General features: G+C 46.8%; 2 protein-coding genes across 2 annotated transcripts in view; both read right to left on the bottom strand.

Annotated features, from left to right (window-relative positions):
- Positions 1 to 2,938: 2,938 nt before the first annotated feature.
- Positions 2,939 to 44,999, bottom strand: LOC121008281. Its single transcript, XM_040440727.1, has 20 exons — positions 44,898 to 44,999; positions 44,172 to 44,327; positions 42,123 to 42,246; positions 41,948 to 42,041; positions 38,216 to 38,366; positions 37,956 to 38,133; positions 27,988 to 28,113; positions 26,688 to 26,750; positions 25,353 to 25,475; positions 24,765 to 24,920; positions 23,804 to 23,857; positions 23,494 to 23,711; positions 22,571 to 22,647; positions 21,789 to 21,899; positions 17,937 to 18,017; positions 15,718 to 15,828; positions 14,733 to 14,854; positions 7,716 to 7,838; positions 7,008 to 7,050; positions 2,939 to 5,407 (listed from the first exon to the last, which is right to left on the bottom strand). The coding sequence occupies exons 2-20, from the start codon at positions 44,317 to 44,319 to the stop codon at positions 5,315 to 5,317; spliced, it is 2,196 nt and encodes a 731-aa protein (XP_040296661.1). The 5' UTR covers positions 44,320 to 44,327; positions 44,898 to 44,999; the 3' UTR covers positions 2,939 to 5,314.
- Positions 45,000 to 105,298: 60,299 nt separating this feature from the next.
- LMF1 (lipase maturation factor 1) overlaps positions 105,299 to 122,471 on the bottom strand; it is a 215,682-nt gene continuing 198,509 nt past the window's right edge. Inside the window, exons 10-11 of the mRNA XM_040439943.1 lie at positions 112,751 to 112,863; positions 105,299 to 105,825 (exon numbers count right to left, since the gene is read on the bottom strand). Coding sequence (XP_040295877.1) covers positions 105,639 to 105,825; positions 112,751 to 112,863 — 300 coding nt within the window. The 3' untranslated portion in view covers positions 105,299 to 105,638. The remainder of the gene's footprint in view (positions 105,826 to 112,750; positions 112,864 to 122,471) is intronic.

The raw sequence follows: 122,471 nt of genomic DNA, 5'->3' as shown, positions 1-122,471 counted from the left end.
CAGACCTCCATGGGTTGAAAAATTAGATTTCCACTTTTTAATTTTTGTGTGATTTTGTTGTCAGCACATTCAACTATGTAAAGAACAAAGTATTTCAGAAGAATATTTAATTAACTCAGATCTAGGATGTGTTATTTTTTTGAGCAGTGTACTATAACACTGCTCCTATGTACAAGAATATAACTACTATAATACTGCTCCTATGTACAATAATATAACTACTATAATACTGCTCCTATGTACAAGAATATAACTACTATAATACTGCCTCCTATGTACAGGAATATAACTACTATAATACTGCTCCTATGTACAAGAATATAACTACTTTAATACTGCTCCTATGTACAGGGATATAACTACTATAATACTGCCTCCTATGTACAAGAATATAACTACTATAATACTGCTCCTATGTACAAGAATATAACTACTATAATACTGCTCCTATGTACAGGGATATAACTACTATAATACTGCTCATATGTATAAGAATATAACTACTATAATACTGCCTCCTATGTACAAGAATATAACTACTATAATACTGCTTCTATGTACAAGAATATATCTACTATAATACTGCCTCCTATATACAAGAATATAACTACTATAATACTGCTCCTATGTACAAGAATATATCTACTATAATACTGCCCCCTATATACAAGAATATAACTACTATAATACTGCTCCTATGTACAAGAATATAACTACTATAATACTGCCTCCTATGTACAAGAATATAACTACTATAATACTGCTCCTATGTACAAGAATATAACTACTATAATACTGCTCCTATGTACAAGAATATAACTACTATAATACTGCCTCCTATGTACAAGAATATAATGACTATAATACTGTCTCCTATGTACAAGAATATAACTACTATAATACTGCAGACTTTGGTTGGATTAAGTATTTCCTCGCCTCCTCATGAGATATATACAGTATTAGTTCAGAAGCATTTGGGGGAGGGGGGGGGGGAAACTTAGTAGGATAAACAGACTTTCCCTTAGACACGTGTAATCCTTTCTAGATATTGAGATTTATTTTATATCCCAAGTATAATGTGGAGCCCGCTCTGCTGTCTAGCATAAGCTGATTACTACATTCTTTTGCCAAAAATGAATGTATTAGTGACATCTGTCGATTGGGGAAGATATGAGGAGTATAAACCGCCCCAACCCCAATTAGGAGGCAGACTGCTACATGCATAATACAGGTGACCAGCAATCCCCTCGTGTTCACTGGTGATCAGACTCACTGAGGACCCTCATCCATCAGCCAGAGAAGCCATAGAGTGAAGACCATGTAATGCCTCATTTCCCCTGTGGTGGCGCTGCAGTAGAATTAAACACCTGCTGCCAACTTTCCTTACAGATCAATGCGGATCACAGAGTAAAAGCAGCAGGACTTGTGATCAGGACAGAATTCCAGAAATGACAAAGTCATTTGCAGCCCCCCCCCCCCCCCCCCCCCCCCCCATGTGCCCACCTTTGTGCAGCTAGGGGGTGGGTTCTGACAATCAGACAGTATAGCCCCATCCTGCTTCTTAGCTAAACTGCCATGCTACTGCAGAGGCTCTGCTCTTTGCAGACAAGCGGAAAGCCATTGCTATTGGCTGCCCTGCAGTGAATAGAAGATTACAATCCAGAGACCTGTCTCTGAGGAGAGTGACTGAGCATGTGGACATGCACAGTTATATACTCAACACCAGGTGGCACCATGCTATGTAACTAAATGAACACTAGGTGGAGCCATACTATGCAAGTAAATAAACACCAGGTGGTGCCATACTATGTAAGTAAATGAACACTAGGTGGCGCCATACTATGCAAGTAAATAAACACCAGGTGGAGCCATACTATAAGTAAATTACTACTAGGTGGAGCCATACTATGTAAGTAAATGAACACCAGGTGGAGCCATACCGATATGTAAGTAAATGAACACCAGGTGGAGCCATTCCGGTATGTAAATAAATGAACACCAGGTGGAGCCATACCGATATGTAAGTAAATGAACACTAGGTGGCACCATACTATGTAAGTAAATGAACACTAGGTGGAGCCATACTATGTAAGTAAATGAACACTAGGTGGCACCATACTATGTAAGTAAATGAACACTAGGTGGCACCATACTATGTAAGTAAATGAACACTAGGTGGCACCATACTATGTAAGTAAATGAACACTAGGTGGCACCATACTATGTAAGTAAATGAACACTAGGTGGCACCATACTATGTAAGTAAATGAACAAAAGGTGGTGCCATACTATGCAAATAAATGCACACCAGATGGCACCATGCCGTTTTAAAGGGGCTCTCCGGTGAATTATATTGATGTAAGTAAGTAAATGTACACCAGGTGGAGCTATACTATGTAAGTAAAAAAACACCAGGTGGCGCCATACCATGCAAATAAATGCACACCAGATGGCACCATGCTGTTTTAAGGGGCTCTCCGGTGAATTGTATTGATGACCTAATGCAGCTGACCGGTGAGGGTGCTGGGACTCGGACCCCCGCTGATGTGATAATGGATAACCTATCCTGAGGAAAAGTTATAACGTCCTGGATAACCTCCTTAAATAAACACCAGGTGGCGTCATTATATAATAAAATGAACACCAGGTGGCACCATGCTATGTAAGTAAATGAGTAGTAGCGGTACAACCGCCCATGACAGGAATTTTCCTAATTTTATCATTGTCTTACATGCTAAGGTCATGGATACATACGCTTGAGTAAGCAATGGCTGTAAAATGTCCAAGGTGCGACATAAACCGCATGAAGTAAAAGTGGACCATGACCCGAAACTCCGGATAGGAACGCCGAGGCTGCCACCACCCGAAGTGTAATACCGCCGAGACCCAGAACAAAAAAATTCCATCAAAAATGTATCATTAAACTCAACTTTATTTATACAGTTCTAAACCAATACAATCAGGATATATACAATTACAAAGGAAAAACTGATACAAAGGCACGGCCGGTCAGAACTGTAAATAAGGAAGAACAAAAAAAAATAGGGCTCATTCACACGACGCACTCAGTATAACGTGCAGGTCCACGCCTCGCAGCTTGTATTTAATGCCTCATTCACACGTCAGTGTTCGGTCAGTTATTTCCTTCAGTGATTTTGAGCCAAAACCAGGTGCGGCTCTAAACACAGTACAGGTGCAGATGTTTCCCTTACGTCTGTGGAGGCTCCAATCCTAGTTGTGGCTCACAATCACTGATGGAAATCACTGATGTGTAAAAGGAGGCTTTATAATCCAGTCACACCGAGAGCAGCATTTAGAATTTCATACCGACAGGCACCTCACCGTTTCATTTTCTTCTCGACTCGGTATCTAGTTATAAACTCTGATGGACAAGCGTCTGATGTAAATGCCCCAATACAGACACTGGACCAGCAGTGAATGCAGGGTAATAAATACAGAAAAAAAAAATATATAATGCAGCTCTGGATGCGACTACAGTATACGGGATGCAACTCTAGACCTGATTAAATCAATGTGGCTGCACCAGAGAGCAACGTGAACCTACCTCACAGGGTAAGCACAACCTTAGCTGCGCCCGGCCACGACATCTCCATTAGAACCGATAAGGAACATAACGTCCGGTTTTGCGATGGAGGAGGACGGCTGACAGCTCGGAATCGCTCAGTCCTGGCCGCTGTTGGCAGTGTCGGACACTAGGAGGTCTGCACAGATATGTAAGGAAATGGTCTCAGCATATCAGGATGACCCGCGGGACTCCAGCCGTGCTCATTTGGTTCCTCACTTCCAGAAGAGTAAAAATGCAGAATATTCCGACCATGGCGTCCTCCGGGTCTGACTAAGGACCAGGCGGCAGTCATAAAGGAGGCCTCTGACCACAAGTTTGCCTCCACAGAGAGAAGGTGGAATTGCACATTTGAATCCACATAGGCTACATTCACACGACTATGTATGTTGCGGTCCGCAAATCGCAGATCCTGTCCGTGAGTGATCCACTTTTTTTTTTGCAGACCCATTGACTCCAATGGGTCCACAATCTGCATTTTCCAGACCAGAATAAGACATGTTCTATCTTTTGCGGAATAGACAGCACATGGATGACATCAGTGTGCGGTCTACATCCGTAGGTCCATTCCGCAGAGGATAGAACATGTCATATTCTGGTCCGGAAAATGTGGACTGTGAACCCATTGAAGTCAATGGATCTGCAAAAAAAATAAAAAATAACGCAGGTGGCACATGGCCAGTATCCGTATTTTGCAGATTGCCGGTTTGCAGAGCATCAAAAGACATACCATAATCTTGCGTAGTAAGATTTGTAAACTCTGCTGTTAACGTCACGCCTATGGGGGCTGAGAAAATGAACAAGGGGTAGGGGCTAAAATAAATTAAAAAAACTTGCTGGATATTTTAGTGCCAATGTGGTATTGGGAAAGGACCCCATTCACTTGGCAGAAGCCCCTTTAATCAGTGGCTAAGAGGACCTTTTCTTACAATGCTGCACGGTCCTCTGTTACTCACCCTGAGAATGTATGAATCTACTGAGAACTGGACTGTATCCGGCTGTGCTCACAGGGAATACCAAAAGCCACTTACAGTGTATTCAAACATTTCCAGGAGGAACAACAGAGGGGCAGCACAATAAAAAGAGTTCTAATCAAATATGCTGCGGCACTGTTCTTTCATGGGGAAGGCAAGAATTTTTAGACAAAGGAGGATCTCTCACTGGTGCTCTGTAAAGGGGGCCATTATAGTGTATTTCTAATATCAGTGGGCGAAGTTTCCGGACCCCGTGACAACTACTGATACATCTTCTTCAGGCCTCTGACACGGGCAGAACGTGTCGCACATTATTTGCCCAGAATACAGTAAAAATGACAAGTGCTCAATGCTGAAACGGCCTGTGTGATGTGAATGTGTGCCAGCTCCCGCGTCTGCCAGAGACACTCTTAAATAAATGAAGGTTAGTGAGACTTATCGGAATGGTGCGATGATTAATTACTGATCTTAATCCCCGCTGTACAGTTAGGGCCATATTTCTAATAAACTCCGGCCAGCCGCAGACATCCAGCATCCGTAATGATCATCTGTGTCCACTAGATGGCGTCAGCATAAGCAGTGAAAAGATGGGTGGAAGCAAAAAAGACAAGGCGAGAACATCAAGTATAAAAACAACGGCGCCAACCAACAAGAAAAGTGCAAATGTAAAAAAATCCACTATGAAAGTTGCAGTTTTTTTTTTTGGTATTATATTATTCACAGTTTGTTCTACCCCATAGGAGTCTCTCGCAGGGCGTTAGGATCTTGAAGTCAGTCTTCCAATACATGCTGTCAATTTTTGGTGCTCTACAGGACTGAATTTCACCAAAGTATGGGTCAAACGGAGAACCTGCGGGAAGAAGAAAGGCAGTGTATAACAGAGGGAGGAATACCGTAATATGAGGCAATTCTAGAAGTCACCGACTAAAAGGTACATACAACTAGCAGCACCAGATGATCATTTATACACATACATTACTAATCCTGTACTATACTCCAGAGCTGCACTCATACAGCACTTATCCTGAGTTACATCCTGTATTATACTCCAGAGCTGCACTCACTATTCTGCTGGTGCAGTCACTGTGTACATACATTACATATCCTGTACTGATACTCAGTTACATCCTGTATTATACTCCAGAGCTGCAGTCACTATTCTGCTGGTGAAGTCACTGTGTACATACATTACATTACTTATCCTATACTGATCCTGAGTTACATCCTGTATTATACTCCAGAGCTGCACTCACTATTCTGCTGGTGCAGTCACTGTGTACATACATTACATTACTTATCCTATACTGATCCTGAGTTACATCCTGTATTATACTCCAGAGCTGCAGTCACTATTCTGCTGGTGAAGTCACTGTGTACATACATTACATTACTTATCCTGTACTGATCCTGAGTTACATCCTGTATTATACTCCAGAGCTGCAGTCACTATTCTGCTGGTGCAGTCACTGTGTACATACATTACATTACTTATCCTGTACTGATCCTGAGTTACATGCTGTATTATACTCCAGAGCTGCACTCACTATTCTGCTGGTGCAGTCACTGTGTACATACATTACTTATCCTGAGTTACATCCTGTATTATACTCCAGAGCTGCACTCACTATTCTGCTGGTGCAGTCACTGAGACCATACATTACATTACTTATCCTGTACTGATCCTGAGTTACATCCTGTATTATACTCCAGAGCTGCACTCACTATTCTGCTGGTGCAGTCACTGTGTACATACATTACATTACTTATCCTGTACTGATCCTGAGTTACATCCTGTATTATACTCCAGAGCTGCACTCACTATTCTGCTGGTGGAGTCACTGTGTACATACATTACTTATCCTGTACTGATCCTGAGTTACATCCTGTATTATACTCCAGAGCTGCACTCACTATTCTGCTGGTGTAGTCACTGTGTACATACATTACATTACTTATCCTGTACTGATCCTGAGTTACATCCTGTATTATACTCCAGAGCTGCACTCAAAACATTAAAATTATAACTGCCAAATAAGTTTAACCTATACATACAGTATGACATAAGTCCTCTATTTTCAGGAGTTCCCCTTTAGGCTACTTTCACACTTGCGGCAGGACGGATCCGCCAGGCTGGTCACCATGTCGGATCTGTCCTTCCGCTATTTCGCCGGACCGCTGCTCCGTCCCCATTGACTAGCTCTGGCACAGCACGGCGGAAGCCGCCGGACTAAAAAGTCGGACATGCAGGACTTTTTAGTCCGGCGGCTTTCGCCGTGCACCGCCGGAGCTCCGCCCCCGTCCCCATTATAGTCAATGGGGACGGAGCGGCGGTCCGGCGAAATAGCGGAAGGACAGATCCGACATGGTGAACAGCCTGTCGGATCCGTCCTGCCGCAAGTGTGAAAGTACCCTTAGACAGGAGTACACGGCGCCCTCTGTTGTTTACTTACTTTCACCTGCAGGCAGTTGCTGAGGTTTCCTGACCAAGGTAAACTGAAGAAATAATAAAAAATATCTATATTAGTATTCCGCTAAACCTGGTTCATTTTTAAGCCAAGTACCATATTTTCAAATAAATTACATAAAAAAGTGCTTCCAAGCCACAGTCCTATACCACACAGCACATGATCAACTACATGATGTGGGAGTGAAAGGGTAATGTTCAATAAGGCAGCACCTGCGCCCCTCTACTGACAGGGCCAGGCATCACCTGCGCCCCTCTACTGACAGGGCCCGGCATCACCTGCGCCCCTCTACTGACAGGGCCAGGCATCACCTGCACCATAGCTCTGCTGCCTACCCCTCTGCTATGACTTACAAGGCCAGACATCACCTGTGCTATCCATTGCTTCTGCCTCCTAAATTGTACTTCTGTACTTATTAATTCAAAGTTTGGTGCAGGCACAGAACAGTCCTTGGAGAGGGCCGTCTGTGGTCCCTCTGCTCTGTGTTTTGGCTAATAGATGAAAGAACTGCACAGAAGTCCTGCTGCAATCTGCTGTCATGTCGCCAAATTCCTGGTTCAAATGTAAGCTGGAAGAGGACACGCCCGGTGTCATAGACCCCTCTCATCCCACCTATAGCTTGTGATACCGGAGGTGTGTGCCGTCGTCTGCACAGACATCACGTTCTCCATCTACAGCCCGTTTTATACTTACTCTGTGCTGTTCTTTGAGATGACGTCAAGAAAATGAAAGCCGACTGACCGCACGCCTTCATTCGGGTGCAAGAGAAACACGGGCAGAAGCTGCGACACGTAACTGATCCCTCGTCTTTCAAATCTAAGAAAGATTGTAGAGAACGGAGGCAAATGTTTTTTGAACAGTACATTTTTATTGATATTTTATAAAGTATAACAAGGAGTGACAAAGGAATAGGGATAATAAAACTGCACTCCCGGATCCTAAGGGAATTAAGTAATGTCATAGCCAGACCCTTATTTCTGAAATTTGCGGACTCTATACTGACAGGGAATGTCCCACAGGATTGGCGCATGGCAAATGTGGCGCCAATATTCAAAAAGGGTCTAAAAACAGAGCCTGGAAACTATAGGCCGGTAAGTTTAACATCTGTTGTGGGTAAACTGTTTGAAGGTTTTCTGAGAGATGCTATCTTAGAGCATCTCAACGGAAATAAGCAAATAACGCCATATCAGCATGGCTTCGTGAGGGATCGGTCATGTCAAACTAATGTAATCAGTTTCTATGAGGAGGTAAGTTCTAGACTTGACAGCGGCGAATCAATGGATGTCGTATATCTGGACTTCTCCAAAGTATTTTACACTGTACCTCATAAAAGGTTAGTATATAAAATGAGAAAACGTCTGTATGTGGGTAAGTAACTGGCTGAGGGATAGAAAACAGAGGGTGGTTATTAGTGGTACACACTCAGATTGGGTCACTGTCACTAGTGGAGAACCTCAGGGGTCAGTATTGGGCCCTATTCTCTTCAATATATTTATTAATGATCTTGTAGAAGGCTTGCATAGTAAAATATCAATGTTTGCAGATGACATTAAACTGTGTAAAGTAATTAACACGGAAAAGGACAGTATACTGTGTGTGTATATATATATATATATATATATATATATACACATATACATACACACACATATACACACACACACACACTACAGAGGACAGTATACTGCTACAGATGGATCTGGATAGACTGGAGGCTTGGGCAGATAAGTGGCAGATGAGGTTTAACACTGACAAATGTAAGGTTATGCACATGGGAAGGAATAATGCAAGTCACCCGTACATACTAAATGGTAAAACACTCGGTAACACTGACATGGAAAAGGACCTAGGAATTTTAGTGAACTGCAATCTAAGCTGCAGAAACCAGTGTCAGGCAGCTGCTGCCAAGGCCAATAAGATAATAGGTTGCATCAGAAGGAGCATAGATGCCCGTGATAAGAACATAGTCCGACCACTTTACAAATCACTAGTCAGACCACACATGAAGGACTGTGTACAGTTCTGGGCTCCTGTGAACAAGGCAGACATAGCAGAGCTGGAGAGGGTTCAGAGGAGGGCAACTAAAGTAATACCTGGAATGAGGCAACTACAGTACCCTGAAAGATTATCAAAATTAGGGTTATTCACTTAGAAAAAAACCCTGATGAAAACGAGATTTTTGTAAAACTTACCAGTAAAATCTCTTTCTCGCTCTTCATTGGGGGACACAGAGACCGTGGTATAGCTATGTCCTCTAGGAGGCGTTGACACTAGTAAAAGCTGTTAGCCCCTCCCCCGGCAGCTATACCCCCTCCAGCCTGGAGAGAGAGCTTCAGTTTGCGAGAAGCAGTAGGAGAAGTAAACCAACGAAATAACGTGGAACAGCAACAATGCCGAGAACCAAACCAGGTTCTAACCAGCAACAGCCACAACTGTGGCCGAACAACAATACTGGGTGCCATGTCCCCCAATGAAGAGCGAGAAAGAGATTTTACTGGTAAGTTATACAAAAATCTCGTTTTCTCGCCCATATTCATTGGGGGGACACAGGAACCGTGGGACGTCCGAGAGCAGTCCACAGGGAGGGAAAAACCACAGACCCATGGAGCAAGTGCCCCTGCAGGCAACTAAGAACTGCCGCCTGCAAGACCATGCGGCCCAAGGCAGCGCCCGCCGATGCATAAGTATGCACCTGGCAAATTTTTGTGAATGTGCGTAAGGAGGTCAGTAGCCGCCTTGCATAACTGTGTGGCCGAACCTTGAATCCACCAAGCCCAAGAGCACCCACCGCTCTGGTGGAGTCAGCCGAGACACCAAAGGGCGGAACCCTGCCCCGGGTGCAGTATGCTTCAGCAATTGCCACCCTGGAGGCCGCCAATGCCTTGCGAGGACCCTCCGGGATGACAAAAAAGGGGGTTCCGTACGCCGGAAGGAACTGGAGGCTGGCAAATAAATCGTCAGAGCCCTGACAACGTCCAAATGGTCTAACTCCCTTTCCCTAGGGTGTGAAGGGGAGGGACACAGTGATGGAAGGAGAATATCTACATTGAAATGGAAATCAGAGACCACTGTCAGGAGAAAGGAATGAACGGGCCAAGGGACCGCTTATTCCTGTGAAGAACCAGGAAGGTTCTCTGCAAGAGAGCGCCCCAACCCGGACACCCGTCTGATGGGTGTGATAGCCACAAGAAAAAACTACCATCCAGGACCGGAGTCAGAGAGACATCTCCCGCAAGGGTTCAAGGGGGGAATTCCGGAAACGGTAATTGGTCCACCGAAGGCCCTTGAGCCGAAGAGGCTTGTGGGGAGACTGAGAGGCCGTCTGATAAACTACCAAGAAAAAAAACACCTGAATGAGGCATGTCCAACCGCAAGCCAAGGAATCAATACATTGGATAGGTAGAAGTAGAGACGATATGAGAATCACCGGCGGTGAGGAGTTCCGTCAGCGACTGTGTATTGACGGTGTAGCAACGCTGCTCGACGGAAATTTCGACCAGACCAAGAAGAGAGAAAAACTCCTGCCTCGAGGAGGAAGAATATAAGGGGTGTTCTGTTCCAGGAACAAAACTCCAGCAACGGTGGCGAGTCATGACAGCACCCCCGCTCCGCCTGGCGTGGTGAGTCTCTTAGTCTAGCCACGGAAAGTGCAGTGAAAAGGCATGACTACATCGGACTGACGTGGCAGTCAGTAGTCAAGTCTTGAGAGGTAGTTGTAGATACGGGTAGGACACCCAGGACCAACGGGTAGGATTCACCTGTAGAAGGAGAATATGGAAAAACGTCCCAGCCCAACAGTTGGTCCGGAACGAGACTGGAAGAAAAAAAACACAGAACCAATACCCTGCATCAACGTAGATGAGGGGAAGTACTAACGTAGTAGCTACCAAGGTTCCAAGGTTTGCGTAGTGACCGTGAACCCTGAGCCAGAGAAGGAAAAAAAAAATAAAACATGGAAGGAAAAGGGGGCAGGGCGAAGCCCATTCCCCATCTGAGACTGGCACTACACAGAAGTAGCCACTTGATGAGAGTGGCGGCGCCATACTCCGACTAAGGAGGAGGCCATGCAGCGTACGCCACCGAATTCGGCGTTAGAAGAATCCGTCACCTGACGGAGCCGTGCAGGAGGAGCCAGAGTATGTAATGGCTACTCCAGGACCCCCGTACCGTAGGAGCCGCAGCGTGCCCCGCCAGCACAAACTGAGGGGGCAGACTAGAGGAATCCGATAGAAGCCATGGTACCATACTGCCTCAGGAAAGGAGAGCTAACTTTAAACACTCCACCTGGGAAGGGCGTCGAACAGGAACAACCGCCAAGCCAGCGTCGGGGTGGAACCCTTACCTGAGGGGATGCCCCACTGCAGCGACTGCGAACGCTAGTACCAGCGTAAAAACCGCACCAGCGGAGAACACGCTGCAAAGCCAAACCAGAGTGCCGGTACAACCACTTCCCACATCAGGAATGGTGGATAACATATTGGAACAGTAGAGGACCATGGATATAGGGACGCTAGGACACATGAGTGAGGCTGGGCAACCCCCTGAAGAGAGAGGTTGTCATATTTATGCCCCAAACCGGCACTAAAGGAAAAGGACACAACGGGACCGAAATACCATTAGAAGAAGAGTACAGGGCACCAGCGTGTAACGATACTCGTTACGCTCCACTTGTAGAAGAAGCTAAGGCATCTATAGCAGTGGCGTAGTTGAAGTGCAACATCCAAGATGTGTACTCATTCCCCACGGTAGTGGATCACTTGTGTAAGGGGTGCACCCCCCGCTCCTGTCAGGGAAGTTATTAACCCCCTAAGAGCCCTGACAACAGCGGATCACAGATAGGGGAGAGCCTCCTTCGCTCCGTTCCCTGTGTGTCCGCCGGTGCATGTTCCTGGTGTGCAGCGGGGGAGGTCGGGACTATGCATTAGCGCACGGCGGAGCGCAGAGGGACCTGAGTGAGACCGCAATAACAGAGCAGTTGAATGCGCCCGCCCGGCAACAGACGGGGGTTGCACCCTGTGTGTCCGCCGGTTGGGCCGGGCGGACGCCAGTGCGGGCCGGGCAAAGACTATCGCGGCCGGAGCACAGATGCAGTGCCGGCCGAACGTATGCAGTTAACCCCCTCTGGAGCGGCGCAACCGGCGTCCGCTCCCGAAGGGGGTGGCAATGAAGTAGGTGCCGCAATAGTGGACGGTGCCGGCCCTTATCAATCCGACTCCGGAGGGGAGCAGAAGCCGCCTGCGCTCCCCTCTCTGCATGTGCGCTCCGGACGGCGTATTAACCCCCCATGTGCCGATGTCCCTTCTTGGACAACAAGAGGAGTGAAGGGAATGACAAGAGGGGTGCCGATGGCTTGAGGGGAGCTGGTGATGATCTCAGGCAGACAGGGTGGTCCTGGAAATGGTATTCAGTTGAATATTATCACCACCAAGAGTGAGGGAGGGCCAGGAGGTTTAACCCGGTGTCAGCTTCGGAAGGGTAGATGCCGCGTTGTAGGGGAGCGGGAGCTGCGCTCCGCTCCCTGCATGTTAATACGGAAATACGGCAGGTCCTAATTCGCGCCAATAATGCATACAGCACACTATTAACCCCCTATGTCCTCCACTCAATCATCAACCAAACGGCCTCTGCCAGAGGGGAATGCTTCAGGGGTGCTGGAATGGCTGCAGGTGCTGGGCTATGCTGAAGCCCTGTCTGTTCGCAGACTATTGCCACCACGAGGGAGGGGGAGACCAACCCAGAGGGTTAAACATACTCACCTAGTCCAGTGTACTCACCTCTCTTCTCTGCCGCCATCTTCACCCCTCCTCTGGTCCAGCAGGGTCACCCCTTCAGCTACTGGCACCGTAGTGGCAGGAAGCTGGAAAAGGGGGGCTTGGATGGGTGACCCCTTGGCTGGCGGGATGCAGGGGAGCGAGGCTGCCCTGGTCCACCTTGTCTTCTGTGGGGGAGGCAGCAGTGCGGATGACCGGCACTGGCGCAACTCGACCCCGGAGAACAGGGAGACGAGGCGTCCACTGTTTTCCCATCTGAAAAAGGAAAAAAATAAAATAAAATAAAAAATCTTCAGGAGCTTCCCAGCAGAGCAGGGAGGTCTTGCCTCCTATTGACACTAGAAAAAAACTGAAGCTCTCTCTCCAGGCTGGAGGGGGTATCGCTGCCAGGGCAGGAGCTAACAGCTTTTACTAGTGTCAACGCCTCCTAGAGGACATAGCTATACCCACGCTCTCTGTGTCCTCAATGAATATGGGCGAGAAAGGGCGATTTAATGTATATATATTAGATGTCAGTACAGAAATCTTTCCTATTATCTTTTTATCCCCAGCACTGTGACTGTGACGAGGTGACATCCTCTGCGTCTGGAGGAAAGAAGGTTTGTACACAAACATAGAAGAGGATTCTTTACGGTAAGAGCAGTGAGACTATGGAGCTCTCTGCCTGAGGAGGTGGTGATGGTGAGTTCAGGAGGGGCCTGGATGTGTTTCTGGAGTGTAATAATATTACAGGCTATAGCTACTAGAGAGGGGTCGTTGGTCCAGGGAGTTATTCTGATGCCTGATTGGAGTCGGGAAGCACCCTATAAGATGCACCTTTTCCTCCAAAAGTGGGTTGAAAATGTCAGGGAGTCTTTTTGGGGGCGAATACTAATGAGCGCTTCCATTATGGTAGCACTCATTAGTACAGTAGGACTGGGGAGTGGTGAATACAGCACTTCTTGTGCTGGCTCTACTCACTGCCTCCTGGTCCTTTTTTTCTGCCAGTGCTGCACACTGTACTGTGACCTGTGCGCAGAGTGAGGACGCAGGCACGCTCGGTGACCTCACACTGTGCGACGTTGGGTCACAGCTAGAGATGAGCGAATTTCCGCTTATGAAATTCGTTCACACTTCGTTTGTTGGTTAAAGGTGAACTGCGTTGTCCTCTCCTGCATAACGGAAACGGGACGGATCCGTTTTGCAGCCCATAGACTTCTATTATGACAGAATGAATAACGGAATGCCCATAAAGGCATTACGTTATAGAATTGCGTTATGGCCCGTGGCAACGGAATCCATAACGCAATTCACCTTTAACCAACAAACGAAGTGTGAACGAATTTCAAAATATGAAATTCGCTCACCTCTAGTCACAGCACAACCTGGTAGAAAGAGCGATGGATCTTTGGAATGGCGGCACAGTCCACAGCAGGAGAGGAGAGTTGGTTTATTTTTATTTTTTTTTCTGAGGTCTAATTAAGGCTACTTTCACACTAGCGTTTTTTGCGGATCCATCCCCATTGACTTACAATGTGTGCTCCGCACCACATCACGGACAGAAAAAGCTGCGTTATTCTGTCCGCGATGGGAGCACAACCAAACGGAACGGAATGCATTTTAGTGCATTCCATTTCGTTCAGTTTTGTCCCCATTGACAATGAATGGGCACAAAACTAAAGAGTTTCCTTCCGCTATTGAGATCCTATGACGGATCTCAATAGCGGAATTGAAAACGCTAGTGTGAAAGTAGCCTAACATTGGGGGTCTAATCTGAGGTATAATTAACATTGGGGGTCTAAGCTGAGGTCTAATTAAAACAGAGTCTGATGAAAAATATTTTCTTATTATTTTCCTCCTCTAATATATGGTATATGTCACTCATGTAAGATTCATCATGGGCTTCTGACTGCCACCGTTACATAAAACTTTATATAAAAAATAATGAACTGGGACTTACAATTGTAATACACTTTGCTCATCTTCCAACAAATCCTTCTTGGCACTGGATATAAATTGAAAAAGCATCTCCGGCATAGGACTGATCCACTCAAGGAGTAGTGACAGGGCCCAGTGGTTCGGCTGAAGCAGCAAATACACCAAACATAGTTAAAGGCGTTGTCCCACGAAAAATATTCCACAGTTTTTGAACCAGCACCTGGATCTGAATACTTTTGTAAATGCAAGTTGTTAAAAATGTATACTAGCCACCCAGTTATTTTATGAAATGTACCCGTATAGCGCCACCTGCAGTTTTTTTTTTGTTTCTTTGTCCTGCTCACTGAGAAGGCCGCACATGCTCAGTTTTATCCTTCAGCTGCCTCCTGAGCTGTGATAGGGAGAGCGTGGACACGCCCCTTAGCTGCATCAGAAGAGACACGCCTCCTTGAGCTGTCAACTTGATATAAATCTAGCAGATCAATGAATGAGGAGCTCTCTGGATCCATGGGAGGTCCAGGGCTGGTTCTAGCTTTGTTAGAAGGAGATTGTCATGTCCTGTATGATGTCTGATTTTCAGTTTTTACATTAGTCATGGGATAACCCCTTAATAAAAAAAAATAAAAAAAAAGCACAAACTCCAAAAACATCGTCTGCATTTCTATTCTGTGACTTCTGTGACTTTCTAATATTTGATGAAAGTAAAGGTGCAATAGCTGTCGGCCGCACGCTCTGACTACCCGCCTCCCCCCATACACTCTTGGTTCGGCTAAGTGTGCATGTATTTTCAATGGGTAGAAAGCAGTGTTGAAATTCAACATGCTCGATCTCTCTCTCCCCCGACATCTGGAGATCTCCATATATACTGGATTTTCAGCCTGCAATACTGGAATGTGTATGAGTGGTTCTGCGGTTGGTCATGGCTTGGACCTGCACACGGATCACCTCAGTTTTCCTGTACTGGCACACAGAGTTTGTGTGATACTCTGATGTCATACGGTACTTACCCCAAATGCTGTAATAAGCTCCAACATGCCTCTCAGAGGGGGATTCGTGGCCATCATAAAACGGATAACAGCTTGCACGATGAGGATCATCTCTGCAGAGCCACAATACGCCTGAAACAACAATGCATTTCATTTGGCATAAATGTGGGGTGGAACTAGGGTTGCACCGGGTATCGAAATATCGATACTTTTGTACCAGTATCTATTCGATATCGGGATTTGCATTTTACCGATACTAGGCCGCGCTACCGCACAGTCTAGTATCAGAGAACATGGAGCGCGCTACTCCATGAGGTCACAGAGAGGCACAGAGCATTATCAGTCATGTTAATGCTCCGTGTCTCTGCTGTCCAGAACTGGGCTTGGCTCGCTTTCACGCAGCGGATTCCACGCACGGCATCCGCTCGTGTGAAAGAGCCCTAAGAGGGGAAAGAGTTATTAAATAAAAAAAGTTTAAAAAAATAAAAAATAAAAAAACACACCCAAAAAGTATAAATCACACCCTTTTCCAATTTTACATAAAACATATATAAACAATAAACATTACATATTGCCACGTCTGAAAAGTCCAAATTATTTAAATATATATAAAAAAAAATAATATCCTATGCTGTGAACGCCGCAACAGAAAAAAAAAAAAAAATGAAAACTGCGCGATTCCCCATTTTTTTTTAGTCACCTTGTCCCCCCCAAAAAATAGGATAGGACTGTTCGATTATGGGCCGGATGTTCCATAAAATGCAGAATGCACGTGGCTTTATTGGCGTTTTATTTTTTCGTGTGGTATCGAATGGTATCGTTTAAGTTCTAGATCCCTGCAACCACCACTAGAGGGAGCTTATGAGCCTCTAAAAGAAAGCAACCCATATCTCTAATCCTAAATATCCACTTTAAAATTTTAGATTTGGAAGCCAAAGGGATATTTTAAAGGGAACCTGTCACCTATTTTTAACCTTTGTAATCATTATAACCATACATTTTGTTATATTTATTAACATTTCTCACCCTCAGTAAATTAGCTTTTTTTTTTATCTTTTAATTGTAATTTTCAATTATAGTACAAATAAATAAAAAGGTAAAAAACAAATACAAGTCATAAAACAAGAGAACAAAAATAATATATACACACATACACATATATATATATATATATACACACACACATATACACACACACACGTAACATGTACGCACAGATTTTATAAATGTTTTAAATATTTTGTTTCCATACTGAGTTTTATTTTTCTACATTATACCATTTTATCAATATGATGCAAATTAGTCTAAAAGTGCCCAGCAGGGCGTTATCAATTGCTCAGAGCCCCACACTGCCTCCTCCAAGAGCCCAAGCCTATCCCTCCCAAGACCCCCAGACCACCTCTTCACTTTGTGCCGCTACCCCCTCCTTGAGATTATAATGCCATCTCCTCTGCTGCAATGTCACAACATCCACCCGCTACGTCAGCTTCTGTGCACTTGAAATTTCGCAAGGTAATGATGTCAGCAACGCAATAGCTGTATATACAGTGAGTCCGATGCCCACTGCAGGTGAGCTAGATATATATATATACACACACACACACACACACACACACACACTCACATATACAAAAGCTTGTTTACTGGGGGTGAGAAACATAAAAAACAAAAAGGCGCGGTTGACAAATGGTTAAAACAGATGACAGATTCCCTTTAAGAGCTAAATTACATTTTTCAGTCACACTGGAAACCCTTTTAGTCCCCATCTGTAGACCCAATATGTAGAGGTTCACCTTCACCTTTGGATTCTCAGGATCATGGATTTCAGTTCCAGTGGTCGGACCCCAGGATTTGGTCAATATGGCTTTGCTGTAAAAAGGGAACCCATTTCAAAAGGGAACCCATCTGCTGTTTTAGTAACTATCGGCATTGCCTATGAACAACTAATTTCTATAGCATGTTTTCTGCTTTGTGCTGCTCCTCTGTTACTCCTCCTAAAAATGTAGGAATAAACCGACTACTGGGTGCTACCGTCACCATGTGTGAAAGGAGAGTGTCCCCTACACTGTCAGCCCGGATAGTGGGTGTGTAAGGACATGCCTTGTCCAAGCTATTGGACGTAGGAGAGCACAATAGACTGAACAATTCAAAGATCTAAGAAAAGATGCCCAAGAATTGTTATTCTGTCAGGAGCGGTGACGAAGCCCTCGCTGAGCGAAAGGAAGCAGAAAAAGACATACTTTATGAAACCGATCCGGCAGAATGACGTTGTATTGCCTCTGGAGCTCGTCCAGGATTGTACACGACATGGTCATCACCATCTGGAGAGAGAGAAACATCCTCACGGTCAGAACAACAGTGATCAGAAGGGAAACACTTTAGCGCAAGTCCAGACACAGAACAGAGGCAGCAGCCACTGCTTTACACGGGAAGCAGAGGTCAGATGGGGAGCTCCGTTTAAGCTTAGCAGGGGTGTAATATACCCCATTACTGAACCTGGGATGAATTAGAAAGTCAAGAGCGCTCACCACTGACCGCTCCGGTCATCAGGAGAAAAGCCGGGTACATCTGTGACCCACCTGGAGTTAGGAAAGGGTTTGACACTTGGAGACTGTAGTTGTGAGTATGTCTGTGTAAGAGGCTTAGGTAGGTCAGAAGTTCTGAAAAAGTTCTTCAAATTAGTTTGAAAAACTAATTGGAAGATTTAATGTACCAAACTGGGCCTTAATCTTCAAGGGGTTGGATCTTCTCAGACACTGATGGCAAATCGCTAGAATATGCCATCAACATCAGATAGGAGCAGGACCCAGAGGTAGAACCGCCACCTATCTTCGAAATGGGGTCCCCCAAGAGGAGATCACACCACGTAGGCGCAGCATGCTCTCCATTTATTGCTAGAGGAGTTCTGAAAATTGAGTGTGCTCAGCTATTTTCTGATACGATTTCCTCTCTTGATCAACTTGCAGGAGAACAGGCCGAACTGGATGGACAGATGTCTTTTTTCGGCCTTATAAACTATGTTACCTATAGTGGTGAATGCAGAGCGCGCTGTGCAATCATGGCCACTGCTCGGTTGATGACTATGGGCAAACTGGGGCTTGGCTATTCTTAGGACTCTCACAGCAGTGAATGCAGGGTGGCTGCGCTTGTTTGGTGCGCTCTTTCTCACTTCGTAGGGCCGCACACTGGAGATAGGAGTGGGTCCCAGAGGTGGAGCCCACATCCGTCTGACATTGACGGCATATCCTAGTGACATGCCATCAATGTCTGAGATGAGCCTTTAATTCGTTCGCTACCAGTGCAAACATTGCGTCTGCTAGCGCGTACAGCGGGCATCATGGCAGGCGGGTATCCGCTGTTTCAAACAGCAGAGACCCGCAGCTAATGACCGCGACTGGCAATAATACCGATTGCGGTCATTAAAGCCTTTAGATGCCATGATCAAGTGAGATCATGGCATCTAAAGGGTAAAAAACAGGGAAGGTTGCGCTTCTGGGCTTCTTACCAGCATCCTCTGTGGTTAATAAGGATGCCAGTAATTGATTTCAATGCGCTGGGTCTCGCTGAAGAGACCCAGGGCATTAAAGCTGCAATTCTTATTTTGGACAGCAGGTGTCAGGCCAACATAAAAAATGAACAATTCTTTCTTTTATATGGTAGAAGTGTATTCTGGTCAGTACGTCTCTTGGAGCGTTTGGTGGCGCAGATTTGGTCAGATCACGCACCAACTTTAATACAAATTAAAGATCATCTAGGCCCATCTGCGCCTACAAGATTATATTATAAATCACCCAGAATATATAAATAAACATAAATCCTCCCTAAAAGAATACTTCGCCAGTAACAACTAATCAGACTGCAACCCCTTTTCAATACGGAACGCACATAAGGCAGTAATGCGTGGAATATTCATCCAAACAACAGCACATATAAATAAACTTAAAAAATGAGAAATCACACGTATTACCCAAGAGTTAAAAAATCTTGAAAACAAAAATAAACAAAAACCTAAACAAATTGATTCTGAAAATATAGGGAAAAAACTCAGATTAGATCTGCAACAGGCTCTCGCCAACCAATACGGAAACATATTACTAGATAACAAAATGAACTTCTATAATCATAATAATAAACCTGGAAAATTTATTGCAAGACAAGCTAAAACAAGAGAAGCCAAACAAAAGGATAGCCTACCTAGTGACAGAAAACAACCAAAAAATAATAAACCCGCAACAGATAGTCGAAAAGTTCAAAGATTACTATTCCTCACTATACAACCTTAAAAAATGAGCCAAACATCATTCAACCAAATATCACTGACATTACAAACTTTCTGAAATCTATCAATTTACCAAAAATAAATGATGAACAACTCCGCTATATTCATACGCCATCCAATAAAACAGAAATCCTAAAATGCTATTAAACAATTAAAACTAGGCAAATCACCAGGACCAGATGGCCTCACTAGTAGATACTATAAAATATTTGCAGAAGAATTAACACCCAATTTAGGCTAGTTTCACACTTGCGGCAGGACTTATCCGACATGCTGTTCACCATGTCGGATCCGTCCTTCGGCTATTTCGCCGTGCCCCCGAGCCGCCGCTCCGTCCTCATTGACTATAATGGGGACGGGGGCGGAGCTCCGGCGCAGCACGGCGAAAGCCGCTAGACTAAAAAACCTGACATGCAGTAATTTTAGTCCGCCGGCTTTCGCCGTGCACCGCCGTGCTGCGCCGGAGCTCCGCCCCCGTCCCCATTATAGTCAATGGGGACGGAGCGGCGGCCCGGGGGCACGGCGAAATAGCCGCAGGACGGATCCGACATGGTGAACAGCATGTCGGATCCGTCCTGCCGCAAGTGTGAAAGTACCCTTAGAAACAATATTTAATTTAGCCGCTGAAATAAAATCCTTCCCAAAAGAAATGTTAACAGCAACAATCATAACCCTACCCAAAGCAGGAAAAGAACCTACTACACCATCTAACTTTCGCCCAATTTCTCTATTAAACACGGACATTAAAATATATGCAAAAATGATAGCAAATAGATTACTTTATATTCTTCCCTTGATAATAAACCAAGACCAAGTAGGTTTTATTAAAAGGAAGACAAACCTTTGACGCCACACGTAGAATAATAAACCTCATACAACATTGTAAAACACTAAATATCCCTTCCTTCTTCCTATCATTAGACGCCGAAAAAGCATTCGACAGGATACACTTGGGGCTATCTAGAATCTGTATTACACAAATTTGGATTAACTGACCACATAAATTCCACCATTATGGCATTATATTCCAATCCCTCAGGAAAAGTCTATTCCTCCGGTTATCTTTCAGAATCTCTCAATATTAGGAACGGTACAAGACAAGGATGCCCCCTCTCTCCTTTAATTTTTGCATTACTAATGGAACCCCTAGCAGAAACAATTCGTATAAACTCACAAATAATAGGTATTAAAATAGGCACAAGAGAACACAAAATTACATTATGCGCTGACGACATAATATTAACAAAATATTTAGTTTCCCTAGGGTGCCCTTTTCATTTTTCTACATTATACCATTTTGAGTGTTGGAATGGAGTCATTAGATTTTCTATTTCTGGAGTTTGCAAGTGTGTGTCACTAAAAGTTTTCCCATTTTTTAAAGGGGTTCTCCAGGAATTACATAAAATTAAAATACTTAAATGTTACTTTATTAAAAAAAATAATCCTTTCATTAGATATAACGGCTCGTTTTGTCTAGGGGGCAATCATTAGGAGAACATGGCCACCGTCCTATTAGTACACACAAAACCTGTCCTAATCACACAGGAGGACAAGTTACTTCACCATAATGCTGCCTCATCCTCCTCTCTGCTTGTCAGGGATTATGGTCCTGAATACAGATGATAACATCTTCTGCTGAATCCCTGTAGGAATGGAGTTCATGGGGAGACATGAAGTACGAAGGAGGTGGGGATGTGGATAATGAGCAGCAGCACGTGTATACAGTCTCTATCACCACAGTCTGTCCTCTAAGTACTTCATGTCACTGGATGGACATTGGGGATTTTCTGATGTCTTACACACCACGACTTACCTGCTTAAACACTAGGTCAGGATCGTACACACACTGTGGCTGCAGCTTTCCTTCATGTGACAACATTTCACTTGTGCACCAGGTTCTGACAAGAGCGCTCCAGCACTTTGGCTACAATACATCAATAACAGCAATGCAAACATGTATATTAAAAGGCAATTCAATATTATAAAGTGACAGACTGCTAGGGTCTCAGAGTTTGGACATGCACTGATAATCGATTGAAGAGTTTGCAACACTGAGACCAGCACTGCATCCCCTTCGCTGTTCTTCCCTGCCCAGCCACCAGTCACGCAGGGAACTACAGCCGTTCCCATTCACTCGAAAGACCGTGCTGCAGTTCCATGCACAGCCAGCAGGCCAAGCGCTGCTTTGTTCTCGGGATCAGTGGGGTCCCAGACGTTGGACCCCCACAAAAGTGATGGCATATCCTAGCAATAATCCTTCAATATGTATCTTAAGCTACATGCAAAAATACTACTATGGAGTGATAATGGTGTTCATTTTGATCATCCTGAAGGAGAGGAGACGGAATGCAGGCTGCCCAGTAAAAGAGGAGATTTGCCTTGGAGATCCAGCCTGCGTGCAGCATGAACACTGGGCAGTCTGTGCTGCATCATCAGTGTGAACTGGGCCCGACTTGCAGCTGGATATATTATTGCTGGTGGTTATCAGCCATTTCAGACTGCGGAGTGTGTGTGCAGGTTGTATACCTACTTCTTTGCACCACATATAACTTCTAGTGAATTGCCGATGGGGCTATGAACACTAAAATCACTCACCTCGTGAAATAGGTGGTCATTACAGAAAAGTATTTTAAGTGCAGTCCGTACCAAAGTCCCCTTCCTCAAAGGCGAACCTAAGAAAATACGTCAAAAGAAACATTAGTAGAGGGCAACAATGCTGCCAGCAATACGAATACAAGGAGTGGGGTCAGGAGTATTTCTGTGTACACACTCCATGTCGTTCATCAAAACGGTCTAACCCGACCCAGCAACAAATTACAGCTCCATTTTCATTTTAGTCGAGCCTCGAGCGGTAGATCTGGCCGCAAAATTGATTTTCTGTAAGGCTCTGTTCCTGGCGTATACATCATACATATCCATAGAGCTCCATTCACACAATGTAAAGTCTCCATTGGCCCCTGTCAAGTTGGCCAACATCTAATTTAAAGAAAAACAGTCGACTTTCCTTTTTTCGATACAGAGGCATCCCACGAAAAAAACAAAACAAAAAAAAAAAACGTATACCGCACAGTAGTAAAAGGGAATGTACATGACACTATGCCTACACTGTAGCATAGGTCCTTGGAAGTAAACATTCGGAAGATTCAGAGGTGATGTGAACAGAGTAAAATGTTACAGGCGTTTGTTGGATTTATACGCAGGCTGTGCACATCAAAGCTCAGATGTCAAGTGATAAAACGTTTGCAGGAAATGAAATATTCCTATCTTTTACAGCGACGTGTGCTTGTTTACACATGTACAGATTTCTAGGATTGCTTTGAAAATTACTGCACAGCCACTAGGGGCGCCACACTGCATCCACAAAAACCTTCTATATGCTAGGCATCTTCATTACGGGGGGGGGGGGGGGGGGGGGGGGGGGGGGGTCATTACAAGGTCTGCAAGGCGAGGTTGTCAGTCACCTCTGGATGTAAGCACCAGGAATAGATAATGGACTCAGCTAGCTTTAAATCACTCACTTTTTATCGGGACCCAGACATCTGACATTACAAGCTCATTTCCAGGGGGGCAACTCCTTGTTCGCAGCATGAGGAGGTGAAACTCGAAGAGTTGGGGAGTAAAGAACTTGCAGTAGTTGCCCTCAATCCGCTTCGTTACCATGAGAGTATTGGCGGCTAAAAAGAAGTCTCCGTATTTACACGTGTAAAAACACAATTTCTGCTTCAGGATCTTCAGGCTGCAATATGGAGGGGAGCAGTTTAGAGAAAAGTGGAATATGGATGACACTCCGAAGAACTTGGTGACGCCAGACGTGAGGGCGAGATTTACCTGGTGTATTCGGGGCACCGCACGGCATTCAGGTAGCGCACCAACTGCCTGTAACTAGAGGTAAGAAAAGTTGGGTGATTTATCGGCCAGGACTCGAGTCTGTGCAGAATAAGTCATATAGTTTATATTAAAGCTGATGCAATATGAGCGAGGGTTCCCACTGTGATAATTAAAGGGCTTATCTGGTTATTTAATATTTAGGGCATAGCCTTAGGCTAGACCAGCAGTTTTAGATGTGTGGGGACTGGTCTCTCCCACCGAGCAGCTGTTAGAAGGGGCCATGGAGCTCACAGAGCTTCTTCTTGGTTTTTGCAGTGGATATTCCTGGTATCACAGCTCAATGCACCTGCATTAGATGAAGCTTTAGTGAAAAGTAATACCAGGCACAGCCACTACTAAATGCAAGCAGTGTATTATGGACAATCACAATACATTAGTAAGTGCCTTGTATTCACTTTCTCTACGTGATGAATGCCACTTGCTAGAGCGAGGCAACCCCTTTAAGAGCAGATGATCAGTTTTAAAGAACTATATAAACCCTGTAAGCATGAGCCCATGGGAATGAATGGATCATCAGTGTAATGCATAGACCAGCAGACGGGTGCAGGCAGGTGGGGGTCCTTAGATCAGAGGACTTCCATCTAATACATTAATATGATGAAATATGTACAGTAGTTGTTCAAAGAAGACAACTCAGACCAATTATAACTGCTGATCCATCAGAGATGACGCATTTCAGAATACAGCCCCTCGGGATGATCAGCTCCTTGCACCCCGCAGGGAAAATGTAACGATACATAACAGCAATTGAAGTGCAATACACTGTAGGCTCGAGCATGCCAAAACAGAAGCCATTCTGTGCCCTGGCTCGTAGAGGGGGGTACTGAGCGGGGACCCCCTCTATCAACTCCAAATGTTTTAAAAAGGCATTCGAACAGGCGCTGCCTTCGCGAGTACAAACCTCTTCTCGTCTTCAAGCTTCTTCACCCTGGACTGGACCACGGGCATTGGTTCCCACAGGCATTCCTTCTTGCCTTTGTTTGTACGGGTCCCTGTCAGGTTCTGACCGGCCAACACAGACGTCAGTAACCAGTTGTCCCATCGGATGACGTTCAGGCTGGTGGAAAATACATTTTCACATCAGCAGCAGAAGACACAAACTAAAACTACATGCAAGTAAAAGAAACTGAATTACAAATAAGGCTAGAGACATTCAGAAAGAAAAACAGGATTTAAAAAAATAAATAAAAATAATCTCTAAAGAAGTTCTGTACAATTTGTGTGCAGCACATGTAGCTCTGCTGTATCTTGTGGACGGGGCGGAGGCACGTATCCCATCCCCTCTATTACTACCTGCACGTTAACAGCAAAAAGCAATGAGTTTTCTGATGCCACATGTTTACCGTTAAATGCACACAGCCAAAGAGACTCATGTGCCAATGACACCGGTAGTGTGCCACGTGCTCACCGGCAGCCGAAAACCACACGGCAATCTCAGTGAGGTTTCATCTCTACGGGCCGTATCTAGCGCACAAAGAGACAGGCTTACCTGGATGTGAAACTGTATAAGTGTGGGGGGAGCGGAAGAGACTGGAAGAAGCTGACAAACTTGTCATAGAGAGTCTTTGGGTAATCATTCAAGACCAGCAGCCTTTGTAGAGTGGTCACAATTCTAAAAAGACACAATGGAGATTCCATTCAGAGCATTACTGGGCACATCGACAATACGCAACTGCGCCAGCCAATCGGTGGCCTCAGTTGTGCGTAAGAGGATAACCATTTGATGCAGCCGACACATCCTGGCTGATCGCTACTTTATTTCAGGTGGGTCCCGTGTTATTAGCTTTCTTCCTGAAACTGGACAACCCCTTAAATCTTTACGTACTTTTTGGCAGCAAAAACGAAAAAAATATATATATAATTATTCCGCCACTTTTTTTATGCTTTTAAAATTATTCTCTAAATAATGTTATTGTACGTGTGGTTACAATTATAGCATTAGCAAAAATGTATATTTTATGCTTCAATTTCTCATGGGAGGAAAAAGTGCTTTTACATCACTCCACCCCCAAGAAAAATTTAATTGATCATTTATATGTACGCCAAAATGGTTGTAAAAAAAAAAAAAAAAAAAAACAACATGCCTACACATTGCTACATAGGTGGAAAGATGAAGAAAAAAAAAAGAGTTATGGTTCCTGGGATGCATGTATAATGTAGGCCAGGACATTATACCGACTCTCAGGGGGACAGAATCCTGCGCTTAGCATGGCGTGTGCAAGTTTTCTGCAGTACAGAGTTTGATAAATGTCCCCCCCCCCCATCATTTTCTTGTGCCTTTTAAGTTTTTTTTTTTTCAGGTTAGATGACAGGGTTTTATTTTAATATTCTTTTAATTGTAGTTTTCAATTATAATCAGAATATATTTTTTTTTTTACAAGCTTTTGTAGTGTTAAAGTCCTATGTTCTTTTTTGTAGAATACATACAGTATGTATATAAATAAGAGGTATAAAATATAAGTCATAAAACAAAAAAATAGGTCTTTTTTTTTTCCAGTAGTGTTATTTCCATGTTATATTATTGTATTTATACTTATTATGTTTAATTCAGCATATTGAAGCAATGGTGCTTGTCAGACTCATCTCCTCTATGGGGGGTTGGGGTGTGTGTGCAAATCTACTGGGAAAAAAGCCAAACACCAATTAAAAAAGCAGATGTTTTTACTGCCATTTTTTCCCCCAGAGCAAATATCAGTGTGTAAATGAAGCCTAATACAGACACAGCTATAAAATTACCCAACAAAGTCCATCAAAATGAACACGGTTAGAAGCCTTTGGGCCTTAAACAAGCTGTAATAAACACATACACTCTCATCATACTTACCTACTCATCAAGTTGGCAGATGACGCTTTAATATTTGCAAGTGGATCATTCAAGGTAACCAGACTATGAATGAGGAAGGAGAATGACATGTTAATAGACAGCAGGACACAATGACAGAAAAACATGAAGAGCTTTCCTGACCCACAGATGAAGAGACACCTGCTTATCCTTAGGGTCCATTCACACGTCCGCAAAATAGGTCCGCATCCGTTTCGCAATTTTGCGGAACGGGTGCAGACCCATTCATTTACAATGGGGCCGTAATGTGCTGTCCGCATCCGCAGATCCGCATCTGCAGAACCGCATCCACAGATCCATTAAAAAAAAAAAATAGAACATGTCCTATTCTTGTGCACAATTACGGACAAGATTAGGCATTTCCTATTATGTGCGGTCCGCAAATTGCAGAATGCACATTGCCGGAGTCCGTGTTTTGGGGATCCGCAAAACACTTACAGATGTGTGAATGGACCTGTAGGAACACATTAGCTCCATACAAATTATTATTATTAGGTTCACACATTGCAGATATGCTGCACATTTTCTGTCTGGATTTACGGATGGAAAATTTGCAACAGAGCAGCAAAGTGACCAATCTCATCGACACTGCAGGGAAAAAAGAAATCTGTGGTGTAGATTTTAAATACACAGTACAGCAATTCTTCATCCCCCCCACTCGAAGAGGAGATCTAGAATACTAAGAGTCTGGCAGCTCTTAAAAGGGTTTTCCGACATTTTTATATGATGGGTTATCCTCAGGATAGGTCATCGGTATCTGATTGGTGGGGGTCCGACACCCAGTTGTTTTGAGAAGGCACCGTGAGCGACGCTGCCTTCTCATAGCATTCCGAGCACAGTGATGTACATTGTATAGTGGCCGTGCTTGGTATTGCACTTAGCCCCATTCACTTGAATGAGACTGATCTGCACCTAGGCCATGTGAACTTTGAATGTGCCGTCACTGGCCTGGGAAAAGCAGAGAGAAGGCCACGGTGCTCACAGGAACACCGATGCTTTCTCAAGCAGCTGATTGGCGGGGGTCCCAGGTGTCAGACCTCCACTGATCAGATACTGATGACCTATCCTGAGGATAGATCATCAGTATAAAAATGTCAGAATACCCCTTTAAACATGGACTTGTGGGAATGGGTGATGTATGGGCAAAAACCATCTTCAGACCCCAGGGGCAAAGAAAATAGATACCTCGGCAAATGAAACCCATGTAGTGCAATGACCAATCATATCAACCAGATAACATGACAGCTTTCTGCAAATCCTCATGGTAACAGGCAGCACTTACTTCGCTAGTGCCTTATGAAATACCAGCTCTCTGGCTGTGCCAAGTAACATCACTGCCGCGGCCTTAGGCCTCTCCTCATTGACTTGGTTTAAATTATCAGTCACCGTCTTATGAACTTCAGAGTAACTGTAAAGGAAGCAAGAAACAGACGAGGCAGCGGTGAAGTCACTGATCAAAATAGTCACCATCGCTGTGCCACAAGGTGGCGCCATAACACCACATAATACCAGCTATACGGCTCCAGGGACCGGCGGCGTACAGAAATGTGGAGTCAAACATAGCATGACGCCACTTCCACAGGAGCAGTCACAGATCCTCTCTCTCAGATAACAAACCTTGACACGGATTTTGTTTTAAAGGCTTGCGACGTTCAGTGAATTAACCCTTTGAGGATTGGTCAGTTTTTTGGCCTTCCCTGTCGCATTTCAAGAGCCACAAACGGAGGGCTTGTGTGCTGCAGGAAAAGTGTTTTCAATGACGCCATTCAAAATGTCTGTAGACCCTTTGATTATTTTAGCACAAGGAGCAACATAACAAAATGTGAAAAACAATAAAAATAAAGTTTAACCCCCCCCCCCCTTCCCCCATCAATCTGAACTCAGTACCCCATAATGAGAAAAGGAAAATAGAGTTTTAGAAAGGTGTGCACATTTATTAAAATTGCTATGACACATGACATTTGGCTCTGGATCATCTCTGAGATGTTTCTACACCTTGTTTGGGCTCGCATGTGGTAAATTCAGCTGGCTGGACAAGGGCCCTGTCAATATAAGATCTCACAACTGCAGATCAGAGCAAAAACCAGCAATGATGAGGAAAGAACTGCCTGTAGAGCTCAGAGACAGGAGTGTGTGGAGGCACAGATCTGGAGAAGGGAACAAAAACATTTCTGCTGCACTGAAAGTTCCCAGGAGCACAGTGGCTTCCATAATTCTTAAATGGAAGACACTTGGAACAACCAGGACTCTTCCTAGCGCTGCCGCCCCACCAAAGTAGGTAATCAGGAGGAAGGGCCTTGGTAAGAGAGGTGAGCAAGAACACAATGGTCACCCTGGCTGAGCTCCAAATATTCTGTGTGCAGATGGGAGAAACTTACAGTGGGAGGGGACGGCAGACAGCTCAGCCAGCAGATTGGGCAGTGCAGGGTGGGTGTGACCAGCAGATCGGTCAGTGCAGGGGGCGTGGCTTGTCGCTCCAACCAGCACAGCCTTCAGGGTAACGTTCCGTGCACCAAAAGCCATCAGAGCAGGGACAGAAGCCGACATCACAGGTCATGTGACCCTCAGTGAAATATGAGAAAGGGGCCACTGCAGATGAAGTGAATTGAAAAACCCCTTACATTTGCTTAGTTAGAAACATACAAAGAACAAAAAATAAATAAACTTGGAAAACCCCTTTAATGAAAACCTGATCCAGAGCGCTCCTCACTTTTGTGATTAATAGGGGTCTCAGCATCCAAATTTTCATCAATCAAAACAAAATCTGATACAGTGATTAGGTACTCTTTAATGCCAGTGTTTGCCCACTTCTGTCACACATTGGTACACGCTGTAAACCAAAGCAATATTGCCTGCGAGTAGCACATAAAGGCAAGCTGTGCGTTTAACTCCCGAGTCAAAAGGTGAAGGTGCTGGAAGTTAGTCCAAATCACAACATACAATTACCTTGTGGTGAGGAAGGGGTTAAAAGCCCATCAATTAAGGCTACTTTCACACTTGCGGCATAGTGATCCGGCAAAACATATGCCAACTGATTGCATTTTAAGACGGATCAGGATCCTGATCCGTCTTACAAATGCATCGCAAGAACGGATCCGTCTGTCATACGCACAAACGGATCAGTTTAGATTTTTTTTTTCACTTTTTTTTTTGGTCTGCGCACGGATTCGGCATTCCGGTATTTTGAATGCCGGATCTGGCACTAATACATTCCTATGGCAAGTGTTCAGTTTTTTTGGCCGGAGATAATACTGTAGTATGCTGCGGTATTATCTCCGTCCTGATCAGTCAAAAAGACTGAACTGAAGACATCCCGATGCATCCTGAACGGATTACTCTCCATTCAGAATGCATTAGGATAAAACTGATCAGTTCTTTTCCGGTATACAGTCGTGGCCAAAAGTTATGAGAATGACACAAATATTAGTTTTCACAAAGTTTGCTGCTAAACTGCTTTTAGATCTTTGTTTCAGTTGTTTCTGTGATGTAGTGAAAAGGAGACTTTTGTATTACTTACCAGTAAAGTCTCTTTCTCGCTCTTCCTTGGGGGACACAGGAAACCATGGGTATAGCTCTGCTCCCTAGGAGGCGTGACACTAAGTGAAAGCTGTAAGCCCCTCCTCCATCAGCTATACCCCTCAGCCTGGAGAAGAGACTGCCAGTTGCGTGTCCAAGTAGTGAAAGATAACCACCAACCGGAAAAAAGAACTGTCGAGCCCCAACGGGGGCAACCAAGCCGGAACCACAACTGTAACCCAAATGAAGGGCGGGTGCTGTGTCCCCCAAGGAAGAGCGAGAAAGAGACTTTACTGGTAAGTAATACAAAAGTCTCCTTTTCTCGCCCATATTCCTTGGGGGACACAGGAAACCATGGGACGTTCCAGAGCAGTCCCAGAAGGGAGGGACCAGAACAAACTAGACCAACACCAGAGGCATCAATCAACTGCCGCCTGCAACACCAGACGGCCTAAAGCAGCGTCAGCCGACGCATGAGTATGCACCCTGTAGAACTTGGTGAAGGTGTGCAAGGAGGACCAAGTGGCCGCCTTGCAAATCTGCTCCGTAGAAGCCCGATTCCTCTGAGCCCAGGAAGCCCCGACCGCTCTAGTGGAGTGAGCGGTAACACCAAGGGGCGGAACCTTGCCCTTGGCGAGATAAGACTCAGTAACAGCCATCTTGACAAAACGGGCGATAGCAACTTTGGATGCCGCCATCCCTCTGCGCGACCCCTCCGGAACCACAAAGAGCGAGTCAGTACGCCTGAAAGAGCTGGTTACCTCCAGGTAAACCTTGAGCGCCCTGACAACGTCCAGGCGATGAAGCTCCCTCTCCCGCGGGTGGGAAGGGGAAGGACACAAAGAGGGGAGAACGATGTCCTCGTTCAGATGAAAGGCGGAGACCACCTTAGGAAGGAAGGAAGGGACCGGACGAAGAACCACCTTGTCCTGGTGGAACACTAGGAAAGGTTCCAGACAGGAGAGTGCAGCCAATTCGGACACCCTCCGAAGAGAGGTGACGGCTACAAGGAAAATAACCTTGCAGGACAGAAGTCGCAAGGAAACCGTCCGCAGGGGCTCGAAAGGGGAAGCCTGGAGCGCTGAGAGAACCAGGTTCAGGTCCCAGGGCGGTACCGGAGGACGGTACGGGGGAACCGCGTGAGCCACACCCTGAAGGAAGGTCTTGACAGGACCAAGGGGGGCCAGTGGGCGCTGAAACAAAATGGACAGCGCAGACACCTGACCCTTCAAAGAACTAAGGGCCAGCCCTTGGGCCAGTCCGCTCTGCAGGAAGGACAAAACGGTGGGGAGAGAAAAGCGGAGCGGAGGAATCCCCAGATCGGCACAGAACCCCAAAAAGGTCCTCCAGGTCCTATAATAGATCCTAGAAGAGGACGGCTTACGGGCGCGGATCATGGTGCGGACGACGTCCGCAGAAAAACCCCTACGCGTCAGGACGGTGGTCTCAACAACCACGCCGTCAAACGTAGGGACCCTAAACGCGGGTGGAAGATCGGTCCCTGAGAGAGAAGATCTTCCCTGGCGGGCAGCGGCCAGGGCGCGTCTGCCAGGAGCAGCATGAGGTCGGCATACCAAGACCGGCGGGGCCAGTCCGGAGCGACCAGAATCACCGAGACGCCTTCCGCCGCTATCTTCCGAAGGACCTTGGGCAGGAGAGGGATGGGAGGGAATATGTATGGGCGCGCGAAGCCTCGCCAAGGAAGAACGAGGGCGTCGGCTCCGCAGGCTCCCGGATCCCTGGCCCTGGACAGATATGCGGGGACCTTGTGATTGAATTTTGAGGCCATGAGGTCCACGTCCGGTATGCCCCAACGAAGGCAAATGGCCTCGAACACCTCCGGGTGAAGAGACCACTCGCCGGGGTCGACGGTGGTGCGACTGAGGAAGTCCGCCGCCCAATTGTCCACCCCTGGAATAAAAATTGCAGATAGGGCCGGGACGTGGGCTTCCGCCCAACGGAGAATGCTGGTGACCTCCCGCATTGCTGCAACGCTGCGAGTGCCCCCCTGGTGGTTTATGTACGCCACGGCCGTGGCGTTGTCCGATTGCACACGAACTGGATGACCCTTCAGCAGATGAGTCCAGTGTCGCAGAGACAGAAGGGCCGCTCTCAGCTCCAGGACATTGATCGAGAGTTTGGACTCCGATGGAGACCAAATGCCCTGGACGGATCGGGGAGGAAACACGCCTCCCCAGCCCAAGAGACTGGCATCGGTTGTAACCACCAACCAGTTGATCGGCAGAAAGGACCTGCCCAGAAGAGGGGACTGCAACCACCAGCGGAGAGATGACCGTACCGGAGGCGATAGATGGAAGGGATGATCCAGAGACTCCGGCGATTTGTCCCAGGAGGAGAGGATCGCCCGTTGGAGAGGGCGGGAGTGAAACTGCGCAAATGGGATTGCCTCGAAGCAGGCAACCATCTGCCCCAAGACCCGCATGCAGAAGCGGAAGGACGGTCGACGGTGGAGAAGGAGACCCTGAATCGCCCGACGGAGGGTCAGACGTTTTTCCGAGGGAAGACGTACCTCCGCCGCTTCCGTGTCTAAAAGCATTCCCAGGAAGACCAGTTGTCTGGCGGGAGGAAGGGAGGACTTGGGGAAGTTGATGACCCAACCGAATCTCGCCAGAGTCTCTAGAGTGAGATCCACGCTGGCAACCGCTTGGGAAAGGGACGGAGCCTTGATGAGGATATCGTCCAAGTACGGTAGCAGAAAAACACCCCTGGAACGGAGTAAGGCCAAAACCGGGGCCAGGACCTTGGTGAACACCCGGGGGGCTGTTGCCAGCCCAAAGGGAAGGGCGACAAACTGGAAGTGGAGGTCCCCCACGGCGAATCGGAGGAAGCGATGGTGACACCGGGCTACCGGAACATGGAGGTAGGCATCCTGTATATCGATGGAAGACATGAAATCTCCCTGCTCCAGGGAAGCCACCGCGGAACGGAGGGACTCCATCCGAAACCGTCGAAGGAAGAGAAAACGGTTGAGCTTTTTGAGGTCCAAAATGGGCCGCACCGAACCTCCCTTCTTGGGAACAACAAAGAGGTTCGAATAGAACCCTTGGAACCTTTCCTCTAGAGGAACGGGGGTAATCACCCCTCTGTCCAGTAAGGCTTGAACAGCCGCGGAGAACGCAGCCGCGCTTTTCGGGTCCCGCGGGGGGCGGGAGCGAAAGAACCGATCTGGAGGGAAAGACGCAAATTCGATTTTGTATCCTGAGGACACAATTTCGAGAGCCCAGGCGTCGGAGATGTGAGCCATCCAGATGTCCCTGAAAAGGAGGAGCCGGCCCCCCACCCGGGTGGGTGGGGGCGCGCCTTCAGGCAGAGGATTGCTTTGCTGCGGGTGTGCGGGCAGCCTGCGGCCTGCGCCAGGAGGGCTGTGCCCGAAAAAACGGCTTCCTACGTTTATCCTGGGGAGGGGCCGAAGCGGCAGCTGCGGGGGGAGCCCCAGAGGTCCTGCGGGAGGACCGAAAACGAGACGCACCGGGGCGTCCGCGGGGGGCGCCCCTGGCTTGGGGTTGAGGGAGATGGGTGCTTTTACCACCCGTGGCCTCCGAAATAAGCTCGTCTAGGCGGACCCCGAAAAGGCGGGAACCCGCAAACGGTAGCCCCGCCAAGGAACGTTTGGAGGCAGCGTCCGCTTTCCAAACTTTCAGCCAGAGCTCCCTCCTGACGGAAACCGCCAGGGCGGAGGAGCGTGCAATAAGGGCTCCCGCATCAAGGGAGGCCTCACAAACAAAATTCCCGGCCCGAATAATAAGCTGGGCCAAGGAACGTAGGTCCTGGATGGGGACGTCCGAGTCCAACTCCTGTTCCAGCTGCGCACCCCAAGCAGAGATTGCTTTACCTGCCCAAGCAGAGGCAAAAACCGGTCTGAGAGCAGAACCGGAGGCAGCAAAAATGCCCTTGGAAAGGGTCTCCATGCGACGGTCCTCCGCTGACTGAAGAGAGGACCCGTCGGGAACAGGGATGGCCGTGTTTTTTGACAGACGGGCCACAGGGGGGTCCACCTTGGGTGGGGACGACCAGGTGGCCACGACATCGGCTGGAAATGGATAGCAAATGTCCAGCTTCTTGGGATTGACAAAACGGGCGTCCGGGCGAGCCCAAGCCTTAGACACCACGGAGGAGAAATCAGAGTGGATTGGAAAGACTTTTGAGGCCTGCCTGGGTCTGATAAAGGAGACGCTAGCTGCGTCAGAGCTAGGGGGGTCATCCTGCACCTTAAAGGTGTCACGAATATCCGAGATGAGTTGACTCATCGCTGAGGCTAGCTTGGACGGCAGGGCCGAGTCCATTTCCAAATCTGAAACCACCAATTCACCTTCAGAGAGCGAATCCTTTGGAGAGGAGAGGCTCGTCTGGGTGCGCACGCGTGGCGGGGAGAGGGAGGCATCCGAGGAGGAGGCTCGCTCTACTCTAAGACGCTTCTGAGAGTGCCTAGCTCGGGAGGGGTCACTAAGAGGGAGTGAACCCGCTGCAGCGGCAGAAGCGGTGGACCCGGAGGGCGCGACAGTAAAAGTAGCGTCCTGCGGGGTAGGTGGCCTGTCTATTAGGCGGCCCACGACATGAGTGAGGCTTTCCACGGCCTGGGACAGGGATCTAGCCCAGTCAGGCGGGTCAGAGGAAGCAGGGAGCGACACAGCGGGCGACTGAGGCTGCGGTGGAGCTCGGCATGCAGGACAGTGCGGATCAGACTGCCCCCGGGGAAAGGGTTCCCTACAAGCAGTACAGGCATGGTACCAAGGCTTGGCAGCTGCAGAAGGGTCTGACATGGTGGAAATGTTGCCTTATGGGAGACCCCAGGACAAAAGGAACGGAGATTACACCCAACAACAGTACTGGCACGGAGGGGGTTAACAGTCCTACCAGACCCTGCAAGCGGCAGCAGCAAGGGAAGCAGACTGAAGGAGGCTGTGGAGGAGAGGCAGCCGGCACGGGGATGAACAGCTTCAGGATCGGACGTAGAGAGGATTCCACGCAGTATGCGATGTGGAGCCCGACGAAACCGGAAGTAGCGGAGCGCTATGAAGCTCCGCCCACCCCTCGCCGCGCTGAAGAGACGCAAAGCCGCGCGCGCGCGGCAAAATGATTTTAACCCCCAAGATTGGATGAGTGCCGGCCAGCTATGGCGCCTGTTCGTGCCAAGGAAAAACGGCCCCCAGCCTACAGCCGTCCCTGAAGGCATGAGTTCGTGCCCTGCCGCTAATAAAGTGAATTTTTGCCCTGACAAAGTCCCCCCCAAATGATACCCGGTAAGGTGCCGGTAAGATATGCCCATGGGGGGGGGGGGGGGGGGGGGCTCGATGTAGCAGCAGTGGGAAGGAAGGGGAGGCTGGAGCAGCCACTCTCACCATACGCTGTCTTCGCCCTCAATCCATCCAGCAGGGTCGCCCCTTCAGCTACTGGCACCGCAGTGGCAGGAAGCCGGGGGAGGGACTTGGCGTGCGGGCGACCCTTGAGCTGGCGGGACGCAGGGGAGCGAGGCTGCCCTGGTCCACCTTGTCTTCTGTGGGGGAGGCGGCAGTGCGGTATTACCGGCACTGGCGCAACTCAACCCCGGGAGAAACAGAGGGGTCTAATGCGCCTCTGTTGTCCCTGTAAGTAGAAAAAACTCGAATTAAAACAACAAATAACGCAAAAAATAAAAAATTATAGGAAAACAACCCTGCATAAGCAGGGGGTGTCTTGCCTCCTTGGACACTAAGCAAAAACTGGCAGTCTCTTCTCCAGGCTGAGGGGTATAGCTGATGGAGGAGGGGCTTACAGCTTTCACTTAGTGTCACGCCTCCTAGGGAGCAGAGCTATACCCATGGTTTCCTGTGTCCCCCAAGGAATATGGGCGAGAAATATAATTACACGCACTTCATACGTTTCAAAGGCTTTTATCGACAATTACATGACATTTATGCAAAGAGTCAGTATTTGCAGTGTTGGCCCTTCTTTTTCAGGACCTCTGCAATCGACTGGGCATGCTCTCAATCAACTTCTGGGCCAATTCCTGACTGATAGCAACCCATTCTTTCATAATCACTTCTTGGAGTTTGTCAGAATTAGTGGGTTTTTGTTTGTCCACCCGCCTCTTGAGGATTGACCACAAGTTCTCAATGGGATTAAGATCTGGGGAGTTTCCAGGCCATGGACCTAAAATGTCAACGTTTTGGTCCCCGAGCCACTTAGTTATCTCTTTTGCCTTATGGCACGGTGCTCCATCGTGCTGGAAAATGCATTGTTCTTCACCAAACTGTTGTTGGATTGTTGGAAGAAGTTGCTGTTGGAGGGTGTTTTGGTGCCATTCTTTATTCATGGCTGTGTTTTTGGGCAAAATTGTGAGTGAGCCCACTCCCTTGGATGAGAAGCAACCCCACACATGAATGGTCTCAGGATGCTTTACTGTTGGCATGACACAGGACTGATGGTAGCGCTCACCTTTTCTTCTCCGGACAAGCCTTTTTCCAGATGCCCCAAACAATCGGAAAGAGGCTTCATCGGAGAATATGACTTTGCCCCCGTCCTCAGCAGTCCATTCACCAAACTTTCTGCAGAAGATCAATCTGTCCCTGATGTTTTTTTTGGAGAGAAGTGGCTTCTTTGCTGCCCTTCTTGACACCAGGCCATCTTCCAAAAGTCTTCGCCTCACTGTGCGTGCAGATGCACTCACACCTGCCTGCTGCCATTCCTGAGCAAGCTCTGCACTGGTGGCACTCCGATCCCACAGCTGAATCCTCTTTAGGAGACGATCCTGGCGCTTGCTAGACTTTCTTGGACGCCCTGAAGCCTTCTTAACAAGAATTGAACCTCTTTCCTTGAAGTTCTTGATGATCCTATAACTTGTTGATTGAGGTGCAATCTTAGTAGCCACAATATCCTTGCCTGTGAAGCCATTTTTATGCAACGCAATGATGGCTGCACGCGTTTCTTTGCAGGTCACCATGGTTAACAATGGAAGAACAATGATTTCAAGCATCACCCTCCTTTTAACATGTCAAGTCTGCCATTTTAACCCAATCAGCCTGACATAATGATCTCCAGCCTTGTGCTCATCAACATTCTCACCTGAGTTAACAAGACGATTACTGAAATGATCTCAGCAGGTCCTTTAATGACAGCAATGAAATGCAGTGGAAAGGTTTTTTTGGGATTAAGTTAATTTTCATGGCAAAGAAGGACTATGCAATTCATCTGATCACTCTTCATAACATTCTGGAGTATATGCAGATTACTATTATAAAAACTTAAGCAGCAACTTTTCCAAATTCCAATATTTATGTAATTCTCAAAACTTTTGGCCACGACTGTAGAGCCCCTAGGACGGAACTCAATACCGGAAAAGAAAAACGCTAGTGTGAAAGTAGCCTAAAAGTGTCTTCCCCTGTCTCCTCTCCTTACATGTCTTAGTAAAAAACTGTATTCTAAATTAAATCACAAAAGGTGGAGCATCTATTCTTAGGATTCCAAGCTGTGCCATTCCTCTACTATTCCTACGAGAAGGGTATGAATGAACTAACAAATACATGTTACCTTTTAACACCCAGCTGTCAATTCATTCATAAACTTCTAGCAGGAATACCAGAGGAATGACGCAACATAGAGTCATACGTGTATGCCCCAGTGTTGTCATTTCATGGGGGATACAAGTAGTTACTAGAGCAGACACGTCGGGAGGGGTGAGAATTCCTCTTTAAACGAGCAAACAACGTGCAAGTAATAGAGAAAAGTTGTAATTACTTGTGAAGTTTGACAGGCACGTGATTCAAGGCGCACGCGTTACAATTGTAGGCAGCCACCTTCTCTTTATGACAGAAACAGCCACACCGCTGGACGCTGTCGCACTTCAACATTGTGCCCTCTAAGTACTTGCTGTACACCGGCGATAACGCCGACAAGAAGAGCTGCAACTGGTTTCCTAGGAAAAAGAAAGTGGAAAAATAAGTAACGCCGCCACATCAAGAGCATTAACCATTACTGGTACAGGGACGTGTACTGACCGCCATCCTTAAGCTCAGTGTCTATCTCTGTGAGGTCCAGGTTGAATATGGTCAGCACTCCAACCAGGGCGGTGTCTCTCTGCTCCTTCCAGTATTTGCTCTTGTTGTGGGCATTGCAGTGGCAGTTCCCTGGAGATACCCACTCTGAGCACTAATGGGGGAAGAAGAAGAGGTTACCAAAATGTAAGAACAGATCACAGGAGTTTTCAAGACGTTAAAAGGGGCTGTCCGCTTGTCGATCAGCTGTTTGATTTAAAGAGAACATGGGCAGCACGGTGGCTCCGTGGTTTTAGCACTGGGGTCCTGGGTTTGAATCCAACCAAGGAGAACATCTGCACGGAGTTTGTATGTTCTCCCCGTGTCTGCGTGGGTTTCCTTCCACACTCTAAAGACAGACTGATGGGGAACTTAGATTGTGAGCCCCATTGGGGACAGTGTGATGTCAATGTCTGTAAAGCGCTGAGGTCAGCGCTATATAAGTTAGAACGAATAGGACGGCTTGTAATTACACCTGTTCACCGCTGCGATGTCGATAGCGAGCAGGTAAACGATGAATGGAAGGCTGCTCTCGTACAGAGCACGGCCTCCTCTATAATAGCTGCCCGAGGATGGGTCATCAGTATTAAAATCCCTGAAAGAGCGGGGGATTAGGCTGAACGGACAACGGAGGAACAAGAATCACTGCGGCAGCCGTCACCCTGGCATGAACCAGATCATTCGCTGGGATGGGCTCTTATAAGACAAGGGCCACTAACACATCACAGCCATTAATTTTTTTGTTGCTCCAGTTTATCTAAAACAAAAGCCAGTCTTCGATAAAAATACTCTTCGGCCAGGTCTGCACAGGAGCTGCAGACACGCGTCTCCATGGTTACAGACTACAAACAGGCAATGCGTAGTCTGATCCTGCATTACTACAGCCATCTGTCTCCTACTTCTTGCCAACCTACTAAAAGTTTGGCACAAGACCTGGACTACACAGAGACTTTTTGTACTAAGTGAAATCTGCAGCCCAAAGCCATACATCAGCTGCATGACGTCTTATGGGGCACGGCCGTCACTGTAGGCGACGCTGCACAAAGTCTTTGGGCCAGATCCATCATTACACTTACATCTTACTCCACCTTTTACATAAGTCACCTTTGGCTAAGTCAGATTTATTAATGGTCCTTTAATACTGTGATAAATGTGGTTTGACGGTAGCAGTTTATCCTTCAGTAAGTGGCTTTGAAAAAAAGTCACACATTTATAGGTTTCTGACAGAAAAAAAGTCGCAAGATTTACTTCATTATCATTATCAGTTGTACCTGAGAGAACATGGCAAACATGGACCCATCTTTGATGACAGATCTTTTTGATGAAGAAAAAAGAAGGAAAAAGAAGAATTTTACAGAAGAAAAAATATTAATTGAAAAAGGTAAAAAAAATAAAGAATCAGTTAAAAAAGTGTAATAAGTGTGAATAGTGTAATATTTGAATGTGAAGTGCATTTTTTAGTCTTTTTTTTTATGTGTCCCTTTTTAACATCCATTGTTTCATCTGTTTGTGGGGCCGCAGCATGCAGATATAGGACCCATTCACTTCAAATGTGGTCTGCGATACCCATTCGACTGTCCACATTTATAGAAAAAAATTAAATTAAAAAACAAAACTGTGCAAAACCAAAAATAATATTTTGGAATAGGGCTGCAACGATTAATCGAAGTTATCGATAATATTCAATAACGGGATTAGTTGTCAACTAATCCAGTTATCGAATAATCGGCCGATTCGTTGCTATGCGGGCGGGAGCGGGTGTAACGTTACATTACCCTACTTCGTGAGATTTCCCTACCTCCTAACTTCCGGTCGCACCGCTAATGACGTGAGGAGGCGTTCCTGAGATTTGACGATCTGCGCATGCATATATATATTTAACAAAAAATATGGCCATGAGATCTCCCTACCCCCACACTGCGCAGGCGCGGAGATCGGATGGATGTTCAGGAGTTAGCCGAGCTTGCGCACTGGGCCGTAATATTTCCCTACTGAGGCTCTCCGGCGCATGCGCAGTGGTACACTGCAGCTGAACTCCGCTGTGAGATTTTTCCCTAAACTGTCCGTTTGCGCATGCGCAGATCATCAAAACTCAGGAACGCCTCCTTACGTCATTAGCGATGCGACCGGAAGTTAGGAGGTAGGGAAATCTCACAAAGTAGGGTAATGTAACGTTACACGGGCGGTCAGGCGCTATGCCTGCAGGTCCTTAACCGCCAGTAACTTTTACTTCAACTTTAAATCAGAGCATCTTTATTACCTTACAATGAAGCTCCAGTAACAGGCAGAGCGGGCGGCGGAGTAATGTCACTCACTTGCTTCATTCATAAAGTGGGTGGAGCAGGCGCGTCACGTGAGTGAGTGACGTTACGCCCGCTCTGCCTGTTACTGGAGCTTCATTGTAAGGTAATAAAGATGCTCTGATTTAAAGTTGAAGTAAAAGTTACTGGTGGTTACTGCTGTGAGCGGCGGGGCCGGGGCTGTTATGGGGAGGGGAATCTGTGGATGACACATATAGCAACAGATCCCCCACAACAGTGTGCCATCCACAGATCCCCCACAACAGTGTGCCATCCACAGATCCCCCACAACAGTGTGCCATCCACAGATCCCCCACAACAGTGTGCCATCCACAGATCCCCCACAACAGTGTGCCATCCACAGATCCCCCACAACAGTGTGCCATCCACAGATCCCCCACAACAGTGTGCCATCCACAGATCCCCCACAACAGTGTGCCATCCACAGATCCCCCACAACAGTGTGCCATCCACAGATCCCCCACTACAGTGTGCCATCCACAGATCCCCCATTACAGTGTGCCATCCACAGATCCCCCATTACAGTGTGCCATCCACAGATCCCCCACTACAGTGTGCCATCCACAGATCCCCCATTACAGTGTGCCATCCACAGATCCCCCACAACAGTGTGCCATCCACAGATCCCCCATTACAGTGTGCCATCCACAGATCCCCCACAACAGTGTGCCATCCACAGATCCCCCATTACAGTGTGCCATCCACAATTTGTTTTAATATGGCCTTATGAACATAATTTTTCAAGTAAAATCATATAAACCCCTTTTTTTTGTCATTTTGGTGTTTTTTCCCGATTAAAATCAATGAAATTATCGACAACTAATCGATTATTAAAATAATCGTTAACACACAACTACATTTTATACAAATATATTTAACCAAATATACATTAAAACATTAATTCTAGTAAAATGAAAACAAATTAATATATTTTGATGAACATTTTTACATTTAACATCCAACATTTTTAAAGGTTAAAAGATAAAGAAGGGTAAAAAGTCTCTTTGATGCCAATGTAATTTTTTGTGACTTTTAAATTGTCGCAATAGTAATCTGTCTAGAGATTAATTTACATAAGAAAACACGCCCACTTTCATAAAACTGGCGAGCGTATTGCAGAGCCAGAAAAAAAAAAAAAAAAAAATCACAGTTTTACCGATTGCGCAAACATTGGACACTTTTTCACACCATAAATTTGACTTTAGCTAATGATAAATCTGGCCCTGTGTTATTTCTGTCCAGAATCTGACTGGTCATTTTGGAATGACGGGGAAAAGCCCTTTATGAAACCACAGTGTAATGGAGGCCTGCGCTGTGACACCCTCCTGTTAGGCATGCACTTTATATGATGCGTTTGCCGCCATCGCGTGCTTACCTCGGAGGCCGGTTTGTCACACAGGTAGCAGTAGCACTCGTCGCAGAAGCTGGCGTTCTTCTCTATGGGAACCTGGGTCTCCTCCTCAAAACGGCTAAATGGGATAGAAACAAGTGACTACTACAGATCATGGTATAATGGATGTGCCACATTGTGCTCCTGATCACTTCCTTACAGAAAGGGGTGCGTTGAACAATCATATCTGGCGTGGGGCATCACGTGAGCCTTTCTGCTGAAGGTTATGGCAAGTTCTTCATCCAACACCTCTAGCGTCTTCTTCTCTTGTAAAAGCGAATCCTCTGAGAGGAAAAATAAAAGAAAGTAATAAGGAGTCTTTAGATGAACGCTCCAATCTGACTCGTCTGCACTGCTCCGCGCGTACGGCACCGAGCCGTTTTAGTTCATTTATTAGAAGACTGGTTAAACCTCTTAAAGGGGTTGTTGCCCCACAAAGGACATTGTCAATGTCTGGGTGATAAATGTCTAATTGCAGAGGGTGGGACCCACACGATCAATAGAAAGGGGAGTCATAGCCACCCGTTTCACTCACATCAATATCTATGGGGCTGTTCGTGATACGGCTATTTCTGTCAGCCCCACTGAATAGAGGGAACATCAGCATGTGTGACCACCGCTCCAATCAGATTCGGGACCCCCATTCTCATGATCATGGTGGCTTCAGCGATTAGACAATTACCACCTACCCTGTGTATAGGTGACAAATGCCCTTTGTGGGACAGTCCCTTTAAAGAGGTTGTGCAAGAATGGGAGGGGGGTTCTTTTGCAAACCCTCCTTCTTGGCCAGACCTGTAAAGGGAAGCTTACTTACATGCTTCCCAGCACCCCAACTCCTTATCCTCCACTGAGCCTCCTCGCTGTAAACATCCGGTTTGACATCACTGATCACAGCCAATCACTGGCCGCAGTGGACACCGGATCCCCCTCATGACAATTTGTGGAATTGGGTGGAAGTGAGAAAAAAAAAAAAAAATGCAATTCTGCCATAGGCAGAATGTAACCATACTGGATAAATGTATTTATATTTTAATTTAATATGGGGGAAGGGAAGGGGGGCGATTTACATTTTTAAAACCTTTTTTTCCTACTTATTTTAAGTCCCTCAATATGCGATCATCTGATCTCTTTTTCCATAGACTGTAATGAATTACCATTGCAGTCTATGGGAGATGTGCTGTGTTACTATGGAACTCTGCCCCAAAGGAAGATCCCTGTGACAAGCCTCGGACCCTTCAGGGTCCATAACAACCGAATGGCTTCCTCAATCCCAACACGGTGAAGCCATTCAGGTCCCGGGTGCGCGACGCTGCCAGGGAAAGACCGCTCTCAAATGCAGTGGTCGCCACTGACAACGGCATCTGGACGGTTAATGTCCACATGATCAGCGTTCGTTCTGAGCAAATTTGTTTGTAAACATTATGGCCTCCTTCCTACCGTAAAATGTACGTGCTCCGCGGAGGTCTTTGCGTACTTGCAGCAAATATCAGGAGACTTGCTCCGTCTCACGTCTATGACGCGACACTTGGTTTATTCACATTAATGACGCAGTCAAAATCCGAAGCTGAACTCTGCTTCATTAATGAGGCAGGAAGCTGAGTCCAGAGTCAGATTTTGACACTGTCATTTATGTGAACAAACGAAGTGTCGCGTCATAGACGTGAGATAAAAGCGAGTCTCGGAATATTTGCCGCGCGTTCGCAAAGACCTCCACGGAGCACATACATTTTACAGTAGGATGGAGGCTATATAGTTAACGAAGTTTACAAATGAATCGGGTTATTCGCTCAACACTAGTCGGCGGTATCGCCCATCATGTACGTTGCCTCCTGGTGTTTGCTTTGGAAAATAGCAGGTAACCGGCGGCTATGGCGCCCGCTCAGCTTCTAAGCCAATAGCAGGCTGCGATGGGGACGAGCCTCTCTAGGGTCACCCACAATGCTAGGGAGGCTGGTTCTCGTCGCAGTCTGCTATTGGTTGAAACCCCCCCTCCCCCGGATGATTTCATCACGCAAAAGGAAGATGCAGCAGCGGCCGTGCAGGGGTCAGAAGTGACGCGGGTGCCAGGGAGTGAAATAAGTACAATCCGTGCAAGCGGCCAGGGCATTTGGGGAGGCATTTTAGGGGTTGGATAACCCCGTACAGGGTTAAACATGTCCAGTGGCTTGAAAACCATCCGTCCAGGAGAAGACAGCAACATAGTCCTCACCGCCAGCGTCTTCTATTAGGAGCACCGAGTTCCCCAGCCCCAAGGACACATCGCCTTCATCATCGCTGATCACGATCACGCTTTCCTCCGGGATGGTCGCCTCCAGCAGCGTGTTCCCATCGCAGGGGGCCTCGCCTCCAGATCTCATGGTGACGGCTGCAAATCAGAGAAAAAAGAAATATAAGATCTCACATAACGGCCGGTGTAATACAGCGCTAATGGATGGGGGAATCGCCCTCTGAAAGGGGGCAACGGACGCAGCGGCTATGGGGACAAACATGTCCGTTCAGCAGTTACAGACCGGCCGCCTGCCGCGGGCGTCCGTTAGGACAGTCATGGAATGTCACCTGCCGGGATAACGGAATAAAGTGACAGTTACGCAACGGGACATACGGTCACCAGTACTGATCGTACACGGATCCGCATCGCGCCAAATGCTAAATTCTCGTCCAATCGCTAACGAAATTTTGACAGACGTTCTAGAACACCCCCGAATCGGTCAGACGTCGCCACGTCGTTATCAATACATGGCCTAAGTATACAGTAAATCCAGAAAAATATCTAGAGACGAACTACAACCCTCAGCATGCTCTATTAACCAGTATGACAGTGTCTTTTCAGCTGCTGGGACTTGTAGTGCCACACCCTGTATATACATACACAGGGCTCACCGGCTCTCGGGGCCCCGGAACTCCCTGTCCCGCTCGCACTACTTTCCCCTCTCACCTTTCAGATGAAATTTCGCGGTCCTCCGCTCTTCCGGTTCCGAGTAGTCACGTGCATCCGGCTGCGTTGCCGTGGAGACAGAGGCCGAGCTGTGGGGGTGACTGAAATGACACACTGGTGGCGGCTGAGGCAGACAAGCGAGCGAGCGCCCCCTGCCGTGCGGTGGCCGAAATGACACACTGGTGGCGGCTGAGGCAGACAGGCGAGCGAGCGCCCCCTGCTGTGGGAGTGACGGAAATGACACACTGGCGGTGGCCGAGACAGATAGGCGAGCGAGCGCCCCCTGCCGCGCGTCGGCCGAAATGAAACACTAGTGGTCTGCAGCTGTAAAAAACAGCAACTGGAGAGCTACAGGTTACAATTAATTATTTGTTTTTAGTTCATTATTATGAGGCATCAGCCATTCAGGACTGGGAGGAGCTGAAGGGGTTCTCATTTCTTTCAAAGGGGGAGAACCATTCCTGCCAATTACAATGAGCTTCAGCCAATCAACACGCAGGCAGCCACGGCGCCCACTTCCGAGTTGAAAGGGTGCTCAGCGCCAGTTTCTTAGATATATCTATTTCTGAGAAAGCTGAGTGACAACCAATATGGCCGCCGTAACCATTACGGGGGCGGTCGCCCAATGTTACTAGAGTCCTACTCTAGTTTCAGAAGAAGCCTTCCTCACGTCCGGAGCGCTAGTACCCAATTACAGGTATGCCATCCCGGACCCCTGGGAAAGTTGGGTGACAACTCTTGTTCAATTTATATTCTTTTTCTGGCTGACAACCAGTAGATCTGCCCTCACAGGGGTTGTCAGCCTTCTTTCCCGGACTCCAGAATGGTAGCTCTGCCTTATTGGACGGTGTCAGGATCCCCCTCGCCGGCGGTTGTCAAGGAAACCGCCTGCTAAGCCGCGTCTGAGGCACAGCCTGACAGGAAGCCTATCGGCATCCCATAGACTGTGGTAGTGATCTATTACAGTCTATGGTACCAGAGATCAGGTGATCACATGTACACGTCTGTTCCATTAAAAAATAAATAAAGAAAAAGTTCTAATAAAAAACACTAAAATCTTAAAAATATAAATCACCCCCTTTTCTATATTTACACATATATATATATAAATGTATAGATATCGCCACATCCGAAAATATAAAAAACTTTAACTGTGCGCTGAACAATGTAAATAAAAATAAAATAATAATAAAAATAAGAGATTCGCTTGCTTACCCCCCCCCCCCCCCCCAAATTTTTTTAAAAAATTAATAAACTGTGATCAAAAAGACTTATGTCCCCCGAAATGGCACCAATAAAAATGACAGCTCGCCGCGGAAAAAACAAGCCCTTAAACAGTTCTGTAGACGAAATTATCAAAAAAGTTCTGGGGGTCAGAATATGGCGACGCAAAGAAAACATGTTTTGAAGGCAGCTTCAAAGGCCCTTGTTCACACCACACAGATCTGCACGTTATATACGGGAATCACCACCAGGGGGCACCCCCCCGATCCTGTACTATGGCTGCCCACGTAGTGCTTTTGGTATGCGCGTGGTACGGAGGAGCCGCCATTGGTCCGGACTTTCATCTGTCGACAAGACGCTGCACATTCCTCCCTGGGGAATATCAGGGCTGAGAGAGTCCGGGCTGCGGACGACGTGTGGGCGCAGAGTCGCTGAGTGCCAGGCTCGCCAGCTGTCGCCGGGGGGTCGGGGGCACATTGTCAGCTGTCGAGGATTGTACGTCCGTCCCTGGCGGTTTTAGTCTGACATATTGCAGCTTGTTGTGAAATCTGATGGCGATTACTGGCACATCAGACGGTTATATGACTCCTCACCGGTCACTGAGGGGGAAACTGTCATCATGGCTGTGAAATGGACGTAGTAAAATACAGATGCCCCCATAACAGGGACATCCACAGTGCCCCCATAACACTGACCTCCACAGTGCCCCCATAACAGTGACATCCACAGCACCCCCATAACAGTGACATCCACAGTGCCCCATAACAGTGTCATCCACCGTGCCCCCATAACAGTGACATCCACCGTGCCCCATAACAGTGACACCAACATTGCCCCCCATAACAGTGACACCGCCCACATAACAGTGACATCCACACTGCCCTATAACAGTGTCATCCACCGTGACCCCATAACAGTGACATCCACCGTGCCCCATAACAGTGACACCGCCCACATAACAGTGACATCCACAGTGCCCCATAACAGTGACATCCACAGTGCCCCATAACAGTGACATCCACAGTGCCCCATAACAGTGACATCCACCGTGCCCCCATAACAGTGACATCCACCGTGCCCCCATAACAGTGACATCCACCGTGCCCCCATAACAGTGACATCCACAGTGCCCCATAACAGTGACATCCACAGTGCCCCATAACAGTGACATCCACCGTGCCCCCATAACAGTGACATCCACCGTGCCCCCATAACAGTGACATCCACAGTGCCCCCATAACAGTGACATCCACAGTGCCCCCCATAACAGTGACATCCACAGTGCCCCCATAACAGTGACATCCACAGTGCCCCCCATAACAGTGACGTCCACAGTGCCCCCCATAACAGTGACATCCACCGTGCCCCCATAACAGTGACATCCACAGTGCCCCCATAACAGTGACATCCACAGTGCCCCCATAACAGGGACATCCACTGTGCCCCCCATAACAGGGACATCCACTGTGCCCCCCATAACAGTGACATCCACAGTGCCCCCATAACAGTGACATCCACAGTGCCTACAAAACAATGACATCCACAGTGCCCCCATAACAGTGACATCCACAGTGCCCCCATAACAGTGACATCCACAGTGCCCCCATAACAGGGACATACACTGTGCCCCCCATAACAGGGACATCCACTGTGCCCCCCATAACAGTGACATCCACAGTGCCCCCATAACAGTGACATCCACAGTGCCCCCATAACAGTGACATCCACAGTGCCTACAAAACAATGACATCCACAGTGCCCCCATAACAGTGACATCCACAGTGCCCCCATAACAGTGACATCCACAGTGCCCCCATAACAGTGACATCCACAGTGCCCCCATAACAGGGACATCCACTGTGCCCCCCATAACAGGGACATCCACTGTGCCCCCCATAACAGGGACATCCACTGTGCCCCCCATAACAGGGACATCCACTGTGCCCCCATAACAGTGACATCCACAGTGCCTACAAAACAATGACATCCACAGTGCCCCCATAACAGTGACATCCACAGTGCCCCCATAACAGTGACATCCACAGTGCCCCATAACAGTGTCATCCACCGTGCCCCCATAACAGTGACATCCACCGTGCCCCATAACAGTGACACCAACATTGCCCCCCATAACAGTGACACCGCCCACATAACAGTGACATCCACACTGCCCCATAACAGTGTCATCCACCGTGCCCCCATAACAGTGACATCCACCGTGCCCCATAACAGTGACACCAACATTGCCCCCCATAACAGTGACACCGCCCACATAACAGTGACATCCACAGTGCCCCATAACAGTGACATCCACAGTGCCCCATAACAGTGACATCCACCGTGCCCCCATAACAGTGACATCCACCGTGCCCCCATAACAGTGACATCCACCGTGCCCCCATAACAGTGACATCCACAGTGCCCCATAACAGTGACATCCACCGTGCCCCCATAACAGTGACATCCACAGTGCCCCCATAACAGTGACATCCACAGTGCCCCCCATAACAGTGACATCCACAGTGCCCCCATAACAGTGACATCCACAGTGCCCCCCATAACAGTGACGTCCACAGTGCCCCCCATAACAGTGACATCCACCGTGCCCCCATAACAGTGACATCCACAGTGCCCCCATAACAGTGACATCCACAGTGCCCCCATAACAGGGACATCCACTGTGCCCCCCATAACAGGGACATCCACTGTGCCCCCCATAACAGGGACATCCACTGTGCCCCCCATAACAGTGACATCCACAGTGCCCCCATAACAGTGACATCCACAGTGCCTACAAAACAATGACATCCACAGTGCCCCCATAACAGTGACATCCACAGTGCCCCCATAACAGTGACATCCACAGTGCCTACAAAACAATGACATCCACAGTGCCCCCATAACAGTGACATCCACAGCGCCCCCATAACAGATTTCGGGGTGTATTGAAGGAGAGGTGATCTCAGAATGGTAGGGGGTTCGGCAGTAATGTGGGAGTGGGGAACATTTTTATGCTAGGCTGATCTGCCATTTAGGAGATAAAGGGGTGACATCAGTGTCGGACTGGGGTGCCTAGGGCCCACCAGTGGAATTGATTTTGGGGGCCCACCCTAGAGCTGGAGATATAACTTGTTCATTTTTCAGTCTCGCACACATGAATGTATGCATTTTAGCACACAATACAGTAACAGTATGCTAAACAGAACAGTATTGTGCACTGCACTATATCAAATAGTTTCTCTTTAAAGGGAGTCTGTCATCACAGTTTCACCTTTTTAACCCTTCCCATAGCTTTCTAGCAGCATTACAGTTGATAAAAACGTTACCTTTATAAGCAATCGTGGACTTATAAAACTGGCAAAAATCATCTTAGTAGGATGTGCAAATGAGGGCTCGCAAGTGCCCAGGGGCAGCGTCAACCTCGTAGTTGCCCAGGCAGCTCTGCCTTATCGTCGCTTCCCCCCGCCCAGTCTTTCCCTCTGCCAGCCCATCTTCTTACTTCTTCTTTCGCCGAGATCCTGCGCACTGAGTCCGTTAGCCGGCGCATGCGCATTAATTACTGTGATGCCATACCAGGAATGGAATGCGCCGGCCGATGGACTCAGTGCGCAGGCGCGGGATCTCGGCGAAAGAAGAAGTAAGAAGATGGGCGGGCAGAGGGAAAGGATGGGCGGGGGGAAGCGACGATAAGGCAGAGCTGCCTGGGCACCTACGAGGTTGACGCCGCCCCTGGGCACTTGCGAGCCCTCATTTGCATATCCTACTAAGATGATTTTTGCCAGTTTTATAAGTCCACGATTGCTTATAAAGGTAACGTTTTTATCAACTGTAATGCTGCTCAAAAGCTATGGGAAGGGTTAAAAAGGTGAAACTGTGATGACAGACTCCCTTTAAGCAACTCATTTAGTTGATAACTGTATCTGTTATTTACAGTAGTTTGGACAGCGGTCACACATGGACATTCCATGTCCTAGATGAACCACCCAGTCCCCCAGCCTAAACAATATCCAAAGTGAAGGAAATGTTTCCTGCATATTCAAAAGGATAAGTTTATTGAAGTGCTGGCAGTAGTGCCCCGGCCTCCTCTCAGCTCACCAAGCTCAGCGCCGTACATTGTATAGCGGCTGTGCTTGGCATCCTGTTCAGCCCCTTTCACCTCTATGCGGCTGAGCTGCTCCTAGGCCACTTGATCAATGAGCGTGATGTCACATGGCCCAGAAAAATCACAGAGAAGGACACAGGGCTCACAGGAGCCCCGGTGCCTTGTCAAAGAGCTGATCGGCAGTGGTCCCAGGTAGGGATCGACCGATTATCGGATTTACCGATATTATCGGCCGATATTCAGGATTTTCAAAGTTATCGGTATCAGCATCTAACCTTGCTGATATGCCGATAACGAATCGCGAACATGGATCGAGCTGCTATCAATGCGATCAATGTTCCCTCTGCAGCACAGGGGAGAAGGAAGCAGTCCCTCCCCCCTGTGCCGCTGCTGCCACCAGTGAGAGGCAAGAGGGGAGGAGGAGGGGAGGGGCTGTGGCCATTGCGCCACCAATGAAGTTATTAATTCAAATATAGGAGGCGGGTGAATCATATAGCTGCACCTGAGGGGTTAACTGTTGCGGATCGCAGCTACCCCTCATAGAGGTCAGGTGTCGCTATATTTGAATTAATGGGCAAGTTATCTTCATTGGTGGCAGTGGCAGCTTCTGATCAGAGCCCAAGCAGTGTAATTGCGGGGCTCCGATCGGTTACCATGGCAGCCAGGATGCTACTGACGCCCTGGCTGCCATAGTCAGCTCCCTGCTGCCATGTGTACTATGCACCGGGCAGCAGGGAGAGTGTGAAGTCCTATTCACCCTGATAGAGATCTATTAGGGTGAATAGGACAAGGGATCCAGGTTCTAGCCCCTAAGGGGGAGATAGTTATTGAATAAAAAAAAACACCAAAATATTAAGTATAAATATTTAATCTTAGATATATAATGGCATCTCTTCGTTTAACAACAGATTTGTGTAGGAATTTTTTTATTTTTTTTCAAAAATGAAAATGCACAAAATATTGGTATAAATTATCGGCTATCGGCCTGAAAGTTCACAGGTTATCAGCTCTAAAAAAATCAATATCGGTCGATCCCTAGTCCCGGGTATCAGACCCCCACCAATCAGATACTGATGACCTATCCACAGTCATATGTGACTGATATCAGCCGCTCCTCTTATAACGCTCCAGCACTGATATAACCTCCAGAGACATTACATCACATGTGACTGATATCAGCCGCTCCTCTTATAACACTCTAGTACTGATATACCGTATTTTTCGCCCTATAAGATGCACCTAGGTTTTTGGGGAGGAAAATAAGAAAAAAAATATTTTTAACCAAAAGGTGTGCTTTTGGTGGGTTTGGAACTAATGGTGGTCTGTGGATGGCACTATTACTGGGGATCTGTGAAGGACACTGTTATGGGGGGGGATCTGTGAAGGACACTGTTATGGGGGGGGATCTGGGGATGGCACTGTTATGGGGGGGGATCTGGGGATGGCGCACTGTTATGGGGGATCTGTGGATGACGCACTGTTAGGCCTCATGCACACGACCGTTGTTTTATTCTGTGTCCGTTGTTCCGCTTTCGTGATTTTCTGCGGACCCATTGACTTTCAATGGGTTTGTTGAAAACTCGGCTAATGCACCGTTTGTCATCCGCGTCCGTGATCCCTGGTTCCAGTCCGTCAAAAAAATATAACCTGTCCTATTTTTTCCACGGAAAACGGTTTGCGGATCCATTCAAGTCAATGGGACCGTGAAAAAACGCGGAGGCACACAAGATTGTCATCCGCGTCCGCGTCAGTTTTTTCCCTATCATTTGCATGGCAAACTTGACTTCTTTTTTTTTTTTACTTTCCTTCATGTCTGGTGATCCTCCAAAAATAAATGAAGACACACGGAAACAAAAACGGAAACGGATCACGGAACAATGGAACCCCATTTTGCGGAACGGAACACAACAACGGTCGTGTGCATGAGGCCTTATGGGGGATCTGTGGATGACGCACTGTTATGGGGGGGATCTGTGGATGACGCACTGTTATGGGGGGGGGGATCTGTGGATGACGCACTGTTATGGGGGGGATCTGTGGATGACGCACTGTTATGGAGGGGGATCTGTGGATGGCACTGTTATGGAGGGGGATCTGCGGATGGCACTGTTATGGAGGGGGATCTGCGGGTGGCACTGTTATGGAGGGGGATCTGCGGGTGGCACTGTTATGGAGGGGGATCTGCGGGTGGCACTGTTATGGAGGGGGATCTGCGGGTGGCCCTGTTATGGAGGGGGATCTGCGGGTGGCACTGTTATGGAGGGGGATCTGCGGGTGGCACTGTTATGGAGGGGGATCTGCGGGTGGCACTGTTATGGAGGGGGATCTGCGGGTGGCACTGTTATGGAGGGGGATCTGCGGGTGGCACTGTTATGATGGGGGATCTGCGGGTGGCACTGTTATGATGGGGGATCTGCGGGTGGCACTGTTATGGAGGGGGATCTGCGGGTGGCACTGTTATGGAGGGGGATCTGCGGGTGGCACTGTTATGGAGGGGGATCTGCGGGTGGCACTGTTATGATGGGGGATCTGCGGGTGGCACTGTTATGGAGGGGGATCTGCGGGTGGCACTGTTATGATGGGGGATCTGCGGGTGGCACTGTTATGGAGGGGGATCTGCGGGTGGCACTGTTATGGAGGGGGATCTGCGGGTGGCACTGTTATGGAGGGGGATCTGCGGGTGGCACTGTTATGGAGGGGGATCTGCGGGTGGCACTGTTATGGAGGGGGATCTGCGGGTGGCACTGTTATGGAGGGGGATCTGCGGGTGGCACTGTTATGGAGGGGGATCTGCGGGTGGCACTGTTATGGAGGGGGATCTGCGGGTGGCACTGTTATGGAGGGGGATCTGCGGGTGGCACTGTTATGGAGGGGGATCTGCGGGTGGCACTGTTATGGAGGGGGATCTGCGGGTGGCACTGTTATGGAGGGGGATCTGCGGGTGGCACTGTTATGGAGGGGGATCTGCGGGTGGCACTGTTATGATGGGGGATCTGCGGGTGGCACTGTTATGGAGGGGGATCTGCGGGTGGCACTGTTATGGAGGGGGATCTGCGGGTGGCACTGTTATGGAGGGGGATCTGCGGGTGGCACTGTTATGGAGGGGGATCTGTGAAGGACACTGTTATGGGGGGGATCTGGGGATGGCGCACTGTTATGGGGGATCTGTGGATGACGCACTGTTAGGCCTCATGCACACGACCGTTGTTTTATTCTGTGTCCGTTGTTCCGCTTTCGTGATTTTCTGCGGACCCATTGACTTTCAATGGGTTTGTTGAAAACTCGGCTAATGCACCGTTTGTCATCCGCGTCCGTGATCCCTGGTTCCAGTCCGTCAAAAAAATATAACCTGTCCTATTTTTTCCACGGAAAACGGTTTGCGGATCCATTCAAGTCAATGGGACCGTGAAAAAACGCGGAGGCACACAAGATTGTCATCCGCGTCCGCGTCTGTTTTTTCCCTATCATTTGCATGGCAAACTTGACTTTTTTTTTTTTTTACTTTCCTTCATGTCTGGTGATCCTCCAAAAATAAATGAAGACACACGGAAACAAAAACGGAAACGGATCACGGAACAATGGAACCCCATTTTGCGGAACGGAACACAACAACGGTCGTGTGCATGAGGCCTTATGGGGGATCTGTGGATGACGCACTGTTATGGGGGGGATCTGTGGATGACGCACTGTTATGGGGGGGGGATCTGTGGATGACGCACTGTTATGGGGGGGATCTGTGGATGACGCACTGTTATGGGGGGGATCTATGACGGACACTGTTATTGGGGGGTATCTGTGGATGGCACTGTTATGGAGGGGGATCTGTGGATGGCACTGTTATGGAGGGGGATCTGTGGATGGCACTGTTATGGAGGGGGATCTGTGGATGGCACTGTTATGGAGGGGGATCTGCAGATGGCACTGTTATGGAGGGGGATCTGCGGGTGGCACTGTTATGGAGGGGGATCTGCGGGTGGCACTGTTATATATGTGCCATCACAGACCCCCCACCCCATAACAGTGCCATCCACAGACCCCCCCACCCCTTAACAGTGCCATCCACAGACCCCCCCCCACCCCTTAACAGTGCCATCCACAGATGTCCCCCATAAAACTGTCATCCACAGATCCCCCCCCCACCGCTCCAGTATGCAAATATAAAATGTCTGATTCAATTAAAAGTTATTACACATGCCCCCTCACTCCTAATATTACTGTACACCCTAACAGCTTCTGTACAACGCAGGCAGGCCGGGCGGCCAGCGCGTCACTCACTGACGTCACGTGCCTGCGCCGCCTGCTTGATTCATAAAGTAGGCGGCGCAGGCACGTGACATCAGGGAGTTATGCTGCCGCCCGCCCGGCTGTTAGGGTGTATGGTAATATTAAAAGTGTGTCGGGGGGGGGGGGGCATGTTTAATCACTTTTAATTGAATGAGACATTTTATATTTGAATATTGCAGCACCGGAGCGGCGGGGCCGGAGTACAGTGACCGCACCCAGTCCCTCCCCGCTCTCGTATACATCGCAGCCTGTAAAAATGTCAGCATTCACCCCAGAAGACGCAGGGGCATTTTCCCATTTTTTGGGGGAAAAAAGTGCGTTTTATAGGGCGAAAAATACGGTAACCTCCAGAGACATTACATCCTATGTGACTGATATCAGCCGCTCCTCTTATATCGCTCCAGCTCTGATATAACCTCCAGAGACATTACATCCTATGTGACTGATATCAGCCGCTCCTCTTATATCGCTCCAGTACTGATATAACCTCCAGAGCAGGGGCGTACATACAGGGGTCGCGGCTGGGCCCGGCACTCCAGGGGGCCCGGCCGCCTGTGGACCCCTGGCCCCGCCCTGCAGTAGTGCTGTGCCTGCCTGTATAAGGGCTGTTTCACACGAGCGAGTCGATTGCGGGAATCACGCTCCGTGTGTGAGTGTGAACCTCCGCTCTGGACATAGTGACATAAAGCGGTCAGTATGATTCTGTGGAAAAAAGGCCAAGCAGAGGCACATAGCATTATAAATCATGATAATGCCGTGCGCTCCTGCAAGTCCAGAGCGGAGGATCACACTCACACACGGAGCGCGATTTCCGCAATGGACTCGCTCGTGTGAAACAGCCTTAATCCGGGCGGCCGACCCGGGGCCCGCCACCCAGTGTTGCGTTTCTGCGCTGTAGTGCCAGGCCAGGCCAGCCCTACCCTCCTTGAGTGAGAGTTTCCCCCCCCGATTCTCCTCCCCGTGCGGGTGCAGCGTGCCTAGTCATTTCCTGTTGGGCGGCAGCACCGGACACAACGTTTCCCTAGGCTGCGCAGGCGCACAACAACACCGAGACGCAGCAGGAAGAAGGCACCGGAGAGCGTGAAGAAGCTGGTGCCGGTTCGGAAGTGAAGATAAGATTTGTATAAAAAAAAAAAAAAAAGGTCTTCATAATTGCTCACCACATTTATGGTGAGTGAGTTCAGATTAGACTCAGAGGAGGGTCTGATGGGGGCTGGCTTTATAACTAGCTCTGCTATATTTCGGTAGCCTGCAACCTCTGACTGCCCAGTTGGGCTGAAACTACTACACCCAGCATGTTCTGGCAGTAATAGTAAATGGATATTGGTGCAATTCTGAGCTACTAGTCTATATAATACATAATATTATATTGTATTATATAGACTAGTAGCTCAGAATTGCACCAATATTCCATTTACTATTACTGCCAGAACATGCTGGGTGTAGTAGTTTCAGCCCAACTGGGCAGTCAGAGGTTGCAGGCTACAGAAATATTGCAGAGTTAGGCTACTTTCACACCTGCGTTTCTGGGTCCGCCTGTGAGATCAGTTTCCAGGCTCTCACAAGCGGCCCCAAAATGGATCAGTTCAGCCCCAATGCATTCTGAATGGATAAGGATCCGCTCTGAATGCATCAGTTTGCCTCCGTTCAGCCTCCATTCCGCTCTGGAGGCTGACACCAAAACGCTGCTTGCAGCCAAACGGATCTGTTCTGAACGGATACAAGCATTTGCATTATAGGTGCGGATCCGTCTGTGCAGATTCGTTTTGGTGTCCGCCTGGCGATGCAGAGCCAAACGGATCCGTCCTGTCTTACAATGTAAGTCAATGAGGACGGATCCGTTTTCACTGACACAATATGGTGCAATTGAAAACGGATCCGTCCTCCATTGACTTTCAGTGTAATGTTTGCATTATCTTTTTTTTTTTTCGTGGTAATGCAAACGGATCCGTTCTGAACGGATACAAGCGTTTGCATTATCGGTGGTGATCCGTCTGTGCAGATACCAGACGGATCCGCACCTAACGCAGGTGTGAAAGTAGCCTAAGGCTGCATTCACACGTCTGTGGTGTGTTGCGGACCCGCAAATTGCGGGTCCGCAACACACCAGCCCGGCGCCCCCATAGAAATGCCTATTCTTGTCCGCAAGCTGCGGACAAGAATAGGACATGCTCTATCTTCTTGCGAAGCTGCGGACCCAAAATCAGGGCCGCACTCCGCAATTGCGGCTGCAGACAGCACACTGTGTGCTGTCCGCAACCATTCCGTCCCCATAGAGAATGAATGGGTCCGCACCCATTCCGCAAAATTGCGGAAAGGATGCGGACCCATTTTGCGGACGTGTGAATGGAGCCTAACTCTGCTGCTGGTGGAGGGAGGTTGGGGGGGGGGGGGGGCGGCGACGGGAAGGGGGCCCCATGGTTCAGTTTTACACCGGGGCCCCATGGATTGTGTGCTCCAGAGACATTACATATTATGTGACATTACATATTATGTGGGGGTGAGGGGCTGGGAAAGTGTGAAATGCCACTGATGAGAGGGAAGAGGGGGACACTGGGAGACATGACTTCTTGCCCTGTATAAAGTATAGGTGAGATAGTTGGTGGGAAAGGTCTGTGAGGGGCTGGAACAACAGGGACACAAGATGTGCAGGGGCAGCAGCTTCAGGACTCTCTTCCCACTTCCCTCCCACAGTAACTTACCCCAGTTCTGCTGTGTGGAGTAGTGGGACCAGTGAGAGAAGAGAACTTTATACTGGAGGCACAGTGACTCAGAGAGAGCAGCAGTGTCTCCATTATCTCCTGCTGCCTCGGCTGTCGGCTCCTCTGGCTCCGCCCCCTCCTCACACAGGATGGAATATCACACTGCAGAGAGGAGGGGGGGAGCTGTCTGCTCATGTCGGGTCGGTGAAGTTTACTTTGGAGAAAGGGACAAGCGCTGCAGGGTATTGTGCTGTCCCTTTCACCAAAGTAAAATGATATGTGTGCCAGTGCTGCAGTCCAGCCCCTGATAACAGCCAGGCGCCTGAAACTGAAAGTATAGCAACTGCCCTGCCCCTGCTGGTGGCTCTGGCTGTAGTATAAGCAGACAGGCAAGGGGCCCACCGGGCATTTCACCGGCTTCCCGGTGAGCCAGTCCGAGCCTGGGTGACATCCATGTTGGTTGTGTCACCCAGCTTTCCCAGGAACAGATATCCACAGAGGAGGACAGGGACTCGTATAACGTTAGGGGGGCACAGCGGAGCCCAGGACTCTTCATGTCTGTATCACCTCATCAGACGGCGACTCATCTGATAAGTGCCACCCGGGCCCCGGGGGAGGTACAGACCCTCCCGGGGGGGGCCACATACAAAGGAAATGAGACAGTCCAGACACAACTATCTGCCATCTATGCTCATTTCTCTCATATGCCCCTTAGTGCATTCTGAAGGGTGTGTGGCTTCAGGTTGCCTAGCAACCAGGTGACATCCTGCCTGGGTGACCACCATATGAGTACTAGATCAGCAGCGGGCCACAGGGGAGTGTGTGGACCATGGGAGTGGTAGTTGTGGCTCTGAGGGTGGAGTAGTACTGACAGTTCATGGTGGCAATCTCCACTCTGACGCCCCCTAGGGCTGTGCCCCGACTGGAGGGCACACCCTTTCTTTCCTCAGGGTTCCTGCCTGGTGCCCTTGGGGGCCGGAGGATGCGTGGTAGAGTCAGTAAACAGGCCCGGTGGTTCCAATAAATAAATTCTTTCTTTACTGAAGTGAAGATGGGAGTAGTAGTACATGCTGCAGGCACAGTTCCAGTGTATATACAGGTTCTTCTCAAAAAATTAGCATATTGTGATAAAGTTCATTATTTTCTGTAATGTACTGATAAACATTAGACTTTCATATATTTTAGATTCATTACACACAACTGAAGTAATTCAAGCCTTTTCTTGTTTTAATATTGATGATTTTGGCATACAGCTCATGAAAACCCCAAATTCCTATCTCAAAAAATTAGCATATTTCATCCGACCAATAAAAGAAAAGTGTTTTTAATACAAAAAAAGTCAACCTTCAAATAATTAAGTTCAGTTCTGCACTCAATACTTGGTCGGGAATCCTTTTGCAGAAATGACTGCTTCAATGTGGCAATGTGGCATGGAGGCAATCAGCCTGTGGCACTGCTGAGGTGTTATGGAGGCCCAGGATGCTTCCATAGCGGCCTTAAGCTTGCGTTGGGTCTTGCGTCTCTCAACTCTTCCCAATATCCCACAGATTCTCTATGGGGTTTAGGTCAGGAGAGTTGGCAGGCCAATTGAGCACAGTAATACCATGGTCAGTAAACCATTTACCAGTGGTTTTGGCACTGTGAGCAGGTGCCAGGTCGTGCTGAAAAATGAAATCTTCATCTCCATAAAGCTTTTCAGCAGATGGAAGCATGAAGTGCTCCAAAATCTCCTGATAGCTAGCTGCATTGACCCTGCCCTTGATAAAACACAGTGGACCAACACCAGCAGCTGACATGGCACCCCAGACCATCACTGACTGTGGGTACTTGACACTGGACTTCAGGCATTTTGGCATTTCCCTCTCCCCAGTCTTCCTCCAGACTCTGGCACCTTGATTTCCAAATGACATGCAAATTTGCTTTCATCCGAAAAAAGTACTTTGGACCACTGAGTAACAGTCCAGTGCTGCTTCTCTGTAGCCCAGGTCAGGCGCTTCTGCCGCTGTTTCTGGTTCAAAAGTGGCTTGACCTGAGGAATGCGGCACCTGTAGCCCATTTCCTGCACACGCCTGTACACGGTGGCTCTGGATGTTTCCACTCCAGACTCAGTCCACTGCTTCCGCAGGTCCCCCAAGGTCTGGAATCGGTCCTTCTCCACAATCTTCCTCAGGGTCCGGTCACCTCTTCTCGTTGTGCAGCGTTTTCTGCCACACTTTTTCCTTCCCACAGACTTCCCACTGAGGTGCCTTGATACAGCACTCTGGGAACAGCCTATTCGTTCAGGAATTTCTTTCTGTGTCTTACCCTCTTGCTTGAGGGTGTCAATGATGGCCTTCTGGACAGCAGTCAGGTCGGCAGTCTTACCCATGATTGCGGTTTTGAGTAATGAACCAGGCTGGGAGTTTTTAAAAGCCTCAGGAATCTTTTGCAGGTGTTTAGAGTTAATTAGTTGATTCAGATGATTAGGTTAATAGCTCGTTTAGAGAACCTTTTCATGATATGCTAATTTTTTGAGATAGGAATTTGGGGTTTTCATGAGCTGTATGCCAAAATCATCAATATTAAAACAAGAAAAGGCTTGAACTACTTCAGTTGTGTGTAATGAATCTAAAATATATGAAAGTCTAATGTTTATTAGTACATTACAGAAAATAATGAACTTTATCACAATATGCTAATTTTTTGAGAAGAACCTGTATATCACGGGACAATCCTCTCGGATAGCAACGTATAGAAAGCAACAATGATGGTGGTTGTCACCCAGCTTTCCTAGAGTCCTGAATGGTCATTTGTATTAGTATTGAAGTAATATAGAAACCGGGGAAGTATGAATGTATATAACATATACTGAGACAGGTTGTCGGATCTCCGATGGCGGCCATATTGGTTGTCACCCAGCTTTTCCAGAAATAGCTGTAAGGACTTCTTGACGAGACAACTAAATGGTGGCCATATTGGTTGTCACCCAGCTTTCCTAGAGTCCTGAATGCCAATTCTTATCAGTACTGAAGTAATATGGAAACTGGGGATGTATGGGCGTATATAACACACAGTTGAGTTCAAAATAATAGCAGTCAGACATCACTAACCTGATCAGTCACTGTTTTTGGTAGAAATGATATTTCTATATGGCAAATAATTTACTAGCAGGTATAGTAGAGTAATAGAAATTCAACATCCATGACATGCATGCTGCTGATTCTCCGTAATTCAATCACTTATTGAAAGGGGCATGTTCAAAATAATAGCAGTGTGGAGTTCAATGAGTGAGGTCGTTCATTTTTTGAAAAACAGGTGGCAGTTATTGCCCTTATTTAAGGAAGGAAGGCAGCAAATGTTGTACCTGCTGGTTACAGTGCATTTCTCTCTGAAATTCTGAGGAAAATGGGTCGTTCCAGACATTGTTCAGAAGAACAGCGTGCCTTGATTAAAAAGTTGATTGGAGAGGGGAAAACATACACTGCGTGCAGAATTATTAGGCAAATGAGTATTTTGACCACATCATCCTCTTTATGCATGTTGTCTTACTCCAAGTTGTATAGGCTCGAAAGCCTACTACCAATTAAGCATATCAGGTGATGTGCATCTCTGTAATGAGAAGGGGTGTGGTCTAATGACATCAACACCCTATATTAGGTGTGCATAATTATTAGGCAACTTCCTTTCCTTTGGCAAAATGGGTCAAAAGAAGGACTTGACAGGCTCAGAAAAGTCAAAAATAGTGAGATATCTTGCAGAGGGATGCAGCACTCTTAAAATTGCAAAGCTTCTGAAGCGTGATCATCGAACAATCAAGCGTTTCATTCAAAATAGTCAACAGGGTCGCAAGAAGCGTGTGGAAAAACCAAGGCGCAAAATAACTGCCCATGAACTGAGAAAAGTCAAGCGTGCAGCTGCCAAGATGCCACTTGCCACCAGTTTGGCCATATTTCAGAGCTGCAACATCACTGGAGTGCCCAAAAGCACAAGGTGTGCAATACTCAGAGACATGGCCAAGGTAAGAAAGGCTGAAAGACGACCACCACTGAACAAGACACAAGCTGAAACGTCAAGACTGGGCCAAGAAATATCTCAAGACTGATTTTTCTAAGGTTTTATGGACTGATGAAATGAGAGTGAGTCTTGATGGGCCAGATGGATGGGCCCGTGGCTGGATTGGTAAAGGGCAGAGAGCTCCAGTCCGACTCAGACGCCAGCAAGGTGGAGGTGGAGTACTGGTTTGGGCTGGTATCATCAAAGATGAGCTTGTGGGGCCTTTTCGGGTTGAGGATGGAGTCAAGCTCAACTCCCAGTCCTACTGCCAGTTTCTGGAAGACACCTTCAAGCAGTGGTACAGGAAGGAGTCTGCATCCTTCAAGAAAAACATGATTTTCATGCAGGACAATGGTCCATCACACGCGTCCAAGTACTCCACAGCGTGGCTGGCAAGAAAGGGTATAAAAGAAGAAAATCTAATGACATGGCCTCCTTGTTCACCTGATCTGAACCCCATTGAGAACCTGTGGTCCATCATCAAATGTGAGATTTACAAGGAGGGAAAACAGTACACCTCTCTGAACAGTGTCTGGGAGGCTGTGGTTGCTGCTGCACGCAATGTTGATGGTGAACAGATCAAAACACTGACAGAATCCATGGATGGCAGGCTTTTGAGTGTCCTTGCAAAGAAAGGTGGCTATATTGGTCACTGATTTGTTTTTGTTTTGTTTTTGAATGTCAGAAATGTATATTTGTGAATGTTGAGATGTTATATTGGTTTCACTGGTAAAAATAAATAATTGAAATGGGTATATATTTGTTTTTTGTTAAGTTGCCTAATAATTATGCACAGTAATAGTCACCTGCACACACAGATATCCCCCTAAAATAGCTAAAACTAAAAACAAACTAAAAACTACTTCCAAAAATATTCATCTTTGATATTAATGAGTTTTTTGGGTTCATTGAGAACATGGTTGTTGTTCAATAATAAAATTAATCCTCAAAAATACAACTTGCCTAATAATTCTGCACTCCCTGTATAAATAAGTGCAGAAAATGAGAGGCTGCTCAGCTAAAATGATTGCAAATGCTTTAAAATGGCAACCAAAAGCTGAAAGACGTGGAAGAAAGCGAAAAACTACCATTCAAATGGATAGAAGAAAAGCCAAAATGGCGAGGACTCGGCCAACATCAGCTCCAGAAGATGAAAGAAGGTGTAAAGTTCCCTGTGAGTCCTGTTACTATTAGAAGACGCCTCTGTGAAGCCGAGCGATCTGCAAGAAGCCCCCGCAAAGTCCCACTGTGGGAAAAGACATGTGCCGAAGAGCCCATTGACGGCCTAAAGAGACATCGTGTGGACTGATGGAAGTAAGATGGTTCTTTTTGGGTCTAGTGGCCGGAGACAGTTTGTCAGACGACCCCCAAACACTGAATTCAGCCGCAGTGCACTGTGAAGACAGTAAAGCATGGTGGACAAGCATCATGATATGGGGATGTGTCTCATACTACGGTGTTGGGCCTATTTATCGCAGACCAGGGATCATGGATCAGTGTGAACACATCAGAAGACGTGAAGAGGTCCTGCTGCCTTATGCTGAAGAGGAGATGCCCCTGAAATGGCTGCTCCAACAAGACAACGACCCCAAACACAGCAGTAAACGGGCAACATCTCGGTTCCAGACCAACAAGACTGACGTCATGGAGCGGCCGGCCCGATCCCCGGATCTAAATCCAATAGAAAACCTGTGGGGCGACATCAAAAATGCCGTTTCTGAGGTAGAAACCTCAGAAATAGAGAAGAACTGTGGGATGTCGCCCGATCCTCCGGGGCCGGAATACCTGTCCACAGGGGCCCGAAGGTGGTGACTCCGAGCGGCACAGACGTCCAGCAGTTCTCGGAGACCGCGGTCATACAACTAAGTATTAGTGAAGGGATTCAGAGGGAAGCAGAATCCTCAAACATTTCTCAGTTTATATAGTGAGTGTTTGAGTTTGTAAAGAAGAATACAAACACTGCTATTTATTTGAACAGTCTAATACTCACTTTTCTTTTTTTTAGAGGAACAACACAAATTTGATATATTTATCTTCATGTTTTGATTTGGAATAGAACGTGTGGTGTTCCCAATGCGTTTGTGTGGACGGAAATAGAAGCTATTAGAAGGATTTTGAGCTTTATTCACTTTTTTAACACACACTGCTATTATTTTGATCACAACTGTACACTGAGACAGGTTGTCAGAGCTCCAATGGCGGCCATATTGGTTGTCACCCAGCTTTCCTAAAGTTCTGAATGCCAATTCTTATTAGTATTTAAGTAATATACTGGGGGTGTATGGGCGTATATAACATATACTGAGACAGGTTGTCGGAGCTCTGATGGCGGCCATATTGGTTGTCACTCAGCTTTTCTAGAAGCAGCTGTAAGGACTTCTTAACCAGACGACTGAAGGGACTTCAGGGGCGAGGAGTGGCCCGGGGGGGGGGATGAGGAATGAGTGGAGACAGACTAAACCCTGGACGGGATCTGTGGATATTGGATTTTATTCTTCGGGGGATCGCCCTGAGCCCCAGTAAATCCTGGGAGAAGACGCGCCCTGTTCATAACAAGCTAATCCCCCTCAGCTGCCGGTGCCGGGGTCTGTCCCTGGTCCCCCAACCCCGGGCGTGCGCCGACGTTTAATAACCTCTGCCTAATTTATGGGATATGTGGGGGCCCCGCAAGGATTATCATAGTGTCACAGGTGGACTGCGACTGAGAGACGGACTGCGAGGTGTAACCATAGCTTAGCGGAATCTCGCCAGCACTTGCAAAACTACAACTCTCAGCATACCCCAACAGCTGTAGGCTGTCGAGACATGCTGGGAGTTGTAGTTTTGGAACCGCTAAAGTTGGAAGAGTTTTGCAATTGTTTTTTAAGAATTCTGCTTGCTGTCAGTAAAAGGAAACATTCATATCGAATGCTTTTCACAGCTGCGGGCTTGTTACAATTGCATCCAGTCTGTGAGATAAATATTTTAAAGGGGTTATGTCATGAAAACATGAACCTTATTAGGGTATATCCAGGTCCCCCCCCCCCCCCCCATCCCTGGTCGAGTGAATGCTTCTGTTCTCGGGAGCCACCATCTCATAGTACATTGCTGGCGTAGAAAGCTTCCCCAGCAATGATCAGCTGACCCCCGTGGCAGTATGGAAGGGGCTGTCTTTTGATTAGACCACCCCTTTAAGAATTAAGTTAAGGGAGAAGCAGTTTGCAAATTCAATCCAAATGAAGAGTGGATGATAGGATTCATTAAAATTCAGACTCTGTGAAGCTGCCACTAGAGGGAGCTCACTACATACTTAAAAAAAATGGGCTATATGACTCCATATGCTGCTAGCTCCCTCTAGTGGTGGCAACCAGCAAGTCTCTTTTTGCAAGTGTGTCTAGTTTAAGAAGCCTTGCACCCTGTCCTGTCGGCCCCATACAATGGGGTCTACTTTAGTTGGGACTACCATTTGTCCAGTCTCGGGGAATCGCTTGTATAATGGATGTGTCTTGAGCAGAACCATTGATTAAAGTGACGGCTGAGTGGGAGTTTACCCATCCATGACAAGAGGTTATATTATCACAGCAAGCAGTTTGTGACGGTATGTCCACAGGATTCATTGCGCCATGAAAATGTCTGCAACTTTCTAATATACTTTATGCTTCAATTCTGCAGTATTTCCAAGACCTCTGCTTGCTTTAAGTGAATGGAGACTCTAGCTGATATTCAGAGGCCGACCATGTCCAGCTGACACGGGTGCATGGTTCACAAGGCTCTCAAGAACTCTGCAACTGTGTAAGTGGGACATGGTCAAGACAGGTTTTAATCCTCTGTTCACTGACAGCACGCAGAGAAGATGGCAAAGAACTGAAACACAAGTATATTGCAATGTCCCGGGACAATGTACATTAGTGCATCATTATTGGCTGTCTCACTGGCTTCCACCCTGAAGGTCTCCAGCTGCGTCAAGACTACAACTCCCAACATGCCATCACAGCCACAGGTGCCATAATCCATATTCATTGTGTAGCCGTCTGATCGTCCTATAGGAGAGAAGTTGTCATGTCTTTAGCCCCAGAGAGACATCTGTGCATTGTGGGTCCCCTAACTCCAGCGGTGGATCTGCATTACCTACAGTGTCCAGCAGGTGTCAGGCGTGATCCGCAGGTGTCTGTCGGCAGCTGTTACCGCCGCAGGGGCTGCACTGTATAATAGACCAGAACAGTTCTGCTCGCTCATTAACATTGCATGCATTCCCCCTCTGAGCTGTCACACAGTTGTGGTGGCTGTCACTTCTGACAGGTGACTAAGATGGTCGGCATTATAAACATTTTCTAACATTTCTACCAAATGATTCATAATGACTGAATATATAGCAAAGTCAGTAGACGGTGCCCCCATAGTGGAATTAAAATACCCCTTTAATTGGAAGCACGAGTATAACTACCAGGGTATCCGGCATAGCAGATGCTAGGGGGCCCAACAACTACGGGGGTCCATTCACACAGACATGAGATGCAACTAATGATGACTATAGATTACCGAAGGGGGTAGAGAAATGTTCAATTTGCCCAGTTCTATGATTTACTATGGAGCCTAATGGTTACCCCTGCTGTGTGCATTATTCCTGAGCTATGATATCACTGTGCGCATTACCCCTGTACTGTGACATCACTGTGTATATTATCCCTGTACTGTGACATCACTGTGCGCATTACCCCTGTACTGTGACATCACTGTGCGCATTATCCCTGTACTGTGACATCACTGTGCGCATTACCCCTGTACTGTGACATCACTGTGCGCATTATCCCTGTACTGTGACATCACTGTGTTTATTATCCCTGTACTGTGACATCACTGTGCGCATTACCCCTGTACTGTGACATCACTGTGTATATTATCCCTGTACTGTGACATCACTGTGCGCATTACCCCTGTACTGTGACATCACTGTGTATATTATCCCTGTACTGTGACATCACTGTGCGCATTACCCCTGTACTGTGACATCACTGTACGCATTATCCCTGTACTGTGACATCACTGTGCGCATTACCCCTGTACTGTGACATCACTGTGCGCATTACCACTGTACTGTGACATCACTGTGCGCATTATCCCTGTACTGTGACATCACTGTGCGCATTATCCCTGTACTGTGACATCACTGTGCGCATTACCCCTGTACTGTGACATCACTGTGCGCATTATCCCTGTACTGTGACATCACTGTGCGCATTACCCCTGTACTGTGACATCACTGTGCGCATTATCCCTGTACTGTGACATCACTGTGCGCATTACCCCTGTACTGTGACATCACTGTGCGCATTATCCCTGTACTGTGACATCACTGTGCGCATTATCCCTGTACTGTGACATCACTGTGCGCATTACCCCTGTACTGTGACATCACTGTGCGCATTACCACTGTACTGTGACATCACTGTGCGCATTATCCCTGTACTGTGACATCACTGTGCGCATTACCCCTGTACTGTGACATCAGTGTGCGCATTACCCCTGTACTGTGACATCAGTGTGCGCATTACCCCTGTACTGTGACATCACTATATGCATTACCTCTGTACTGTGACATCACTGTGCGCATTACCCCTGTACTGTGACATCACTGTGCGCATTACCCCTGTACTGTGACATCAGTGTGCGCATTACCCCTGTACTGTGACATCACTATATGCATTACCTCTGTACTGTGACATCACTATATGCATTACCCCTGTACTGTGACATCACTGTGCGCATTACCCCTGTACTGTGACATCACTGTGCGCATTACCTCTGTACTGTGACATCACTGTGCGCATTACCCATGTACTGTGACATCACTGTGCGCATTACCCCGGTACTGTGACATCAGTGTGCGCATTACCCCTGTACTGTGACATCACTATATGCATTACCTCTGTACTGTGACATCACTGTGCGCATTATCCCTGTACTGTGACATCACTGTGCGCATTACCCCTGTACTGTGACATCACTGTGTGCATTACCCCTGTACTGTGACATCACTGTGCGCATTATCCCTGTACTGTGACATCACTGTGTGCATTACCCCTGTACTGTAACATCACCGTGTGCATTACCCCTGTACTGTGACATCACTGTGTGCATTACCACTGTACTGTGACATCACTGTGTGCATTATCCCTGTGCATAAGGGAGAACAAAATAATCCTAAGAAAATTCTGAGCTTCCTGCTGACCCTGGTCATGGAGGAGTGGGGCCCGTGGTTACCGGTTATGCTCTTGCTTAGGAGTTATGCCAGGGAATCCTACAACAATAATGGTGACTGTGATGTATCTGTGTTAATCAGCACAAATCTCTCTCCTGTCCACTTTGCTACAGTGTATCAGTGCAGATAAAACATTCATACCATTCAGCTCACAGAGGATTGTTGATGGTGGATATAATCGTAGCAAACCCACCACTGTAAGGATTAGATCAATGGGGGTTCAGCCTCTATAGCATAAACAAGAATGTTCCTATTTGCTGACAGCAAGCAGAGATCTGTACAGTGATGAGGAATTAAAACACAACATATATTAGAAAGCTGCAGGATATTTTATTATGCTGTGATTATTACAATTTATCCCCGGAGGACTCCTTTAATATGTCGCTAGACCAGTACTTTAGAATGTACATGAACATTTACGAACTTATTTTCATTACCTTTTTATTTCAGGCTTTCCCGCACACACTGGACATCTGGCCGTCAAATAAAAATGGAGGGAAACTTTCCCCTGTCGGCAACAGGTGAAGCGATCGCTGGGGAGAACTTGTGTCGCACACACGTCACTGCCCGTTACACGCCTGATTTCATGCTGCTAAATGGGCCTTGTCTGTACATTCCGTGTGACAGGCTTCTTGCATCACAACATGTGACGCTCCTTTGTAAGCCCCCCTCACATTCCTCAGGTCACGTCATGGCACTTAGAGGGTTAACAGCTGGCCCCGTACTTCAGCACATATCCCCATATCCCACCCTCCCGGTTTTGTAAAATTCTCTCAATTGTATCAGTAGCGACAGCTGAGGCGCGATCCAAAAGTACGCTATTTTTTGATAAAATTCCTTTATTATGGCAAAAAAGGAGGACAAAATCTATAAATATGGTGTCCGGAAGCTAGGGGGCACTGTTGCCTTCTTCTATTCTTGCCAGTTTCTCATGCAATGGGAGATATGTCACAAATACTCCAAACCCAGATGCTTCGCAACAGAAACATCTCCGACAACAGGAAAACCTGATTGCCGTCACTGCTGAGGTTGTCGTGTCTTTATCTTCAAACCCTTGGGGCTATGCTCTGTATTTAAAGGCTATGTGCGCCTCCAGGGGCAATTATTTTTATGATCACATTTTACTCATTCAATTGGTCTTTAATTAAAAATGTTCAGCTGTTTCTGAGCTACAGGGGTTGAAAATCTGTCTATTTTCTTTCAATCCCGTCATCTGAAAGCTCATGTGTAGCTTTTATCTCTGATCTCCTGACCTCATAAAGACTCATTATAGCTCAATTCTTATCAAACTGATAGACATGTCTTAAATAAGCGTTTATGAAGTCAGGAGATAAGCGCTACACATGAGCCGATGATGGAATTCAAAGAAAACAGAAAGTGGCAGCTTGCAAACAGACTGACTTTTAACCCCTGTGTCTCACAAATGGCTGAACTTTTTTTTTTTTATAAAAACCAATAGAAAAATTATTTTTAGCCCAAAACAGGTAAAATGAAACTATAAAAAAAAAAACGCTCTCAAAGGTGTCCATAACCTTTGAAGCCTGTCCATCAAAACCTAACTGAAAATGACCTCATATTAACAGGTTTCTAGAAAGCCGAGATATGAGGCTCTGTTTGCTGCGGTCCCCACGCTGTAAAACTGGTTTAGCAGTCCTTATGAAACAGAGGGAAATCTGCGGTCACCGGATTGTCATCCTGGACAGGCTATGAATGTCTTCTCCAGCTTTTCTTCAAGGATTGTTCTCTCAACAGGAATGATGTTTTTCCTGAAGCTGAACTAGCATCTGCCCCTATCACAGGCAGAGGTAAAACTGAAGTGGCTGATACAATCCTGACTAGAGAGCACCTCCCTCAGAGGCGAAAGCTAATTCCCTCTGCTGAGTCAGGGCATATTTAACTAAACAGACAGCTTTTTAGGATTACAAACAAAGCGTAATACCAAAAATTAACAGATTAAATACCATCAAAGCAAAACCAATTTGTAAGTACTCTGTTCTGGGGGTACTGCACATAGTCTCAACCATCTCTGGCCATTGCATTCAGGTGAGATGAGGTCAAAGAAAGGCCTGTTCTAGAGATGTGGGACCTGCGTCTATGATATGCTGTGGGGTATGAGATGGGATTACCCCTTAAAGGGATGCTGCTCTCCGCACACTAACATAAGACTAATGGAAATTTTGAAAGAGTCCAGGTGGTCACTGGAGTACAGAGGCTTCTGGTGGGTGCACCCCCGTGATTGTTGATTTGCCCATTGGCAGTCATGTGGGTAACATCACACCCCTGCCCTGTAGACACCCCGGTTCAGGGAGGCGGCCCGCACTTACCCTTAATTGCAGGCGGCTGCTCTAGCATAAAGTTATTCCCAGCAGTTGTTCATGAGTTCATCCTGTGCAAAAGCTTCAAGTGCAGCTGTCGCCATCGCCATTTCTATAAGACCATTAACCCCGGGGCTGCTGGCCAGACTACAAGAAAGGGCTTTACACAGCAGCCAAGTGATTATTCTGCTGAGCTCCAGTCCAGCACAGCTACGCTCGCCCCAGTATCAGGTGCCTGGCGCTCGATAAGCTTCTCTTTGTGCGATGCCTCCTGGTCTTTCGGGCCAAGCTGCCAACTCGAGCCAGAGACTGGGAATCCAGCGATGTCAATCACGGACCCTCGCTCGGAGCCCCTGGCTCTCCACCCCGGGGTTCAAGCAGAAGTCCTAGTCTTCAGGGAAGCTTTACTTGCATATTAGGGAACTGCTTATAGGGAAATTCCCTAATATATTCCTATGACCTCAATCACTCCCCTTCATTAATACATTGCCATCATAAATCAGTGGTCTCCAGCATTCATTCTCTATGGGGCAGGAATGGATGTGGACAACACACAGTGTGCTGTCCGCATCCGCATTTCCGGAGCGCATCTTCCGGTCCGCGGCTCCCGAAAGAAAATAGAACATGTCCTATTCTTGTCCGCAGATTTTTAGGTGGATTTCCCCTTTAAATCATGCTATTATGAATGGGATATTAGGGCATGCTGGGAAATGTAGTTTCATAACAGCTGGAGGGCTTCATATTGAATGTCACTGCCTTAAAGGGCTGTTCCAGTCTTGCAAAAATTTGCCCAAAAAAAAAACTGGCGGTGCGCCCCCAACTGGACCAGAAATGTGACCTACCATATACTCATGTTTTTTGGGAAGCTGGAGGAACACATATCCAGTTCTCCAATAAGTAGAGTTGAATGCAATGCCTCCATGTTATGCTCACATGAGAAATAGTCATGGTATTCTACAAAGCTGAGATATGAGGCGCTGTTTGCCAAGGTCCTCACTCCATACACCTGCCGGGGACATGGAGAACACTGAGGTTATCTTTTTCTTTCTCTGATCAGCAGACTTGAGGTTCTGTAGGTTCAAGGATTCAGAAGTGGATTTCCTTTGGCCTCATCAAATAGCTCCTCATATCTCTGCTTCCTGGATCCTTGTGAGGTTGACATGAGGGGGGGGGGGGGGGGAGCAATATTCGTAACTCAGGACATTACAGAGGTTGTTATTCAGCCTTTCTAAATTGCTAATCTGCTGAGTTGGGTGAGGATACATCTCCAACTCCCCAACCTCTGCGTAATAGGGTACTACAGCCACTAGGAAAGCTGGGTGACCACCATTATATTGTTACAGGGGTCTAACAGGAAGTGGCTGGGCCCATAGTAAAGTTTTGATTGCCCCCCTTCCGAGCAGGAACCACTAAATTAATTCAGACCCTAAACCAGATCCAGAAATTCATTCAGACCCTAGACCAGATTCTAAATTAATTCAGAGCCCAGATCAGACCCCTAAATTCTTTCAGACCCCAGAGCAGGCCCTGAATGAATTCAGACTCAACTCCAAAATTCATTCATACCCAGACCAGACCCCACCAGACTTCATACAAGATCCCTAAATTAAATCAGACATTAAGACCACACTTGAAAATTCATGCAGATCCCTATATTCATTCAGACCTCAGAGCAGACCCGTATATTTATAAAGACCCCAGATCAGACCCCTAAATTGATTCAGACCCCAGGTCCTTAAATTCATACAGACCGCTACATTAAAATCAGACCACAGAGCAGAACCTAAATTCATTCACACACCAGACCAGGTTTGAGAAATTATCAGACCCCCAGACCAAAATCCATTTAGACCCCAGACCACGAGCCTAAATTTTCAGTTCCTCAAACCAGACCAGTAGATTACTGGACCCCATCTGGTTGGTGTCGGGACATTGTGGTGTGAGTTGGGCACCCGAACCCCTGAGGCGCTAGGCCACATAGGAGCCATCATGACGGCTATTGTGGTTGTTCCGCCGCTGGATTGTTACCATTTCCTAGAGCTTTTACTGGTAAATCTGCCTGGTTCATGGGGGCTGGCGATGTATAACCCACGAGTTGCTGGGAAAGCTGGGTAATTTGCTGTCAGCCAGCTTTCCCAGCAACAGAAATAATTTAGAAATGGCCGAACAGAATGTCACAGATGTGATCAGTCCAGGACTTGGGGGTTTTGTAGGGTGAGTGGCCTCCACATCTGGTCTTTCTTCCACATCTCCAGGACTTTGATTAAATAATGAAGAGCAGATAGTTGTAAGACCATAGGGAAAATCCTATCATCCTGTGATTGTGTGGCTGAGGCCGGCGCTGGGGCCGAGCTCCTGACAGTGGTTGGACTGATGGTGTGCCGGGATCTTATCAGCTCCGCTGCTACAGCTCTGCCTAACACCATCCTCTCAGATTTCCTCTCGTCTTATCAGGCCTCACCCTCTACCACATCAGGGCGATAGGCACGTGGCGGGGCTGGGGTGGACCCGGCCGTGCACAGCAGAACACATGGATGCCCGCTGCACAGGTTTTCTTCAGTTTTGATTTCATATGATTCTGCTCCAGGAGTAGACACCCAGCTTTTCCAGATTCCTGAATGACAACTGTAACTACATCCCAGCTCTGCTACATAGGGTGTACTGAAACCCACTACACTGATGCCCTGACTTATCCAGTATGGCCTCTCAGAAGCTTGGAACAGTTGGCTGGCACTGCTATACTGCAGTGAATGGGGTGTAAGATGTACGTGTGGATCTGTACTCTGTCTTCAGGGAGGTCTACTATAATATTATTATTTATTATTAAAGCCCCATTCATTCCATAGCGCTGTACATATGATAAGCGGTGCACATACATAATACAGACAATTGCACTAAGCAGGAACAGGACGAGTTACAGACTTGTACAGAAGGAGAGAGGGCCCTGCCCGTGAGGGCTTACAATCTACATGGTATGGGAGAAGGACACAGTAGGTGCGGGTGAAGCTGGTCATGGCGGTATAGAGGCAGCAGGGTCACTGGTTGTAGGCTTGTCTGAAGAGGTGGGTTTTCAGGTTTCTTTTGAAGGATTCCACTGTAGGTGAGAGTCTGATATGTTGGGGTAGCGAGTACCAGAGTGTGGGGGATGCACGGGAGAAATCTTGGAGGTGTTTGTGGGAAGAGGTGATAAGAGGAGAGAAGGAGGTCTTGTGAGGATCGGAGAGTGCGTGTGGGGATGTATCGGGAAAGCAGCTCAGAGATGTAGGGGGGGACAGGTTGTGGACGGCCTTGTATGTATTTGTTAGTACTTTAAACTGAATTAGTTGGGCAATGGGGAGCCAGTGAAGGGATTGGCAGAGGGGAGAGGCAGAGGAGTAATAGGGTGGGAGGTGGATAAGTCGGGCAGCAGAGTTGAGGATAGATTGGAGGGATGCGGGGGTGCTAGATGGAAGGCCACAGAGGAGGATGTTGCAGTAGTCTAGGCGGGAGATGATGAGGGCATGTACAATTAGTTTTTCAGACTCAAAGTTGAGGAAAGTGCGGATGTGGGAGATGTTTTTGAGTTGGAGGCGGCAGGTGGTGGAAAGGGCTTGGATGTGCGGTCGGAAGGAGATGGCAGAATCCAAGGTCACTCCAAGGCAGCGGACTTGGCTGATCGGGGAGAGTGCGCAGCCATTGATCGTGATAGATAGGTCTGTTGGGGGGGGGGGGGGGGGGTTGAGCAGGATGGGGAAAAGAGGATGAATTCTGTTTTAACCATGTTAAGTTTTAGAAAGTGAAAGGAGAAGAAGAAGGATATGGAAGATAGGCATTGTGGGATTCTGGATAGTAGGGTGGTGATGTCTGGGACAGAGAGGTAGATTTGTGTGTCGTCAGCATTAGAGTGATACTGAAAGCCATGGGACTCTATGAGATGTCCCAGGCCGAGGGTGTAGATAGAGAAGAGCAGGGGTCCTAGGACAGAGCCTTGTGGGACACCAACAGAGAGGGAATGAGACGAGGAGGTGGTGTGAGAGTGGGAGACGCTAAATGTCTGTTCTGTGAGGTATGATGTGATCCAGGAGAGGGCCAGGTCAGCGATGCCAAGAGATGAGAGAGTTTGTAACAGAAGAGAGTGGTCAACAGTGTCAAAGGCAGAAGACAGGTTAAGGAGAAGGATGAGAGAGTACTGTTTTCTGGTTTGGGCTGTTAGTAGGTCATTGGTGACTTTGGTGAGGGCAGTCTCAGTTGAGTGGTGGGGTCAGAAGCCAGATTGTAGGCGGTCAAAGAGGGAGCAGGAGGAGAGGTGAGAGGACAGTTCAGAATGGACATGTTGCTCAAGTAGCTTTGAGGCAAATGGAAGAAGCGATATGGGGCGATAACTGGATAAAGCAGATGGGTCAAGTGAAGGCTTTTTGAGCATGGGTGTAATGGTAGCATGTTTAAAAGCAGAGGGGAAGACACCAGAGGTTAGTGATAGGTTGAAGAGATGAGTTAGGTTTGGGACAAACACTGGTGGTGAGGTTAGGGATGAGGTGGGATGGGACTGGGTCAAGTGCACAGGTGGTGAGATGTGATCTGGCGAGTAGAGTGGAGAGTTTTTCTTCTGTAATGGTGGAGAAGCAGGTTTTGGGAGAAGAGGACCGAGCAGTTGTGTGGAGGTTCTGTGGGGACTGTGCACTGAAGTTTATGTTGACGATCTTTTGTTTTAAGTATGTGGCAAAGTCCTAAGCTTAGATGAGAGGAGTGGGTGGGGGCGCTGGGGGACGGAGAGGGGAGTTAAAAGTGTTAAAACGTTGTTTAGGGCTGTGGGAGAGGGAAGATAGGAGAGATGAGAAGTAGGCCTGTTTAGCAACAGCGAGTGAGGATTTGAATATGAGGGGGGATTGCTTGTATGCGGTGAAGTGATCCTTAGAATGGGATTTCTTCCATCACCGTTCTGCAGCCCTGGAAGCTTGTCTGAGTTTTTTGGTCAGGTTGGTGTGCCAGGGTTGATTTTTCGGGTTTTAATGTGTGTGAGGGGGACAACAATGTTCAGAGCTGTACTTATTGTGGTGTTATATAGGGTGGTGGCAGCACCTGGGTCCTGGAGAAAACAAATGGCAGAGAGTGGGAGAAGAGAGTCAGAAAGCAAGCGAAAGTCGAGATGTTTAAGGTTCCTTCCGGGGCATGTTAGTTTGCAGACCGGGGGGAGCAGCAGAAGAGACCAGTGAAGAGAAGGTGAGTAGGCTGTGGTCGGATAGGGGGAGAGGCGAATTAGAAAGGTTAGATAGGAAGCAGAGGTGAGTAAAGATAAGATCCAGAGTGTGACCATCTCTGTGGGTGGGAGCTGAAGACCACCGTGATAGGCCGAAGGAGGAAGAGAGTGACAGGAGTTTAGAGGCGGCTGAGTGGCAGGTGTCAATAGGGATGTTGAAGTCACCCATGATAATAGTAGGGATGTCGGCCGAAAGAAAGTTTGGGAGCCAACTGTATATTTATAGTGGTCAGGGCATATATTTTTCCTGATACAAAGCTCCAAACCTCCTGCATGGACATAGAGTTAAATGATAAACTTCTGTCTGCCTGCAGCAACCACTAGAGGGAGTTTACTGCACAATGTGTTATTGCTGAGTTCAATGTATAAACAGTAGGCAGTGAGCTCCCTCTAGTGATGACCGGAGGCCGAGAGAATTTTATCATGTAACTCTTTGTATATGTCAGGAGGGAAAGGGTTGGTTTTAAAGCAATGCTCCATGCCTGTTGCCGCTCTGCTATCTGGGGTGGGCACAGGCACTGCAGAACTCACTCTGTGGCCTCCTAGATTTTGTTCTGGCGGTGGGGCCCTCCTCTGCCTACCAGAAGCAGGCCTAACTGCCATAATCCCATGTGGTGTCTTCTTTTGCATGCTGTGGTGCGCGCTTTCCAGCTAGCCCTCTGCAGGGCACGTGCAGGTGCTCCCCTGCTTTTAAAGGCCCAGCTCACACACCCTGATCTTGGCTGGCATCCCTGTTTGTTTTAAGGCACTTTCCCCTGTGGGAAGTTGCCTCAGTAATACATTTCCTAACTTACTAGTTCCTGCTAATGTGCACTGTATCTGTTTGTCTGCCCCTGTACTGACCTCTGCCCGATTCCTGAATTCTGACTATCTGCTGCCTTCTCAGACCTGAGCCTGACCTCTGTATTTGTCCTTCACTGCCTGCCCTGCCCTTGGACCGTTTTCCCATATTTCATGAACTCTGTCTGCCTTGACTATGGTTTAGCCTGACCATTTGGTGCTCCCCTGTGGGTCAGCTGTCAACCACGCCGGGACTACTCCAGGAGCCAGTGGCCTGGTGGTTCCTGTGCAGCGAAGTCCAGATCTCTATATAGGAGTTAAGGGGTACAAATCAGGCGACTAAGCCAAATCTGTTGGTTGACACGGTGGTTCCACATCCACTGCTGTAACAGTTGGCAACTCTGTATCAGAAAAATTGAGATAAAGATATATTAATGGTCCCATTCAGGTACAAACCCACCACCTCACCCAAAGTCACCATGTAATGACCTCACTGCTTTCCACGATTCCTGACCTCGCGTCTCCTATATGTACAAGACGTAGGTGGCGGCAGGCAGCGGGCGCGGTTAATGCCGCGTTGTGTAGTCAGGCTTTTACTCTGGCCCAGTGCCATCCCACATTTGTGTTAGAATAAACACAGGGATAGATTTCCCGTATCCTGGCACACACGGGTGCTGAGGGTTTGTCAGTATGAGGCCCGCCATGAGGTGGAAGCCTGGTCGTTGGCAGAGGGACAATTATCTAATGGCTTATGTGGATCCCTGCAGAGCTCAGGCAGCCGCAGCCAGCGAGCAGGACTCACATCTTGTATGAATCATGTGTCCAGGTAGACCGACAAACACCCAGAAAACTTATGAGCGTGTCAGGGGCGAGCCCAGCAAATCATAATGAGGAGGATTTAAAGGGAAAATGCACCAAAATTCCACCTCAACTGGTCACATTACAAGAGTCCTAGACTATAAAGTAGTTGTCTCCAGCCTTTAAATCCATAGGAGTACACCACTACTCAGTGTATGGCAGTGCGGTGCAGTAACCAGTCACAACCACTACACAGTGTATGGCAGTGCGCTGCAGTAACCAGTCACAACCACTACTCAGTGTATGGCAGTGCGGTGCAGTAACCAGTCACAACCACTACTCAGTGTATGGCAATGCGGTGCAGTAACCAGTTACGACCACTACTTAGTGTATGGCAGTCCGCTGCTGTAACCAGTGACAACCACTACACGCTGTATGGAGCTGCGCTGCAGTAACCAGTCACGACCACTACTCAGTGTATGGCAGTGCGGTGCAGTAACCAGTCACGACCACTACACAGTGTATGGCAATGCGGTGCAGTAACCAGTTACGACCACTACTTAGTGTATGGCAGTCCGCTGCTGTAACCAGTGACAACCACTACACGCTGTATGGAGCTGCGCTGCAGTAACCAGTCACGACCACTACTCAGTGTATGGCAGTGCGGTGCAGTAACCAGTCATAACCACTACACAGTGTATGGCAATGCGGTGCAGTAACCAGTCACGACCACTACACAGTGTATGGCAATGCGGTGCAGTAACCAGTTACGACCACTACTTAGTGTATGGCAGTCCGCTGCTGTAACCAGTGACAACCACTACACGCTGTATGGAGCTGCGCTGCAGTAACCAGTAACGACCACTACTCAGTGTATGGCAGTGCGGTGCAGTAACCAGTCATAACCACCACACAGTGTATGGCAATGCGGTGCAGTAACCAGTCACGACCACTACACAGTGTATGGCAATGCGGTGCAGTAACCAGTTACGACCACTACTTAGTGTATGGCAGTCCGCTGCTGTAACCAGTGACAACCACTACACGCTGTATGGAGCTGCGCTGCAGTAACCAGTCACGACCACTACTCAGTGTATGGCAGTGCGGTGCAGTAACCAGTCACGACCACTACACAGTGTATGGCAGTGCGGTGCAGTAACCAGTCACGACCACTACTTAGTGTATGGAGGTGCGCGGCTGTAACCAGTGACAACCACTACACGCTGTATGGAGCTGTACTGCAGTAACCATTCACAACCACTACTTAGTGTATGGCAGTGCGGTGCAGTAACCAGTGACAACCACTACACGCTGTATGGAGCTGCGCTGCTGTAACCAGTCACAACCACTACTTAGTGTATGGCACTGTGCTGCAGTAACCAGTGACAACCAGTACACGCTGTATGGAGCTGTGCTGCTGTAACCAGTCACAACCACTACTTAGTGTATGGCAGTCCGCTGCTGTAACCAGTGATAACCACTACACGCTGTATGGAGCTGCGCTGCAGTAACCAGTCACGACCACTACTCAGTGTATGGCAGTGCGGTGCAGTAACCAGTCACGACCACTACACAGTGTATGGCAGTGCGGTGCAGTAACCAGTCACGACCAATACTTAGTGTATGGCAGTGCGCTGCTGTAAGCAGTGACAACCACTACTCAGTGTATGGCAGTGCGGTGCAGTAACCAGTCACGACCACTACTTAGTGTATGGCAGTCCGCTGCAGTAACCAGTCACGACCACTACTTAGTGTATGGAGGTGCGCGGCTGTAACCAGTGACAACCACTACACGCTGTATGGAGCTGTACTGCAGTAACCATTCACAACCACTACTTAGTGTATGGCAGTGCGGTGCAGTAACCAGTGACAACCAGTACACGCTGTATGGAGCTGTGCTGCTGTAACCAGTCACAACCACTACTTAGTGTATGGCAGTGCGGTGCAGTAACCAGTGACAACCAGTACACGCTGTATGGAGCTGTGCTGCTGTAACCAGTCACAACCACTACTTAGTGTATGGCAGTGCGGTGCAGTAACCAGTCACGACCACTACACAGTGTATGGCAGTGCGGTGCAGTAACCAGTCACGACCAATACTTAGTGTATGGAGGTGCGCGGCTGTAACCAGTGACAACCACTACACGCTGTATGGAGCTGTACTGCAGTAACCATTCACAACCACTACTTAGTGTATGGCAGTGCGGTGCAGTAACCAGTGACAACCAGTACACGCTGTATGGAGCTGTGCTGCTGTAACCAGTCACAACCACTACTTAGTGTATGTTGCTGTGCTGTTTCAGTGCATGGCACCTCCTGCAACAGCTAAATGGCAGGTGTGCCAGGAGTCAGACCCCTGCCAATCTGATACGGATTACCTTTCCTAAGGACAGGTCCTCGTCCCATAAGACGGCGATACAGTTGAACGTGGAGAGGTCCTAGCAACCAGCAATGGAAAATTGCTGGATGAAGGGCAGTCCTGAGCATCCCTTCACCTCCTGGTTACCACAGGTTGAAAGGCAGTGTTACAGAACAAGCGCTGTATGGCCTTTTGCAGAGTACGGTTTAGCGGTAGAACCCATCGTGTAATGTATGCAGGCAGAATGCTACTTGGAAGAGGAAGAGGGCAGCTGGAGCACGCAGCACAAATGTGATGAGTTTTGTTTTTCCAGCGCTGGATGCTCTGAAATCACAGGGATGGTGACTGGCACAGCTGCGCTGTCTGAGCGCGAACAGGTGACGGGGCAGCTGCCACCAGGAACCATGGTGCTGAAGTGCAGACAGAGAACGAACATCGAGGAGAGCCAAGAGCAATAGATCCAAGTATTGATAGTGACTAATATACAGTACGGTCCATAATGATTCCGGACAGAGAAGATCAGACGCCCCCTCCTCGGAACATTTCATATTCATCTTATTCCTTGTATTCTTATATAGAAATACCGCCCATGCCATACGGTTCATCACTATTAGGGCTCACGCACACAAACATTTTTTTTTCTGCGTCCGTTATGTTTTTTTTTCCGGCTTGTATGGGGTGGAAATGACTCTGCGCGCATTCCATGTCCATTCCGCAAAAAATAAAATGTCCTATTATTGTCCGCGTTCCGGACAAGAATAGGATTGTTCTATTAGGGGACAGCCGTTCCGTTCTGCAAAATGCGGAATGCAAACGGCCGGTATCCGTGTTTTGCGGATCCGCAATTTGTAGACCGCAAAACATCCAACAGTCATGTGCATGGGCGCTTAGACAGTCGGCTGAGAAAAATCACCTGAGCAGGCTCCATAATCTCTAGTTACGAGCAGCTCAATATGTTTATAAGTATCGGGTGGGTTCATAACCAGTGTTACTTTCTCTGTCCAGCCGCATGCACAGAAGTGTATCCATTTTGCGGTCCGCAAACAGCAGATCTGCCCTGGGGCTGATTGGCCATAGACCCTACAAGGAAATTTCCCAGTGGGCCAATGCCCAGGGGGCTGCCTGAGCCCTCCTCATGGCTGCCATTAACAATCTAATGCTCTCAGCATTAATTAATACTAAGAGCATTAAGTACTTATGCAACTGGTCAGAACCCCTAGGTGCTCTCCCAAATTCAACTGTGCCACCCCCTCAGGATGGTGTTGGAGATGAGTACTGCGGTGAGTGTGGCAGTATTTTGTGCTGCACTGTGCTATTTGGCTCTGCTGGGCGGGACTTTGGGCTGTACCGTGATATTGCTGCGCCCGCCTACATCTGTTGGCCCTGCCTAATTGTGTTGTCCCTCCTTCTGTCATTTTTGACCCGCCTACAACATGGGGCCACTTTTAGGCCTCTTTATGTTAACAGTCCGCCGCTGGATCTTCCAAATATGGATACTGTCTGTGTGGATGCCACTTCTTTGTAGAAACTCCACAAAAAGGAATAGGACAGGTTCTATAATTTACCGAACTGACACAAATGCGGAGAGCACATAAAAGACATTCGTGTTCTGTCTGCATTTTTTTGCGGAGCCACAGAAATGAATGGGTCCATGTGCAATCTGCAAAACATGTGGACAGGCTGTAGACCCAATATACAGTCGTGTACATAAGCCCTTATAAGAAGCATGCTGTGGATCCTGTCCATATGAGTTAGTCAAGAAGCACTGGGCAGGAGAAGAATATAACTACTATAATACTGCTCCTATGTACAAGAATATAACCACTATAATACTGCCTCCTATGTACAAGAATATAACTACTATAATATTGCTCCTATGTACAAGAATATAACTACTATAATACTGCTCCTATGTACAAGAATATAACTACTATAATACTGCTCCTATGTACAAGAATATAACTACTATAATACTGCCCCTATGTACAAGTATATAACTACTATAATACTGCCTCCTATGTACAAGAATATAACTACTATAATACTGCTCCTATGTACAAGAATATAACTACTATAATACTGCTCCTATGTACAAGAATATAACCACTATAATACTGCCTCCTATGTACAAGAATATAACTACTATAATATTGCTCCTATGTACAAGAATATAACTACTATAATACTGCTCCTATGTACAAGAATATAACTACTATAATACTGCTCCTATGTACAAGAATATAACTACTATAATACTGCCCCTATGTACAAGTATATAACTACTATAATACTGCCTCCTATGTACAAGAATATAACTACTATAATACTGCTCCTATGTACAAGAATATAACTACTATAATACTGCTCCTATGTACAAGAATATAACTACTATAATACTGCCTCCTATGTACAAGAATATAACTACTATAATACTGCCTCCTATGTACAAGAATATAACTACTATAATACTGCCTCCTATGTACAAGAATATAACTACTATAATACTGCCCCTATGTACAAGAATATAACTACTATAATACTGCCTCCTATGTACAAGAATATAACTACTATAATACTGCTCCTATGTACAAGAATATAACTACTATAATACTGCTCCTATGTACAAGAATATAACTACTATAATACTGCTACTATGTACAAGAATATAACTACTATAATACTGCCTCCTATGTACAAGAATATAACTACTATAATACTGCTCTTATGTACAAGAATATAACTACTATAATACTGCTCCTATGTACAAGGATATAACTACTATAATACCCCTCCTATGTACAAGAATATAACTACTATAATACTGCTCCTATGTACAAGAATATAACTACTATAATACTGCTACTATGTACAAGAATATAACTACTATAATACTGCCTCCTATGTACAAGAATATAACTACTATAATACTGCTCTTATGTACAAGAATATAACTACTATAATACTGCCTCCTATGTACAAGAATATAACTACTATAATACTGCTCCTATGTACAAGAATATAACTACTATAATACTGCTCCTATCTACAAGAATATAACTACTATAATACTGCTACTATGTACAAGAATATAACTACTATAATACTGCCTCCTATGTACAAGAATATAACTACTATAATACTGCTCTTATGTACAAGAATATAACTACTATAATACTGCTCCTATGTACAAGAATATAACTACTATAATACTGCTCCTATGTACAAGAATATAACTACTATAATACTGCTCCTATGTACAAGAATATAACTACTATAATACTGCTCCTATGTACAAGAATATAACTACTATAATACTGCTCCTATGTACAAGAATATAACTACTATAATACTGCTCCTATGTACAAGAATATAACTACTATAATACTGCTCCTATGTACAAGAATATAACTACTATAATACTGCTCCTATGTACAAGAATATAACTACTATAATACTGCTCCTATGTACAAGAATATAACTACTATAATACTGCTCCTATCTACAAGAATATAACTACTATAATACTGCTACTATGTACAAGAATATAACTACTATAATACTGCCTCCTATGTACAAGAATATAACTACTATAATACTGCTCTTATGTACAAGAATATAACTACTATAATACTGCTCCTATGTACAAGGATATAACTACTATAATACTGCTCCTATATACAAGAATATAACTACTATAATACTGCTCCTATGTACAAGAATATAACTACTATAATACTGCTCCTATGTACAAGAATATAACTACTATAATACTGCTCCTATGTACAGGAATATAACTACTATAATACTGCTTCCTATGTACAAGAATATAGCTACTATAATACTGCCTCCTATGTACAAGAATATAACTACTATAATACTGCCTCCTATGTACAAGAATATAACTACTATAATACTGCTCCTATATACAAGAATATAACTACTATAATACTGCTCCTATGTACATAGATATAACTGCTATAATACTGCTCCTATGTACAAGAATATAGCTACTATAATACTGCCTCCTATGTACAAGAATATAACTACTATAATACTGCCTCCTAGCTGAGAGGTTGTGACTAAGTAGCTCTCCCATGTCTGGAGCTAGCCCAGGGAGGGGCCAACCCGAGCAGGGATGCTCCCCAGGCAAGGCCCAGGCTCCAAGGCCTAATCTGGGAAACAATTCCCAGTCCTCTCAACCTGTGGATAAAAATCCCAAAGTTATTCTAGTGAAGAAGATGAATGTGCAGAATGTCAGCGGTCATGTTTTCAGCAGTCCCAGTCATGGTGTCAGCAGTCCCAGTGCAGCAAGAAGCCAGGATGTAAAGAAAGTAACAGCAGAGAAGAAAGAAGCAGTAAGAGTGTGATGAATCCACCTACCAGTGTGAATGTGCAGCGTCCTGAAGGAAAAACCACAGTGCAGGAATACTCAGAAGCAAGAGGCCAGGCAGAGTTTGCAGGAGGTGAAGCAGACTCCATTGCAGCCCACACCTTCCCCATGCAGACAGAGAACTTCTTTGGAGAAGCAAACGATACAGCAAAACATCCAACAAAATGTCCTGATACAGAGTGACCGTACAAGATCTGGGAACAGCGGCAAAAAAGTTGCAAAAAGTGTGGAGGAGACCAAAAGTGGAACAGCAGGAAAGTGTCAAGGTGCAGCCACTGGAAAAAACCTGGGAGCCGGTCTCCAATCTGGAGATTGTGCACCCACCGCAGTGACGGCAGCCGCAGCAAGTCCAAAGCCACAAGTGTCTTCACTAGCAGTGCAGAGGCTTGGGCTGGAAACAAGCGGAACAACTACTACACCTGTAAGTGGCCATAGCCTGCAATACCTACCAATGGACAGTCTGCTAGAGGGGGAGAGAGCGCACCTGAGCTCGGCCTGGCTGATGAGATCCCAGCACTGGTGCAGAGAATGGAGAAACTGCAGCTTCAGAAACAGATAGACTGCATGTACAAACTGAAGGCAGCAAACCCTGACCGCCAGGAGCTGCATGACCGCAAGCTGAGCTCACTGGCCATACAGCTCGCTGACTCTGTAAAGGAGATGGACTCTGTCTTAGAACAACTGGGACCAGTTGGTGAAACATACAGGAACCAGCAGCGCTTTGAATCTTTCCAAGATGGTGTCCGGCAGCCCCGTGTAAGACCTTTACTGCAGCCAGCAAATTTCTCCTTTAAAGAAGGAAGTTTGTATAGAGGGGAAGCAAGCATCCAGCAGCAGTCCCTACCATGGCACTACAAGTCCCATCATCCAGTACTCTGCAGGAGGACGGTGGACATCTACCAGAAGGTAACCCTGTAGTAGAGTGCAGTCACCACAAGCGTCAGGGGGCAGCACTGTGCAGATAGACTCTGTACTCCTACCAGGAGGTGGCGGTGCAGCAGCACATCAGACTCTTATTACTGAGCCGGGCCCTCAGGGTTTTGCTGTGCAGGACTGTACTGCTGAGGACTGTGAGGACATTCATGTGTCTGATGATATTGCTGATACTCTGTGTAATAATACTACTAATGCTTTATGCGATAATACTGCTGACTCTGTGTGTGATAATGCTGCGTCAGGGGAGAGTGCACCACAGTCTGTGTGGGATCTGGGATCATCTGGGGAATCAGGCCAGTCTGTGGTTCCCTCTGTGAATGCTGGTGACACTGATGGTGGGGAGGGGGCAGTACAGTCTAATGCACAGGAGTTCGCCCCATTAGTTACGCAGACAGTACCAGAACCCCCAGTACAGGAGGCCAGCAGTCTACACAAGGACGGCAGGATAGTGGACCTGATCACACCTCCTCTAGGAATGCCTGGAGCCGTGGCTCATCATCATTTACATCAAATACCAGTTATTCCGGCCAGGCTTTTAAGAGGAGGAGCATGGTCAGGTTCAGGCACAGAGGTGCCAAGGAAGAGCTGCCCGATAGGATGTACGTCATCAGAGAGCTGCTATGTAAGCAAATGGTCTTCCTGCCATCCAACATCCTGGCCATGATAAACATCCCGGACAGGCAGGGCTATGACATCAGTTTTAAGCTCATGTCTGACTTGGGCCGTTTCTGGGCTAGCTTCACAAAGTTCAGAGAAGAAAAGGGCTAGAATTAGTTTAGTTTTATCCCTATTTCTAAGCCAGATACCGTTAATGTCACCATCATCTTCTGGAATGAGTCGGTTCCCCACCAGGACATTGTAGTTTGACTGAGGAGACATTGTGACCTTATGTCTGAACTCACTAAGACCAGGGATGAAGACTGTATCTGGACTGGGGGGGTGGAGGGTCTTGGTGAAGCTTCATCAGCACCAAAATATTACCCAACATCTGCCCAATATTTTCTTCATTGGCTGGGAGAAGAATGTGTGTTTCTATGCGGGTCAGCCTAGGAAATGCTTTAAGTGTAGGAAGACTGGTCACTTGGCGAGTGCGTGCACCATGGTGAAGTGCAGTCTGTGTGGGGAGTTTGGTTATGTCAGTGCCAACTGCCAGGTCATTAGATTTAATTTGTGTGGCAAGATTGGCCATCCCCACAGGGACTGTCCTGACGCCTGGCATAACATCTGCAAAGACTTTCCAGACGATGGAGGAGGACGCGTTGTTATCAGGGTCAGTGCCAAGAGGGCCAGAGCCTCAACAGGACATATTGTATAGTGATCCAGTACAAACCCAAACCCAGTCAGATGTCATTGAGGGGAACATGGAGGTGGTCACACAGGCTGTATACTCAGAGGCTGCCTCTTCTTCTGCTCCAGCATCTACCACTGGGGAGAATAAACAGTCTAAAAGAAAAAAGAAAGATAAGTCCAGCCGTAAGCCTGAGGATGAGTGGACCACTGTCCAAAAGCCAAGTAAGGTGAAAGTGGACAGTAGACCAGATGGGACAATGACCACCAATAGATTCAGTGTCTTGTCCGAGTCAGAAGCAGAAATGGAGAGTGAGTTAAAGCGTATGATGGCTGAATATGATGGGGACCCAAATGATGATCCTTCCTCAAAAAAGAGACCCATTCAAGACTAGCAACAGTATGATTCAAACATGGAAACTGGTGGTGGTCAGCGGGAGGGCTCAGACTCGGATTTATGATGATGGGGTCAGTCTCTCTGTTTCTTGTACTATGTCTTACTCTGGTGGCTGATTTCTACCTTAAAGTCATCTCAAGTAATGTGAATAGTATGAAAGTAAGGAGAACAAGGTATTGTGTGTATAAACATCTGAAGTATTTGGATGCCGATGTCTTCTTCTTGCAGGAGACCCATCTAAATACTTTGGAACTTGTACGAGAGGCAGAGAGAGAATGGCGATCTGGTCCTTCCTTCTGGTCACTGGCTGTGGAACCATATGCCGGGGTCTCCATACTGTTTAACACCAGTGATGTGACTATACATAGACAAAACTGAGGTTTCGAGGGGAAGGTGTCTAGTCCTGGAGGTTACTATCCGAGGTAGAAGGCTCCGGCTCATCAATATCTATGGTCCCCAGACAGTGACTGAGAGGATTGACCTTTTTAAAGGCATACCTGTTCACATCTGTTCTTGTGGTTATGGCGGGGAATTTTAATGCTGTTATGACACCAAGTGACAGACCTACTGGCAGACCCCTTACTAGAGACTCTAAGGCCCTACACAGGATGATTTTTCAGGCTGGCCTGTCCGATGTGTTTGTGTGTGGTGGTAGAAAGCCAAAGTTTACCTATTCTTGTGCTGGCAGAAGCAGTCGCATAGACTTAGCTTTGGTAAATCCTTCGGAAAATATTGGTGTGAGGAGAGAAAAAGTAGTTCCTTATTCTGACCACCGGGCTTTATATTTTTGTTTGGAAGCCACCAAGCACCCTGATGTGGGGAGAGGCTTATGGAAACTCAACTCCACTGTCTTGGATGATGCCTATGTCCAGAGCTGCATCCACTCCCTTCTTGAAGATCAGCTAGAGACAACATGGCTGACGGGTGGGAGGATGTCAAGGAAGAGATCAGATCCCTCTTAAAGAGACTGTCAGTTAAAAGAGGGAAGAGTAAGTATAGCCAGTATCTCAAGCTGCGGAAAGAATTGGAGTCACTGTATTCGGCAGATGGGGGGGACCAACAAAGGATTGACCGAGATGAGGCAGTATCAGTACAACAGGTACACCTCCCTGGTTCTTGAATGGGATTATGGTTCCTTAGGGTCACCGGATCCCTTTGAGAACTGCCGGGAGCGTGTGGCAAACAAAGTGGTCACAGGTCTCATTGACTCTCATGGTGTGGTGAGATCTTACTATACTGACTTATTTCAGGAGAAGGTTTTGGATAAAGAGAAGATGACTCAATTCTTGGAGGCAACTCCAGGCACCGATACTAATGATTATGATTTTTCTCCTTTAACAGCAGAATTAATGGTGGAGGAGGTTAAAGTGGCCATTGATAAATTACATCTGAAGAAGACAACAGGTCCCAATGGTATAACAGCAAAATTTTATAAGAAATTCAGAGACCACTTAGCTCGAATCCTTGTGGACGTGTACAAAAATTGTCTAGAAAACCACCTGATGCCTCCGTCCTTGAGGGTATCCTCGTTAATTCTGCTGTCTAAAGGTAAGGAGCCTGGTGACATCAAGAACTGGAGGCCAATTGCCCTCTTGAATGTCGACAGGAAGATTCTGGCAAAAATCCTGTTTTCTAGATTAGTCTGTTGGTCCTGGGCACTGTTGGCAGGCTGTCAGTTCGGCACATTAAAATGGCGGAACATCTCTGGAGCAGTCATCTCGATAAGGGTGATGCTTGAGAGATGTAAAGCTCTGAGGTGTGGGAGATATGTTGTTGGTCTTGACCAGGTTGAAGCCTTTGACAGAGTAGAACATGAGTATCTATGGGCTACTTTGTCAAAGTACGGTATTCCGGGACAATTTAGTGATTGGCTGAAAACCTTGTTTAGAGAGGCAGAGAGCTTTCCTCTGGTCAATGGTTGGCAGGGTGACACATTCAGGGTTGAGGCGGGGGTGAGACAGGGTTGCCCACTGAGTCCACTACTGTATGTGTTTGCCTTAGACCCATTCCTGAGGTCACTGCTGGAGTGTGATTTTCAGGGGGTGCCGGTCCCCCACTGCTTGCCTCTGAGTGTTGTAGCCTACGCGGATGATGTGACTGGTGATTTCTCAGCCTCGTGAGGTGCAGATGTTGTCTGCAGCCATCAGAAGTTACTCGGAGGCCTCAGGGTCTGTGGTCAACCTTGAGAAGAGTCAAGTCTTCTGGACACTACATTCTGTTCCAGAGTTTGATCTGCCACAGTTTGCGAAAGCCTCCACCTATATTAGGATCTTAGGGGTTAAATTTGAGAGGGACGATAACGCCAGGATAAATTGGGAAGAAAGATTGGAAGCCGGAAATGCAAAGGTTCAGTGATGGAAGAACTGGAGGCTGACCTATAGAGAAAGAGTTAAAATGTTGAAGACTTACCTGGTCCCTGTCTTCTTATATGTCTCTGTCATTTTCCCTTTGCCAGAATCTTTCTCGGCTAGGCTCTTTAGCCTGTTCTTCCAAATGTTATGGGGGAACAGGTTGAACCTGATAAAGAGGGGTATAACGTATCTACAGAGGAGAGAGGGTGGGCTGGATATGATAAATCCAAGGGTGTTCTTTGACTCCATGTTTCTAAAAGTTAATTTTGGTTGCCTGGACTCAGAGAACAGCTCCCTGTGGGTGAATAGTGTCAGGGACTGAATATTGCCTTTTTCAAAATCTTGGGTGCGAGGCGGCAGTCTCAAGAGGAAGAGATGGACGCAGGACTACCTCCCCCAGTATCTGGACTGTGCCCTAAAGTGCGTCAAGAAGTGGATGCTAGAGAAGTCTTTCATAAGGAGTAAGACAAGGAAAGAACTGTACATTAAGATATGTAGGGATTTCTTTTGCTCTCCACTTGCTCTGAGGGATTGTCCGACCACCACGATGCAGGAAAGTCTCAGGTTCCTGAATGGGAAGCGACTCCCCGCTAAACTGTATGACATTGCCTGGTGGTCACTACATGGGAGGCTCTTTGTCAGAGGTAACCTAAAATACTTGTCTCAGTCAGATAGGAAGTGTCCCCTGGGTTGTCCGGAAGAAGAGACGATGGTGCATTTCACAGCAAAGTGCTCGGGAGGGAGGAAAATATGGAGGGAAGTGTCTAAAAACGTACAGATATCAAGGTTGCTGTCCCTGAAATATCCTGACATTATCTATGGTGTTCCGTCTACTAATATTAATATTGACAGGGGAACAACGTACATCATAATAACCACCAATAGGTACTATCATTGGCATGCAAGAACCCGGGTGTCCCTGCACAGCGAGGCCTTCCAATACATGACTGCAGTCAGCCAAACACTGTCTGAGCTTAGGTGGGTAAGATCATTGGAGATAAGTAGGAACCATAACAACAAAAAATTGTGGAGTAATGTATCTCTGGATTAAAAATGATTATCTTAATTTTCAGTTTGTATTATATTTTTCTTCAACAGGCAAGGATTCTTGAAGTCATGTTTTAGTTATGTACAAGAATATAACTACTATAATACTGCCTCCTATGTACAAGAATATAACTACTATAATACTGCCTTCTATGTACAAGAATATAACTACTATAATACTGCCTCCTATGTACAAGAATATAACTACTCTAATACTGCTCCTATGTACAAGAATATAACTACTATAATACTGCCTCCTATGTACAAGAATATAACTACTCTAATACTGCTCCTATATACAAGAATATAACTACTATAATACTGCTCCTATGTACAGGAATATAACTATTATAATACTGCTCCTATGTACAAGAATATAACTACTATAATACTGCCTCCTATGTACAAGAATATAACTACTATAATACTGCTCCTATGTACAAGAATATAACTACTATAATACTGCTCCTATGTACAAGAATATAACTACTATAATACTGCCTCCTATGTACAAGAATATAACTACTATAATACTGCTCCTATGTACAAGAATATAACTACTATAATACTGCTTCTATGTACAAGAATATAACTACTATAATACTGCTCCTATGTACAAGAATATAACTACTATAATACTGCCTCGTATGTACAAGAATATAACTACTATAATACTGCTCCTATGTACAAGAATATAACTACTATAATACTGCCTCCTATGCACAAGAATATAACTACTATAATACCGCTCCTATGTACAAGAATATAACTACTATAATACTGCTCCTATATACAAGAATAGAACTACTATAATACTGCTCCTATGTACAGGAATAGAACTACTATAATACTGCTCCTATGTACAAGAATATAACTACTATAATACTGCCTCCTATGTACAAGAATATAACTACTATAATACTGCTCCTATGTACAAGAATATAACTACTATAATACTGCTTCTATGTACAAGAATATAACTACTATAATACTGCGTCCTATGTACAAGAATATAACTACTATAATACTGCTCTTATGTACAAGAATATAACTACTATAATACTGCGTCCTATGTACAAGAATATAACTACTATAATACTGCTCCTATGTACAAGAATATAACTACTATAATACTGCTCCTATGTACAAGAATATAACTACTATAATACTGCTCCTATGTACAAGAATATAACTACTATAATACTGCTCCTATGTACAAGAATATAACTACTATAATACTGCCTCCTATGTACAAGAATATAACTACTATAATACTGCCTCCTATGTACAAGAATATAACTACTATAATACTGCTCCTATCTACAAGAATATAACTACTATAATACTGCTCCTATGTACAAGAATATAACTACTATAATACTGCTCCTATGTACAAGAATATAACTACTATAATACTGCCACCTATGTACAAGAATATAACTACTATAATACTGCCTCCTATGTACAAGAAAATAGCTACTATAATACTGTCTCCTATGTACAAGAATATAACTACTATAATACTGCCTCCTATGTACAAGAATATACCTACTATAATACTGCTCCTATGTACAAGAATATAACTACTATAATACTGCTCCTATGTACAAGAATATAACTACTATAATACTGCTCCTATGTACAAGAATATAACTGCTATAATACTTTCTCCTATGTACAAGAATATAACTACTATAATACTGCCTCCTATGTACAAGAATATAACTACTATAATACTGCTCCTATGTACAAGAATATAACTACTATAATACTGCCTCCTATGTACAAGAATATAACTACTATAACACTGCTCCTATGTACAAGAATATAACTGCTATAATACTGCCTCCTATGTACAAATAAGAATATAATTCTAATCATTCCTACCACAGTGTTATCTGATTGAAGGAAAACACAGTGATAACCAATATGGTGGCCATACAGCTTTAATGACGTCTTCTATGCAGCTTTCCTGGTGTCCTGAAGGGCACTGATATAATTGTCTTTGAGGAACCACCCCTGTGGGAACTGTAACGGAGGCCTTACTGTCACCCAGCTTTCCCAGAATCCTTTGAATTTCATTTACATTTTATTGACAGCAGAGGGCGACATTTATTGCTTGCGATGACAATTATTTAAAGGGGAGGCGCCCTTTTATTTTCTATAGACAAGCACAGCCGTCCTGTAACCTTCAGCATCTCTCCGGCGGTAAATTTAATACCGTTTTCAGCGTTCGCCATCATAAGAATATTTTGTCAGCCGCTGATTAACATGACAAAATTAACAAAGTCTGACATAGTGCTGCCAGGGGATGAAAAGCTGCAGGGGACAACGGGCCCTTTCTCTGACATCTGCCTCTTTAAATATGAATTGGAGTTCCATTCGTGAAGGACACTGCAGCTGCGCTGGACACGGCCAGTGCGAGACAATGGCTCTCTGAATGCGGATACAGAGGAGGGTGCAGGTGCCGGCCGGTCACAGGGAGACACGTTCACACAAGGTCTGACACTGTGCCCTAAAAAACAATTGTCTGCATTCAGATTTAAAGGGGAAGGGGCCCGTAAAATCATTAGCGGGGTTCCCATCCATTGAAAATTTCGGCTTTTGCACACAATTTTCTCATGTTTGCGTCTTTCTAAACGCCACCGGGTGAAGGCACGGCACGGCGATCCTGCAACTGGAGACGATCACATTTGATCACTCGCTTTTAAAACGTAATCATCTAATGACAGAATTAGAAGTTCAACGCTTTCAAGACCTCTGCTTGCTGTCTGTGACTGAGGTAACCTATGAATAGACTGAAAAGCTTCTGACAGCTGAGGGTTTGTTACAATTCTCTCCGGTCTAGACAATCTGAGGGAGCTAAATGGGTCAGCGGCAGGACAAATTTCATATTTTGGGAGTTGCCATGTATGCAATTGTCTGATGTATTAGTGTAGTGGTTGTACACGTGTGTATAACGGTATGTGGGAGGGGCGTATAACTTCACATGTTTTGGGGACAGAAAGCCCCCCCCCCCCTAAATAAAATTAGCCACTGCTCTTGTGAGGTTATGTGGCCAATTAAAGGTGCAGTAACCTATTTTCATTCTGCTCCGAGACTCTTCCTACTCAAATACTAAGAATGCTGGCGTCCTATAAAAGCAACATTTCACGACACTGTGACCACTAGATGGCAATAGTATATAATGCCGCATTACTAGGATTAGCCTTGGCCGAGCTGCACACTTTACAGCATTATTACCGTAGCCCCTGAGGCAAAGGAGCTTACACTCAGCAGGAGATTTGCAGGCAGGAGGTGAAGGGTTAAGAAGCAGTATGCACACTGGGCCCTATAATATCCACCTTGGCCCCCGTTTCTGGCACATGTGATATTTCGCATTCCTCCTGTCCGCACCTTTGTCTCGTATCTGGCTGACAATAACTGATTTAACCCCTGAGCGCCCTATACTGCTCCCCCCCTTCCCCACCATTCATTAGCCAGCGCCATAAGGAGGGGACGTCAGTCACCGGGCCCCGGGTCCCCCCAATGTTCCAGCCTTTAACCTCAATAAACGTGTTGGGCTTTTTAAAGGGTGATGACAGGCATGTTTATGGTGGAGTCTGGCCCAGTGTTATTACATTACCAATCTAATTGATTTGTGCCACGGACACAAGCGACAGCCTGACAAACGGAGGACGGGGGGTGACAGTGACATCTCTGAGCCAGAGGCCAGCATAGGGCGGCATTTTATTCTTAGGCAGCTAGTAATGAGATTTTAATATACAGGTCTTGCAGACATACTAGAGATACAGGGAAAGTCATGGGAAAAGAAAAATCTTTTTTTGGGGGGGGGAGGAGTATTTTTGCCCACAAAATTCAGGACCATGATGCCTAAGGCTAGGTTCACACCTCCAGTCGGTAAATCTGGTAGTGAGTTGGTATAACTGGGGAATATGCAACCATCAACCCTTAACCCCTTAAAGACCGGGTCTATTTCCATTTTTAAATTTTGGATTTTTCCAATAGCCATAACTTATTTTTTTTATGTTCACATAGTTATAGGAGGGCTTATTTTTTGCAGGACAAGATGCCACCATTTAATTTATCATGTCTTGTATTAGAAAACGAAAAAAAAAAAAAAAAAAAACATTCTTTGTGTGGTAAAAAAGAAAACAGAATTCCAGCAAGGTTTTTGGGGTTTTGACATCTCAGCGTTCACAGTGTACTATAAATGACCTGACGTCCTTATTCTTCAGCTAAATACAAATGCGGCAATATCAAACTTGAATGTTTTTGTTTTACTACTTAAAAAAATAATAAAAACCTTTGGAAAAATCAATTTTTTCTTTGCAGCACCATAGTCTGACAAGCATAACCTTTTTATATTTTGGTCTACAGAGCTGTATGACGGCTTGTTTTTTTGTGTAACAAACTGTAGTATTTATTGCTACCATTTTTGTAGTATGTCAAACTTTTTGATCATCGTTATTCAATTTTTTTGGGGGACTATGGAAAATCGCGTGTTTTTCATTTTATTTCCACTTTTTTTTTTTTTTATAACTATTATCTCCCTTAGGGTCCTAGTACATGGGATCTTTTGATTCCTGCTCCTAGAGCCGCATCCCTCTGCCTTCACTCACAGGTGCCACAATCAGCGTTGATCGAGGAACCTGAGGGGCTAAATGACAGGGGCGGCTCGATCGCCGCTTTCTGTCAGGGCGGGCGGGTGCCGGCTATATGATACAGCCAGCACCCGCCATGTATGGAGCATTGGAGCGAGCCCTCTGCAGAGGCCCGCTCAATATACATGCAGACACATAAAGCCGTATATATACGGCGCTATGGGTTAAGGGATCTTTTACACTAGAACCATTCGTTGATGCCCATGGGGCCACAGTGTTTGGTAGGGTTTTTCTTAACAAAGTGAAGGTATGGTCAAAATATTAGGACCCCTAAAAGTTTTCATGTATCACACGTTGAAAAGTATGGGGGTGGGGGTGGTGCAATGTCTTCTTCCTAGTCTGGGACAGAGAGAAGGACAGAGAGGTGAGACAACCGGCAGTGTCTAAGGGCTCAGTAATAAGCAGATGTGGACTCTCATCAGGTTCGTTCGGAGGGGCCATGGAAGCCTTTTCTTGGAGATCTCTTGAATCAGTGTTTTTTAAGGACTCTCTATTTGGGTGGCACTTGCAAAATCTACAAGAGGTTGTTCCAGGATAGATACTGTGGGTATCCATGTAAAATTTGCCCTAAAGTGGGTGCCCCCAAGGGCAGAGCTTAAATAGGGATCTAAATTTTAGGAGATTTGAGGACATCTACTACTCTGGGCATTGGACAGAAGCTAATGTGGATGGCTCATAGGCTGGTGGGATTACTAGGATATGGCACCAATGTCTGAGCCGCGGCGATCACTAGAACAAAGTGGCAGCAGGGCTAATGAAGCATCTTGCGACTTGGTATCACATTGGCTCCTGTGGCCCATCACAGTCCATGGTCCATGTGGCCTCTTGGAAAATGCCCAACACCACCAGGAAACTAAGCGGCATGGTGTTTTCCCTAGTACAGCCACCACATCTACTGATCACAGAGGTTGAACCCCTACCGATTGGTGGTGTATGGCAAGTCCTGGTGGCATGTCTGATCCTGAGATCCCACCACCTTCTCCCCATGTTGCTACCAACAGCCCCGACAACTACAATAATAATCTCAAATCTTGACTTTGTGATGGGATTTTCATGAAGAACGTTAATCTGCCAGGGCAGAAGTGATTTCACATGTGAAGTCATCATCGGGGATATCGAGGATTTTACAAACTCAAGAAAAACAGACGTGAAACAAAAACAGGTTTGTAAAAAAATTTAAAAGGAAACCGTAGTCACCGTAAAGCAATGCAGAATGTGCCGGGCCGGCAGTTGGTGTCAGTTTCGCAGCCTGGCTGCTTTCCAAAGCTGGCACAGACCGGCGTAATTAATACCCCACAGTCATCATACGGGGTGATTGTGATTAATGGCAGGTATAAGCGGCCTACATCACACGTGATTGTGGTTGACAGGTTAAGCTCATCCTGTCCTCGCTTTTTCGAGCATTCTAGTTCAGCTTCTAACTGGGCTGGGATTGACCAAATTGTGATGTTCTCTGCAGTTCTTTCTGGCTCTGAAAGATGCTGGAGAAGTATGGATTGTTTTGGGGTTAGCAAAGACTTTTGAGATTATCATGGATGGCAAGGGAAAAAATGTGGATCCATCACAAGATAAAGTCAACTTTTCACTGGAAGCAACGGTGGCTCATCTTCATGGAGAAGACACCAGGAAGTACATAGAGAAAATGGAGGTCCAATACTGAAAATAAAAATGGCTCCTAATAATGGCTCCAAATTGGAAAACCAACTATTTGTTTGCCCTCCAATTCCCTATTTTTTACATGACCGTCAGGGGAGGACTGGCAATAGACCCTACAGGGAAGATTCCCAGTGGGCCAGTGCCCAGGGAGTTGCCTGAAACCTACTCATGAGCCGTGTACATAAAGATCTAATGCTCCCAGAAAATGGAGGTACCTATGTACAGACCGGTGGCCACAAGTGTCCTCCTCAATCCAAATATATCGCTGTCCTCAGAAGTAGTCATGGCAGTCTGTGCTGAATGGAGAAGATGAGGAATGAGAACTTCTACATCAGAGGAGATGTCGCTGGATGTAAGAGGTATGTAGAGATGTATTCTCCTTTATGGGGCTGTCTACCACAGAGGCCATATTCTGGGAGTATTTTGTGCAGCACTATGGTGTTGCCGCTTCAGCCTACTTGTGCTGGACCCTCCTACAAGATGGAGCCACTTTATGTTCCCAGTCCACCCCTAATAACCACCAAGGAAATTTCTTCCTCTTGTTTGCCAGCTAGTATTGTCCACGAAAAAGGGACAATCAGAACAGTAGAAGTGGTCAACTAAGACTGACACCACTCTCTTTAAGCAGCCATAGGGTCCAACATACTTTACCTATACTTCATTGTAGAAGTGGACTCTTGAATTGCAATCGGTTTGGCGGTGGCTAAATTGAGGTAAGGAATCTCCTCCTTCTTCAAGGACTTTTCTGGTGGGATTCCGTGTTGTGGTCTTCAGAGTAGTCATTGACTGCAGCAGAAGAAGAAGCAAAGTGAAGAACAAAGCCAAGGGTTATCACTGGTAGCAGTCGGAATGTGTCAAGCCACAGGATTAGAGAAAGACGGAACCAAAAGAGGCAGCATGGGTCAAAACTGGGAAGACTAGAAATCAGGAAGCAAGGCTAAGGTCAAGGCCAGGATGACAGCAAGAGTCAACCAAATTAGCTCTGATGTAATCTATCTTATTCACAGGCAAAGGTATTCAGATCGTTGTGATATCATCAGCTGAAACTTTGACATCATCAGAGAAGCTCTGTAACAATGGAGACCACCTCCCTGTGGTTATGTGCAAAACTCCAGTGGCCAGGAGTAGGTATAAAGCACTAGAGCAGGCAAGGTCAGTTATACGGATCTTTCAGAACCCTTTCCTTGAACCATATATGATTGGATTTAAGGAGAAGGACAACAAGCAACAAGACCATTATAGTAATCATGAGTATGTCATGCAGGAGCCTGAAGATGATGAGCACAGGAAGTTCTGGAGAAGCCTTGTTCAAATGGTCACCTCACCAGTAATGGAAGCCTCCTTCCCCCCTCTGTCCCCCCCCCCCCCTTGTCTCCTCTCCTTCCTTCCCTCCCCCCCCCCTTTTTCCTTCCCCCTTCCCCCCCCCTCCCTTCCCTTTCTCTACCCTCCCCTCTCCCTTTCCCCCTCCCGGTTTCCCAGACGAAAGTACGCCGAAACGCGCGTTGGGGTTGGCGCCATCCTGGAGGAGACTCTGTATGGGTAATTGTCCTATTTCCTACAATGTATGAATCCATGCATGCAATTTTTTGATTAATCATGGATAAGGATAGGGACTCCGTCCACTGTATGTCTCCTCCAGCGATGTTGCTTTTTTTGATCTCCTGCACTGATTCTTTTAATCATGTATGTTGTCAAATTATAATGTGTTTTTGTAATAAAGAATTAAATAGTACCAGCGGTCTGGCATTTCTCTATGTAGGTTATTTATATGTATTTATTGCCAAAGGCTAGGGCATCACTTGAATGAGAATTCATTCTATGGTTAAGGTATATATTTCGGTTGCAGTAATGGAAGCCACCTAGAGATGATATTTGTGATAGTCATAAAACAGAAGTAATATATGGGGAGCAGTGATGTTATGTGGTTTTATACGGTGACAGGGGGGTAATTATGCAGGTATAGAAGTGATAGTTGAACCTGGTCCTTGATGCCTAAGGGTGCCCAAAGACCTCAAGAAGACACCAGTATTACAAATGGCAAATAGTTGGTGGGGGCCCCGAGACAGATTAGGCATTGGGGCTCAGGGAATTCAAGCTAGACCCCAGACGGTGACTATTAACCAACCATAAATGTAAAATCTACTTGTATGTGAAAACCATGATGTCACAACCATAACACATAGGGGGAGATTTAAGAAAACTGGTATAAAGTTGAACTGGCTTATTGCCTCAGATTCTACCTCTCATTTTTCAAAGCTTCTTTTATAAATGAAAGGTGCAATCTGATTGGATGCTCTGGGCAACTAAGCCAGTATTCCTTTGCACCAGTCTTGATAAATCTCGTCTGTTCACAACTCCTAACCGTGGCCCATTGTACTGCCCATGACTCAGTGCCCAGCAACTACTCTTCTAGAAAGTCCAGGCACTGAACATGTTAATGAAGGGCAGAAACAAAGACCCATTTTTTCCTCCCAAAGTCAAGACGCCTCCAGCGTAGACATCTGGTGATAACCTCTCTAGAGAGTAAAATGGTGAGCCAGTGACCAGGCTGGTAGTACCATGCTCAGGGAGAAGCGGCATGGGAGAAGCGGGCAGACGCTGCGTGACCAGCCGCAGGTGTCAGCACCATAGAGAGCATTCCTTCAGTGTCCTGCAGGTCTATCCACAACAGACCTACTAATACAGTGTGAAATAAAAATAATAATAAGATTTCTCTCTGATTTGGTTCCATCTATCTACCGAACTAATAAAACATAACATGGCCTCACATTACTCCCCCTTAGTTCCATGGGTCAGCATACCCGCCTAGACCCTGTCGGGTTGGCTTGGGGATGTCCGGGCACGATAGTTATAACTCCAGTTCCGTTTGGTGTGAGAAGCCATCCGCATTACTGTTTTGTTTGCCTGGGCGATATTGTAATCTTCAGTTGATAGGGCGCAGATAGCCGCCACGTCCTCGTGACGTTCAAAATACGGTTTTAACATGTTCACATGAAAGGCACGTCTGATCCTTTCATCTGAACATTTTGCTACAATGTAGGTGGTGTCGCTAATCCGCTCCACCAACTTTAAGAGCCCTTGCCAAACCGCCTGTAGCTTGTCCTTTTTGCCCTACCTCGAGTATCCTATCTTGTGCCCCCTTATTGTACCACCGTTTCTGAGCCTCTTGTAGGTTCTCTCGTACTGAGACGGTCAGGGCCTGTAACCGGTCTCTGAACTCCAGTACGTAGGGTACGATAGGGATTCCTTCCTCTCCTGTATTGCCCTCCCAGTGCTCTCGTATGAGGTCCAGGGGACCCCAAACTTTTCTCCCGTATAGGAGTTCGAAGGGGGAGAACCCGGTGGACGCCTGGGGCACTTTTAGGTAGGCAAACAGGAGATGAGGGAGAAACCGTTCCCAGTGTCCGCAGGACTCTAAACGCAGCGAGCATTTGCTTAAGCGTGCCGTTAAATAGTTTACAGAGGCCGTTGGTTTGGGGGGGGGGGGGTTAGAGCTAAACAAGGGTTTTACCCTGCAGCTCTGGCATATCTTGTGGGTCACAGTTGCGGTGAACTGTGTTCCCTGATCGGACAAGATCTCCTTGGGAAACCCTACTCTGCAAAGAATTTTAACTAGGGCCTTTGCTACGGTTTCTGCCTCAATATTGGAGAGCGCTACGGCCTCAGGGTATCTAGTGGCATAGTCCACTACCGTGAGGATGTGGCGTTTTCCTGAGGAGCTGGGTTTGCTGAGCGGTCCTATCAGGTCTACCGCTACTCGGTAGAATGGTTCTTTTATTATGGGTAGGGAGCGTAACTTAGCCTTAGGGCGGTCCCCCCTCTTTCCTATGCGTTGACATGTATCACCTGTCCTACAGTAGGTCTGTAGATCTTTGGATATACCGGGCCAAAAGAACGTCTGGGTGAGGCGATCCTTAGTTTTCTTACCCCCAGATGTCCTGCTAACGGTATATCGTGGCTGAGCTTAAGGAGTTCGGCCCTGTACTTGCGGGGTACCCCTAACAGTTTTTTTTATGATTTGGGCTGCCCCCCCTCCTCCGGTGACTCTGTATAATAGCCTCTTCTCCCAGCGAAAACTCTCCTGAGAAGTACCCTCTCTACTAAAACCTACAGCTTTCCTGTAACCCGCTAACGTGGGGTCGGTCTGTTGGGCTTGCCCAAGAATGGGATAGGGTCAGATGACAATGAGGGGTTAGAGTTTCCTACCGGTGGTTCCTCGGAGTGTGGTGGTTCCTATTGACGGGCTTGAGCCCTGGTAGTCACAGGGTATACTCCGACTGGTTTGGGGTGGGTCAACTGCGAGGTAAGACATCCCAAATCGTTCCCCAACAAAACTTCAGCTGGTAGGCCAAACATAATGCCTACGTCCAGCTGTTTAGCGCCTGTGCCCCAGTTGAGGTGTACCCAAGCGGTGGGTAGATTGTGGTTGGCACCTCATGCTACTTGAACCGCCACAGTCCTATTCGTGCGGACCATGGCGGGTACTGTATGGGGTTGCAACAGGGTAAGAGTGGCTCCTGAGTCTTAGGGCTTGGGCATTCTTCCCGGCAACAGTAGCCCACTGCCTGTGGTGCTCCCGATTGTGTCCTTCTGCTTGTGCTGGGTTGACCTTGTGTACTACGTCCCACGGTTCAGCACTAGTGGTTGGTGTATTTGGGGTCTCATGGTGGTAGTAGTGTGCGGCTGCCCTCGTTGGTGGTGGTGCTGATCGCTCCCAGTTCCCTCTGCTCCGCTGTGGGCAATGCATTTTGCAATGCCCCGGAAGGTTGCACTGATGGCACACATTTGGCGCACGTCGGTTGTTGTTGGGAGGAAGCAGAATTCCAACAGAAGGTGATGTGGAGGTTGAACTTGTTCGGGCCAAATCCCACATCGGAGATGGTGACGCAAGTCCTGACTCAGGTAGGCGCAGAGCACAGTGCACAACAGGCAAGCCCAGCAACTTTAATGTGGCTACATGTCAGCCTTTTATGCAGGTCTTCCAGCAAGGGACACTCCCATGGGGACCTTGTGGAAGACTAAGACAGTTTCTTACATAACCCAATCACATGCAGTTACAGGCAGAAAACACACACATGTGATACAATTAATCAACACAATGGGATAACGTAATCACTCACAGGCAGAAGCTACACACTCTTCCCTTTGTAGACTAATGGTGATTCCTCTACCGAACTAATAAGGGCTGTCGTGCTGTTCCCTCGGTCTCTAACCTCACAGAGCGGATCTTGGGGATACCTGGTGGGATGAGGGGTGCAGAGGACATATCAGGGATCACAGGATCATCCTAGAAACAGAACCCACCAGGGGTTTCTGCTACAGATGCTGCACCCCTGGTGGGAAGGGGGTTACACCACACGATCGAACCAGATGGCGAGGTGTAGGCAGAAGACAGACCCGAGGTTAAGGGTGTGTGGGAACAAACGCTGCGGATCCTTAACCCCTTCACTGCTGGATATCCCGACTCATGACTATCGCTGACTGCTCAGAAGTGGTTTCAACTGTATCTGAACTGCGCCCTTCGTCACCCCCCACTCTGAACACTATGCGGAAACTGCAGCTGATAATACTGCAAGGAGGCGAAACGCAGACTGTACGCTGCTTAAAGGGACAGGGTCAATTGTGCAGTGTGGTTAGATTCGTGGCATTATAGGCAATAGTAGCAGATGCCACGTCTGCCAACGACTGAGGTTATGACGGGGAGCAGCGCATCCTCGTCATCCATTCGATGATCATTCGCAAGTGACACTCAGCCTCAGACAGTGCCTGCCACATAGATGCCCTAAGACTGGCAGCTACAGATACCACCAGCTACAGATACCACCAATTTTCTGAAATGAAGATGCCACAAGGAGGGACTGGCACAGGGATTCCCTAACAGTGCCAGCTACAGATACCACCAGTGTCTGATCCTAAATTGCCACAAGGAGGGACTGGCACAGGGATTCCCTAAGACTGGCAGCTACAGATACTACCAGTGTCTGATCCTAAGATGCCAGAGAGATGTCCTAAAACTGGCAGCTACAGATGCTCCAAGTGTCTGATCCTAAGATACCCCCAGGAGGACCTGCCACAGAGATGCCCTACGAGTGCCAGCTACAGATGATCCTAAGATGCCACAAGAGTGCCTGGCACAGAAATGCTGTAAGACTGGCAGCTACACTTGCTCCTATACAATGTCTCCGCCTGAGATGCCCCCATAGACTGCTTGCCACAGAGGTGCCCTAACAGTGGCAGCTACAGATGCTCCAAGTGCCTGATCCTAAAAAGCCCCCGGAAGTGCCTGGCACAGAGATACCCCCAATGTGCCAACTACAGATGCTCCTACGTCTTCCTGATGCTGCAGGGGCCCTGGTACAGCTCCACCTTTTTGCCCTATGGTTACCACCATACCAAGATGGAATTCCCTTTTAAATTGTTAATACGTCCTAATACATTTGGAGATGCCAAGCTGTGCACAGTGTGAATGTGAGGCCGGGCTCCTGCGCGTCACCGTGCGAAGGGCCATAATGGACGCTGAGGGTGCAATTCAGGCCCAGCCGTGTGATGTTTTCCCCAGATTTATGCCTTCTCATAATTCACCGTGATGGTGCCATCACTTTGGTAAAGCTGTAAAGAGAGACAGAGCTGTAGCGCAGAGCCTGAGGGAGTCGCCATCTCCCCCCCGCGCCACACTCTGTGCCGCTCTCCTGCTTCACCATCGCCTCTCATTTTTTTTCTTTTATAATTAAGAATTGATTTGTGACCTCTAAGTTAATGAGGTGACAGAAGTCTGAAGGATTTCTGGACTAGTTCCAGCTCCTTCTGGCACCACGACCCCCTGCTTTAAACAGCCCCAAATGCTCATTTGTTCTTTACCGCACCCTAGGGAACGCCGCACCAACCCCCCCCCCCCCCCCCCCCCCCCCCCCCCTCCCATATATACAAACATACGGGAGGAAAATGGTGGCTGGTACAACTCATCGAGCCGCTGTTTACTTAATATTAGCGCCGTACGGTTGGCGATGTTTGAAGGAGAAGGGGACAGGGCAATGGCTGGCGGTTTCTGGATGGGGATAGGGAAGGAGACGGCAAAAAAATCCTTGACTTGGACTCCCATTTTACCTCTGTGGCAATGCCTTGATATAATGTCGCTATCGCTTCAGTAAAGGAATCAACTCTGTACAAAGATGCAGATATCTTGGAGACATTTGTATTCCCTACGCCTTCTGCGATTGCCCTCCTGCAGACTGATTTCAAGGCTATAGACACCTTCGGGACATTTGTTTTAATGATTGCATTTTACTCATTTTGGGCTAAAAATCATATTTTCGGTTGGTCTTTATTAGCAATATTCAGCCGTTTTTTAGAAACAGGGGTTAAAAATCAGTCTGTTTGCAGAGTATCACTTCTCACTGAGCTCATGTGAAGCCTGATCTCTGATCTCCTGACCTCATAAACACTCATTTAAGCCATATTCTTGTCAGTTTGATAAAAGTTTAGCTATAACCAGTGTTTATGAGGTCAGGAGATCAGAGATAATGCTTCCCATACTCTGAAAACTGATTTTTAACCCCTGTAGCTCTAAAACGGCAGAAAATTTCTAATAAAGAAAAAATTGCCCCAAAGGTGTCCGTAGCCTTTGAGTACATAATGAAAGAAAAAATGAAAAATATTTTTCACAGTATTTTCTATAAGTATATGGGGAGAAGGAGGGTGCAGGAACATAATGCAATAGATACCACCTGTGGGACTCGCACCTTACTCCAGGACTAGGGTTGTCTGACCCCTGGACTTGCCTGGTGAGGCGGTCACTGGCCACTGCATCCAGGTGGAGAATGAAAATGTCTAATTTGTGAATACCCCTTTAATGAATGACCCTTAGCCCTTACAGCCAATCAGATAAGAGGACTCGCTCGTCATCTCTTTTACGTTATGCAACTTTCATATATTCTCTTAGGAGCAAAATTAAAGGGGCGTCCCAGTTTCAGCAAATAAAGTGTATTCGTTGCATGCCATTTTCCGCTACAGTTTCTGAAGCAATGCCTCATGTTTTTCAAGACCTCCGCTTGCTGTCATTCAGGGAGACTCCGCCCTGGCCACGTGATGAACACACAGGTTGCAGTACAGTTGCCACTCTGTCTTGTAATCAGGCGTGCACCTGTGTGTCCATCACGTGACCAGGCCAGCAAGCGGAGATCTTAAAAACCATAAAGCGGTGATATTGGAAAATTGTGAGAGTTGCGGATCGCACCAGTCTCCCACTGAAACGACGGGGCCGACGGACTGGAACGCGTGACCTGCAAGTAATTCACAAGCACCGATGGAAAATAATTCATAGTATCAAAGTTTATTAATTTTGGTCGATGCACTAAAAATCTGAACCATTAATTTTGGATTTTGCTGCAATTTGTAGAAACCTCCATGGATCATAAAACCCTGGCAGATAAGCATGCGGCTAATGGACGGAATTCCAAGCAGACGGCTTTAGGATTTTTATGGTTTGCACAGAACAGAACAGAACAGCTGGGACGTGTTTTGCAGGGAATTCCCGCACATAATACCACTGAGCATTACAGAAAGCAGCAGGTTGCATCGGATGCCGTATCCAACAAATTCACTGTGAGCAATGGCCGGGATCCAGACGTGGCCGTGCAGCAGCCGCCCACTTATGGATAAACCCGCGAGTGTGTATTTTATGGCTCTAGGCAAACTGTTCAGTATCAAAACCGCCTAGAGAAATGCAGAAAACCGGACAGGATGGGACGATCTTCAGCCTGAGAATGTTATACAGGTAGCAGAGCTGAGTTTGTCATACAGGCAGAGCCGAGTATGCTAGGTTTATAGCTGTGGTCAGGGACTACCGCAGAGCCCTTACTCATGTCACCAGACTAGGGGTCAGCAGCCATGGCACCACGGACGATGGTCTGGTAACCTCTGGAACTCGCAGCAGTTAGCTCCTATGGGAGTTCCAGCAACAGCTGAGCAATTGTGCATATTGGGGGTTGTGGTTTCAAAAAAGCTGGAGTTCCAGAGGTTGCTGCACCCTTTACCAGACCATCGTCCACAGTGACAGGGCGCCAGGTAAACAACCAATTGAAACACAAATTCAGCTCTGCTACATCACATACACTACTAAACAAGTGAGCGTTAAAATAACATTAAAGCGAACCTCTGGTTAAAGGAAAAAAAAAAAAAATTCAGATTAGCTGGGGAACGACCAGAAACTTACACGGTGCCCTCCTTTTCATCCTTTTAATTGCAGATACGCTAATTCTCAGGCTCCAAGATGGCGGCACCGCTTCTCAGACTACGTGGTGGTCCAAGACACATCCTGCTTGTCCAGCCCTGCTCTTGGATTGGCCAGCACGGTTCACATGAGCAGCTCTGGCCAATCTAAGTCTGAAAAGCGGTGCGGCCATCTTGGATGAGGAGGCCGGGAATGTGATGGATCTGCAGATAAAAAGGATTCCACCAGGTAAGTCTTCTGTTTGTCACCCAGTTAATGTGAATTTTTTTTTTCTTAAACCGGAGGGTCGCTTTAATTTAAAGTACACATCCACTGATTATTATACATGAATCCAATAAATATCCATTTGCCTATAGATCTGGCTTTTTTTTTTTAAATAAATCACCCAGAACTGCATTTCTCATGATAATTTTGGGACCATGATGCGTTGGTGGCAAAACTTACCATTCAACCTTCTCCAAGCCATGTAACATTCACATGCAGTACCATTTCTCACCAGCGTGTCTGTGAATCCATCTTTTCCATATAAACCAATGCAATAGCGCCCCCACCTATATAATGAAGTGCAGCATATATATATATATATATATATATATATACACCTTTAGTTTAGGAAGCAGTCATTCCCACACCTAAAAGGGGCTTGTGCTTTTGTGTAGAACCTGTACTGAATAACCCTGATGTGCCTATCTCCTGTATAATAGGTTTATACTCTTATTCGTGCTTGCTTGGTGTTGAAGGCAGAGGCCACGACCTAGACTGGAAATATTTATTGAGTCCTTGAAGATTGACAGGTGGAAAGTACGGGCCGATCCTCTTGCGTATCCACCACTTGCCCTCAGCGGAATGTGTACCCCAGATGCGGGTGAATTTGTACCGGAAGTGCTCTCCTCTGATCCACCTGCAGGGGGCGGTAGAAGGAGAAGCATGAATATGAAGAGTTACAGGTTCAAAGGAGACAAGGAGAACGGGTTATGGTAGAGGACTGGTTTGACAAGACTTATTGGGTGACAAACTGGTGCCGTAAGGTCTTCTTCTCACTTCTGTATGGAGGAAGGGAAGTGACAACATGGAACCAGGACTTCATATCAGGGGAAGGTCCACCTTGGCAACCAATGTTCTATCCTATTCCAATTTATCTTAAGATCTGTAAAAATCTCCCACTGTTCTGTGTTTCTATGCAAATCTATTTTGCAAATGTTCTTAATTTTAAAAAAAATCTCCTTTTTGTTTTGTGTAAACAGCTCCTAGGCATGCCTGTGTGTTTCCATGGTAACAGACTACAAGCAAAGCCCCTGTAGTCTGATCCTTCAGCCATATTCCCTTCCATCCATCCCCAGCTTCCTGGTAAGAATTAGATGGGTGGGAGTGTGACAGTGTTATCAGACTACACAGAGTTTGCAGTCTGTTACCATGGAAACACACAGGCATGCCTAGGAGCTGTTTACACAAAACAAAAAGGAGATTTAAAAAAAAAATTAATAACATTTGCAAAATTGCTTAAAATAAAGATCCGGCTGTGAAGGTGAACATGGCCTTTAAGCCCAAACGCAGGGCGCTGTAAAATCTGGACCTAGTCATGATTCAGGCCACGGGAAAAAGCCCCCACAAAAATTTCAAGGGTCGTTCTCCACTTTGGACAGTCCGTACTTGACGATAAGTTGATCACAAAGAGTCCCTCTCCTAGGACCTCCAGCGATCAGCTGTGATCTGTGAGGAAACCTGGCAGAAAGTGTTTCGTTTCCAAACAGCGCCACCACAGGGGAAATAAAGCATTACACAAAGTCCAGTCAAATCAAGGGGATGTCTGTGTAATGCAGGACAGATCGGGTCCTCCAGAGCGAGAGAAGCTCTTTGTATCTGTGCTCCACTATGAGATGAAGATCCGGAACAGAAACCCCCCCCCACCCACCCTTTTAATAAAAGGGTGTTATAGGATTTTTTAACTGTTGACCTGTTCTCTGGATAGGTCATCAGTATCTGATCGGAGGGCGTCCGACACCCAGGACCCCTGACTATCAGTTGTTTCAGAAGGCACCATGCTCACAGTAGTGCCGCAGACTTCTCCAGCTTTTCCTAGCCATGTGACATCACGTTCATTGGTCACATGACCTAGGCGCAGCTCAGCCTCATTGACGTGAATGGGACTGAGCTGCAATACCAAGCACAGCCACTATACAATGTACGGCGCTGTGCTTGGTGAGCAGGGAGAAGGCCGCGGCACTACTGTGAAACAGCTGATCGGCGGGGGGGTCCAGGGTATCAGACCCCCACCAATCTGGGTGGATGAGAATGGGTTTTCTAAACTGGACAAGCCCTTTAAGGCGATAAAAATTCTTTGCCGATTCTGGGAAAGATGGGTGACAACCAACAAGTCTTTCCAAGACTTCGAAATGGCCTACAGCAGGGATGCTCAAGCTGTTGCAAAACTACAATTCCCAGCATGCCTGGACAGCCTACAGCTATTGGCCACAGGTTGAGCATCCCAGGCCTACAGCATAGTGATGGTATGGGATCGGGAACCAGAAAAAGCCCCCTTATGGGGCTTCCATTCCAGTTTCAATTCGGCACACCCAGCTTTCCCAGGTTCCCAATTGTACCCCTGCATAACCGCACCCCAATAACCAAAAACTACTCAAAACTACGGCATTTAAAGGGGAAATTTAAAAATTTCGTCTTTGTGGCTCCGTTGTGCAAGGAAGTGGTTAAACGCGGCGTACTCCATGTTGCCCGGTAGCAGCTGCGAGGGGGCTTTCATGCTCCTATCATATAAGCGGCCGGGTGTTATGACATCTTCCAACTGTACGCGTTAAAAATTAGAAGCAATATTTGAGTTTTTTTTTTTTTTGGTGTGGGGGTAAATCTCACAGACAGCTGTAATTAGTTCCAGAGGGCAACAGCTGTCCCCCCGGCCGAACAGCTGAGAGGTTTTTGGAGGGAAAAACAGGAACTGTGTTTTCTGTCAAAATTAACGACCTGACAAGAGCGGCGAGGGTGGGGAATAAGCCGAAACATGAGTTTTATTATTCCATCCATGCCTTTAATATACGTGATTTGCCTTTTTTTTTTTTATCAGGAGACCTCTTTGTAGGGTTTCCCTCCTAATTGTAAATCAAAGCGAGGACGTCGGGTGGAGAAACATAAATTCATTAAAAGCCATAAAAGCCTCTCACGGTTTTCAGCTCGGGCCTGTTCGCCGCGGATATAAAGTCATCCCAGTGTGTAAAGTCTCCAGCAATTAATAAGCCGATTTTTTTTTTTTTTTTAGATTGAATCTCGCATTTCACCAGAATTCCACTGTGGCCGAGGTGAGATGTTTCGGCAATGGAAAAGCGTGTGTGTGTATCGCCGGTGCTAATAAAACCGCGCCAGGTCAAAGCGACTGGTTAATTGGCGCATTAAATGAGGGGGGAAGGGGGGACACTGTGGGAGTTGGGAAAAAGGAAAAAAAAATATAAAAAGTTCTGTTCAATATGGCCCTGTCTGTATCATAGAGATGCGTGTATACAAGGGGTTCTGTGGGCTGCAGGACTTTCTCTATAAAATGAGCCCTTAAAGGGGGTTTCCACTTTTCTGTAAATAATGAAATAAAAATATAAAATATTCTACAATTTTCAAACCAGCACCTGGATCTGAATACTGTAATTGCATGTCATTAAACATTTTATATAGCCACTGAGCTATTCACTGAAGTTTATCTGTATAGCGCCACCTGCTGGTTGTTGTTTTCTTATTTCTTTGTCCTGCTCAGAGATGGTCGCACATGCTCAGTTTCATCCTTCAACTGCCTCCTGAGCTGTGATAGGGAGAGAGCTGCTGCAGAAAGGACACACCTCCTGAGCTGTGATAGGGAGAGAGCTGCAGCAGAAAGGACACACCTTCCTGAGCTGTGATAGGGAGAGAGCTGCAGCAGAAAGGACACACCTTCCTGAGCTGTGATAGGGAGAGAGCTGCAGCAGATAGAACACACCTTCCTGAGCTGTGATAGGGAGAGAGCTGCAGCAGAAAGGACACACCTTCCTGAGCTGTGATAGAGAGAGAGCTGCAGCAGATAGGACACACCTTCCTGAGCTGTGATAGGGAGAGAGCTGCAGCAGAAAGGACACACCTCCTGAGCTGTGATAGGGAGAGAGCTGCAGCAGATAGGACATGCCAATGAGTTACCAGCTTGGAGATCTCTGGATCCATGTGAGGTACAGGGCTGGTTCTAGCTTTGTTAGAAAGAGATAGTCACCTACTATACAGATTTTCATTTTAATCATGGGGTAACGCCTTTAAAGAATATAGAATTAAATGTTCTGAAACCTACTAATATATTTTGTGTAACAATTTCTCACCATTTTTAAAATCTCTGCTTGCTGTCAGCGAAATAAGAGCACTGATCTAATACTAACCTAGACCTAACGCTTCTCATAGCGGAGGGTTTTGTGACAACTAAATCCAGTCTAGGCAATCGTCTGCGAGTTAAACACATTCGCGACGCTAATCTCTTTCCTGTGCTGATGGTTTGTTACAGTGTATCAGTACAGGTAACAGACTGTATCAGTCTGGAGTCTAGACTGATCACTCACAGAGGTCTGTGTAGATGGGATAGGATACCCTTGTAGCAAACCTTCAGCTGTGAAAGGTATTACAACGGTAGGCATTATCAGCCTCGGGATGGAAAAAAAGAATGCGCCCATTCACTGACAACAAGCAGAGATCTCCAAGATCAAGGAGGAGAAAATACTTTTTTTTCAAAGGGGTTTTCCAAGACTTTTATGCTGATAACCTATCCTCATGATAGATCATCAATATATGATCGTGGGGGTCTGACACCCAGGACCCCCACTGATCAGCTGTTTGAGAAGGCACTGGCGCTCACAGTAGCCCCACAGCTTAGCCAAGGCCAGTGACGTCACATTTATTGGTCACATGGTCTAGGCGCAGCTGAGCCCCATTGAAGTGAATGCTGCAATACCAAGCACAGCCACTACACAAAGTACGGCGCTGTACTCGATGAGCTGAGAGAAGGCAGCGGTGCAACTGCAAGCACCAGTGCTTTTCAAACAGCTGACTGGTGCGGGTCCCGGCTATCGGACCCCCACCGATCAGATACTGATAACCTATCCAGAGGATAGGTCATCAGTATAGAGGTCCAGGAAAACCCCTTTAAGCTAGAGAGCTGCAATATTGTTAGTCCTGGTGACCACAGTGGTGCCTCTACACTCTACAGCATGGAACCTAACAAACAGCTCTTCATATCTCAGCTTCCTGGACCCCCGTGAGTTTGACATGAAGAAGGGGGTTAACTGCAGTCCCTCTTGAATTTTTAGCTTTTCATTAAAATGAATGTCCACCTTTATTTGTTTAAAATCTAACTAGTAATCATCACTATATTTTCTGATACACAGCTCCAAATCCCCTGCATAGTGGTAAAGACACTGAGCTATATGAGAATATTGTGCGTCTTGCTACCACTAGAGGGAGATAAAGTATCTTTCTTATACACTGTGCTTATTGCTTATACACTGTGCAGTGAGCTCCCTCTAGTGGTGGCTTCAGGCAAATGGGATTTTATCATGCAAATATCTATGCAGGGGCTCTGGATCAGAAAAATGGAGCTCATACCACTTCTTACATGACGTTAAAAGGTGGAAATTCCCTGTGACTGCGACACAGTGATATCGCTATGAGCGCTGTCTACAGTCACATACTTATATAAGGTACGGTTAACTGTTTAGGTGCTGCCTCGCCAGGTTCTTTACTCTCGGTAAGTTGACAGGAAGCAGGACTCTTGTGGATTTAATATGTGGGGGAGGTGTAACCTAATCCAGGCTTGGACTTGGCGCTGTCCCAGGCCATGATTATCTGACTTGTTGAGCAGGCCACAGTATTAGGCAATAAAGCAAAATGAACAATAAACTGGAAAGTGCTTTCATTTTTGTGAGTCCTCCGGTAATTCCTTTTTATGTTGCAGTAGCTCCAGTGATAGGGGCTTAAATAGTCCCCCCCTACTGTAACCAGTACACAGACCCTCAGCGGTTGTCGGGCGGTTCTAGCAGAGGAGGACACTGAGCTGGGCTTAAAAGTAGTGGCTTTTTAAATGACAGTTACTTAAAGGGGATGTCAAGTTTAGAAAACCTATTTTCATGCACTCCATTAGGTAATTCTGAGTTAATCGAGGAGATCCTCTGGTTACAAAGAGTGTCTCTCGCTCTGGAGGACCTGACCTGTCCTGCCCTGCACCATACAGATAACCCGCTAATATAAATGGACATTGTGTAATACTTCATGTCCCCTGTGGTGGTGCTGTAAGGAATCTGAACACTTACTGCCAGATCATTCCTACAAATTAGGGCTGATCGCTGGGGATCCCTGCAGGAGACACTTTGTGCAGATCTTATTGTCAGAAGACCCTTCTAAAAAGAAGCAATTGTCTAAATCGGAGGTGCCCTTTAAAGCGTACATGAGTTTTCAAAAAAAGTTTGCATAATGGCTGTGCTTCTTTGTACAACCATAACTGTGAAGGAATAGGTCTTCTTTGGGCTTCCCTAATGTCTTTTTCTGCCATATTATTTCCAGTTTCATCTGCACAGCTAGACGCATTTCACTCAGAAGCAGGGGGTGTCTCCCTTCTGCCAGTATTTTACTGGAGTGACAGGCTTTCTGTTACTTCCCACTATGTTTGTTTTCAACTCTGGAGCTCACAGAACAGACAAGTATGGAGAGATCACACTTAGGGTCCATTCACACGTCCGTAGAATGTGTCCGGATCCGTCCCGCAACGTTGCGGAACGAATCCGGACCCATTCATTTTCTATGGGGCCGGAATGTGCTGTCCGCATCCGCACCTCCGGATCTGCACTTCCGTTCCGCAAAATAATAGAACATGTTCTATTCTTGTCCGCAATTGCAGACAAGAAAAGGCATTTTTTTTATTTATGAGTGCCGGCGATGTGTGGTCCGCAAAATGCCGAACGCACATTGCCGGTGCCCGTGTTTCGCGGATCCGCAAAACACATACGGACGTTTGAATGGACTCTTATCAGGCTTACAATCTCAGCTAGCTCTGGCACGCCCCCACTTCCTCTCTGCCATCTTCTGTGTCTCTGTTACTAGGGACGGACCTTACCTGACAGCAGGCAGTGGACTGCAAATTAGGCGGAAGTGAGAACCCTAGTGGCCATTACTTTTTTCAGGTGGATTCAAGTATATTTTGTAAATTAAGTGATTTCGAAATTTGCTAGTTACATCAGTCTCTGTTAAAGGAAATTGAATTGTGTGAAAGCACAGGGACACTTTAAAGGAAAACTCCAGTCATCACATAATTTTAAACTGATGACCACCCTGGGGAGACTAGAGATGGTCAGGTGGATCGGGGTGGAGCTTAGTTGTCACATGACTGTGTACATCTACTAGCTGGTGAGCTATAGCTGACACATTTTCTGGTGTAGATAGCTGACTGTAGGAGCAGCCGACTCCTAGATGAGTAGATCACCCTATGATACACTCAGGAGATAATTCCATCACATGTGTTTCCTCTCATGCTGCTACAATGTGGAAACTTTACTGTAACAGAGAATATGGAGCACCAAGCTTTTAACATGGGAAGACACAGATGCAAAAAAAGTAAAAATATTTGAGTGGAGATTTCCGTATAAGGATGGAGGATAAATCCTGATTCGAAGATGCGATTTAGAAAAAAAAAAATAAATCACTTGCAGTACCACTTTCCAGCACTTGGAGCAGCAAATCCATTTCAATTAGACTGAAGATAATAGCTAGAGATAATATTGATATAAGTTTTATAATATAAAATATCCTGCTGCTCACAAGACACTTACCTCGGGGGTCCTTTCTCCTGGAAGGGGTTGAAAGCCAGAAGTGAAGTTGCTGTGGGTTCATTAGCTAATAGCTTCCCAGCAAGATGTATTATCCATTCATTCTGTTCATAGGTCTGCCATGGAAGGAGAACACATGAGATACAGCAGCCTCAGTCATGTCAAAAACACTGCTAAAATACTAAAATAAATTCTGAAAAATTACCTAAAAGATAAATCTATGATGAATGAACTATAACGACTTCCATTCAAATAAAATGACTAATTTTCAGGCTGTAATTGACTGCAAAGGATTTGCAACCAAGTATTAAAAAGTGAAAGTTTGATTTATGATTATTATTCTGTCCCATTACTTTTGGCCCCTTAACAAGTGGGAGGCACATATGCAAACTGTTGTAATTCCTGCACCGTTCACCTGATTTGGATGTAAATACCCTCAAATTAAAGCTGACAGTCTGCAGGTAAAGCACATCTTGTTTGTTTCATTTCAAATCCATTGTGGTGGTGTATAGAGCCAAAAATGTTAGAATTGTGTCGATGTCCCAATATTTAGGGACCTGACTGTATGTGTGTGTATATATATATATATACACACACTCACCTAAAGAATTATTAGTGCCCCCATACTAATACGGTGTTGGACCCCCTTTTGCCTTCAGAACTGCCTTAATTCTACGTGGCATTGATTCCACAAGGTGCTGATGGCATTCTTTAGAAATGTTGGCCCATATTGATAGGATAGCATCTTGCAGTTAATGGAGATTTGAGGGATGCAAATCCAGGGCACGAAGCTCCCGTTCCACCACATCCCAAAGATGCTCTATTGGGTTGAGATCTGGTGACTGTGGGGCCATTTTAGTACAGTGAACTCATTGTCATGTTCAAGAAACCAATGTGAAATGATTGGAGCTTTGTGACATGGTGCATTATCCTGCTGGAAGTAGCCATCAGAGGATGGATTCATGTTCTCATTCTGTTTACGCCAAATTCGGACTCTACCATTTGAATGTCTCAACAGAAATCGAGACTCATCAGACCAGGCAACATTTTTCCAGTCTTCAACAGTCCAATTTTGGTGAGCTCGTGCAAATTGTAGCCTCTTTTTCCTATTTGTAGTGGAGATGAGTGGTACCCGGTGGGGTCTTCTGCTGTTGTAGCCCATCCGTCCTCAAGGTTGTGCGTGTTGTGGCTTCACAAATGCTTTGCTGCAGACCTCGGTTGTAACGAGTGGTTATTTCAGTCAACGTTGCTCTTCTATCAGCTTGAATCAGTCGGCCCATTCTCCTCTGACCTCTAGCATCCACAAGGCATTTTCACCCACAGGACGGCCGCATACTGGATGTTTTTCCCTTTTCACACCATTCTTTGTAAACCCTAGAAATGGTTGTGCGTGAAAATCCCAGTAACTGAGCAGATTGTGAAATACTCAGACCGGCCCGTCTGGCACCAACAACCATTCCACGCTCAAAATTGCTTAAATCACCTTTCTTTCCCATTCTGACATTCAGTTTGGAGTTCAGGAGATTGTCTTGACCAGGACCACCCCCTAAATGCATTGAAGCAACTGCCATGTGATTGGTTGACCAGATAATTGCATTAATGAGAAATAGAACAGGTGTTCCTAATAATTCTTTAGGTGAGTGTATATACTGAGGTGATCTTCAATAAAGGGAGTTCCTCTTTTACCCTCAACATAGAGTGGCATCTCATGTGTGGGGGAACAGCTATATTTACTCTGGGGATTGCTATCGGTATTATACTCCCCTGGGATTACAACACGGTTCTACCCACTGGAAGTTGGATCCTGGTCTTGGGCCCAGGGTGGGTGGAAGATGGCGAGACATCAACCAAGCTGCGGCGGTTCGTGGGGTCGGCAGTGATTACGGTGTCAAGTGGAGTGCTTGGAGCCCTCAGGAAGCACTAGGAGCATCCATCAACGGAGGTACCCAGTCGGTGTGCCAGGAGATTCGTTACACCTACCAATCACCATGATATTTTATTCTTTTTATTTGCATTACAGGCTGCGCATTACTTTTCTGCAAAGAAACGGTGTCCATGACCGGCAGAAGACTTCTTCTACTCTAAACAGATCTACAGAGCACACAGTGCCCATGACCGGCAGACAACTCCAGGTCTATAGAGAGCACATAGTGCCCATGACCAGCAGACAACTCCAGGTCTATAGAGCGCACATAGTGCCCATGACCAGCAGACAACTCCAGGTCTATAGAGCGCACAGTGCCCATGACCGGAAGACAACTCCAGGTCTATAGAGCGTACAGTGTCCATGACCGGAAGACAACTCCAGGTCTATAGAGAGCACATAGTGCCCATGACCAGCAGACAACTCCAGGTCTATAGAGCGCACAGTGCCCATGACCGGAAGACAACTCCAGGTCTATAGAGCGCACAGTGCCCATGACCGGAAGACAACTCCAGGTCTATAGAGAGCACATAATGCCCATGACCAGCAGACAACTCCAGGTCTATAGAGAGCACATAGTGCCCATGACCGGAAGACAACTCCAGGTCTATAGAGAGCACATAGTGCCCATGACCAGCAGACAACTCCAGGTCTATAGAGCGCACAGTGCCCATGACCAGCAGACAACTCCAGGTCTATAGAGCGCACAGTGCCCATGACCAGCAGACAACTCCAGGTCTATAGAGCGCACAGTGCCCATGACCAGCAGACAACTCCAGGTCTATAGAGGTCACAGTGTCCATGACCAGCAGACAACTCCAGGTCTATAGAGGTCACAGTGCCCATGACCGGCAGGCGATACCAGGTCTATAGAACACATAGTGCCCATGACCGGAAAACAACTCCAGATCTATAGAGAGAGTACAGTGTCCATGACCGGCAGACAACTCCAGGTCTATAGAGCGCACAGTGTCCATGACCGGCAGACAACTCCAGGTCTATAGAGAGCACATAGTGCCCATGACCAGCAGACAACTCCAGGTCTATAGAGCGCACATAGTGCCCATGACCAGCAGACAACTCCAGGTCTATAGAGCGCACAGTGCCCATGACCGGAAGACAACTCCAGGTCTATAGAGCGCACAGTGTCCATGACCGGAAGACAACTCCAGGTCTATAGAGAGCACATAGTGCCCATGACCAGCAGACAACTCCAGGTCTATAGAGCGCACAGTGCCCATGACCGGAAGACAACTCCAGGTCTATAGAGCGCACAGTGCCCATGACCGGAAGACAACTCCAGGTCTATAGAGAGCACATAGTGCCCATGACCGGAAGACAACTCCAGGTCTATAGAGAGCACATAGTGCCCATGACCAGCAGACAACTCCAGGTCTATAGAGCACATAGTGCCCATGACCAGCAGACAACTCCAGGTCTATAGAGCGCACAGTGCCCATGACCAGCAGACAACTCCAGGTCTATAGAGGTCACAGTGCCCATGACCAGCAGACAACTCCAGGTCTATAGAGGTCACAGTGCCCATGACCGGCAGGCGATACCAGGTCTATAGAACACATAGTGCCCATGACCGGAAAACAACTCCAGATCTATAGAGAGAGTACAGTGTCCATGACCGGCAGACAACTCCAGGTCTATAGAGCGCACAGTGTCCATGACCGGCAGACAACTCCTGCTGCAGCTCACATGCAATAGACAGTTCTATAATGTGTACAGCCATCTGTGAATATCATTAGACATTTCTATGGATACAGAGCACAGCTTGACAACAGCAGCTTGTGGAGTGTTTGGAGTATAATACGGTACGCTCACACATATACACTGAATTGCTGTAATTCCCTACATGGGCTTCAGTTCTCTCTTCCTCCCTCTCTATAAAGCATTTAATATATGTGTAGCACCAGGCGGCCTGGGAATAGTCTCACAAACTAGACAACAGAGAGACCTTATTATCAGAGCCTGTTATACCACATGTTCTTTGGCAAGAGCTTAACGTATCATTAAAGTAAGCGCCACCTGGTGGTCAGCGCAGGCCATTACATGAGCACATAGCACCTGGTGTAAATAACATGCCGCCCGCTGCAGTTTCTGCTTCAGCGAGTACCAATAATGTATTAAATTTCATTTTTATTTCCAAATAAACCTTCATTTCCTCCCATTTTCTCTGCGCTCTTACCCGCCTGCTTACATCATAGTGATGTGCTGCAGATCTTGCCCAGAGACATACGGGGCCTCATGTGCCGTGGCAGGGTTGGTATGCCTCCTGCCAGTTTTTCCCCCATTTGGGGGCGAATGACTCACACCGAGCCCGCTCCCTGTGGGCATACGGAAGCGAGTGCCAGTTCTGCAGACAAGGAGACGTGTTTACGGCCGGAGCAGATTCCCTTGCTGATTCATGGAGACACAGCTATGGACTGGTTCTCAGTGTGGGATATGTGTCAGGGCGCTGCCCATGGTGCCGCCGACATTTGCTCCTCGACTAGTTTACGACGTGACTCCGGCTTCTTACTTTCCACACCAGTAGTTTGGGCAGAGGCGTTAGCGCTGCTTCTTGCTAGGTGGAGGCTACTGCCAACTTTTAGCCATGGACATCGGTTGGCTAAAAGCTAGGGGATCGCCCGAGAGACTGGCATCCTCTGCAAGGATAATGGCCGTGCCTAGTGATGCAACAGCGAGGCCTGGCACAAGGCCTGTAATCATTCCCTACAGGAGGTTAACCCCTTCCCAACCTATACATGGAGGATGACACTGTAAGGCCTCTTTCACACGGGCATTGCGGGAAAAGGTGCGGGTGCGTTGCGGGAACACGCACGATTTTTCCGCGCGAGTGCAAAACATTGTAATGCGTTTTGCACTCGCGTGAGAAAAATCGCGCATGTTTGGTACTCAAACCGAACTTCTTCACAGAAGTTCGGGCTTGGGATCGGTGTTCTGTAGATTGTATTATTTTCCCTTACAACATGGTTATAAGGGAAAATAATAGCATTCTGAATACAGAATGCATAGTAAAATAGGGCTGGAGGGGTTAAAAATAAATAAATAAATAAATAAAAATTTACTCACCTTAATCCACTTGATCGCGCAGCCCGGCATCTCCTTCTGTCTTCATCTTAGATGTGCAGCAATAGGACCTGTGGTGACGTCACTCCGGTCATCACATGATCCATCACATGATCTTTTACCATGGTGATGGATCATGTGATGACCGGAGTGACGTCACCACAGGTCCTGTTGCTGTACAGCTAAGATGAAGACAGAAGGAGATGCCGGGCTTCGCGATCAAGTGGATTAAGGTGAGTAAATTATTATTATTATTTTTTTTTTTTTAACCCCTCCAGCGCTATTTTACTATGCATTCTGCATTCAGAATGCTATTATTTTCCCTTATAACCATGTTAAAAGGGAAAATAATAATGATCGGGTCCCCATCCCGATTGTCTCCTAGCAACCGTGCATGAAAATCGCACCGCATCCGCACTTGATTGCGGATGCTTGCGATTTTCACGCAACCCCATTCACTTCTATGGGGCCTGCGTTGCATGAAAAACGCAGAATATAGAGCATGCTGCGATTTTCACGAAACGCACAAGTGATGTGTGAAAATCACCGCTCATGTGAACAGCCCAATAGAAATGAATGGGTCGGAATTCAGTGCGGGTGCAATGCGTTCAACTCACCGTGTGAAAGGGGCCGTGTGAAAGGGGCCTAAGAAATAGCCCTGGCAAAGCAAATTTAATTAATGGATTTAAAAGGAGTGGTCTTTTTCTGCAGAGCTCCCCTTTAATGTTCCTGCACCCACAAGAACAAATAGGGAAACCCTGGTTTGAACTCCAGTTAGAGGACGGTAAAATAAAGCTGGAATGTCCGATAAAAAGCAATTCGTTTTTAATGTCCTCAATTTTCTTAAAGGGGTAGTCTAACTTCAGCAGATGACATTTGTCATGTAGAGAAAGTTAATACAAGGCACTTACTAATGTATAGTGATTGTCCATGTTGCCTCCTTTGCTGGCTGGATTCATTTTTCCATCACATTATACACTGCTCGTTTTCATGGTTACGACCACCCTGCAATCCATTAGTGGTGGTCGTACTTGCACACTACGGGAAAAAGCATCAGCCTTTCTGGACCGTGGAAGCTCACATAGGCCAAGTTCTTTTTCCTATAGTGTGCAAGCACGGTCACCGCTGATGGATTGTAGGGTGGTCGTAACCATGGAAACGAGAAGTGTATAATGTGATGGAAAAATGAATCCAGCCAGCAAAGGAAGCAATATGGACAATCACAATACATTAGTAAGTGCCTTGTATTAACTTTCTCTACATGACAAATGTTATTTGCTGAAGCGACACAACCCCTTTAAAAGGGTTGTCAAGTTTAGAATCCTTATCTCTTGGTCAGAGTGGTTGTAAAGATCATCTCTCAATCTGGAGGACCCGTCCTGTATAACACAGTGTAATGCTTCATCTGCCCTCTGGGGGTGCTGCAGGGAAACCAAACATAGGGGGAGATTTATCATCTGCCTTGCGCCTGAAAAGTTACATTAAAAAGTCGCAAACGATGTGTTTGTAACTATTTAAACACAACTTTTTTTTTTCAAACTAGTCTCATCATCCGGTTTTTACGCCACTTAAAGAGGGCGTGGCAAGGGCAGGAAGGGGGCGTGACCAGCACCAACGACAAATTTGTCTTCAATTACGCCAGTTTTCTGGTGCAAATGATGCCAGAAATCTACGGCAGCTCTGAGCCGATGTAGATTTCTGTTTAGGCGCACGGACTGCAGCTCGTCATAAATTAGATGCATCTTCCGCCAGCGCAGGTCTTGATATATCTCCCCCTTAGTGCCAGGTCTCACCACATACGATGAAGGTCCCAGCAGGTGGGCACCTTGGGATCAGCTTAAGGGATCCTTCCAATGAGTGAGAACTAACTGTCCAAAGTGAAGAACCCCTTTAAGAGGTGTACAAAATGCGCCCCCCAAACATGTCCTATTATTGTCCACATTACGGGCAAGGATAGGACTGTTCTATTAGGGGCCGGCTGTTCCGTTCCGCAAAATACGGAATGCACACGGACGTCTTCCGTATTTTTTGTGGATCTGTTTTTTTGCGGGCTGCAAAATACATACGGTCGTGTGCATGAGCTCTAAAGGAGATTAAACTTTCACATGCTTTTGTGTTTCAATTCCTGACTATTTCCGAGATCTCTGCTTGCTGTGTGCAAATGAAAACAACCTTAATCACGCCCAGAGGCTGAAAACCCATCCTGACCTAATACTTCTCACAGCTGAGCGTTTGCTACATTTGCATCCAGTCCAGACAACCCTCTGTGAGCCAAACTGCCTGCTCTCCGGGCTGATACATTTTACCGGCACTGATACATTGTAACAAACCAGCACAGATGTGTGGCTGCTGCCTCTGACTGACAGGCTGTAACAAATCCTCAGCAGTGTGACAACACAGGAAACAGTGACTGCTTCACTTTGCTGACAGCAAGCAGAGATCTTGCAAATGCCTGGGAAAGGGAACGCAAAGCAATATTAGAAATTTGCAGGACTTTCATTGCAATAGAGGAGTGGGGGAAGGCGGCACATTGCGACGGCTCCTCTGCAGTCTACAGTAATGAGACTTGCAATGGTACAGGCATGGAGCTACAGCAGGGAATCGCTCACCAAGCAATTCCCTAATATATTGGTGGCATTATGGGTTCTGTAGGACCATACACGGCCGGAGGCTCCCGTCACATTGGCGGCAGCAGGCGGTATACCAGTGGTGCCCGCGGACCGCTTATTTCCCTACAGATGGACTCCATTATTGACGAGGGGACGCTACAATGTGTGAACTGCGCTGTGTAAATCCCAGAGCGGGGGGTCCCGGGCAGTCAGGGTGGTGCGGCAGCGCTCAGATGCTGCTGGCTTGTGTCAGGATGTGAGGTGTGAATTCGACTGGCAGAAGGCGAGACGTGAAACACTAGTGCATTGTTCTGAGCGCACGTTCCTGACCGGCAGCGGCAATCCCTGCCCCGTGCACGACCATCCGGCCTGGATCTCAGCCTCTGGGGGGCTGCAGGAGCTGGGCTCCCTTCAGGGGTCCCGAAATCTGCTTCCACATGCCCGGGCTTGTGTCGATAAAGCTTGAGAAGTTCTGAAGCTTGGAAAGTTCTCCGTGTTTCTAGCTCTTGTTACTCTAGATCTCTGCTTGCACGCAGTGAATTGCAGCTCGGCGACAATGTATCAAGGAGCCTGATGTGATCAGGACGGCTTTTCGATACCAGATCGGTTCACTGACATCAAGCAGGGATCATGAAAAGCTTGAAAAAAACTATATGCTGCTGTTTGTCAGTAACATCTGTGTCTGGGGAAGATGGGTGGCAACCAGTATGGCCTCCAATCCCACGGGTGATGTCACCCAGCTTTCCTATCACCCATACTGGTAAATCTGCCTCATTATGCAGTGATATTGAAGCAGGGGATTTATCCTTACATGAACAGGTTAAATGTGCCATTCAGGAGCCCAGGAAAGTTGGGTGACAACCCCTGTAGAGTCACTGCATAATTAGGCAAGGTGAGCAGTCCTGGCAGCCATATTGGTTGTCACCCAGCTTTCCTGGACTCCTGAATGGCAAATCTAATCTAGTTATGCAATATGACATTCCCTGCATTAAGAATTATAGAAAAGCTGGGTGACAACCCTGGGACGGCTGGGAATGGAGGCCATACCGGTTGTCGCCCAGCTTTCTTGGACTCCTGAATGGCGGATCTAACCTGTCCATGTAAGGATACATCCCCTGCTTCAGTATCCCTACATAAAGTGACTGATTTACCATTAAGGATTATGGGAAAGCTGGGTGACAACCCTAAAGAGACTGGGAATGAAGGCCATATTGGTTGTCACCCAGCTTCTCTAGACTTCTGAATGGCAAATCTAACCCAGTTACATAGTGTCATATTACCTACAGGTTTACCGCTAAGGGTTACAGGAAAGTGCCATGGGGGGGGGGGAGGCACCCAGCTTTCCCAGGAGCAGACGTAACTATGGCTGAATATTACATACAGGCTGAAGCTGGTGAATCACTGGAGGAACAGTCACAAACGCAGAAGGAAACTGTATTCTGGGCTATGTGCCATGCAGAATGCCAATAATGCCTCTATGGGGCCCTTGAGAAGAAGGGGCCCAGCACTTCACCCCTTGCTATGGCATGGGAAGGGGGCCACCACCCCTGGGTAGCAGGGGTTTACTGCACTTACCCTTCATTTCCATATAACAGACCACGTCCACATACGCTGTGACGGTGCCAACCAGTGACTGGCACAGTGACACGACACCCCAGAGCTGCAGAAACGAGTAGCTGTGGCTAAATATTTTTCTTGCACACGCCCGGCCATGCCCGCTGCCATTAATCTAACACCCCCCTCCCCCCAGCATGTCGGTCTCCCCTGGGTGCCAGCTGCCCGCTGCCTTTTTGACTGTAAACACCGGACGATCTGTTATTACTGGACGCGGCCCTGCATAGTAAATACCAGCGACTTCCACTCACCGCGCCTCCGCCCGGGATTTATTTAACCCTTTCTCCAAATAGAAGGGGTCCCGACGTCTACTAAAGTGCACTTCCCCTTTAAATATTCTAATCTGTTCCTGGGAAAGTTGGGTGGCCCCTACGTGGGTCGTGCCCCAGCTTTACTGTATGGTACATCCTCATACATAACCAGGCAGATGTGCCATTCATTACCTGGGAAAGCTGGGTGAAATTCCCTTGTAGGATTGTAGGGCATATCACAATCA

This window comes from Bufo bufo, chromosome 7, assembly GCF_905171765.1.
Source record: "Bufo bufo chromosome 7, aBufBuf1.1, whole genome shotgun sequence".
In the NCBI taxonomy this organism is placed as follows: Eukaryota; Metazoa; Chordata; class Amphibia; order Anura; family Bufonidae; genus Bufo; species Bufo bufo.
The sequence above is the reverse complement of the archived record's forward strand: the minus strand, read 5'-3'. Positions and strand labels throughout refer to the sequence as shown.

Bases quoted from the DNA above. Each gene is read 5' to 3' on its own strand.
- LOC121008281 (XM_040440727.1), bottom strand. From the start codon at position 44,319: ATGAGATCTGGAGGCGAGGCCCCCTGCGATGGGAACACGCTGCTGGAG. The intron at 21,900-22,570 runs GTGAGTGATTTT...GATGTATTGTAG, and splicing joins ATGACCACCTATTTCACGAG to CCAAAGTGCTGGAGCGCTCT. The intron at 5,408-7,007 runs GTAAGTAAACAA...TTCTTCCCGCAG, and splicing joins GCAACTGCCTGCAGGTGAAA to GTTCTCCGTTTGACCCATAC.